General features: G+C 41.6%; 2 protein-coding genes and 2 pseudogenes across 8 annotated transcripts; 3 read left to right on the top strand and 1 right to left on the bottom strand.

The window, feature by feature from the left end:
* Positions 1-5,185: 5,185 nt before the first annotated feature.
* Positions 5,186-58,718, top strand: LOC147444949 (ubiquitin-like protein ATG12). 7 transcript variants are annotated; one of them, XM_086527455.1, is made up of 8 exons: positions 5,186-5,332; positions 7,184-7,254; positions 7,493-7,552; positions 45,629-45,739; positions 45,858-45,916; positions 45,993-46,079; positions 58,144-58,206; positions 58,287-58,718. In XM_086527455.1, exons 4-8 carry the CDS (start codon positions 45,721-45,723, stop codon positions 58,344-58,346), a joined length of 288 nt encoding a protein of 95 aa, XP_086383581.1. In that variant the 5' UTR covers positions 5,186-5,332; positions 7,184-7,254; positions 7,493-7,552; positions 45,629-45,720; the 3' UTR covers positions 58,347-58,718. The 7 variants fall into 7 exon arrangements, with proteins under 7 accessions (XP_086383581.1, XP_086383587.1, XP_086383583.1 ...); XM_086527461.1 differs by having other exon boundaries at positions 45,993-46,061; XM_086527457.1 differs by having other exon boundaries at positions 45,703-45,739.
* Positions 58,719-71,705: 12,987 nt separating this feature from the next.
* LOC147444950 (large ribosomal subunit protein eL18y pseudogene) lies at positions 71,706-72,247 on the bottom strand (annotated as a pseudogene).
* A 618-nt stretch (positions 72,248-72,865) lies between these two features.
* LOC147444951 (eukaryotic translation initiation factor 3 subunit K pseudogene) lies at positions 72,866-73,221 on the top strand (annotated as a pseudogene).
* A 54,888-nt stretch (positions 73,222-128,109) lies between these two features.
* On the top strand, positions 128,110-134,266 carry LOC147444952 (BTB/POZ domain-containing protein At1g67900-like). Its single transcript, XM_086527462.1, has 4 exons — positions 128,110-130,777; positions 130,938-131,007; positions 131,347-132,642; positions 133,080-134,266. Exons 1-4 carry the CDS (start codon positions 130,719-130,721, stop codon positions 133,713-133,715), a joined length of 2,061 nt encoding a protein of 686 aa, XP_086383588.1. The 5' UTR covers positions 128,110-130,718; the 3' UTR covers positions 133,716-134,266.
* Positions 134,267-144,179: the final 9,913 nt, after the last annotated feature.

Consider the following 144,179-nt stretch of genomic DNA (forward strand, 5'->3'; position numbering starts at 1 on the left):
TTGTTAACACAGTAGGAAAAAATGCTTTTTCAATAGCATTGTGGTGGTTGTTTTCTTGCTTGCGGTCATGATTGGTTTTTTTACAACTGTCGATGACTGTGGTTCTTTTACACTGTGCATGTATGTATTACTCATTAACAATAAGTTATTATTGTACTCAACATGGAATATGTTGCTAAAAATGGTTGGCATGTACTGCTTGATTTCATTTTTTCCTACTGTTTTTTTAAAAGAAATTGTGCGCAGCATGGCTATAAACTGCTATATGATCATATAACTTGGGATTTTCAAAGCCACTGCAGGGTATTACCGTCTGCAGACATTACCTAGTCTCGGCATAACTGGGTTTCTTTCAAAAAAATGGGGTTATTCTTGGCCTTTGTAGCATTTGAGGCGCTGGGTACTTTGTAATACTGTACATACTCAATTTTTGAGTAAAGGACCATCATTTATACTTGGCAGTAAAGCTGGGTATAACCCACCGTTTTCGGTTTGCTAATGGTTTATGAAATGGTTCTCTGTTCACTTATTTGGAAGGTAAGTATATGGCAGTTTTGGCTTAACATTTGAATGGAAGAAACAGAGCAAGAGCTTTGAAAGGTTTGCACCTCGGATAAGGATGGATTCCTACTACTGATTCTGTCACTGGTATTAATGGATGGCATGTTGTCTACCGCTTTTGTGACTTGGTAAAACCTTCCGTATGAAGGGAGTGGTAAACTGTTGTACCACAGTTTTCGTACCCATGTACTAGTTTATGTTGCTTTTATGGGAAGGAATATGATCCATTACATTCTGTGAAGGACTTGATCGTTATGATTTGGATTGTTTCCGACAATGCTTTATAGCATTTGCATTCACAGTTTGTCCTTGTTTTTTGGACGGGCTAGGCCTCTCCCACTTGGCTAGCTATAAGTTTGTAACTTATAAGGATAGATTGCATTAAACTCCATTTGTAACATAAAAACAACATCAGTTCTATATTAGAAGAAAATATCTATGCTTGTTTACTGATAAAACCTCACTAATATGACATATAAATAACTCATGAAGTTTGTTTCTTAGGGGAATATACCACTCGGATTAGAAGGGGAAATCTGTCACTTGATTTAGAAGTGATAATTAAACTTCACTTGATTTAGAAGTGATAATTAAACTTATAAACAAAAAGGTTTTACTGTGGACCTAGCTTGTTAAAGGTAAAAAAGTTTTGTAAGATGGACATGGATAACAGGCTGGTACGGTCCATTGATACCTGTAAAACACATCCAAGGCTAACTGAATTGTTGTCTTGTTTGGATGGATGCAGGTAAGGACTCTATCTTATCTTGGAAGGTTTTTTTACTTTGGCAAGCTACCCTACTCTGAATGGAACACTCACTGATGACTTGGGAAGTTCTTTTACTTTTTGCATACTGAAAGGGGATCTCTTTCCTACAAACATTGTACTTAAATGATTCTAATACTGAGTTGTTTTTGTACATATCTATTCCTTGTTCCATTGCCATCTGTCTTTTGAATGTAAAAATTCAATTATGTCTTATTATCTAAGATTTAACAGCTACACACACACATGCTCTCTCTCTCTCTCTCTCTCTCTCTCTCTCTCTCTCTCTCTCTCTCTCTCACTCAAGCACTACCTTTATTTGTAAGAGAACAATGATAAGTAAAGAAAACTATATGTCATTGTATTGTTCCCTTCTTATGTTTGGCAAAAAAGGAAAACATACAATTTCTTGCATGGGGGAGTTCTCATAGTCCTCCCCAATATTTATGATTCATGGGAACGTGGCATTCCCATGGCATCATGAAATTTTCAATGTGTTCATTCCACTACATTGTTAGTATTAGGTAAATAATTCAGAGGCTTTTTTATGTACCCTTCTATATTGATATTCATTTGTCACCAATGTAATGTTTTCGGGCTAAAGCTTTGTCATTGAGCTTGCTAACATGCTTCCTAGCATGCCCCGATTGGCATATTTTGTAATCAATGCATTCTAACAGATTTGTCTTTCAACATATATGTCAATCAACATGACATTTTTTTCAAGGAGCGCCTGATTAACAATCTCATGGTGACTTTGGCTGGTGACACACCATCTTGCATAAGGACACTTACCCTTATAACACAAGAATAGGCAATGCATCTTGGTTTTCATCTCATCAAAATACCCCTTAACTCCCTTGTTGTGTATGTGAGTTTGCATCTTTGATCATTGTTTTATGTTGCTCTATTTTTTAAATGAATGAGGTAGCAACATTAGAGTCCTTGCGTACTTGCATATGTTTATCTACATGTCCTTTGTGGTCAATTGATGATTGCACAAGTAATCACCAATTTCTCAAAATGTTGGCAAAGCTAACCTTCTTTGAATCAAGGGGAACATTGCACACTTGTGGAATATCCTTTAGGGTCTTATAGCTTCAATTATATTTGTATGCTTTGTAGACGCTCAATATCTCCAACAATTCATCAAGTCTTTCCACTTACATCTTGGTTGCTTTCAAGCACCATTCCTAATCTCTTGCATTCATTGTTTTGTGCCACCTCTTGCATGCCAACTATATTAATGTTAATCGTAAAAAAATATGTTGCAACATTACATTTCTATGATTCTATTGTACACTCAAAGGCCAATAGACCAAGCTCCACATTTCCCCATTTTCACCAAACACCTTGAAGAGCTCACCAAATTGGAGAATAAATCGATGAGGGCATGGCCTTGATCACTTTCATAGCTTTGTCAAAATGCATTGCATGTCCTAAAAGGTCAATCATGCTAGTGTAGTGTTCTTTGCATTATGTAATGACATATTTTTCCCTCATACTATCTAAAAGATTTTGGCCCCAATTGAGTAGACATGAGTGATTACATGCATTGAGCGCTTGAAGAAAAGCTATTGCAATTGGAAAGCTACCATGCCCTTGTATTGCATGCAACAGAAGCAGTTCAGAGCTTCCTTGACCAGCCTTTTTAGGAAAATAGCAAAGGACTTTGTTTGGCAAAAAACCCTCACTTCGTATTGGTTAAAACAACCAAGAGCTTCCTTTCTACATCCATATTGGACATAATTTACAATCAATGCACTCGACAATACATTTCCTACAAACAGCTCATCAAAATTTTTGTGCTTTCATTAGAGCACCACATTGGGCATGCGTGTGAACCAAAGCATTGCCTAGCATAACATGTTTCTCCAACATCCCTCATCGTGAAATTCTCTCACTCGTGTGAAGGTCTTGCATAAGGTCATATGATTTAAGGTTCAAGCATAGGGGCTTGCATTTGGAGAAATGCCTTCCCTTGCCAGTGGCCTCATCCATCAGTTTGGTGAGATATGGTCTTAGGCCCTTGTCACATACATTTTCCCGGACATATGTGAGTTTGAGCTAGGAGAGAGTGATTGTGGGGCATGATGTCCACGACAGCAAAAAGCCAGGTGGGGTAATCGGCTCGCCCATAGCGAGAAAGCAACGGACACACACAAATTAAAATGTGCGAATCAATCTCATAGGTTTTGAACCATCCACATGAAGGCATGAGACCTTGCACTTTTATACTTGTGCTATTCCAAATGGACAACAAAAATGACAAAATAATTTTATACCTTAGATGTTCACCACTTCTGTAGCACAAAGAGCATCCAAACAATACCTTTTCGATATGTTCGGGTGTCCTTATGTGACATGAACCTTATGTAAGGTGTCGATAGGACTTAACCCACTCAATACTTACTTGGATGGCCTAAAACCATTCTTCTAAATGAGGCTAGAAGATGCTCCATGTAGCTTCATCCCTAGTGTTGATCAAAAGAGGTTCGGAGGGTGCAAAGTTTCCATGCCACAACACTATATCACACAAGATCTTTGATGAAGCTCGAGAGATGGGATCGATGACGGATAGAGATTTGTGCCGATATCGAGGGGGATGGCGACCCACAAAAGGTCAGTGACATTGACTTCCCCATTCTCTAGTTGGGTTTCAAATCGGTGAGCCATGTGTTGGCATTCTGCTGCATTAACCACATGCATACGTGGGTTTGGTTATCCAGTACTCCACTTTATTGTATCATTAAGTGAATATGCACATGCAAAAGTAATGTCGGCCCTAAGGACATAGTCACACGAGGCTTAGTTATCTGTAAGCCTCGACATACCTGACGATAGCAGGTACGACAATTTAGAAGGCGATGCGGAAGCGCAAGTAGTGAGAGAGAGGGTGAGGCGCAGTGAGGAGAGAGAAACAATGACACGACTGGCAATCAACGGACATAGTTTTCCAACTATGTTGAAAAAGGCATAGTGACACGAACTAAGCATGTAAAAAGCTGCATGCTCAGTCACGCTGTTAGAACTGTTACGCGGCCAACTAAGCCTCGCATGACCGTAGCCTAAAAGGTAAACTCGGATAACGTTCAACGGATGCATGTTGTCATGCCCGAGTTCAGCATTGTTGAAACTTGATCCCACCTAGGCCTATGGGACCCCGTGTTAGTGCTGAGGCTTGTCCTGCTTTAAATGTGGCTCGAGAGCATAACTTAATTAGCGCACCATGCTTTACATCAACGCAGGGTGAAAAGCGTTTCAAAACTGGTCAACAGCGGCATTGCCATCAAACTCTGCGCGCCTGAGCTCTCCTTCCTCCGACAACACAATATCAAGAAATAAGCACATGCGTAAGTAAAAAGTTTCTTTCCTATCTCTTTGCAGTGAAGATGAATATAGAAGGGATCGTAGCCATAGAGATGATGATTGAAGGAGTCATGACAGAGAGCATAACGATAGTGACCATGATGATGAACGAAGAGACTAGAGCACGAGGGATCGAGATGGTCCAAACAGATTTAAAGTCATGGCAGCTCGGGGACGAGAGATGATATCAATAGATCATGCAAACCGAACTCAAAGGGTGCAATTACCAATTGTTTTGGGCACCAAGCATCTAACAAGGCCATCGCCCTAAAGGGCTGTCCGTAAAACGTGCTGCCACGTTAGCATATTGTCCCATTTTGCGGGCTGGCTGCCACATCATCAGCCTTTACGCAATTTGATGTCTTGCTTTTGTCTTCCTCTTTACTTGGTGAGCCCAAGGCACTTTTTGCGGCGGAAGCCACCACGTGGCATTATATTTAAATTATTAAGAAAAACATCACTACGATGAAAAGCTCTAAAATAAAAAAAGACTAGCTGAATCGAATGAAAAAAAAAAGCTCTTCGTTTGCTGCGTTGCTCAATTGCGCTCAGAAGCAGTTCGAACTTCTCCACAGACATCGCAGGTTCCCAGAAGTAGCTCGAACAGGCAGTTCGCAGGTTCCTCATAAGCAACAGGTTTGACTCTATACTCTTTGAGAGAGAGAGAGAGAGAGAGAGAGAGAGAGACCCTACTATCTTGTCGCGCCAAGCAAAGTCCATGGTGCTGGAGAAATAGAGCCAGTGAGGCAGCAACGAATAACAAGGGGAACCGAGTAGCGAGGGGTAGCTTCAAGTTGAGGCCGTCAAGCTGTAGCAGCCAGAGGAGGCGTTGGCAGAAGCAATAGGGGAAGGACAAGGTTGGACTAGCTATAAAGGATGACAAGCAGCCTGTAGCAGATATAGCGGATTGAAGCGAGGAGCGTGGATGGGGCAACCGAAAGAGAGCGAGAGTCGGAGCCAGTAAAGAATTGTAGCTGGAAAAGACGACTTGCAGCTAAATAGGGGAGAAACACAATCTCATTAGAGGATAAATATTGGAGGTCACCACGGGGTGTTAAAAGGGCAGTCGAGTTGCAATGCGGCCTCCAAATTGCTAGAAGGTCGACCCAGTGCACAGAATAGCTTGGCCAAAGAAGCAAAGGGAAGAGGGGCCTTTAGGGCTGCGAAAAAGTGTTTTTGTTTTGGAATATCACTACATATAAGCAAAGACTAAAGGGCAATTGAGCTAAAGGGAAGGACACTTTACATACTGAACTCTTATCTGTTACTACTGTAAGCACTTTCTTAATACTCTAAAAATGGTTTATATTAGCATCTTTTCAATTTTCATGGAGCTCGTCTGCTTCGTTTCACTAAAGTGGAAGTTTGTGACTATGACAAGTTCATAGTACAGACTATTTAATGTCACTGATACCCTTGATGCACAATGAGATCTGACTCTTAATCAACGTAGTGGAGAATGAGCCAAGGAGAGAGAGCGTAAGAGCAAGTGGAGTCTAGAGCCAAGAAGTTTGATCAATAGGCGTGGTTATGGACCTTGCGCACTCATGACGTGAGGCTATAGCCAGTAGTGCAAGCTGGAAAGCTCTGTAGCGCCATTCAAAGAGGGAGGGGTCGCTTTGGGGGGGGGGGGGGGGGGGGGGGGAGAAGAAAGGCTTTGAAGCAAGCTCACGGGTTGGCTAACAATTGAGAGCGGCTGTTGAGGAAGAATTCGATTGCCATTAGCAACAGTTGCAAACTCCAGCTCTCGTTCCTGCAGTTTGGAAAATACATTACCATAAACATGGAAGAAATCATTGTTGGAATATTCTTTAGTATTCAATAGAAGGTGGCCATAGTAGAGAAAGAAATCCCTCCCCACCCTCAGCTTCATCCCCGATAACGCAATGAAGTAGACCTCGTAGGCGGCATAGCCTCCACCTATTGAGCGTGCTGAAGGATTAGCGTGCAGTGGTGCTGTACATGATGAGACGCAGGGCAGAGGCCGGATACGAGAGAGCTCTATGGTTGGTTGTCCAGGGTGAGTCGTGAGAGAAACACTGGAGTGGGTCAGAGAGGATTTCATAGGCGTGTGTTATTTGCTGAAAGATCGTGGTGGCGTCCTCAACATACAGGTTGTGCTGTTGTTGTTTATCACAGTGCCATCTGAAGGCGAGCTTGAGATAGGCAACGTGGATGTCTTGCATGTTGGTTGTTTCATCCACCCCTCTAATCAAAACCCAGATCATGACAAGTGTTCGCCAAATTTGTAGACGATTGGGGAGTATGCTAGCCCGACAGATTGATGGGTTGACAAAAACAAGTGAGCGTTCTTGAATGATAGCGGTTTTCCATCAGTGTTGTTTTTCTTAACAAGTTTCTTTTTGGCGATGTTCTTATCAGGCTCAGGTGTTAAGCATGCAATAAAATTAGATCTATTTCTCTTTAAGCTTAATCAATAAGCTACATGCCCTATATTTATCCTAATGCGTATTTTTTGTTTGGTAGGGAGAACATATACTCAAAACATTGGACATTTCGATTGCACAAGCGTAACTCCAGTTGGACTACACTGCAAGGTTCGTTATCTCCATCCAACTCCCCATGACTATGCGTTTGCTTGGCGCAACACATAAACGCTTCTGGGCAGGGCACGGCTTCCGTTTCTTATAATTTTTGGAGAGACCACAGTGCCAACTCTCCACCATACTTTTGTATGGCACTTCTGCATGACATGCACTGTATACTTAGTATCTTCAATTTATGGCACTTCATTGCGAGATGAAATGTTTAACTATATACATTCCTTTTCTGTAGCTTGAGTCAAAGATTGGCGTGTAGCTTGGACAATCCAAAAACATCTGTACAACATTTCAAGTAAGTAAAACATTTCATTTCAATTTGCAATCCATTGATGCTTTATCAATTTGCTTGTTTTAGAATTTGTACATTTCTTCCTTCAATTTGCTTTACATGCATGATGCTTTCAGAACTATATACTCGATGTTGATCAACATTTGTATATGTTAATTATACATACAACTCTTTGCATATGGTAGGTAGGCAATACATAATAACATTTTTAACATGTGGTGTATTAAAAAATTAAATGCATAAGTAGTGAATACATGTAATGTATTGCAATCGTAAATGCACTTTGTGCATCTTTACTTTAGACCTAAACAGTTGATGCCATACTATATTTGTCCTCGTTTCTCCCATACTAGGTGTCAATATGAAGTTCTCAAGGCCTACAAAGTTACAGTCAAAGCGTCAAGAAGCCAAGGAGCGAATTGCAACCAAGTCGTCAATTTGCATATGTTATGCTATATTCTATAGATGTTACATAGCAAGGCCCACCAAGCAAGACTAGTTCTAGGGTTTAGGCCCCTCTGCCAATGATCTGTAAGTTGGTCGAGTTAGGATTTTAAATCCTATAAAAATCCTAACCCCTTTTGTCTTTTAGGCCCCTCGGCTGGCTTGAGTAAGTTTGTAGGTCTTCTTTTTCTTCTTCCATTAGATTTTAGGCCCTTTGATTGGGATCTGTAGGGTGGTTGGGGTTAGGATCAGGGAGTCCTAACCCCCCTTGTCTTCAACAGTTGACACGTCAACAATTTGTGACAGCTAACTCGGCCTCAAGTGAGAAACTGTTCAAGTTGGAGATGGGAAAGAAAGCTTTGAACGCTTACTTACGGGAATTCAAGGCACTCTCCCACAAGACGAAGGCCTTGGAAGACCCAAAAGTCATTTTACAGATGCTTTATCTATTCGGATTGCTGCTGGCATATCAAAATGAGGTATTGCACAATCTTGTTGTATCAATGGAGGATACTTTAAGTTTGCGAAGAAAACAACAATACTTTGGCCGTGTTAGGGAGTGGCCCGAGGGTGGGTGAGATCTCTGACTGCGGCACCTCTTCGCCAAAGTGTAAGCGCTTCACTATATCAGCAGCTTCAAATGTGTCAATTGCACCTCCACGAAAGAAATACAGCGAGGACGGCAAAAAGGCAGCTCTTATGGAGGATCAAAGGAAAAATCTATGCTTCAATTGCCAACAGAGTGGCCAGTTCCGCGGCGATTAGGCGTGTCTTGAGCGAAAGAGGAAGCCGTTGACATCCAAGCCAGCGAGTACTTCAGTAAATGCCATTGACAATCTAGGTACTTTGCCTTGTTTTGATTCATAGATTTTTCATGTTAATGCACGTTGCTGCCCAGGTTGTTGCGTTGATAAGGCCGTGTTTGGTCCGCATGATCTTCTCTGCGTTAAAGGAGAGATCAATGGCCAAGCCGTGATGGTCTTATTCGACAACGACTCTACTCATAATTTTATTTCTTCTCGTGTAGTATAGAGGCTTAAGCTCGACACGTCACCCGCAGACGATCCGTATGTGGTTCATTATTTGGAATGTCAAGGAAGCGATTGATGGATTGAGGTTGTTCCGAACCTCGACCTCTGAATCCAGCATTACCATTAAGTCTTGGACTTTTGCATTATGGGCCTTGAGCATGTAGATGCTATTCTAGGCATGCCATGGTTTACGATAGACAGAGAAGAGCTTGATGGTGTATACCATGTGATCAAGGGATCTCCTTCCTCTGTGGCCACCGATTATGATGTAAATATGATTTCAGCTGATGAATTCAATGTGTAGCTCACAACCGTGGTGTAGAGCTTGCAATTTGTCGGGTAAAAAATCATGTTGCAAATTTTCCGTATCATTATCATTCTCTTTTTAAAAAAAATAATGTTACTGTATCAGAAACTTGCGAGTCTCTGTTTGATCATGATGTAAATGTCAAACGTTATTTGGATTCCATTTTGGCTGAATTTGCAGGCATATTTCTACCAAATTGACTAGATGGGCTTCCACCGTCTCGTGGACTCGATCTTGATTACAAGATAGAGCTTTTTCCTGATAGCCATCACGTCTCTCGGTAGCCTTATAGGTTCAGACTGAAACAGAAGGACGAGAAATGTACACACAATGCTTTAAGTTGGCACGTGGTGCCCTCTTGTTAAATCTCTCTACCTCACCCTGTCACAAGACGGGCACCATGTGCCAATAGGAAAGAAGAGACTGAACAGACTTTTAGCACTTCAATAACAACTGAACTGAAAGAGAGACGACACGCGACATGGAGTGGCGGAATTCCATCCCAGAGAGTATTGGCCCCAAATCCTGGCGCCCCTTTCGGTATTTCTTTATTTTGCATCAATACTGTACAAGCCAGTACTCCAGACTCTGCAACTTCTCTAGGAAGCATGAGTCCTTAACACATATTTAAAGGCCCTTGGCCTATGAAAAGCAGTTTACATGAAAAGCCTTCAAACTCACAAGCTTCCAATCCCAAAAGCAATGCCAAAAAGCTGCCAGCGTAATTTACAGAAATCCGTACAGCTTGCCACGTCATCACCCAGTGCAAAACGTGGAAATCCGTACAGCCTGCCACATCATCAGCCAACGTAATTTCGAAAATTTGCCACGTCATTAGCAGCTATGTAATTTCTTGTGTGTGTGTGTAGGTCCTGCTTTATTTCCTTTATGTCACTTGGGGTCCCATCGGACGGGGTCTCCATAAGTTAGTAGGACTTCTTCTTCTGTTACTTGTTCTTCTTAGGGTTTCGGCCCCTCGGCCGACATCTGCAAGTTGACTCCCTTCTTCAGGGCTTTGACACGTCAGCAGTTTGTGACACACCCTCATTCTGTTGCCCTCCTCCTGTAACAAACTTAGGCACCCCAAGTCTAGATTCTATCGCAACACAACAGAGATTCACTTTAAAACAGTTCACAAAAGACGACACGGCCCGGCGTAGTTCCGTGCCAAGAGGTATTGGCCCCAAAGATTGGCGCCCCTTTTGGTATTTCCTTTTATTTTAAGCTGTGAGTAAAGTACAAGGGAGTCCGCGGGATCTCACACTCAGACCCTGCGTCCAGATGCTTTGAGTAATGAGGCCCCAAGAGACTAATTTATTGTTACAAGGGATGCCCAAAAGCAGAGTCCCAAAATCTCAAACTCAAAAGCTTCTCAACTCAAAAGCATTATGCCCAAAAGCTAGCCAACGTAATTTGCGGAGATCCTTACGGGCTGCCACATCAGCAAGTCACCACGTTTTAGGAAAATCTGCCACGTCAGCAGTTTGCCACGTCAACCTGTCGACGCGCTTTTCAGGTTGCTGCTACGTTACCAGTTTGTGACATACCCCCCTCTTGAAAGAATTGTAATCTCCCTCGATTACGCCTGCAAAATAGATAGAGGCCATAAACTGTCTTAGTAGATAGTGATGATTAGTACCGATGTCACAAAGTGATGATGTGGCGGACTGCAGAAACCCTAATTTCTGCCAGAAACCTTAAAATTCCTGCAAACCCTAATTTCTGCAAGAAACCCTAATTTTCGGAAATCACGGAGGCTGATTTTTTTTTTAAAATTTATTTATTTTAAATTTATAATAAAATGATGAGCGACGCGAATTTCGCTTTTTTTATTAAAAAAAGAGAAAAGAATCTCTAAGAGAGAGAGAACTGATGCTTTTTATTTTAAAAGCTTTTGGGGCTCTGCTTTTGGGCATCCCTTGTAACCTTTAAATTAGTGGTGAGGGCCTCACTTCTCAGAGCATCTGGACGCAGAGTCTGAGAGTGAAACCCTAGCCACTCTCTTGTACTTCGATCTGATTAATATAAAAAGAAATACCGAAAGGGACGCAGTCTTTTGGGCCAATATCTCTAGGCACGGAACTCCGCCGGGCCAGTGCAAATCTATTGTGATTTGTGAATTGTTTTGAAGTGGTTATTTGGTGCTGTTGCGGTTGATTCTTGACTTGGAGTGTCCAAGTCTGTTACAGTGGTATCGGAGCACAACCGATTTCTCTTCTACGGGAAATCCGATCCCCGAATTGTTTTTCTGCGGCACCTATGGCTTCAGGCAATGATCAATCAACTCCCTCTGCATCTGGAGATGCGGGCACGGATCACAACGAAGATTCCGGCACGGAGTATGGCCCGCCTAGGCCTACTCAGGCGGAGCAGCAAGAGATGGAGCGTCGTCAATTGATTGGCGATGCAACAAAGATGATGCTCAATTTTGCCAAGGATCCGAAGATGGCAAAATATATGAACCAGACCTCTTTGGAAGAGGTACAAACGGAGTGGCAGAGAACCACAACACCACTCCCGAAACCCACTCTCAAGAAACCTTCTGCCTTCAAGAAATATACGGAGAAGGAACTGGAGAACGTGGTTGATGCACGGATTGCTCAGCTTTTCGACGTGCAAAAGAAAGGCAAAAAGCACGGCAAAAAGCAAAAGAAAAGCACGGACTTCCCGGGATATTTGGGTTGTCAGTTGACTTTTGACAAGGCAAAGAAACAGAAGAAGCGTGTTCGATTTGAAGGAGTACCCAGTTCTTCTTCTTCTTCTTCTTCTTCATCTGACAGTTCTTCTATCTCTTCAGATTCGAGCGAAGAAGACAGAAAAGGTAAAAAGCGAAGCAAGAAACAAAGTTTCGGAAAGGGCAAGAAAAAGGCAAAGAAGGCTACATCTCGCCTAGAGGCTGACAGTTCTACTGAGGACTCGTCTACAGACATCTCAGATTCGGATGACGGAAACTTTTATGCGAACAAGAAGAATTTCTACAAAGCTAACCAGTATGACTTTCTCGAAGATGAAAGCAAGAAAGTCCGAGAGTTTAAGGAAGGTGGCCACTCGATCAAGTTTGATACTTTTTCAGGATACTCAGATGCTTCGAAGGCTTTGTCTTTTATACAGTAGTTTGACATCGCTTTCGCGGGAGGACGCTATTCAGAGCACTTCAAGATTCGGAGAGCTGCCTCTTACTTTAAGGGGAATGCTCGTACTTGGTGGTCCACGCTTCTTTTAAACAAGACTGCGCGAGTTAAATGGCTGAAATTCAAGAGGCTTTTTATTTCTTCTTAATTGACTCAAGAGTTTGAGCGAGATATACGAGCTTCTTGGAATCATCTCCGGATGACCAAGAGCGATACAATGAATTCTTACTGTGAAAGATTCTGGAGCTCTTTTCTACCCGCCTCGTCATTCAAGAAGATCTCGTTCAGAGAACAGATTGAGCGGTTTACCTTGGGTCTACCTACAGAGATCCGAGATCACTGCTTGGAACAGAAGTCAGCTTCTATTCAGGAGTTGATGAGTCATGCGAAGCGGGGCTTTGCCATTCACTCTGGCAATCTGACTACCCCACAGATGAGGCCATGACACGAGCCGAACAGACTTCTAGGAATGAAAGTAGAAAGAAAAAGAGCAACCCAGAGAAAAAGGATGCACGACCCAAGCTTATTCCTCAGGAGAAAGCTCGCTTCATTAGAGAGGGGAAGTGCTTTGGATGCGGGGAACATGGACATATCTCCGCGAAGTGCCCTAAAAAGGCACAGAAAGAACAGAGTGATAAGAACGACGACAGGCCTGAGAGTTCGAGAGCAACAAAGGAACGTGGCAGAAAAGGCAGATAGAAAAGCAGAACTGGTACCACATGGCGTGGGACTTGCACCGAATCAAATGAATGAAAGTACAAACTTTGCCGCTTTTTGGGGCAAAGTGAAGGATCAGGAAGCTCTTTTGAAGGAGCCAAGGCCAACTTCTTCTCACTTGGAATTAGCGGCTCGATTTGGAATTACGCACAACAGACTGACGCCACAGGCGGAGGTAGTTCGATTGGCACCCGGATGGGATGTTTCCATTACACCGAGCATTGGCAAACTTCGTTTGCAATGACAGGGGTGCTCAGGGCACGCGAGTGACGTTCTACTTAGGATCCCTTGGTACCACAAGAACTACGCCGTGGTTGACTACCGGGCCGAGAAAGCGACTTTGATAAATGAAGGGCTTAGAGATTGTACTTGATGAACTTCAATTTCTTAGTCATTCTTTTGGTAGAGAACTGAACGATGGATAAAGGTTGAATATGTTTTGACCTGATCAAAAGAACGCCAAGATTTTTCTCCACACTCATGTCGATTGCTTTTCAGAGGGCCTGAAGATCAAACCATTGATCTGATACCTGGAAGCACGCAACCGAACCGGCCACCTTACTGTGTGAGCCGAGTACAGAATGAAAAGATAATGAACCCAGTGAAAGACCTCTTGGAAAAGGGTCTTGTCTAGCCTGGTACTTCACCGTACTGCTCTCCACTGTTGTTGGTTTTGAAGAAAGACGGATCTTGGAGAATGTGCATCGATTATAGAGCTCTCAACAAAATCACCATCAAGAACAGATTTCCGATTCCTAGGATCGATGATATACTCGACAGGTTACAGGGATCCTCGTGCTTTAGCAGGATTGACTTGAAGAGTGGATATCATCAGATCAGGATAGCGTCGGGAGACGTCTACAAGATAGCAGGTTATTTGAGTTTTTGGTGATGCCTTTTGGCTTAACCAATGCTCTTGCGACATTTAACCGGATGATGGACAGGATTTTTCGAGAGTACAGGCTATTTGGTGGCACTTTCTTTGACGACATCATTGTTTTCTCCAAGAATGAGGCAGAACACAGAGATCATCTGCTTCAAGTCTTTCAGGCATTACGAGATCACAAGCTAGTGATTAATGCAAAGAAAAGTGAATTTTTCCTACCAGAGATGCACTTTTTGGGACACATTGTGTCAGCACAGCAGGAGTGCAAATGGACCCGGCCAAGATAGAGACTATCCGTGATTGGCCCGATTTGAGGAATGTCCATGAAGTTGGAAGCTTCTTGGAACTGTGTTCGTACTACAGGCGGTTCATACGAAAGTTTGCAGAGGTTGCTTCCCCTTTGCATATCTTGACACAGAAAGGAGTCCCTTTCTCGTGGGGATCCACAAAAGTGACTGCCTTTTAGACATTGAAAGAGAAATTGACTACGGGACCAGTTTTGACTTTGCCGGACTTGCAAAAGTCATTTGAAGTATATTGTGATGCTTGTGGTCATAGTTTGGGTGCGGTCTTGATGCAAGGACATGTTATTGCTTACGAGAGCCGATTGTTCTCTAGGCCGGAGATGACAGCATAGATATATGAGAGAGAGATTTTGGCAGTGATCCATGCTCTTAGAGTGGTGGCACTACCTACTCGGAGCGGATTTTTACTGTCTTTACAGACCATCAGTGTTTGTGCTATTTCTTGTTACAGAAGCAGCTTTCGGAAAAGCAGATGCGGTGGGCGAACATCTCGTCACAGTTTCACTTCCAGATTGTCCATGATCAGGGACAGAAGAATGTGGTGGCAGATGCTTTGTCTCAGAAGCCGTTGGATCTGGCTATTTCCGCGATACATCATAGGAGCTTCGAGGATATTGTCGATCAGTATGCCATAGATACAGATTTTGCAGATATTTTCACACGGATACGGGATGGGAAGACAGTAGCTGGATACTCCCTTTGGAAAGGCTACTTCATGAAAAAGACTATGTTGTGCGTTACACAACCGTTGAGGGAAAAGGTTATGACTGAATGCCACTGTCCACCTTTTACGAGTCACCGCGGCATTGCTACCACCATGAAGGGGGTAGAGAGATACTTCTTTGGGCCGAGACTCAAAAAGGATGTGGAAGAGTTTGTGCACAGTTGCTTAGTATGCCAGAAGATCAATTTTGACAGGCATAAGGCACAGGGATTGTTAAAGCCTTTACCCATACCCACCCACCCCTGGAAAAGTATTGAAATGGATTTCATTTTTGATCTCCCGAGAACACAGAATGATCACGATGATTTTCTGATTACATGGCACGTCTGAGACGATTGTCTCTGACAAAGACCCCAGATTTATGAGTTTGTTTTGGTTTTGGAAGGCAATTTGGGAGAACATTGGCACGCAGTTGCAGTTCTCGTCATTGTTCCACTTGCAGACTGACGGGCAATTTGAGATTGCCAATTCAGTGATTTTAGATTTATTGAAGTCTTGTATCTCGGATCAGAAGACTCAATGGGAAAAGAACTTACCTTTGGTGGAATTTGCCTACAATAACACGATACACTCTTCGACGGGGAAGACGCCATGTGAGATTGTTGAAAGTGCTGCGAAGGTTCCATCCTTCCTGAGCATGAAAGATTAGATATTGGAAGCGGATGAATATTCGCGAGATTTGGATACGGCTTTTGCCAAGGTTCGCGAGACTTTGCAGGAGTCTCAAGAACGACAGAAAAAGGCAGCTGATCGCCATCGTCGCGACTTGAAATTGAAGGAGGATGATTGGGTGCTCTTACGTTTTGAGAAGGCACGCCTACGAAAGAAAAAGGGAAAGGAGAAGCTTTTTCCAAAGCTTAGTATGCGATACTACGGACCTTTCCAGATCACTGACAAGATAAATGATGTCTCCTTCCGATTGAAACTGCCAGATACTTGGAGGATTCACAATGCATTGCATGTGAATCTCTTGAAACCTGTTAAGGGTGATGTGCCTGATGATGGGGAGCCTGATGAGCAACCCGAAGTGGAAGAAAACGAGGAGATCCTTGTTCCTGAACAGATTTTGGCACATAACGATACGAAGATAGGTAAAGTCCGAAGGTGGGTTCTTGGTTAAGTTCAAGAACTTTCCTGCATTTGATGCGAAGTGGATGGAGGAGGAGGACCTAGCAGATACTCCTCGGATTGTGAAGCTTTACCTCGATGTTTTGGTTTAGCATAGTCTACTCGAAACGGAACCCAGAATTCAGCTTGGCCGGAGATGGGATGCACAAGAGGGGAGTCACTCCGCTCCCTTGTCAACAGATGCCTCGATTTTGATACTAAAGTCACTGATGTCTCTTTGAGCTTCAGGGATACTGAGAGCTGACAGTATTCTGTTGGATGACTTTATGAAATGGAATTCTTGATAATGATACTGATTTGTTCTTGACTTCTTGTGAGTGCAGGAACTGACAGACGAAATGACTGCAGCATTTTGGTCTGATTGATCTCGAATAGACATGGTTGCAATAGGGGTTAGTCAATCGGACATCGATGAGGTCCCGATTGGACCTAGATGTGATTGCTAGCTACATTGCCGATAAATCATGGTCTAAGATCCGAATGAATGTTGAATGTCATGTGATGTCCTGTGATGTTTGGTGATGTCCTGTGATGTCGTGTGATGTGACTGTCGATTTTGTACATGTGCTAGATGTGTGTTCCTAGTACGTAGGTACTAACAGTCAATGTCTGCTAAGACGGTTTATGGCTTTTGTCGGTTTTGCAAGCGTAATCGCGGTCGATTACAATGCTTTCAAGAGGGGGGTATGTCACAAAGTGATAACGTGGCGGACAGCAGAAATCCTAAAATTATTGCAAACCCTAATTTTTGCAAGAAACCCTAATTTCCGAAAATCGCGGAGGTTTTTTTTTTTAATAAAAATTTTATAAAATGATGAGTGAAGCGAATTTTACTTTTTTTATTAAAAAAAGAGAAAAGACTCTCTAAGGGAGAGAGAGAACTGATGCTTTTTATTTTAAAAGCTTTTGGGGCTTTGCTTTTGGGCATCCCTTGTAACCTTTAAATTAGTGGTGAGGGCCTCACTTCTCAGAGCATTTGGACGCAGAGTCCGAGAGTGAAACCCTAGCCACTCTCGTACTTTGATCTGATTAATATAAAAAGAAATACCGAAAGGGGTGCTAGTCTTTGGGGCCAATATCTCTAGGCACGGAACTCCGCGGGGCCAGTGCAAATCTATTGTGATCTGTGAATTGTTTTGAAGTGGTTATTTGGTGTTGTTGCGGTCGATTCTTGACTTATAGTGTCCAAGTCTGTTACAACCGACGCACTAGACACAACACATCTAGCACTTGTACAAAACGACAGTCACATTATTGGACATCACAGGACATCACTTGATAAATCACATAGAAATTCATACCAAATCTCAGACCATGATTAATCGGCAACGTATTTAGTAATTGCATCTAGATCGAGTTGGGACCTCACGGATGCTCGATTAACTAATTCTTATTGCAATCATGTTTATAGAGATTTATGAGATCTAAATGCTGCAGTCATTTCGTCTTTCAGTTCCTGCACTCAAACAAGTCAAGTACAAATCAATCATTTTCATTTTCGGAAATTCCTGTCATAAAGTCATTCAACAGAATATCGGTCAGCCCATTAGTATCCTTGAAACCCAAAGGGGACGTCAGTGACTTTATTCCAAATCGAGGTAATCCGTTGACAAAGGAGCATAGTGACTCCCCTCTTATGTAAATCCGCTTCACTTGATTCACCCTTGCTGAATTCGGGGTTCTATCGGAGTAGACTATGCTAATTTGAATGCGTCAAGGTAAAGTTCCAAATTTGAGGAGTTTCTGTTAGGTCCTCCTCCTCCATCCACTTCACATCCAATGCTGGATAGTTCTTGAATTTAATCACTTTACCTTTTATCTTTCTGTCTTTGTGTGTCAAAATGTGTTCTTGAATGAGTATCTCCTCACTTTCCTCCACTTCGGGTTGCTCATCAGGCTCCCCATCATCGGACACATCGCCTTTGAAAGACTTCAATAGACTCATATGAAATGTATTGTGAATCTTCGTATTGAGCAGCTGCAGTCTAAAGAAGACATCATTTATCTTTTATTTTATCTAAAAAGTGCCATAATATCTCATTCTAAGCTTTGGAAAAAGCCGCTCCTTTCCCTTTTTCTTTCTTAGGCGTGCCTTCTCAAAATGTAAGAGCACCAAATTGTCTTCCTTCAATTTCAAATCGCGACGGTGTCGATCTGCTGCCTTCTTGTGTCGTTCCTGGGATTTTGCTAAAGCCTCCCGGACCTTGGCAAATGTAGTGTCCAAGTCCCTTGTGTACTGGTCGGCTTCAAAAATTTTATCTTTCGTGCTATGGAAGGGTGGAACCTTTGGAGCATCTTCAATGATTCCAAATGGCGCCTTCCCCGTCGAAGAGTGGATCGTGTTGTTGTAGGCAAATTCCACCAAGGGCAATTTTTTTTTCCATTGAGTCTCGTGATAAAAAATGTAAGACTTCAATAAATCCAGTACGATTGAATTTGCAATCTTAGATTTCCCATTTGTCTGCGGGTGGAAAGATGACGAGAACTGCAACCGTGTGCCGATGTTCTCCCAAATAGCCCTCCAAAACAAACTCGTGAATCGGGGATCTCTGTTGGAGACTATTGTCTCAGGCATGCCATGTAATCTGAAAATCTATGCAATGAACGATCTTGCTAAATGATCCGGCTTGACTGCTTTCTTCATTGGAATGAAGTGAGCTTGCTTGCTAAATCTATTGATGACAGCCCAAATGCCATCATGCCCATTCAATGTCTTTGGGAGATCAAAAATAAAATCCATAGCAATACTTTCCCAGGGGCGGGTGGGAATGAGTAAAGGCTGTAACAATCCCTGTGCTTTATGCGTGTCAAACTTGACCTTTTGGCATACCAAGCAATTGCGTACAAAGTTGTCCACATCCTTCTTGAGTCTCGGCCTAAAGAAGTAACGCTCCACACCTTTCAAGGTGGTGTGGATGCTGCAGTGACACGTAAAAGGTGGACAATGGCACTCAGTGTAACAGACTTGGACACTCCAAGTCAAGAGTCAACCGCGACAGCACCAAATAACCACTTCAAAACAATTCACAGATCACAATAGATTTGCACTGGCCCGACGGAGTTCCGTGCCTAGATATATTGGCCCCAAAGACTGGCGCCCCTTTCGGTATTTCTTTTTATATTAATCAGATCAAAGTACAAGAGAGTGGCTAGGGTTTCACTCTCAGACTCTGCGTCCAGATGCTCTCAGAAGTGAAGCCCTCACCACTTATTTAAAGATACAAGGGATGCCCAAAAGCAGAGCCCCAAAAGCTTTTAAAATAAAAAGCATCAGTTCTCTCTCTCTTAGAGAGTCTTTTCTCCTTTTTTATAAAAAAAAGCAAAATTCGCGTCGCTCATCATTTCTCCAAAAAAAAATAAAAAAAAATAATTTTTTTTTCAACCTACGCGATTTCCGAAAATTAGGGTTTTTGGCAGAAATTAGGGTTTGCAGGAATTTTAGGGTTTCTGGCAGAAATTAGGGTTTCTGCTGTCCGCCACGTCATCACTTTGTGACACTCAGTTAAAACCTTCTCCCTCAACGGCTGTGTAACGCACAACATTGTTTTCTTCATCAAGTAGCCATCCTGTATGGAATATCGCGCTACTACCTCCCCATTCTGTATTCGAGTGAATACATTCGAAAAATCCGGATCCTTGGCGTACTGATCAACCATTTGATGAATTGCGGAAATAACCAAGACTCGCGGCTTCCGAGACAAAGCATTTGCCACCAACTTCTTCTGTCCATGAACATGGACACTCTGGAAGTGAAACTGTGACAAGATGTTAGCCCATTGCATTTGCTTTTCCGAAAGTTGCTTGTATGACAAGAAGTAGCGTAAACTCTGATGATCAATAAAGACTGTGAAATCGGTTCCGAGTAGGTAATATCACCACTGAGTAAGAGCATGGATCACCGGCAAAAGCTCTTTCTCATAAATCTGTGCTGTCAATTTTGGCCTTGAAAATAGTCGGCTTTCATAAGCAATCACATGGCCTTCTTGCATTACGACTGCTCCTAGACTACAACCACAAGCATCACAATATACTTCAAATGACTTTTGCAAATCCGACAAAGTCAATACGGGTCCCGTAGTCAATTTCTCTTTCAGTGTCTGAAAGGCAATCACCTCTGTGAGTCCCCACAAGAAAGGGACTCCTTTCCGTTTCAGAACGTGCAAAGGGGAAGCTACCTCTGCAAACTTTTGAATGGACTGTCGGTAGTAAGAACTCAACAAGAAGCTGCTAACTTCATGAACATTCTTCAAATCGGGCCAATCAAGAATAGTCTCAATGTTGGCCAGCTTCATCTGTACACTGTTGCTGAGACGACGTGTCCCAAAAAGTGTATCTCCGGCAACAAAAATTCACTCTTTTTGGCATTGATAACTAACTTGTGATCTGGCAATGCCTGAAAGACTTGTAGCAGATGGTGTCTTATGTTCTGCTTCATCCTTGGAGAAGACTATAATGTCACGTGACACATCCAACCCTATCTGTCCGTGGACAAGCTACAACATGATCAGGGTTCAGTCAGTCCAGTCAGTCTAGATTAGAAGTGATCTGGCACTTTTTGTGAGTCTATTCATAGACCGTGCATGCCCAGTCACTTAGCATAGATGCATATCCTCTGGTTGCACACAGCATGATCATCAGTATTCCCTTCAGAATCCATCAGATTCAGTCAGGGGAATTTTCCAGTGCATTTAGCCTATTTTTCCTATTTTTGGTATTTTTCACTTATTATTTTTAAGTGACTTTCCAACAAAAGTAGGTAGGGCAATTTTGCTAAGAAAATATATAAGCAAATCCAAGTTAGCACTCAATGGCAGAAGAGGCAGCAGGAGCACATGCTCAACAGGTACCTTCTCAGCAGAACCCCAGCAAGAACCTTGGCGTTTTTGGTTCCCCCAACCTCGCCATAGAATTCAGCCCCAGCGTTTTGGTTTGCCATCGCCAGACTCCACCTCTACCTGGCATTTTCAACAGTCCTTGACCGGAGCAGATCCCTATCCTCTAGCGTTTCTGGATCGCCATCAAGCCTTGCAGATTTGCTTATCAGCACTCAGCCCTAGCGTTTTAACTTTTTCCAGACCATCGCCAGCAGTACCCAGATGCATTAGCGTTTTTGGATTTCATCAGTAGAAAGCAGACCAAGAACCAGCATAGCATTTTTACTGACGCTCAGCAAGCAGGTAGCGTTTTTGGTTTTCAGTCTATCCGCAGCAGAGGTAGCCCAGCGTTTTGTATTTTCAGCCAATCAGCATCAGAACAGCAGCATTTTTCAGCCCTATGGGACAGCAGACCCTAGTTGGATGCAGAAGAACCCCCATTTTTCAGCCATAAAAACGCAGCCAAAATAGTCATTTTCAGCCACCGAAACAGCCCCGAAATTTAGCAGATAGAAGACCATAGATTTCAGCCCCAAAGTCGTCGTCGTCGTCACCGGCGTAGTCCCAGATTGCATCAGTCCATTGCATCGTCATTGTACCACTTTGTGCAATCAATAAATAGACCACTCTCGCCGACGAGAGTGGGGCCTTCGGAGGAGGGTTTTACAACGTCTCTGGTGTCGTATCTCTCTTCTCTCTCTATCTCTCAGTCTCATTCACTTGCATGCACAGTGTCCATTCACTTTGTTCGTGATCATAACACTTTTCATTAAGAACGGAGGACTCTCCCTTCCATAAGAACTAAAAGGAACCCTTGAGCACAGTTCGGAGCACTCATCATGAGCAAAGCGCAAACAATCATTCCGCTGCACCTAACATATAATGTCGTCAAAGAAAGTGTTGACAAATGATCGATACTCTCTGAAAATCCTATCCATCATTCGGTGGAGCTTCCTTTCTGAGAAGAAGAGTTGACCACCATGTTCGAGCATTTCCTTTTAAGAAAGATGTAGCCCTCCTAAACTTGGAGTGCTCGGACTAGTGACCTCCAAAGAAGGCTATGTCAAACTGCTGAATGAAGGCCAAAGCCCTCGGAGCATCTCGGAACCCAGAAAAGGATTCAAATTTAATCGGCTGTCCACATTCTTTGAATTCTTTTGCTTTCTTGCTTTTATCTTCTAGGAAGTCATATTGGTTGGCTCTGCAAAAATGCTTCTTCTTTGCATAAAACATTCGGTCATCGGAGTCCGAACTGTCAGAGGATGACTCCTCTGTAGAACTGTCAGAAACTGGGTGAAATCCGGGTTTCTTTGCCTTTTTCTTGCCCTTTCCGAAGCTTCCCTTTTTGCTTCGCTTTTTGCCTTTTCTGTCCGAGAAGAACTGTTAGAAGAAGAGGATTAAGAAGAACTGGGTAGTCCTTCAAAAAGTACTCGCTTCTTCTGCTTTCTTGCAGATGCAAAAGAAGATTGACGGCCCAAATAACCAGGGTAGTAAGTCCCCTTCTTGTGCTTTTTCACTTGCTTTTTGGATTGATTGTTCGCGTTCAAAAGCCGATTTATCTGTGTCTGAACCACCTCGTGTAGTTCTTGCTCTGTAAACATCCTCAGAGAAGGAGGTTTCTTGATTGCCGGTTTGATGGGTGGTTCTGTGGCTTTTTGCCACTGGGTGTGCACTTCTGCGATGTATTGTTGAGACAAAATTTTTGCAAACTGAGGATCCTTCGCAACTGCTTTGTGCACTCGTCAACCTGCTGTCGACGTTTCATCTCTTGAAGTTCGTACTGAGTAGGCCGTACTCTTCCTTTGTTAAGTCATCAAAATCTTCTTCGTGATCTCCTCCCGCATTAGCAGATGCAGAAGAAGTCGATTGATTCTTGTAGGAATCCATAAGTGTCGCGAGAAAAGGATCGGATTTCCCGGTAGAAGAGAAATCGGCGGCGCTCTGATACCATTGTAATAAACTTGGGTACTCCACGTCTAGATTCTCCTGTGACACATTAGAGATTCACTTTAAAACAATTCACATAAGACGACACGGCCCAGCGTAGTTCCGTGCCAAGTGGTATTGGCCCCAAAGATTGGCGCCCCTTTCGGTATTTCTTTTCACATTAATCTGTGAGCAAAGTACAAGGGAGTCCGCGGGATCTCACACTCAGACTCTGCATCCAGATGCTCTGAGTAATGAGGCCCCAAGAGACTAATTATTGTTACAAGGGATGCCCAAAAGCAGAGCCCCAAAATCTCAAACTTAAAAGCTTCTCCACTCAAAAGCATTATGCCCAAAAGCTGGCCAGCGTAATTTGCGGAGATCCGTACAGACTGCCACGTCAGCAAGTCAGTGCGTTTTACAAAAATCTGCCACGTCAGCAGTCAACGCTATTTGCGGGGGTTCGTACACTTTGCCATGTCAGCTTGTCGGTGCGTTTTCCGGGCTACTGCCACGTCACCAGTTTGTGATACCTCTCTCCTCTTTACAGTCCGGCAATTGATCCACCTCTTTTTGTTAGAGTTTCATCTTTTGTTCGGTGGTGGCTTTAGTATCTCCAAGGAGGAGTTTATGGAGTCTGCTATTTTGTGGCTGTGCCCGGCCGTATTTGAGGTACCTTTCCCGACGGTACTAGCCGTGTATATGTCCACCTGGTAGGCCGGCTGTTACCGTATACATGTGGTAGTGATGTGTGTGAACACACTAGGACCACCGGGGCATTTTTTCCCTCTTTAGGAGGTTTTTTCCCCTGTGCATTGTATATACGCCCATCACTCTAGGGCTATCTATCTTTCCATTGCACACTAAGTAACACACTCTCTATTGTGTGCCTTGAGCTTCCTTCGTCTTCTCCAAGCTGTGTGTGTTTCTCTGCAACCCTAATTCCAACAATTGGTATCAGAGCAGGTACATTTCGGGTCAAAATTTTGCTTTGGGCTCATTTCGGCCTCCGTTTCCACTACAGGCAGTACTGCACAGGCTATTTCGTCATTTTGTGCAGAATTTTTGCCAGTGCCGTTTTCTGCATAACAGGTGCCTTATAGTCTTCTACAGTTTGTGCTATATAGCACAGGTTGTTCCAGCTCCGTTTCTCCTATTTTCGGGCAGTTTTCACATCAGGTGCAGCATTTACCATGGCTGACAGCAACAACACAGATGTGTTCAAGATGTTTGCTGCTGAGGACAGGTTGGATGGGGACAACTACCCTATGTGGGTTTATATGATGCAACATGTTCTTGTGTCAAAGGGTGTCTGGAACATTGTGCAGGGCATTGATGTATGTCCTGGTTTTGAGGATGTAGGCGATGTTGAGGATGTTGCAGGTCTTGTTTCTTGCAGCTGTTAGAGTTGTTTTGCCTACGGCAGAACAAGCTCGTTGGGATGTTAAGGATGCGCAGGCTCATGCATTGATTGCGTTGTCTGTGAAGTGCACCATTGTTCCTCACATCCGTTCAGCAAAATCTGCAAAACAGGCTTGGGATATTCTAGCAGGTCTTTATGCAAGCCGCAATGAGGCTAAAATTGCTTTGCTGCGTAAAGACTGGAGTTGAAGATTATGCATGAGGAAGATGATATGGACACTTTCCTTGCCAGTGTCAAGGATATCAATGAGCAACTTATTTCTGCAGGTGAAGTTATTTCAGACAGTTCCCTTGTGCAGACTGTTCTTGATGCCTTACCAGATTCTTACCAGACTTTTGCTAGTACTTGGAGACTTATGACCCAAGGAAATCCAGAAGTTGTCAAGTTTGATGCATTATGCACATTGCTGTTGCAAGAGTCACTTTCCAGAAAAAACAGGACTAGATAGCGTGCAATTGAACAGGCTTTTATTGTTTCTCAAAGAAAGGGTGGTAATAGCAATGCAGCCACTTCTTATGGTTCTGCTGCGAGCGGGAAAAATTATGTTCCTAATGCTTCTGCTGGCAACAATTCGTTTGGATATTCTGGTGATAAGGACAAAAAGAAGATGCGTTGCCATTATTGTAAAGCCAATGATCACTTGATCAAGTCGTGTCCTAAGTTGAAGGCCAAAGAGGCTAAGAAGAAAGAGGGTGGTTCCACTGCAAATGCTGGTTCCACTATAAATGCAGTCATTGTTGAGTCTTCTGTGAAAGGAGACTGTGTTGCTGATGTTGATGGAGAATGGGCTTTTAGCGCAGAGTGCACTTACAATCCTGCTGTCCATGATGCATGCTTGTCAGTTGCTGCAGATTCACATGTGTGGTATTTCGACAGTGGTGCTACAAAGCGCATTACCTCACATCGTGAATTGTTTACCTCTCTCGAGTCTGTCCCTCATGGAAATTCAGTCACTTGTGCCAACAACGCCTCTTATCCAGTTCAGGGAGTTGGAAAGATTGTGCTCACTGCTGCTAATGGCAGTTCCTTCACACTTGTTGATGCACTTTATGTACCTGGGATCAAGAAGAATCTCGTCTGTATCCGCACTTGCTAGACTTGGACTTGAAGTCAAATTTGTGGATGACAGATGTACAGTTCATGATCTCAGTTTTGGTGATGAAATTGTTGCATCTGGGCTTTTGTGCCGTGGGCTGTATAAGCTCACTTTGTATGAAAAGTGTGGACAAAATATTGCAAATGCTGTTGCAGATTCAAGGGCTATTTCAGATGCAAAACTTTGGCATGCGTGTTTTGGTCATCTGAATTTTGCCAGTTTGCTGCGTTTTTGCAGAAATCTGATATGGTTGTTTCTTTGCCGCCTCTTGAAGCACGTGTCAAACATGTTTGTGAAGGCCGTATTTTGGGTAAGATGCAGCGTTCCAAATTTCCAAAGGATGGTTCAGTTCGGGCCACATGCAGGTTGCAGCTTGTGCATAGTGATGTTTGTGGGCCCATGCAAACTCCGTCCTCGGGCAATTACCTGTACTTCGTGACTTTCATTGATGATTACTTGAGGCATGCATGGGTATTTCCGCTTAAAGCGAAGTCCGAAGTTTTTATGTGCTTCAAACAATTTCTAGCTATGGTTGAAAATGTCTCGAAATGTACTATGGGCACCCTCCGTTCCGATCGAGGGGGGGAGTATATGTCTCATGAATTTAATGCATTTCTGGCTAGTCGTGGGATAAAACACCAATGTACAGTGCCTTATACACCTCAGCAAAATGGTGTTGCTGAGAGGAAAAATAGGTCATTGACGGAAATGGCACAATGTATGGTCAAAAGTCAAGCTTTGCCGCATTCTTTTTGGCTTGAGGCTGTCACAATTGTGACTTGTTACAACTCTTCTTGATTCATTACAGATGCAGATGCGAAGTGTGACTCACCCAGGAGGACTCCTGTTCTCGAATGGTCACACCCCTTCGCCCAAAAGACATACCTCTTCGCCAAAAGCCACACTCCTTCGACGACTGGTCACACCCCTTCACCTTACGGATGCGACTCTTCACCCAATGGTTGCAGCTCTTCGCCGAAAGGATGTGTCTTTTCGCCTAAAGTCATGTCTCTTCACAAAGAGACATGCCTCTTCACTGATGACTATTCAATTCCTATAAAGGAACCCTTGTATCACACTTTCAATCAATCAAACACAGAGTCTTCTAAGTCTTATTCTAAGTTCAGTTTCAGTTTCTTAAGTCTTAATTATGAGTTTAAGTACTTAATTAAGGATTAGCGACTAGAATCCTTACAGTGGTATCAGAGCAAATTTTTCCCGGGACCCGAAGGTTGTCAGCCTCTCACCCTCGCCGCTACTCTCCCCCTTCACGGAGTTGTATGGAAGCAGAAGAAAGATGGCCATGACCCATGTCAGCATGAGGTAATCTTTTCTCAAACACATACATAAAGATAAGCAGAAGATGGCAGACAGAGTAAGTGTTGCGGCGTACCGGTTGCCTTCCAGGCCATGCCTTCACAAGGCAGTGCTTCCAGGCCTTCCCTTCACCAAGCACCTCGCAGAGGCAACAAAACTCTGGCAGAGGCTGTTTTCGCTGGAGGCAACAAAACCCTGGCAGAGGCTGTTTTTCCAAGAGGCAGCAACGTTCGAATAAAAAGGCAGCTACGCAGCGTTTCATTTTAATTCCCAGCGCTGATTTCAATTGGGGCCACCTTTTCATTTTAAAAGGTTTATTGGCCGGCCGCCCAACCTCACTTTTAAGTGGGCACCCCATAATTAAAAAAAAAAAAAAGGACAAGAAGCCAACGGCAGCCAGCGCAATGTCAAATCCACGCCAGCGTGAGAGAAATTCAGCGCACCCTCTTCTGCTAATTCCCAGCGCCACCAATTCTGGCCATCAACAGACGTGCACGCGGGCTTGTTCAGAGTCATGGACGACGATGCCTTCGATGTTCCCGTCAATTTTCTCTTGTACATAGACGAGGTACTCGAAGAAATATTACCAGAAAATCCTCCTCCGGCTCCCGAAGTGATAATTATACCAGATACCCTCGAAGCAGAACCCGTACCCGAACCGGAACCCGCATTCGAACAGGAAGTCATTCTCATTTCGGATTCCCCGTCTCCAGCTCCAGTTCCAGAGGAAAGACAGGTTCCCGACTTCATTCCGGCACCCGAGCCTGCTCCTGCACCTGCATTACAGCCAGCAGTGTTGCCCCAAAATTACCTGGTTTATGTCACTCATCGGCATGCCTCGCGCTCACAGGGCTGGGTGGTGTGGCATATCATCGTTACATGCGAGCCTCTTCATTTGCCACACTACGAGCACATACTAAGCCGGTACCCCCACTTGGCCTATTCTCTGACGGAGTGTCGCGTGGATTCAGTAAACGACATCATTTCCCAGCAGCCTTTAGTTCGGGTTCACAGCGAGTTACAGCTTTCGGACTACACGCCTTTGACGCCAGACGACACACCTCCTATCGACGAAGTGGAAGATATCGAGATTCGGATCTTGGACCAGATTTCTTAGAGGAGTGGGACGCAGCATCAGCAGCAGCTTCACCTTTTTACGGCAACCACACCTCTCCAGCTTCTCCGAGATATTCCCTCTGAGCCGTCAGAATGTTAGAGACAGGCAGTGCTGCACCAGACGATCCGACAGCCATACTCAGAGAACAGATGTCCGTCCTCCAGGAGGCACTCTCCACCGGTCTTGCATGGATGACCGCACGTTTGGATGTCCTGTAGGCCTTTTCTTCTTCGAGGACACAGCCAGCTACCCATTCAGCTTCTTCGGTAGCAGAGCCAGTTCCTAAGCAAGTCGACGCTCCGGAACCAGAGGTAGACAATCCTGAATTGAAATATCTTTTTAAGATAATAAACACAGTACAAAAAAAGAAGATAGATGCAAAGTTGCCTGAGCCATACAACGGTCGCCGCGATAAGCGCGTGCTGGACCATTGGCTTTTCAAAATGGACGTTTACTTTTCAAATATTGATCTCATTGAAAGCAAGAAAGTTGCTTTGGCTAGCTCTCTACTAAAGGATACTGCATTCCTTTGGTGGCGTCGCCGCATCAAAGATGGAAAAATCACCGCTACTTGGGACAAATTCCGGCGCGTTCTTTGCAAGGCTTTTGAGCCTGCAAATACCGATTTCCACGCCCGGTCTTCTCTCCGCCGCCTGAGCCAAACTGGCTCCTTGGCCGCATACATCTCAGAGTTTCAGAAATTAACTCTTGAGATAGAGACACTTAGTCCTTCCGATAAACTCCACAGTTTTGTTGACGGACTTGAGCCTTCCCTGCGAGATGATGTCCATAAATTTAACCCTGCCACACTGGATGCTGCAATCGCTTATGTTGAGCGTCTCGGTGACAATCGGCGCCCACTCAGAAGTTTCCTTTCTAGTGATCGAGTTTCCAATTCTGCAAGCTCTTCACAACGTAATTACCAAGGACAAGGTGGTCAGAATCAGCGTTCTTTCTCAGGAGCTCACTCTTCGAGACAATACTCTGCTGGACAAACTTCTTTCCGACCCCAATCTTCTGGACAAGTAGCCACTTCCAGAGCCTCCTCTTCGGCAAATAATCAGAATCGACGAAACAATCGTCCCAATCATAGAAGGAATGGTCGTCGTGATTTTCGGCCGAATACGTCCTCTGGACAGCAATCCTCTTCATCAGCTCCTTCAACCTCCAACTCCAACCGTACAGGATTATGTACAATTTGTCATGGAGATCACAAATGGTATGAATGGCCCAAGAAGCCAAATCCTTCAAATCCTCGCTAGAATTCTCACATGGAGACCACAATTGCAGAACCTATCCACAGCCAACCTCCTGTCCCAGACAAAGGCAAACAAACAGCACGTTGTGTTCGAGTTTCCAAGGTTGTAAGTGCCTTAATGATGAATGCTCGGAATCACGTTACTGCTCCAGTGGATTTCGAATCAGGTTCTCAGTCTCCTTGGCTTTGTTGGCAAGCAGCCAATCAACGTTCTTGTGGACAGTGGTTGTTCTACTAATTTCGTCAACACATCTTTGATTACTAAGCTGTGCCTTCAAACTCAACCTAGTGAGGCAGCTTACCAAGTAGAACTTGCTGATGGTTCCTGAGTGCAACAAAAGGATTGAAAAGCTGGATTTTCAGATACAGGACTACCAAGATCAGCTTGGTTTTTTAGTTATGCCCTTGTCACATTACGACTTGATCCTTGGCCAATCTTGGTTATTTCAGTATGATCCACTAATCAGTTTCAGAGATCACTCAATTCGGCTCTTTCACAAGCAACAGGAAATAGAGCTTCGTGGTCTTTTCAGTGCCAAACCCATTATATTGGTTTCTGCTTTACAAGTCAAACGCCCGGTTTGAAAACGTGATTGTGCTACTGCCTTAATCATGTTAAGAGATGTTAAACCCAGTGCAGAAGAAGCAGAAGTTAAATCCTCCTCAAATATTGCCTATTTGCAGTAACCCTTCTTTCAACCACATTTGGACTTGTTTTCCGACGAGCTACCAACAACTTTGCCTCCTCGGCGTCCCGTGGATCATCCCATTGATTTGATCCCCGGCCAACCTCCACCAATTCGAGTCCCTTATCGAGTTTCATACTCAGAGTCTCAAGAGATACAGCGGCAGCTATAAGATTTGTTGGATAAAGGTCATATTCGCCCAAGCAAAAGTCCCTTTGGAGCTCTTGTTCTGTTGGTCAAAAAGAAAGATGGATCTATGCGTCTTTGCATCGACTTCGTGCTTTGAATAAGTTGACGATCAAAAACAAGTTTCCCCTGTCTCGCATTGACGAGTTATTTGATCAGTTACTGGGAGCAAAGATCTACTCCAAAATTGATCTAAAATCAGGGTATCACCAAATTCGCATTCGCATTGGTGATGAGTACAAGACAGCTTTTCACACAAAGTATGGTCACTATGAATTTCTGGTATTACCATTCGGGTTAACCAATGCCCCGGCCTCTTTCATGACGCTGATGAACGAAATATTCGGACCATACTTGGACAAGTTCGTGATCGTGTATTTGGATGACATTTTAGTTTTCAGTCGAACGATGGCTGATCACAAGGAACATTTGAAACTTGTCTTCCAAGTTTTGCGAACCAATGTGCTATACATCAATAAGAAGAAAAGTAATTTCTTCAAGAATCAGGTGGAATACCTTGGTCACATTATTTCTACCAGTGGCGTTGCAGTCGATCCCAAGAAAATACAGGTCATAGTGGATTGGCCTTTACCGCTCACCATCTCAGATGTGCGCTCCTTTTTGGGACTTGCAAACTTTTATCATACCAAGGTTCACAAATTCTCCGACATTGCAGCTCCTTTGACTGAGCTTACCAAGCAGGATAAACTTCAATGGACTGAAGAAGCAGAACAGTCGTTCAAAGCCCTTAAACATGCCTTGACGACAACTCCAGTTTTGGCTATTGCAGATCCTACTCAACCTTTTCAGGTCATGACCGATGCGTCAGATCGTGCTTCTGGAGGTGTTCTTATGCAGAATGAGCGTGTCATTGCTTTTGACAGCCGCAAATTTTCAGCCATACAAATGAGATACCCAGTTTATGACAAGGAATTTTTAGCCATTGTTCATGCTTACCGCACTTGGAAACATTATCTTCTTGGCGCAGATTCCGTGGTGCAGACAGATCATCAGTCATTGACATATATTTTTACTCAACTTGTGATGAATCCTCGTCAAGGACGATGGGTTGAGTTCTTGACAAATTTTCATATGATTATTCAATACGTGCCAGGCCTTGCAAATGCAGTTGCAGATGCCTTAAGCCGTCTTCCTCGAGCCATCAACTTTTCCATTTCCGGTGTGCAGATGGAAATACCTGCTTGTTTCAAGCATGAGTATTTGACAGATCGAGATTTTGGGGATGCATTTCAAGCCCTTAAATCCTCTACTCCGACTCCTGCAGAGATGAATATGTTCGCAGCTTACACCATTGTCAATGACTTGCTGTATTACATTGACCGCATTTGTGTTCCACACAATACACCATTGCGGAAAATTTTGATCCAAGAACATCATGAAGTCTCTTTTGCTGCTCATCCAGGCATCAACAAGACATACAGATTGTTATCTGCAACATATTTTTGGCCACAAATGCAACAAGATGTTATCAAGTTTGTCAAAGCTTGTCATTCTTATCAAACAATGAAGGCCTCTCGACAACTTCCTCAAGGGTTACTTCATCCTTTGTCCATACCTCAAGAAAGATGGGAAAGTGTCAGCATGGATTTTATCACTACATTGCCTCGTTCTCAAAAAGACAATGCACAGATTCTCGTAGTGGTGGATCGGTTTTCAAAGATGGCACACTTTATTCCTTGCAAGAAAGCTGCCTCGGCACGAGACGTTGCGTAATTATTTGTGCAACACATTTTCAGATTACATGGATTACCAAAGTCTATTGTTTCAGACAGAGATCCAAAATTCACAGGGCATTTTTGGACATCCCTTTTCAAATCCCTTGGTACAAATTTGTTATTCAGCTCAGCATACCATCCTCAAACTAATGGGCAGACAGAAAGAGTGAATCAAATTTTGGAAGAAATGCTTCGACATTACATACAAATTCGATTGGGATCATGGGAAGAGTATTTGCCACTTGTAGCGTTCGCATACAATAACTCTATCCATTCAGTAACTGGCATGACTCCATTCCAAGCAGCTTATGGGCATACTCCTCTTATATCGACAAACTTTGTTCTTCAACACAAAGTAGCTCTAGCAGATCAGTTGGTTCAAGAAATGCAAGATGTACTTATTCAAGTACGTGACAAGTTGGTTCATGTCCAACAAAAGTACCAGAAACAAGCCAATAAGTATCGACGACATGCAGATTTCCAAGAGGGAGATTTGGTTTTATTATATGTAGCACCTCATCGCTACAAAACTGTGAAATCAGTCTTTCCAATGTTGCGCCCTCGCTTCTATGGACCTTTCAAAATAATCAAGAAGTACTCAGTTGTCAGTTACAAGTTGGAACTTCCACTCTCATGGAGAAAACTTCATCCAACTTTCCACATTTCTTGGCTCAAACAATACATACAAGGAGATTCGCCAATTCCAGACTTATCTTCTTATGTGCCAAAAATTGAAGATGAACACATAATTCTTGTTCCAGAAAAGATTCTTGATGTAAGACAAAAAGAAACAAGACGAACGATCACAACAGAATTTCTTGTCGAGTGGATGGATCTTGATGAGTCAGACTCAACTTGGCAGACGGATGAAGATATGCAGCAGTACCCAAACCTCCTTCAAGAATTCTTTGAAAAGCGGAAGACTTTCATCTGAACACGGGGTTTTAATGTAAATGGGAGGGAATGTCACGATTGTGACTTGTTACACTCTTCTTGATTCATTACAGATGCAGATGCGAAGTGTGACTAACCCAGGAGGACTTCTGTTCTCGAATGGTCACACCCCTTCGCCCAAAAGACATACCTCTTCGCCAAAAGCCACACTCCTTCGACGACTGGTCACACCCCTTCACCTTACGGAGGCGACTCTTCACCCAATGGTTGCAGCTCTTCGCCGAAAGGATGTGTCTTTTCGCCGAAAGTCATGTCTCTTCACAAAGAGACATGCCTCTTCATTGATGACTATTCAATTCCTATAAAAGGAACCCTTGTATTACACTTTCAATCAATCAAACACAGAGTCTTCTAAGTCTTATTCTAAGTTCAGTTTCAGTTTCTTAAGTCTTAATTATGAGTTTAAGTACTTAATTAAGGATTAGCGACTAGAATCCTTACAGAGGCCATCATGTGTGTCACTTATGTACTTAACAGGTGTCCTACGAAAGCTTTGCAGTCTATTACTCCATATGAAGCATGGCATGATAGAAAGCCTTCTATTGAGCACATGCGTGTTTTTGGCTGTTTGGCATATGCTTTGGTGCCACGAGTGCAGCGCAAAAAATTGGATGATAAGGCTGTCAAATGTATTTTTGTTGGTTATAGTGCTGAAAGCAAAGGTTACAGGTTGTATCATCCGCAAACAAAACGTATTCTGGTTTCACGGGATGTAGTGTTTGTGGAAGATTCTGTTCAGCCTTTGCTGTCATGTACTAGAGACAGTAATGTAAGCTCACAGGACATTTATGACACTTTGTTGCCTCTTTTCAGTGGTGGAAATACGAATGTAAGTTCCAATGAGGCAAATGTACAGCCTATGGGGGTTTCTGAAAATGTTCTAGATTAGCCTATTACTGATGCAGGTGTACATGATGTACTTGATGAGGAAAGGACCGAAAATGAGCAGGCTAGAGGTATGCCAAAATGGTTGGTGCACACTTTGCGTGACAGTAAATTGGATGCACCTTTGTCTAGTCGTACTCGTTCAGGCTCTCGCCATGCATCTTATGCATCAGATTGTTATGCTTTGGCTGTGTCTAGCTTACATGATGTTGAGGAGCCTCTCTCTTTTGATGAAGCACAGAATTCAGAAAATTGGATGGCTGCCATGCAATCAGAATATGATGCACTTATAGAAAATGACACAAGGACTTTATGTGATTTGCCTCCTGGCAAAAAGGCCATTGGTACGAAGTGGGTTTACAAGTTGAAACGCAAGCCGGATGGTGAGATTGATCGCCATAAGGCTCAACTTGTTGCAAAGGGTTATGCACAGCAAAAGGGCATTGATTATGAAGAGACTTTTACTCCCACTTGTCGTATGACTACAGTGCGTTTTCTATCTGCATTGGCAGCTCATTTTGGTTGGGATGTACATTAATCAGACATTGTTACTGCTTTCTTGAATGGTGACATATTTGAGGAAGTTTATGTAACGCAGCCTCGCGGTTTTGTCATAAAAGGACAAGAGGACAAAGTGTGCAGATGTAAGAAGGCTTTGTATGGGTTGAAGCAATCTCCTCGTGGTTGGTATGAGAAAGCTGACAGTCATTTGGTTAAACGAGGCTTTCGTAACAGTCCGACAGAAAGCACATTGTATGTAAAGCATGAGGGTGATGTACTTCTCATTGTGGTTCTTTATGTTGATGATTTGCTGATCACTGGACCAAATGAGAGACATATTGCTGAATTTAAGGCTGATTTGAATGCTACTTTCAAGATGAAAGATTTGGGGCTGTTGCATTCTTTACTTGGGTATACAGTTTAAGCAGTGTGATGGTGGTATTGTCTTGTGTCATAAAAGTTACATAGAGACATTGCTATGTAAGTTTGGACTTTAGGATTGCAAACCTATTGCCACTCCCATGGAAACAGGTTTGAAATTGAGTCTACATGATGCTGGCGATCCTGCTGATGTCACTCTTTACCAAACTGCTGTTGGATGCCTCATTTATGTATGCAACACGAGGCCTGATATTCAGTTTGTAGTCTCACAGGTCAGCAGATTTATGCATAGCCCAGGGTCTAAGCATTGGCAGGCTGTCAAGAGGATTTTCCGCTACCTTAGTGGCACTTTACATCTTGGCTTGTTTTATCCCAAGGGGGGATCATTGCCGCCAGACTTACATGCTTTTTCGGACTCAGATTGGGCTGGTTGTTTTGACACGCGAGTGTCCACATCAGGTTTTTGTTTCATGCTTGGAAGTTCATGTATATCATGGTTGAGCAAGAAGCAACCTACTGTGGCCACTTCGAGTTGTGAGGCTGAGTATAGGGCAGTCTTCACTTGAGTGTGTATGGCTCAGACGCCTTATGGCTGATTTGGGTGTTGGACAGGACACTGCCAACACTATCTACACTGACAGTCAGAGCGCATTGGCAGTTGCGAGGAACCCAGTTTTTCATGCTCGCACAAAGCACATTGAGGTGCATTACCACTATGTCAGGGAGAGGCTCTCAGCAGGAGAGATCAGCTTGGCTTATGTGCCAACACAAGACAACCTTGCAGATATTTTCACAACGGCATTGTCTCGTGAGAAGCTTGAAGCTTTCCGCAAAGCTTTGGGCTTACTCCCCTTTGTGGAATGATCATGTCCTTAGGGCATGACACTTTCCTTTACTCATGTGCCAGCTCTCGTTCACCGCATCACTCTAGGGGGGATTTGTTACCATATACTTGTGGTAGTGATGTGTGTGAACACACTAGGACTGCCGGGGCATTTTTTCCCTCTTTAGGAGGTTTTTTCCCCCGTGCATTGTATATACGCCCATCACACTAGGGCTATCTATCTTTCCATTGCACACTAAGTAACACACTCTCTATTGTGTGCCTTGAGCTTCCTTCGTCTTCTCCAAGCTGTGTATGTTTCTCTGCAACCCTAATTCCAACACCGGCATGAGGGAGGACCCCTATTCCTAGGGTTTCCTAGGTGGAGGATCTTATCTCTGCCCCCCTTGTATTATCTCCTTTAGTGATTGCTGATTACCAACGTTTTGGGTCTCTACAACGTGTTCTCTCTCCACCTCTCTAGCGTGTTTTCATCGCAGTCTCTCTCCTTTCTCCAACGTTTTGCTCTTTGGCAACGTTTCCTTTGCGATACCTCTTCGTTCTTATGCTGCACTAGGCCCGTGTGGTGGGCTTCCCTAGTTCGGAGGTGATTCGGTGGAGTTCTGTTGCGGTAGCTCCGAGATCTGGTGGTTGCAGTTGAAGACATTGTCGCCATCCGATTCAACTTTGACATGGTATCAGAGCCAAGACGTGCTCTTGAGTCGGATCGGTGATCTGTGCGAGTTTGTGGTGCTTATTTTTCGCGACAAAGAGGAGCTTACGGGTGGTTGCTGTTGTTTTGTTACCCTCTTGGGGCTGATTTGGCGCTATTTGTGGTTGATTTGGAGAACCCGCTTCATCTCAAGCTGCCCTAGCCTTTTCACATGCCCAAGTTCTCCTCAACCATGAAATGGGGTGAAGCATTTGATATAAACTCGGTCCATGATGAAGTACACGAAGAGGTTGCCGATGGCAATGATGGAGAACTCATGGCGGGGAGGGGGAGATTGGTTCTAGTTCTACTCGTCTTAGGAGATCAACCAATCATCCTACTCTTTCCACCTTTTCTATTGATCGACAATTGAATGGCGAGAACTATGCCATTTGGAGAGCGGCTATAAGTGCGGTCTTGACTCATATGATCTTGGAGACTTTGTTAGTAGCAAACTTTTAAAAGCCAAAGGATTTAGCGGGAGTGAAGCTGTGGAAGCATGTCAATAGAACATTATTATCCTCAACAATACACCATCTGTTTGGAGTCATATCTGATTGATGAAGGACGCAAAGAAGATGTGGGATCGACTTGCCTCGTTATATAATCGAGTGTTTTTGATGAAGCGGGTTGCTTTGGATGTGCAGTTGCGACCCTGGATGCAAAGCCAACAGCCATGAGGGACCATATCAACAAGATGTAGGAGCTGCAATAAGAGATACTTCGGAGGATGGCCATTCAGCTTTTGGCCCAGGTGCCTGTTGCTAAATTGGCTTTATTTGACATAAAAATAATATTAAATGAATTGTCGGATTTTTAAGTGAGAGGGTTTTCTCGCTTGGAACACCAAGGAAAAATAATTCTAAATGAATTATTGGAATTTTAAGTGAGAGGGTTTTTCTCACCGGAGACATCCGAGTACAGAGTATTCCTAGTGCGTCATTCAGAGTAATGATGGGAGCACTGTGAAATTGTATATCTGTAAGACCATCAGGAACGGGTACTTCTGATGCGTCACATCGGATGGGTGACAGTGAGTATCGGGAAGAAGTATCCGACCATCCGGGAACGGACATCTCTGATGCGTCATAGGATGGGTGACATAGAGCATCGAGAAGGAAATTGTACCGTAAGTTCGGTAGGATAGGACTAGGTGATGGGTATTTCTGATGCGTCACAAGGTGGGTGACAGGTGCATCGGAAAGAGAATATCCATAGTTAGATGTGTGTTAGAATTGTGCACAAGGAAAAGCAAGCACTTGTGGGTTCGGAGGAAACTTTGAGGAAAAAAACGGATGCTTTTTGAGAAAGCGGGTTGTTTTTTGGGAAAGCAGATGCTTTCCCGCAAGGAAGTCTATGTCTGGATTGCAACTGTGCTTGTGGTTGCATCCAGGGACGCATAGGAAGTGCTGTGAAAGCATTGCTTTTAACTTATAAGTTTTTTTAGAGTTTTTGGGTAGATTCAGACTATTTTTAAAATACGCCGGTTGCCCACTTAAGTGGGTAGCCATCTGATAAATAAGGCAACAGATCAGCCAACGTTCTCTCTCTCTCTCTCTCTCTCTCTCTCTCTCTCTCTCTCTCTCTCTCTCTCTCTCTCTCTCTCTCTCTCTCTCTCTCAAGCAGAACAATGCAAAAAAAAAAAGAAACCCCGGTCGCGATCTCTACGCGAGCAGCCAGTGCTCTGCTATCTTTGCCGTGGCAAGGGAGCTATAAAAGCATCACATGCCCTCTCCCAGAGAAAGGACTAGTTTTCGCAAGGAGTAGATGCTGCTGCAGATTTCAGCTGCAAAGAAGACGTTGCCGGTGATGTCCATGGCTGCCCCAAGTGTACCAGATGTCGCCAAGACCCAGTGCGCGAGTTCCCTTGCAAAGAAGTGACGTGTTTCCAACGTGACAAGCTGCTGTTTTTCTCTCTTTTCAGCCCATAAATGTCGTAGACGGGGCTGATTTACAAGAAGGAACCCGAGCACACACCTCTATTGTGTGTAGAATTGGAAGAGAGGATTTTCTATGTAGAGATCTCTTCTGGGGAAGTGATTTGCGAGAACCGAATTGCGTTTCAAGTGGCGAGAGTTTGAAGGTAACGATTTCCATGTTATGATCTCTGGGTGTTTTGTTTGCAGGTGAACTTCCTCTGTGTGAGGGAGTAGGAGCAGAGGAAGGCATGAGCCTCTGCATGAGAAAGCTATGAGGAACTAGAGCTAGATCAGCCCAAGGGTTTTGTACCTGAGTTTGGGACATAGATCCACGGTTTCGAGACTGGTAGGCTCTCGAATTGGGGATCCGGAAATTGAGATTCCCAAGGAAGGACTTCGTGTCCGGGGAAGCAGAGTTGTCGGGAAGAGGACTCTGGGAACAAAGTCGGAAAAGAGTTGCAAGGATGCCATGCCCTGAGTCTGGAAGGTGAGATCCAAAGTTCTCGAGGATTTGGAATAAGGAATGGAAGTTCCTTGGAATAGCGTTTTGCCCTAGGAATAGGAAGCCGAGGCTTCTGGGAACCATCAAGTCTTATTCTAGAACGAACGTGGTAATACGTTCGGTTCAAGTGCTTGTATAGACTTCTCCTCAGTAATAAAGATACTATTACGGGGGGGGGGAACCAACCCATCTTCTGGTCCCCAGTACCGTGTCTCTCTCTCTCTCTCTCTCTCTCTCTCTCTATCTATCTATCTATCTATTTCTCTCTATATCCTTTGGCTTCAGTAATAAGTGATAAATTCTATTTATCCGAGTCTATTTTATATTGCTATGCGCTCCTGTTTGTGACAGTGGTACTAGAGCATGGTCTCCTCTTTTTCTCTGTAAAGGAGGACGACTCTTGGAAGATACGGGAAGAAGCCATGACAAGCCAAGAGAGAAATAAGCAGGAGGAACCCTAAGCCTTGTAAGAAAAGCTCGCAGTGTTGGGAAAAATTTTCTCTCTGCAAGAAGTCGACACAAGACTTGGGATTCTCTGAGAAGGCGACAAGAGGATGATGCTCAAGAACCTTGAGAATCCAAGGAATGGAATGCTCAAGATCCTTCAGAATCCAGAAAATATCCAAGAACATCAATCTAGAACCATAGCCAAGAAAACCCGTCTTTTTGGGAAGGATATGAAGGTCTTTAGACCTCAAAACACTCCGATCAAGTTTGATACTTTTGACGAAGGGAAGATGCCCCGAAAGCTACCGCTTTAATTCGACAGTTTGAAGTTGCCTTATGTAAATGGTAATTTCTCAGAAGCGTCGAAGGTGAGGCATGTAACTAAACACCTCAAGGGGGATTGTAAGTACTTGGTGGTATAGCAAAGCTCTGTAAGGAACTTACAACAAGACTTGGATTCAATTCAAGGCTGAATTTTCTGACAAATTTTTTCCTCTATGCTTTGAGGAAGGCATCCAAGAAGATTGGGATCGGTACGCTCAATAGGAAAATGAACGAGCCAAAGCAAGTAGTGGTTCACTCTTGTCAAGGTAGCTCCACTCTTGATCCTCTCTGAGGAAGGAAAGATGAAGAAATTCAACAAGGACTTTTGCCCGAATTTTGTAGACGCATCCGCAAGATACTTTGCAACGGATGGTGGAGTCAACAATACAAGCTGAAAGTGTACACCTCCGTGTACATAGAATCTAATCCCCACAGTGGGATAGGAACCATTAAATACAGAAACAAGGAATTTTTGTTACCTCTCCTCGAAGGATACGTTGCTATCCGGAGAAAGTTTGGAGTAAGGGAATTCAATCTATCTCCTGAGTTTTATGAATAGAAGACCCCCAAACTTTAAGTGAGAGAGCAGGTCTTTGATCAAAGTCAAATCTTTGAGGGATTCGAAAACTGCGTATTGCTTTTATGTACGAGGTATATAGGTGTGTCACTAAGACCAATCACTCTCGAGTGTTTATGAGAGTAGAATTGAGTTGACATAACTTCATGCGACGAACTGGTTTGCTAAACCATTCGGAAGGTCAACTATTGATCTGGTATCTGGTAGTTAACAGATTACCTGCTATTGCAGGTAGGACATTACGAAGGAACCATTTCGAGTTTTCAAGAAAAGAAAATCTTTTATCAAGCTTGAGCATCCTATGAGCCAACACCTTCTACCCGGTAAGGAAAGATATGGTAGCGCTTTTCGCACAAGTGAATGAACACTCTCTTTATGAGGGAAGGAATAAGCGACGGCTACGACCTGTGCTCGAGGATTCCAAGGATTGAAGTCCTAGTTTATTTGATGAGTGGGTTTTGCTCTAAGATCGAGCCAAGGATTGTCAGGTTGAGCGTCTTCTCTCTAAGAATCTTATGAAGGGAAGGTAATTTCCCAGGTTCATTGAAACTCTAACACAACTTAAGAATTATGTACACCTTTGGGTACATGGTTAACACACAAAGATGTAGACCTATGCCAAGGAATTGGACGGGAGTTTGTTATACTCTCTTGAGCGCCTTTTTGCGTGCAAGGATATTCTGACACGAGAATCTCTATTTGAGATGTGCTCGGTAGAAGGAATTTAAGTCTCTCTATGGAGAAGAGGTTTTTTTGATTGTCGTTGATCATTGAGTACGCTATGTGCTTTTACCATTACAGTAGCAACTTTTGGTTGCGGTATATGTTTCTCCATGAGCAGGTCAAGTAGCATTTACACGCTGCTGGAATAAATTCGGACTATTATGTTTATAAGAATATAATTCGCCAACCGTTTCAAAATGGTAAGAATTACATATAGGAGAACATCCCTGAGAATCAAAGAGGATTCGCTCTATTGTGAACCTGGTTTTAACGTACGTTCAAAAAATGCTATGGCTAGAATTTTATCTGCCTAAGATTTTGCGAGCAGTCCTAGATGCTTGCAAGGTGAAACGTTTCTTTGATGGCCTCCGTAAGGAAGAGACGCTAATGGGCGTTAGGAAAACACTGCTAGTGGTAATAACGCGCAGGAGGAAAAGATTGGAAGGAAGTGCCGCCGTGCACAAGGAATCTTCGGATTGGAACCGTCCGTCTACGTTGAGCGACGGAACAAGAACCTTCTTTAAGGTGATCGCAGACTCTGTTTAGAAAGAAAGACATCGAGATTAATACTCCTATGATTTGGGCATTCCCTATATGGGAGGACACAAGAGGTTTAATACCCTCCGGACTAACAGCGCAGGATTATGCGGAAGGACAAATACCTAGATTGATTTCTAGGAGGATTATTCTTCTCGGGATTGAGAAGGTGGAATTGAGTTAACAGAACCTTGGATGAGGAAACTTCCGATCTGTTGGAAAGACGCGAATGACGAGTTCTTACATGGCTCTTAAGTTTGATGATTGGTGAAGGATATCCTTGAGGTACTAGAGGAAGGACATGAACGGTTAAGGTAAGTATTGAATTATTGAATTTCTGTTTAATTTAAGTTTTAAGTTCTCTTTTGAGAAAGGACTAGCTTAACTCACCATTGAGCAAGATTTTGAATTTTTCTGGTTTCTCCCTGGCAGTTCAGTTGGATCTCTATAGTTGAGGACAACTGTTTATAAGTGAGAAGGATGTCGCTAAATTGGCTTTATCTGACAGAAAACTAATTCTAAATGAATTGTCAGATTTATAAGTGAGAGGGTTTTCTCGCTTGGAACACCAAGGAAAAATAATTCTAAATGAATTATTGGAATTTTGAGTGAGAGGGTTTTAGTGCGTCATTCAGAGTAATGACGGGAGCAATGTGAAAGGGAATATCTGCAAGGCCACCAGGAACGGGTACTTCTGATGCGTCACATTGGATGGGTGACAGGGAGCATCGGGAAGAAGTATCCGACCATCCGAGAACGGACATCTCTGATGCGTCATAGGATGGGTGACATAGAGCATCGCGAAGGAGATTGTACCGTAAGTTCGATAGGAAAGGACTAGGTGATGGCATTCTTGATGCGTCACAAGGTGGGTGACAGGTGCATCGGAAAGGGAATATCCAGAACCAAGGTTCTTGCCTTTGGATCTCACCTTCTAGACTCGGGGCATGGCATCTCTGCAACTCTTTTCCGACTTTGTTCCTAGAGTCCTCTTCTTGACAACTCTGCTTTCCCAGATCCGAAGTCCTTCCTTGGGAATCTCAATTTCCGGATCCCCAACTCGAGAGCCTACCACTCTCGGATCCGTGGATCTACGTCCCAAACTCAGGCACAAAACCCTTGGGCTGATCTGGCTCTAGTTCCTCCTAGCGCTTTTCTCCTGCAAAGCATAGTTACCCGGAACGGGAACGGGGAACGGAAGGGGACGGGAACGAGAACGGGAACGAGGAGCGGGGGGCAGAACGGGAACGGGGCCGGAACGGTCCACCTAAAGTAAGGCTTGAATTACCTCCATTCAGCTTAGTCCCTGATAAACTCCTAAACAATCCCAAAACTGCCCCCAAATCTGTCCCCTAACCTGCCCTCAAACTGCACCAAATATGTTCCCCTAACAGTCCCAAATCTGCCTCCAAAAGCCCACGTTTTTTCTCCCAAATGCGTAATTTTTCCTTTTCCGCTCTGCGTTTCGCCGTTCCGCCTATGTTCCACCTCGTTCCCCCCATTCCAGAACACCGTTCCAGTTACACCCCGTTCCGAAACGGTGTTCCGTTCCCATCTCCGTTTTGGGAACGGGACTCGTCGGGAACGCCGTTTTGGAACGTTTGGGCTGTGTTCCCCCCGTTCCCTGTTACACTGCTGCAAAGGCTCATGTGACATGCCTTCCTCTTCTCCTACTCCCTCACGAGGAGAAAGTTCACCTACAAACAAAACACCCAGAGATTATAACATGGAAATCGTTACCTTCAAAGTCTCAACGCTCGAAAACGCAATTCGGTTCTTGAAAAGCAATTCCCCAGAAGAGATCTCTACATAGAAAATCCTCTCTTCCAATCCTACACACAAAAGTGGTGTGTTCTCGGGTTCCTTCTTGTAAATCAGCCCCGTCTATGACGTTTATGGGCTGAAAACAGAGAAAAACAGCAGCTTGCCGAGATGGAAACACGTCACTTCTTTGCGAGGGAACTCGCTCATTGGGTCTTCGCGACATCTGGTACACTTGGGGCAGCCATGGACATCACCCGCAACGTCTTCTTTGCGGCTGAAATCTGCAGCAGCATCTGCTCCTTGTGAAAACTGGTCCTTCCTCTGGGAGAGGGCGTGTGATGCCTTTATAGCTCCCTGGCCTCGGCAAAGACAGCAGAGCACAAGCTGCTCGCGTAGAGATCGCGGACGGTTTTTTTTTGTTGCGCTGTTCTGCCAGAGAGAGAGAGAGAGAGAGAGAAAACGTTGGCTGATCTGTTGCCTTATTTATCAGATGGCTGCCCGCTTAAGTGGGCGGCTGGCGTATTTTAAAAATAGTATGAGTCTGTCCAAAAACTCAATAAAACCTTATAAGTTAAAAACAATGCTTTCACAGCACTTCCCAGGCGTCCCTGGATGCAATCACATGCACAGTTGCAATGCAGACATAGACTTCCTCGCAGAAAAGCATCTGCTTTCCCGAAAAACAACCCGCTTTCTCAAAAAGCATCCATTTTTTTCCTCAAAGTTTCCTCTGAACCCATCTTCATTCAAGTGCTTGCTTTTCCTTGTGCACAATTCTAACACAGTTCGGAACTTCCTCTTGACGAGGATTTGGAATAAGGAACGGAAGTTCCTTGGAATAGGGTTTTGTCCTAGGAATAGGAAGCCGAGGCTTTCGGGAACCATCTAGTCTTATTCTAGAACGAACGTGGTAATATGTTCGGTTCAAGTGATTGTATAGACTTCTCCTCAGTAATAAAGATACTATTACGGGGGAGGGAACAACCCATCTTCTGGTCCCTAGTACTGTGTCGATCCTCTCTCTCTCTCTCTCTCTCTCTCTCTCTCTCTCTCTATTTCTCTCTATATCATCTGGCTTCAGTAATAAGTGATAAATTCTATTTATCCGAGTCTATTTTATATTGCTATGCGCTCCCGTTTGTGATAGCTCCTCCTCTTTATACCAACTTGTATTCTTTGTTGATTACGAGTGATCAATTGAACATCAAAACTTGGAAGGAGATAGTGGACCAGGAGAAGCGGTTCACGACGGGGAAGAAGCCAAGCTTTAAAGCCTTGGCCGGTTCTTCCAATAGCAATAAGAAGCAGAAGGTAAGAAGAAAAGCAACAACGACAACAACAACAACAACAACAACAACAACAACAACAAGACGGATGTTGAAAAAAAAGCTTTGAAAGCTGAGCGACATTGCAATAATTGGTGAGATAAAGGCCATTATTGCGGAAGTGTCCAAATTGAGTTGGGGTCCGGGGAGGTCTCTGCTTCTTCGGCTGTATTAAAGACCCCAACCTGTGTTCATTTGGAGATGCTACCTTTAGAGACTTCTCCAAGAACGTCAGTGGTTGGGACAGCTCTTGCGGTTCGAGATTCTCGGAGTAGGATCCTAGATAGTGATGCTTCATGACAGGACACCTTCGAAGGATTTGTTATGGCTATATTTGATTGGCGACAAATCAAAGGTTCCTATTCACAGCGAGGGCACCATGGAGTTAATTCTAGACGGTAGAGGGGGTATGCACACCTCCAAGGTACTACATGCTCCAAAGTTGGGTTTCCATCTCATGTCGGTGCATGAAGTGTGCAAGTTAGGCATGGAGGTGGTCTTCATGGATGATGCATTGTCCATATGGGATCTAGACTTTGGCAAGGTGGTTAGAGGGGTATTGGTTTGGCCATTTGAATGTTGTTGATCTTCGTCATGCTTTTCATGATCAGATAATAGAAGGCTTACCGGATGTTGGAAGGAAGCAAGGATAATATACTTCGTGCATGCGTGGGAAGCAACGTAGAGAGGCTATACCAAAGCAGTCTACACGCTGAGCCAGTTTTGGAGCTAGTTCACACCAACCGATGTGGATCTATGTAGACTTCATCCTTAGGTGGAGCTCTTTATTTTGTGTCGCTGGTGGATGGCTTTAGCTGCTTTTCTTGGGTATATTTCCTCAAGCGCTCGTGGAGGAGTCCAACAAAGAGTTAAGACTATTTGTGCGAACAAGAGTACAGTTTTGTGCGGACCATGGCATCAGGCTAGAGTTTGTGAATGGTGGATCACTCTCATAGAATGGAGTTTTGGAGCAAAAGAATAGGATTGTGGTGGAGATGGTACAAACAATGCTCTAGCATAGAGATCTGCCTTAGACCTTATGGGCAAAGGCAGTTGCGACATTAGGTCATACTCTCAACAGGACCACAGGTCTCCTATGACTTCGCTTCCTCGAATGACTCCCCTTCCAATTACATTTCGTAACAACAAGACTATTGCACCACATGGCTTTTGTGCATTGCCAATGCTGACATTTTGGACATTTAACTGTTTGAGTGATTGTCTTAGATTTTTATTGATTATGTTGCAATTTTCTCAAGCATTTAGCAAGTTCCTGTATGGCATACAATCAAAACTATTCACCATTATTCTTTGTATCTTTCATCATGAACCAGAATCCATGGTTGTACTTCTGCAATTCAAATTGTGAATTTTTTGACACCTTATCTTTCTCATCTATTTCAATGATTGCAGACAGAAATATTTATTCAACTTTTCGAATACCAAACTCCTACAGTTTTACATGGCTAACAAGCTTCTCTTAATAGTGGTCTGCAGCTACTAAGATGTCAGCCCCTCAGAAAGGTATGCACTACTCGTTCTGTCAAAGAGTCATATTTGTATGCCTTCTTTCTGGTTTGATCAATTTGAAGAGCTAGTACGATGCGGTTTGATAAATCGAGGCTTTGGCTGTCAAACATAGTTGTCATACTCTTTCGGGCGACGGGAGATGTGCCAATTCTGAAACAAACTAAATTTAAGGTTTGAAATCTTTGGTCTCCATCATTTATTGTTACCTCTTGGATTTTGTCTGAAAGGATGCTTTTCGACTGTGTAGATTGATGCAACAGAGAAGTTTGCAAAAGTCATTGATTTTCTGCGAAGACAATTGCATCGGGATACAGTGGTTAGACCCCTATATCTGGTCTGAGTATTGTATTCAAATTATAGATTGTTTGTTCTACTTGTGCACCTCTCATTGATGTCACACTCACATGTAATGTTACAATCAAAAAACCAACAGTGTTTTAGGCCTGGTTTGCAAGAATGGGCCTAAGTTTTTCTCAGAAGGGGGCATGCAAATCAATTTCTTGAGACTGATGCATGAATTACTCGTCCACAGTTTTTTAGCAATATGAGAATGTAACATGCATCAATCTCACTTACACGAGTTTGACACACTAATTTTTCTTATCCACTTTTTAAAGCAATATGAGAATATAAGGCGAGTGGCTCTCCGCTTTTAGTTTGTTTTGCCCATGTATGTATATGGGGGGAGCAGTTCTACACCCTTTGCATGTGGGCTCTCTGCACAATCAGCCCTTTGCATGTGAGCTCTCTGTGGCAGTGAGCCTCCATCTGGCCATTGATTTGCCTTCTCTGTGCTGCCTAATCGTGAATTCCTCTACCCATTCGCTGCTTGCAGCCCCTCCTCAACAATGGCTGATGATAAACACATTTATACAGCAACCATGAAGTGAATACCTAAGAAAGGAGAAAATTGTAGGTTTTTCAGGTATAAGCAAGCATCCCCCTTGATTCCCCACTGCCAAAGTGTTGATGTGTCAATTTTTGGGCCCCTTTTGACCAACACTAGGTCATTTTTAGCTCATAGTTGACTCACAAAGACCTTTGATGTGAAAAAATCCAAACAAAGTCAGAAAAATCCCTAAATTTGTGGGATCACTCACATAAGTATAAAAACCATAGATATGCATCATTTTTCATCACTTTACCAGTTTGGGGTACTTTTTATGCAATTTTACTACCACGCACGTCAATTGCTATTTTTGGCAGTTTTTGTCTGCATCAAACTTTGTAGGCGAGATGAGTGTGCCACCATAAAACACTTGACATATGTACATTCTCAAACCAATTTAGGCATGTTATCAAGTGAGAAAACATACAACGGTACTCCATTTAGTGTACGTGTCACGGCACAGCATCCACCCCCGCTAAACCTACACATCCTCCAATATATGTCACAATTGTCTTTGTTAAGCATCAAAACTCATTGTCAGACACCATGTCTTCACTTTTATCGTCACTTTGCACATAGTTAGACATCATCTTCCTCATGTGGTTGTGCATGAAATGGATCAACATCCCCTCTTCTTTTGAATAATTTAATCCTTTTTCTTGCAATGGAAATTATCCATTCAATTCCTCTGGGGCTTGTCCAACCACATGCTACGTCATCAGTTTGTGACAATTTCAGAATCCTTCGGTACCTTAAGGTACACTCCCACATCCCCTCTTGGAGATGACGTCCTTGTCGATGCTGGTTAGCATAAAAGGTGGCCCGATATTGGGCGGTATTTCTTCTTTCCTTAGTGATCACGAGCATTTCCTAACGCAAGAAATCGGCCACAGAGTGCATCTTAACGCCTTTGAGTCAACGGCGATCGGTGGGTTTGGTTTAGAACCGTATATAAGCATGAATGGGCTATAACTGGTAATCGAGTGCTTAGCAAATTGAATCTGTGGAACATGATGTTCCCAATGCAATTGAAGACTGGAGACATATGCGCGAAGCATGTCCTCCATTGTCTGATTAGTGCGTCGGTTTGTCCATCGGTTTTAGGATAATCTGAGGATGACATGTACAAGCGGGTCTCCAACTTTTGAAAAACTGTTTGCCAGAAATTATCAATGAACTTGGGATCACGGACATTTATAATTTCCTCGGGCAAACTAGAAATCTTATATAAGTGCTCCATAAAGAGTTGAGCTAATTCATGACTCTTTACTGTGGTGCGAGTAGGAATAAAGTGCGTCATCTTCGTGAGTCAATCAACAATGACCCAAATGGCATCATGACCACGATTGGTCCGGGGCAATCGAACTACAAAAGCCATAGAGATTCTTGTTGGGAATTTGCAGAGGATGTAAGAGCCCTGTGCGCTTTTGACGTTCATCTTTGTTGAGCTCGCACATACTTCTCAACGAAGGCTTTATGTGAGGCCAATAGAAGTACCGACTTACTAAGGCCAAAGTACGGTGTATGCCAAGGTTCCCAGCGCTTGGAGTATCGTGACTCTCGAACAAAATTTTATTGCGGATATTCGCATCAACGAGCACACACACTTTGCCTTGCTTGAAAACCAATCCACCACGAATGGAATAATTTTCTGCTACCTCTCTCTACAGCCACCCGATTGGCGTCCAGACCGCCATTGCTTTCCGGGCTACATAATTCTTCTTGGACTTGTCGCCAAATCCCACCAAAGTGAGGATCCGTCTGGCAACACCCTTTGAGAGAAATACAGAAATCAATCAAGATTTTAGTGAACGAAAGAGCGTTCACCTCCGAGATCCTACTAAGGGCAATCCTCGTCGTCTTTTGCGGAAGTGGCTGGTGTGATGGCCATTCTTCTTTTAATCCTTGGCACAAGAAGCCTTGTCTTTGCAGTTGTGAAATGACTTTTAGGTCTTCCAAGGGCTTCAGTCCTTGAATTCCTGTGAGCAAGTGTCCAAAGCTTTCTTTCGCATCTTGAACAATTTCTTGTAGCATTCGATCTTGTCCACTTACACAAAGCAAGCGCGAAAGACCAATTGAAAATCTGACCAAGTCGTCGGCTGAGGGCATAAAGTTCCCCACCTTGTGTAGGCTTTGCCTTGGAGCATGATGTGTGTTTGACTGATGCGCTGGGCATTGGTAAAATGGTACAAATCAAAGTAGGCTGTCTATTTTGCCAACCAAGAGTCAAGGGCGGTCTCCTCGCACTCCTTCGGCTCCCATTGACGCGGTCGAGATTGAATAGAAAAGGCAAAGTGGTCATGGCCGCGGGTGAAAACTGAAGCGCATGGTGTGAATCTTCAAGAGTTGCTTCTGCATCAGCTCAGCTCCAACTGGTGTTGGAGCACAGCTACGAGAGAGGCATGGGAAGCGATGGGAAATGGAGAAGGAGATCTTGCGGGACGATGTCCGTGCATGAGTGTGGAGTCGGGAGGAGAAACTAGTGTTTCCTCTGTGGGTTGAAGCGTGCTAGTGGCGCCAATCTCGTGCGGAGAGGCATCGTGTGATGCCATGGCACGTAGAGAGTGATATATGGGAGTATATAGTAGAGGCTCGGTTGTGGAAAATGCCCAAGGCACTTAGGTAAATGAGAAAAATGATAGTAGATATAAAAGAAATTTTAAAAGAAAACGAGAGAGAGAGAGAGAGAGAGAGAGAGAGAGAGAGAGAGAGAGAGAGAGAGAGAGAGAGAGTTGTGTGCATGTGAGAGTTTGCTGTCAACAAAGTGATCACACTCTCATATACTGGCACCTATTTATAAATGAAATTCTTAACTGCCCTTGATGCTTAACCTCCTCAAGGGGAAGCTTCCTAGTAAACATTCTGCGGGGAGGCTTAACCGCCCTTGATGCTTAACCGTCTCATGAGGAAGCTTCCCAGGAAACATCCTATGGGGAGGCTTAACCGCCCTTGATGCTTAACCGCCTCAAGGGGAAGTGAAGCTTCCCAGGAACATCTTGCGGGGAAGCTATTCTCCCTTGGTGCTTAGCCGCTTCAAGGGGAAGCTTCAAGGAAATTTCCTGACTGTCACGTGCGCATTGCACTTACGCCACGTGGACAAGCTTATGCTACAGTCTAGAGTCAGGCTTAGTTTAGCTTAGGATCTAGTGTGGCACTTTGTGAGCCTCTAGCAGGACGTGCATGCCCAGGCAGGTCATAGTTGCATACCCTGTTTTGCACAATACAATCATTTCGGCATGTAGGCAAGTGAACAGTCACTTAAGCCATTCAATAATAAGTGATTTTTAGCATTAATTCTCAAGGGTCGATGGGCTCAGTTTGTGACTTGATGGAGCTATATAAGTGACTTGGGGGGCTCTCCTCCGAAGGTAAGAAGCAAAAGAAGCATAAGTTAGTTGTTACAGGCTTGGACACTCCAAGGGAGAAATCAATAGCAACACACAAACAGAAACTTCAAAATCACTGAACTTTGAGAGAGAGAGAGAGAGAGAGAGAGAGAGAGAGAGAGAGAGAGAGAGAGAGAGAGAGAGAGAGAGAGAGAGAGAGAGAGTCGACACGTCACGGCGGAATTCCGTGCCCAAAAGCATTGGCCCCAAAGACTGACGCCCCATTCGGTATTTCTTTATTATTGGTCACAACAAAGTACAACTCCCAAGGGTCCTCTGCTCTCAGACTTTGCGTTCAGATGCCCTGCAGAGTGAGCCCTTAGGGACTCTTATAAATAGTACAAGGGATGCCCAAAAGTAGAGCCCCAAAAGCATCAGGTTCAAAAGCACTTTCACCCAAAAGCATTTGATCCCAAAAGCTAGCGCTAAAGCTGCCACGTCATCAGCCCAGTGCAAATCGTGAACGTGGCACCAGCAGCACAAAATGCAGAAATCCATACGGCTTGCCATGTGAGCATGTCATTGCGATTTATGGAAATCTCTCCCAAGAGTCCAAGCTTCTATCTTTTAGGGTTTTGGGCCTCGCGGCCAGTGCTTCATAAGTTCTTGAAAGTTGGTCGTTTCGGTTTCTCTTGTCCAGACTCCACTCAGCCATTTCTCTTCCAGTTGGTCATGCCATGTCATCATTTTGTGACATTAGTAGTACCTTGCAGTACCTGCAGCACCTCAGTTCAGCCCATTAACCTCATCGCCAGCCTTGCCATCATCAGCACCTCAGCGCTTGTAGCCTCTTCAACCAACGTTTCTTAGCATGAAGCATCAACACCAACCAACGTTTTTAGCATGAAGCATCAGCACAATTCAGCCAGCAAATCTGTGTTTTCAGCATGAAGATTCCCGCCCCGTATCGCTACTAAGTTGCAAAAGTTAGCCTCTGAATCAGTAGCATTTTCAGTTTTCAGCCTTTAGCCTTGCAATACCAAGCATTTCTAGCAAGTACCCATCAGCATCCTAGCAATACCAAGTACCCATCAACATCTCATCATCTAGGATCATTGTAACAACATTGTGCAAGTCATTAAAGCAAGTACTTGCTCTGGTAACAAAGCAAGGGAGCCCTTGAAGGTGGTTGGGACGTGACATACCGTGTCATCTCTCTCTTCTCTTTCTCTCTCTCTCCTTCATTGTCTTCAGTTTAGTTTCTCTTTTCAAGTGAAGTAAAGTAACCTTGTGTTTGTGCGAAGTACTAGATCCGAGCTAAATTCTTAAACACTTTTGCTTGACACGTGACTATGGCACAGAAAGCATTCGGAAAAATCTCTCTTGACCCCTTATTCTCCTTGAATGGCTTTCAAAATAAACATACTCCAGAATGTAAAATCCCTCTTACCATGATGTACACGTGGAGGGTACTGCCATCATGTTGTAGGGTGGTAGCTCTTAAGGACACCCTCGTATGAACAGTAGCCGAGAGATAAGGTAAAACTTGAAAAACACACTCAACAACCATGTGACTTGCGTTAGTATCAACCTCCACACACGAGAATCTTTGTGCAAATTACAAAAAGACAAAAAAAGACTTACCATAGATTCTCACCATCGGCTTGCATGTGCCCCCCTTACTCTTTTCTCTTGCTAGTAGCGTCCCATACCACCCTATGCAAAAGAGTGGAGAGCCTGTCAAGCTAGGCCATCATGGCCTCATGAGCTCTAATGGTTTTCTGCACGTTGCCATGATGTATGTATGAGCAGAAAGAAGCTCTCATACCAATGTAGTCCCTTGCTGGATCTGACACAAGCCATACTCACACAAAGACAAGCATAGAGAGCAGACATCAGACTCACCTCCTAGCCATAAAGCCGACATAGGCTCACCCCTGAGCTTGGGAGCCTGCAGCTAACAGGCTAGCCTCTACTGCAAGGGTTGGTGTCCCATACCACCAAGCTCACAACAAGTGGGTGTGTGGGTAGAGCTGCTAAGGGCCTAGAGTCTAAGTGTGGTGATCACACAGATGGCTCACAAATGAGACCTCAGTCCTATTTATAGGACTTCTCAGCTCCCTTCTTAACCTCCCTTCAACTAAGGGTGCATTCACAATGGCTGGACATAGCTCAGGCGCCCATCCTGATGTCTGGGGACGTAACACTTTGCCCTTGCAATGCTCTGGACTTTTTGGGTAGCTTACAAGCATGCTGATATTTGCTGTACAACAGCGTTTTTAGCCCCTCACTGGTGTGGTTTTGGGTAGACAGCAGGCTGAAAGTTAGTGCTTTGGTGTTGGCTACATTCTGACAAGACACCATCCGTTAGTGGTCCGTGTAGTCTATCGGTGGCTGCCAGAGCATCCGATACCCTTTGTGTCAGCTTGATATTGCATTTGGGCGTATGATCCTTGGGGACCTTCATTTATTCTAGGTTGCACACAAGTCGTGAGGTCCTTGGCATAGCTTCATGAGAATTTGTTTAGTGTAGATCAACTGACTATGATATTTTGCATGTCAGAGAGGAGGTTTGGTCTCATGTTTAGCGTGTGGTTATAGAGGTTACATGCCCCTTTCACTCTGCAGGAGATGTGTGATGTAGTGGTTGGTCTAGATGGTGCATCTTGTCCTGGATAGGATGGGTGGACTCCACAGTTTTTATTGCACTTTTGGGATGTACTCAGTCCCATTGTGCTTTTTGGCTTACAACACATATTTGACACAAGAGCAGCATAACCACGAAACGTTTCAAGGCCGAAACGTATCACCCTGAAACGCGGCGTTTCACCACGAAATGTTTCGGTCCAAAATGAAAGCACAGTGAAACTTGAGACCGAAACGTGCGTTTAGCGACTGCGAAACTAAAACTATGGTAACTTGCTGTTAATGAAACGGCTTGTGTTTCACTTGGTGAGCGAAACGTTTCAAGGCCCGAAACGTTTCGCCTGTCCTTACCTGCCGAAACGCGTTTCATGGTGATGCTGCACAAGAGAGATACCTGCCACTATGTGTTCGGGACTCATCTCTCTTATACCGAAAGACGGAGATGCATTGTCCTTCAGACAATGCAGACGGATCACTCTCATGTATTCCGTGTATATGATCTTTTCTCGCATGATTAGTATGCATTTTAGATTAATCATGCCTGATCCCATCCATACTTCTCAGACAGGTTTCATGTAGGATCGATGCAATTTGGACATCTTTACATTCTATGAGGCAGTTGAGTTGGCTCGCTAGTCAGGATAGGCAATAGCTATCATGCTTCTTGATTTTGTGAATGCTTATGATATAGTAGATTGGAGTCTCTTGGAGGGCACTATACAGAGGATGGGTTTTTCCTTACAGTGGATGAGAGGTGTGGGTGCATTATACCATATTGCTTCCAGTTCTATCACAATTAGAGGCCACATTGGACAAAGTTTTCTTGTCTCGTTTTGTTCGACAAGGATGTCCCCTTGCAGATTTCTTCTTTCTGTTTTTGTGGAGGCCTTGTCTCTCTTCTTGCGCTGCAGGACGCCACGATGGAGGTCTTGCTATGCCTTTCGATGGATTGCCAGATTTGTTGGATCAAGAGTATGCCACTATGCTCTTTGTACGCTATGACACACTTTTGGAAAGTCTACGGGATGCTCTTGCTACCTTTTGCTTGGCCATTGGTGCTCTCATGAACTGGCAAAGGTCTTTTGCTTTTCTTGTAGGAGTTGATGATGATTGTCAATGGGGTGTGCAAGATAATTTCACTTGGCTACCGAGAGGATAGACTTGCAGATATTTCGGTTTCCATGTTGGCATTGATGTGTCAATTGAGCCAGTTTTACAGTTGAAAATTGTGCCAATAGTCTTCCTTGCTTGTTTAGTATGCCAAAAGGTCAAGTTTGACAGGCATAAGGCACCAAGTCTTTTGCAACCTTTACCTATAGCTAGTCGACCTTGGGAAACTATAGCAATGGATTTTATTTTTGACCTTCCCAAGACTCAAGAGTGGTCAAGAGTAGTCACGATGGCATGTGGACAGTCATCGACAGCTTTAGCAAACATGTTCATTTTGTTTAGGTCAAGAAGAAGGTTAAGCCAGATCATTTTGCTAAACTGTTTGTCTCACATAGATTTCAACTACATGACATGCCTCAGTCTATAGTTTCAAATAGAGATCTCTGTTTTACTAGTTTGTTTTGGAGGGCAATTTGGGAGAATATTGGTACTCGATTACAATTCTCGTCCTCTTTCCACCCACAGACAGATGGGCAATCGAAGATAGCAAATTCATTGGTTTTGGACTTATTGAAGTCTTGTATCTCTGATTAGAAAGCTCAGTGGGAGAAGTATATGCCCTTGGTGGAGTTTGCTTACAACAACACAGTACATACGTCTACAGGGAAGGCGCCATTTGAGATCATCGACGGTGCTAAGAAGTTTCCACCTATTATAAGCACTAAGGATAAGATTTTTGAAACGGATCATTATGTTCAGGATCTGGACACTGTTTTTGCAAAGGTGCGCCAAGGCTCTTGAGAAGTCTCAAGCACTGCATAAGAAGGCAGCGGACAAGCATCGACGTGACTTGCAGTTGAAGGAACATGACTGGGTGCTTCTACGGTTTGAGTATGCGACTATGGAAACGAAAGGGTAAGGAGCGAGTTTTTCCAAAGTTGAGTATGCAATACCATGTCCCTTTCGAGATTCAGGGAAAGATAAATGATGTATCCTTCAGACTGAAGTTAACAGATACTTGGAAGATTCACAATGCATCTCATGTGAATCTATTGAGGCCTTTCAAAGGTGAGGTACCGGTGGAGAGGGAGCGAGAGGAGCAACCCGAGGTGGAAGAGATAGAGAAGATTCTCATTCCAGAACAAATACTGGCTCACAAGGAAAGGAAAATGAAAGGTAAGGTGATATGCCAATATTTAGTCAAGTTTAAGGACTATGGGTCATTGGGTGCAAAATGGACGGAGGAGGAGGAGCTAGCAGATACTCCTTGGATTTTAGAGCTTTACCTTGAGGCTTTTGGTCTAGCTTCGACTATTCCAAGAGTTACCAATGATGAGCGAGTTGAATGTGGTGCGGTGCAGACTGCACAAGAGGAGTTACTCCACTCCTTTGTCACAGATTACCCATATAAATTAAAGTCACTAATTTCTTTTGAGGTTTCAAACTTTCAGGGGTATTGACGGGTTGACAATATGACTTTATGAAAAGAAGTACTTTGAAATGGGAATTCCTCAAATGGATTTTTTATATGTGCTCTCTCATGTGTGTTGTGTTTAAGTGCATATTTTTGAAAGAAGAAATGATTGTAACATTTTGGTCTTGCTCACGTGAGACGTGATGTGGATATGATAATAACAAGATTTAGTCAATTCGGACATCCGCTGGAGATCGGTGAGATCGGGATGTGATGTTATGGTGATCGTGATTCTCATCTAAGATCTCGACGTGGATAGTGATGTGAATATCATGTGAATGTTCAGTGACTGTAGTCTTCGTGCAAGTATTGGATATGTGTTGTCTAGTGCATCGGTACAATGTCTACTGAATTGGTTTGTGGCTTATGTTGGTTTTGCAAGCATAAATTCTTTCAAGAGGGGGGTATGTCACAAAGTGATGACGTGGCATGAACTAAAGGACGGACTCTGGACAAAGAGGGGTCAGAGCTCTACTGAAAGATGTAGAAGATGTTATATGAACTTGCAGAATGAATCCGAGAGGCCAAAAATGGAAGGACATCCACTTTATAAGTGGTGCCAACTTATGGTGTCCTTTCTGATGGGGCCCAAGGGACAAAAAGGCGTGGAAGGGCTGACGACGTGGCAAGTGTACGGACGCTCGAGATTTTTGCTGATGACGTGGTAGGTTGTACGGACTTTCACGATTTGTGCTACTGACGTGGCACTTACACGGATTTCCGCAAATCGCATTGGCTTCCCCTAGCGCTAGCTTTTGGGCCAAGATGCTTTTAGACTTGAAGCTTTTCATATGTACTGCTTTTGGAAGGCCTTGGGCCTATAAATTGAGTGCTAGGGCCTCGGTCTCGGACATATAAGCTTGGGAGCACCGCTGACACGAGGACCATCATACGTCGTACTTTGTGAAGCACTAACAATAAAGAAATATTGAAAGGGGCGCCAATGTTTGGGGCCAGTCTCTTTGGGCTCGGAACTACATTGTGCCATGTCGTCTCTCTTAGTTCTGTTCAGTTCTTTCAGTTTGCTCACGTGTGTTGTGATAGATTCCCCGCTTGGAGAGTCCAAGTCTGTCACACAACAGGCCACTCTTTTGAGGGCATCTGGATGCAGAGTCTTGGAGAGAGTCAGTTCGTTGCTGTGTTTGTCACACAATAGGCCACTCTTTTGAGGGCATCGGGATACAGAGTCTCGGAGAGAGTCGGTTCCTTGGGAGTTGTACCTTCATGAATCAATGAAAAAAGAAAAATATGAAAGGGGTGCGAGTCTTTAGGAGGCCAATACGTCTTGGCTCGGAACTCCGCCACGCTGTGTCGTCTTCTCTCTTTTCCTTATATAAGTCGTTTTGTAGTACTAAAGTGTGAAGTTGGTAGTTATCTCTATGCTTCCGTCCGATCACTCGCCGGAAGTGATTACAGGTAGTTCCATGGATTTTGCAATTTCCGGGGTCACACGTTTTTTAAGGCTTGCCGATAGGTCCAATCTTCATACTTACTTCTTTATGCTATAGACCGGCACTCTACACATTATTCTAGATGCAAGTCATCAGTTGGACTTCTACAGCAGGATAAAGTTTTTACTACAATCTACAACATTACTCTTTGGACCATGTGGAAGGCTTGTTGTGCTCACATTCTCAGAATCTTCCCCTACATCCACCACCATTTGGATTGAGCTGCTGCATACTCTTTGTAGTCAGTGGGATACTTTAGCGAACTCCTCCACGGCAGCGGAGCAACGTAGATGCTCCTTTCTTCACACATGAGTGAGATCTTCAGTTCTTTTTAGTTGGGACCACATCACATGGCATCATGCACCTCTCCTATGGTTCATTTTGCATTCATCATATAGGCCACCTTGATGTTCACATAGCCCTCACATTGTTATCCCGCTTTTGTACTTCCGCTGGGTGATAGGCCATTGAGCATCTCTAGAGGTCTCTTTTGTACACAGAATACAGCCTTCTTTCCTTTGTCGGAGAGAGAGAGAGAGAGAGAGAGAGAGAGAGAGAGAGAGAGAGAGAGAGAGAGAGAGAGAGAGAGAGAGAGAGAGCGCAGCTGGACAGAGGAAAGAGCATGAGGATCAGCAATCAATGGCAGTTTAGGAGCAGCTTGAGTTGCTGCTGGTTAGGCCAATTCGACAGACATTGGATCTCTTGGAGATTCAGTCGCAGGTGCCTCTTACAGTAGGCACTATAGAGGGGTAGCAGGAGTCTTCTTAGTTTGCTGAGGAGTTTGCGGTTGGCCCATGGAGATCTCCTGATGTCTCTTTGAGGAGTGGGCCACTATGTGTCCACAGGTTTTTCTTGCAGTTGTTAGGAACACATCACATTCTCCTCTGTCAAAAGAGAGCTTCCATGATCAGATTCACCTTTTGGATGAGCTAGGCTGTTTACGATACCATACAAGAGCAGACAATGGTTGAGGCCAACGACTTTATGGATATCAAACAGATCGTTGAGAGTCAGTTTAGTTGGCCTTTAGGGAAGTTGGTTTGGTCAAAGAGATGTACATCTTGGTACCTGCCCTTGGCTTTTGAGGTGGATAACAAGTGGGTTCCCCCTGCCTCTCATACAGTATGGTTGTGCAATAGGTCTTCAGATACACAGATTTCGACATTGTGCCGTAGGTGGACAAAGATTTGGGCATATTCGTGTAGACTTGATCACAATCCATATAGCTGCATTTCACCACCTGATTAGGATGGTTTGGTTTTCCCCCACGATCTCATTGTATGTCTTTCAAGGTTTTTCTGATTTTCTTGTATATGGACCTATGGTTGATTTTATTTAATGCAAAGGGTTAAAACCCCACTTTTATTGCACGTGTGCGCGCGCACACACGGAGAGAGAGAGAGAGAGAGAGAGAGAGAGAGAGAGAGAGAGAGAGAGAGAGAGAGAGAGAGAGAGAGAGAGAGAGAGAGAGAGAGAGAGATTTATTTTTTGTTTGATGACAGTTTGTTTATATCAACAGCGCTTTCTCGCCCAGCCCTGATGAAACCGTTTTGGACCTATTTGTGGTATATACACAAACTATTCAATTCATATGTTACAATGCAAGTTCAAAGATGTTAAGTACTTGATATTTTTGCACATCCAGAATTTTGGCATCGATGGAAAGCTGGTGGTGAACTACGCATCCAACATGGCCTGGGGTTGAGGGCTACTTCACAAAAACTACCCGGAAGCATACATACAAGTTCTTTTCACCCTTCAATGGATGGATATTCAATGATTGTGAGGTGAAAATTTTCCCATATGATCTAGTCTGTGCGTGTTCACTGCTTTGTTGTCAAAATGGAATGCAGCTGTTGTATAGCAGCCAGATGGCCGGTGCGCATTCAAAAAGAAATTTGTACAGGGTTCATAACTTCTAGGTACTTGTAGTGAAATGCTTGACAAAAATCTGTGTGACTGGCTGCAAGGAACATGAATGCAGAAAACCGTATTTGGCAATCAAGCAGCAGATATAATACTTCAACTTGTATTCTGATGTTCAGTGTTTTTATTGAGGCAGTTCCTGTGTTGTCAAGCAAGCATCAGAATCCTGTTTGCTTTAAGAGCGGCAACTAAATTTCTGACCAAGGCAGCAACAGGGGTACATACATGCCAAAATTTGAATTGACACCAGTCTTAAAAAACAATGTTTAGAGTAAGGTGTGCAAATGTGTTGCCTTGAAATGACAAGTTGGGGTGGTCACATGAGGCTTAGTTATCAGTTATTTGAACTGATAAATAAGCCTCACACACACAAAAAAAAAGAGCATTAAATGAAATACTATGCCTACCCTTCGTAACTATGCATGCTTTGGCATAGTTGTGAAGATCAAAGCATAGTTTGGAGGTTGAATGAATAACTAAGCCTTGCGTGACCATGCAACATGCTTAGTTATTATTTAATGCTTTATTTGGGCATAGTTGGCATAGTTATAAATGATAACTATGCTTTGCGTGACCACCACCTTATTAGATTGTGGATTGTGACATGGTAGAGGTAGAGTCTTGTATTAAGTGAAATGTCTATAGAAGCTAGATAGCAAAGCTATATTACGCAGGAATTATATGCGAAGGCAAATCCCAAAACATATCAACATCTCGAAGTTCATCAATCTCATCATGAATTAATTTCTTCAGCGTTTTGGTGACATCATTTTCACAAGAAATTCTGCATCTGTGTTGCAAGGCTTTTAGAGATGCTCTTAAGACGTGCTCTCCTTAATGAAGTTGAATGTAATATTTGATCCTGTCCTTCAAAACAATAACCTTCTAGATGATTGAATGCATTTGGTTGAATCAATATGCTTTGTGCTGCAACAACAAATCAAAAAATCATTTCCTTTCTAGTTGTTCGAATTAGTTAAAAATATGAGCAATTTTATATGCTCATACCCTGTCCAATTCCAACTTCAATAAAAACCATTTTAGTTTCTTAGAATGAATTCTTTCTAGGTTATGAGCTTAAGAGTAGACTTGAAGAGTTTCATTAGTTAAGATTAGAAGCCATGAAAAGAACAGGTGCACGACAATCTCTCTTTCGTGGTGGGCCCCACAACAGGGACAATTTCTCTTTCGCCCCATGTTGCAGGCTATATTCCTTTGTGCAGAATGAGCCAAAATAAAATTTGAAACATTAGGCTCCATTATATGGGACTCCACTACCATAAAAGCATAAGTTGCTTCATTTTCTGTCTAGGTTGACTTGATTTGGATGGTAATGTCAAGTGGGTATTGAGGAGGGAGTGAGCTCAAGGGTAAAGCTCGCCTTCCTAAACTGCGGGTGAAGCTCATAAGGTTGTAGCTGCCATTTGGGTACAATCTCAATCAACTGTTTCCATCTATGCTCTCTGCTTGTAAAGTGCCAATAAAGGCTTGATGTAGTGTTTGGGTTATTCCAATATCGAGTTATTTGCATTAGAAAACCCATTAAATGTTGAAGTTCATGATTACTATAGATCCTAGTTTCATAAAATATCTTATCAAATTAGTGTTTACACATTAAGAGAAAGTCCTTGTATAAAATATATGTATAGCTCAATGGCGCTACAAAAAGTAAATGCCATACATAATGTAAGGAAACCACTAAATGCACTAAGAAAAGTCAGGAACTAAGGTATGCTTAAAAAAGAGAGAAAAGATCAGGAAAAAAAAGAGAAAAAAAGGAGAGTAGGAAAGTATTGTTTTCTAGTGGTTTGTTGAGAGTAGGACACAGTTTTTCAACTCTTCAATTTCCAAATCACTTTTGACCTTTACATTTTTATGTGAAATGTTGCTCTATAATCGACCTAGTTTTTTTGAAATTTCAATCTGCAAATCAACATCCTAAATTCCTCACATGTTTTCCAAGGACTTTAATTTTTTAAAAGTGGTAGGCTTTTTGATATTCACAATGGTATTCCTAATGGCTTCAAAAAAATTAAAGGTGCTCTTAATTCAAAGATTCCACTCAAAAACAAGAAAAATGATGCGTTAATTTATAGCACGTAACGACAGACAATGACAAAGCACATAGATTTGCAACAATATCACCTAAGAAAGATTAATACAACATTGAGAGAGAGAGAGAGAGAGAGAGAGAGAGAGAGAGAGAGAGAGAGAACTTAGAAGAAAACGCTAAAGGAAAAATAAAAGAGCAGAGAAACACCTATTTATATGGATACGAAAGGTCTTTTGACTTTCCATCTTCATTTGTCTTTTGACTTTCCACCTTCATTCGTCTTTTGACTTTCCATCTTCATCTGTCTTTTCATTTCTTAAACTCACCCTTCACTTATGCACTTAGTATGTTTTGAAAGAATTTTTATTTTTCTGAGATTGGGGAGACCTAATTATAGAACCTCAAAACATTGTATCGTTTTATCTATTTTGCTCTATATGCCAATCATCGTGGATATGTTTCTTTGGAAGTCTACCTTGTGATTTCAAGAAGAATGCTTTGAAAGAACACTTCTTATTATCAGGCCTCACTATTGCATCTCAGTGAACGATTAGCCTCGCTATGGCAAAGAAAGAGAACTCCTAACTATTAACAACATGTGGATCTTTCTTAAAATCTCGTACTTTAATAGATTGTCAAGATAGTATGAGTCATGAATTTGACTATTCATCTCTCCTTAAGAATATCAACAAGCTTTTCCTCATTAACAATATCCTTAATATACCTCTAGAAACAATTATTAATCATCCTCTTAATCTGGATTTGTTAGACTCCCATGAGAAAAAATCCCTTGCCACTCTCACTTGTTCTACAATGGTAAAGTTTGAAAATTTTCAAACTCTTTTCAAAAGCAGTACCTCTTCTAGCACCTAGGCAAGTATAATTAGATGCTAGTATGTCGGTAAGATTCTGGAACAATTTTATCAGGCTTAAAATAGATAGTAGGACTTTTCGCATTAATTAGTGTGTCCTTTTTACTATCCCTACCTTAGCTTTACTTATAGCATCTCTAATGAAGCAATATTTGATTTCTATTGATCTTCCTTTTGAGCTTCAAGTATTAACTTTATACATGTTAATAAAATAAGTGTGCAATGAAAGCCCTATTTGCTTGCACCCTGACTCCACCTTCCAAAAGCACCTATAGCACACGCCTTCAAGAGGTACTCTTAAAGTCCCTCCACGTACGTGCACATGCTCACACACACATATGCACAGACAAGCACATACAATTATGCCTTCACACCATGAGTGGCCTATTTTCCTTTGAAAGTAAGGCACATTGTGATTCCTTATTCCTATTTTCATGACCATTTGTTAGCAATAGTTATAGGCTCATTGCTTTACACACCAATGACACCACTCCTCTTGAAATTGAATAAATTTACAATCTTGAATATAATTGAAAGAATGCACAAGCTGAGGAAAGAAAAGGAACCATAAAAAAGGCTTACACATACTCCTAGAATCATATCTTCAACCACCAATGTAAAGAAGCCAAGACAATCTAGAGTTTTAAAGTATTATGGTGACACATGTGCTCTAGAATATAGCAACTAACAACTCTAACTTCTTGGAATAATGTGTTGCCTTATGTCTCAAACTACCGCACTCTCTGTGTGTGTGTGTGTGTGTGTGTGTGTGTGTGTGTGTGTGTGTGTGTGTGTGTGTGTGTGTGTGTGCGCGCGCGCGCGCACATGTTGTGAAAACAAAAGTGGATTGTGAGTTGGCTTCAAATACTTGCTTAGTTTGTAAGTTGATGAAAGAGAGCTAATGGGATATGAGAAAGGCATGTTAAACTGATCATTTAATATGGGGAAGTACTAGGGGAGCAAAAGCTAGAATATTGGTTACACTGGCAGACCGGCCACAATAGGGATCTAAAGGAGGGAAAATAGGGATCAACAGGGGGGACCGTTTGCAAAAGAGCAATGTGAAACAATGGGCTTCAAAGACCCTAAGGTTCAGCCCATTAAGACTTCCAAAACGCTAAGGTTCAAAATTCAAAGGTTGTGTCCAATGGTCCAACATTGGATGCTTGTGGGAAGACTCAAAAGTCTTCCCACATCCCTATCTTGATGGGGGCGAGCCCTTTTAGTAGGGGATGAGAGAGAAAGACACACACACACACACACACACACACACACACACACACACACACACACACACACTTGCAAGCCCTTTACACAAAGGGAATAGGGGACACATGTCAACTTCCTAGCCTAGTTGCCCCCAAAGTGCATTCAAATCCTATTGGATGGCCATAGAGGTGGACCAATGACAATTAGGCTAGAGTACTTTTAGTTTAATTCATTTAAAAACAATTGATAAAAGAACCAATAGAAATTAACCTCTCTAGAAGACTATTGGACAGTCTCCCAAGCGGTCCAATGAGCTTTCAGCGTCCCAATGGCTTGCCTGATTCCTATTGGCCAGAAGACTAAGGGGTCCAATGAGAGATTAATTGATTTATTTAATTAACTAAAGCTCTCACAAAAGGGGAAAGGGGGACACATGTCAGAAGGCTAGCCATTATGCTTCTAATTTCTTATTGGCTAAGCCTGGCATGAGCCAATGGGGTGCCAACATGAGTAAAATGCATGAGGGGTCGACCAAGAGAGAGAGGGGGATGATTTTGGCAAGGCATTAACACACACACACTCACACAATCTCATGTGTGAAGCAAAGAAAACTCTCTTTCCTTCCCAAGCTTTAATGGAAAGCTCATCATCTACTCCAAGCTTGTGATAAGGGAGGCCTACACCAACAACTGTTGGCTTTGTGATGCAAATCCAACCAAGAGCCAAGCTTCAATGCATGCTCATCTCCTCTACCATGCTAATTACTAAGCTATGCTAAGCTTTTATGAGTGATTTTGTGAGGAGATATTCTTTCTTGTACGAATACTCTGTCTTCCTCTCAATCTACTCTCATACCCCGCTAGCTCTCACCATCTTCGAAGGTGTGTGAGGTCTTGGGTCTGAGGCCGTGAGGGAATTGATGGTGTTTATAAGTGTGTGCATGGTGCTTGAAGCTTCCATCTTCATTGCACCACCAAGTTATTGAAGGAACACAAAGTATTGTATTGTAAAATGTCTCCTTTGATGAGGGAAACCTATAATACAAAGCCTTTCGGAGGGGGGACCGGCTCCATGTATATCCGGTCCTCAACTGTTGTTAATAGCTTAATTTCTCTCTCTCTTTTGAAGTATTGTTCATGCCTATCTAACTAGGTGTTATGCTTTTTGTTCATGCCTATCTAACTAGGTGTTATGTTTTTTGTTGTTCATGCCTATCTAACTAAGTATTGTTCTTTTTGTTTGTATAGAGGGAAGCAACCTGGATTGCTTCAACGTTTGCCAATCCCTAATTCAACATGGGAGAGAATATCCATGGATTTTATCTTTGGATTGCCTAAGTCTATCCATGGGAATACGGGAATATGGACGATAGTAGACGGGTTCAACAAACAAGCTCATTTTATACCTATCAAAAAGACTATGAAAGCCCATCAAATGGGACCCTCTTTATATCACAAATGTTCAAGTACCATGGCTTGCCGATGTCCATAGTGTCGGATAGAGATCCTAGGATGACCAATTATTTCTTGAAGGGTCTCTTTGAGAATTTAGGGACAAGACTAAACTTTTCTTCGGCCTATCACCCGCAAACGGATGGCTAAAGTGAAAGAGCTAACCTAACAATTTTTGATCCACTAAAAGCCTATGTAACGAAAGTACATCAAAGCTCCCAATGGGAGAAGTACTTACCCTTAGTGGAGCATGCCTACACTAATACTGTACATACCTCCATGGGAAAAGCACCTTTTGCGGTAATTGAGGAAAGATCTAAAAGTCCCCTGCTACTTAAGGTACACTGGAAGATCTTCCCTGCAGATGAGTATAGCCAAGACCTACAAGAATCTTTCCAAAAGATTAACGATGCTATCTCTATCTCACAGCAAAGGCAAAAGGCTGCTGCTGATAAGCACAAAAGAGCCCGAGCCTTTAAAGAAAATGATTGGGTCTTGCTTAAATTTCCCAAGGCTTGATTAAGGCACAAGACGGGCAAGAATCCTATGAGACACCAAAATTACTATGCTAAATTAGCAAAAAGGTACTATTGGACCTTCAAGATTCTTAGACCAATCAATGAGATGGCCTATCAACTTAAGTTTCCCAGTCATTGGCTCATACAAAATGCTTTTCATGTGAGCCTACTAAAGCCTTACAAAGGAGAGCCACTTCAAGAACCAACTATTGAAGACCTACCGGAGATTGAGGACCAAGAAGAGGTGTTGCAGCCCGAGTCCATCCTCCGACATGAAGACAAGGTATTAAGAGGTGGTAAGATTATCCGATGGTATCTTATTAAGTTTAAGAACTATCCTTTTGAAGATGCTAGATGGATGCAAGGCATACAATTAAATGATAACTTAAACCTTGTCAATACTTACAATGCTTCCCTAGAGTAAGCAAATGTACAAATGTTTTAAAATGAACAAAGTTTTTGTCTTATAAGACTCTCTTTTTCTTTATTGTGCACAAATGTTAAGTAATATGCATACTTAGAATCAAGTTTGTGAAGATGACGTCTTCCAAACACTAAGTAGAGCTTGTCATTCTACTATGGAAGATTGATAGGACCAATGCGCAAACATGTTTGTGGCAACTTAGGCTCTCAAGCGCCAAATGGATTAGTCATCCATTCTGGAACGATGTCGTAGGGTAAGATATGGATCCTCTACCCGCCAAGAAAAGGACTAATGAATAGACTTTATCTTCTCTACCCCATAGTCGAGGACGACTATGATTTCAAGAGAGAGGTAATGTCATAATAACTAATATCTAATTTTTCTAAATGATTTTCTCATGTTAAAGTGATCATTTAATATGGTGAAGCACCAGGGGAGAAAAAGATAGAATATTGGTTAAGCTGGCAGACCGGCCACAGTAGGGATCCAAAGGAGGACTGATCATTTAATATGGGGAAGCACCATGGGAGAAAAAGCTAGAATATTGGTTGAGCTGGCAGACGACCACTGTAGGGATTCAAAGGAGGGAAAATAGGGATCCACAAGGGAGGGCCATCTGCAAAGAGCAATGTGCAAACAATGGGCTTCAAAGACCCTAAGGTTCAACCGATTAAGACTTCCAAATTGCTAAGGTTCCAAATTCCAAGGTTGTGTCCAATGGTCCAACCCTAGGTAAAATTGGATGCTTGTGCCTCAAAAGTCTTCCCACATTCCTATCTTGATGGGGGCAAGCCCTTTTAGTAGGGGATGAGAGAGAAACACACACACACACACACACTCTTGCAAGCCCTTTACACAAAGGGAATAGGGGACACATGTCAACTCCCTAGCCCAGTTCCCCCAAGGTGCATTCAAATCCTATTGGATGGCCATAGAGGTGGACCAATGACAATTAGGCTAGAGTACTTTTAGTTTAATTCATTTAAAATCACTTGATAAAATAACCAATAGAAATTAAACTCTCTAGAAGACTATTGGACAGTCTCCCAAGGGGTCCAATGAGCTTTTAGCAACCCAATGGCTTGCCTGATTCGTATTGGCCAAAAGACTAAGGGGTCCAATGCAAGATTAATTGATTTGATTAATTAACTAGAGCTCTCACAAAAGGGAAAAGGGGGACACATGTCAGAAGGCTAGCCAATATGCTTCTAATTTCTTATTGGCTAAGCCTGGCATGAGCCAATGGGGTGCCAGCATGAGTAAAATGCATGAGGGGTCGACCAAGAGAGAGAGAGGGGGCTGATTTCTGCAAGGCATTAACACACACACACACACACACTCATGCAATCTCATGTGTGAAGCAAAGAAGATTCTCTCTCCTTGTCAAGCTTTAATGGAAAGCTCATCATCTACTCCAAGCTTGTGAGAAGGGAGGCCTACACCAACAACTCTTGGATTTGTGATGCAAATCCAGCCAAGAGCCGAACTCAATGCATGCTCATCTCCTCTACCATGCTAATTTCTAAGCTATGCTAAGCTTTTACAAGTGATTATGTGAGGATATACACTTCTTTCTCGTTAGAATACTCCTTCCTCTCAATCTAATCTCATACCCCGCTAGCTCTCACCATCTTCGAAGGTGTGTGAGGTCTTGGGTCTGAGACCGTGAGCGGATTGATCTTGTGTTTTATAAGTGTGCGCATGGTGCTTGAAGCTTCCATATTTATTGCACCAGTAAGTTATTGAAGGAACACAAAGTATTGTATTGTAAAATGTCTCCTTTGATGAGGGAAACCTATAATACAAAGCCTTATGGAGGGGGGACTGGCTCCATGTAAATCCGGTCCGCAACTCTTGTCAATAGCTTAATTTATCTCTCTTTTGAAGTATTGTTCATGCCAATCCAACTAGGTGTTATGGTTTTTGTTGCTCTCTCCATCCAAGCACTCTTGCTATTCTCATTAAAATTCTAATCCAATGGCATGTGCACTATGTTTATGCTATTTTCCACTACACACAAGTTACTAGGCCATTAAAGTTACAGAAGATGTTCAGTAAAGCATTAAAAGCCCAAAGTTTGCCTCTTTCACAACATTTTCAAGCTTGACGTTTTGTTTTCTATGGCTAATATCTACTAAATAAAGTTTATAAACATGAAAACCTTAATTTCTTCATGAAACTATAAGCAAATTGTAAAATTTTTTAACCAAACAATTCCAAATTTTGATCAAATTTTCAACTTAAAACTTCTTATCTTTAAATTTATAATGTATTTTGACATTGAGAAAACATTACAAGCTTTTTCACCTCATAACATAGCTTAACTACGAGTAAGACATACAAAATATAATAAAATAAATGCAACAACTTGATGGGAGAACAAAACACTAAAGTGTTCCATGGCGCCATGGAACACTAGTGTCCCATGGCACTTTAGTGTCCAAATACAAAACTAGTGTTAATGTCCACTTAACCAGTATTCTATTTTACCAATTAAGTGCTACAATGTCCACTTAACCAGTATTCTATTTCCTTCTATTGTGCCTTTGTGAAGGCCATGTCGCATATATGAGAGAGAGAGAGAGAGAGAGAGGAGAAATCTTTTAGTTGTAAGAAAAATCCCAAGAGACATCAACAAGTCTTGAAATCAATGCTTGTTACTCAAGAGCGAATTGGAGTAAGTATTCTACCACACTTAGATGATAGAAATGTTATTACTCTCTCTCTCTCTCTCTCTCTCTCACACACACACACACACACACACACACACACACACACACATAGGTGATTTTGTGTGTGTGTGTGTGTGTGTGTGTGTGTTGTTGTTGCTTCAAAATGTTACTTATACACAAAAGAACACCGTTCAAAAAATAACTGGTTTTAGACATTAGAAAGGTGGTTTACACAAAAATAGTTATGTATTTGACTCAATTTTGTACAATATAATTAGAATGAAATAACATTCCAGTTATCCTATACAGTAGAACTAAATGAGTTTATGTGGATGAAATAAACCTTCATCTTCAAGTCGGATTGCAACTGAACTAAACCTCTTTAAGGAAATATAAAATCCTCACCTTTGTAGTGACTAAGAGTTGGAAAAGAGCTGGAACGCACTTTCTACATAGCCTTGAGCAAGACCTCTAAGCCTTGAACAAATCTCCTCAGCAATCAATGAGAATATAGGCTATGGAGTGTACATGTGGAAGAACGGTGAGCAAAGGTTAGCATACCAAGGCAATCAAGGACAACTTGGAGAGTGTAAACAAGTTATTCCTCAAGCATAGCAAGATGCCATGTAATCAAAAGCTTTGATGGCTTCAAGGCATTGTAAAATATAGAAAAACTTTTTAATAGCAAGATATCAAATAATCATTAGACTACCTACAAGTGTGTATGGGGGGAAGTCTTTAAAACTAAAAGAGCAAAGGCAAAGATTTCTCATAGCGAATCCATTGCGAAATGGAAGTATCTGGCAAGAGCGAAAATGGACATGGAGGAGGTGACATCAATTGGGTGATAACAGAGCTTGCTTGTAGGAACAAAAGGCAAGGGGGGAGCCAGTCAACACATCAGTGGAGAGGATGGAGCATCAAGGAGAAAAGAACCACATCATATCCTTGCACATAGGATTTGGCAGTGGGCGGAGAGAGAGGAATGGAAGGTATTACCATGACATGGCGTTTAGGGGAAATATTAACTACTACTCCCAAGATCACAAGGGAGTGAGGTGAAGGACAAGTAGGGGGAGGGTCACACCACCATTATTGCAATCCTATGAGGAGTTATTTGAGGGCACAGTGTGAGGAGGAAATCTAGAATCCCTAGGGATTGTAAAGTCATTACTGAGCAATCGGGAGAAAGCCATTTTTAGCACAAAGATGTCCATTATACTTAGGAAGAATGTATAGATCAAGTCTTAGCAATACATTAATAAAACATACTGTAGTATACCTCAGTAAGATCTAGGAAAATACTATCAGGGTAGTTTTCTAGAGAAGCTTTCAGGAGCCAGATAAAGATAATCCAAAGTTTTTAATGTAGGAAATCTTTCAGAAGCAAGCACTACAAATGTAACAAGTATGTGTGTGTGCATGTGTGTGTGTGTGTGTGTGTGTGTGTGTGTGTGTGTGAGAGAGAGAGAGAGAGAGAGAGAGAGAGAGAGAGAGAGAGATTTATTATGACAAGAGTAGAGTTGAAGAAGTAGAAGTAAAATGATATCTAAAGCTCTTGTTTTAATTTCACACAGACACCCTTTATATAATCCATTTCCCCTTCATCAGTACTTTCACTTTATTTTTCTTCCTTCTCATCCTTCTAGGTATTTGATTTTCCTCTCTCTCTCTCTCTCTCTCTCTCTCTCTCTCTACACACACACACCCACGTATGTATGCGTGTGTATGTACATATACACACATACATACATACACACGCACGTATGTATGTGTGTATGTACATATACATATTTACATATGCATGTACATGCATGTGTATGTGTATGTGTATGTACATATACAGAATGTTACCATGCACCGAGCGATTTTTTTCGAGCAAGGATAAACCCGAGCAAGTGTTTGTACACAATATAGTAAATTGTATCGAAACAGAATATTTATCATTTGTTATATATGCATGCACCACAACAAAAAGGGTTATCAATGGATAGACTACCTCCTAAATTCCAAAATATCAAAGTTTACTATTAAGAAAATAAACACAATATTTGAAAATATTATCTTCTCTCTTAGGCTCGCTTAGGCTTCACATGTTTGAGCATAAAGTAAAATTGATAGACTAATAAGAGCTCTAGCCCTGTACTTAATGCTTAAGTCATCCTAAGTTTCTTTTTTTAAGGTCATTTGTAGTGCTCCTGTGTCTAGTACTTTGGTTCTTGATTTTCATTTATACTTGAGAGCATGTGCATCCTTTCTCATCTTAGACTCATCAAATTGATAGCAATTTATTTCACCTCATTAGTTCATGTATACACCAATCGTCTTTTCCATGTCGTCTTGCCAGTAAGTCCCAACAATTTTTGGGGAAAAAAAGTACGGCATGAATCCCAAGAGATGCCTGTTGCAAAGACAAAGGATGGGACTGACAAAAGGAATAGCGTGGAGTCATCTACTATAGCACGCTGGCACGAGAAATAGTGTGGGGTCAATGACACACAGTCATTGATGATAGCGTGGCCAGATAGGTTTTGGGGAGCCTTCGTTAATTTTTTTAAATTAATATGTTGCACTATGCCGCACATCATATGTAGCCTCCTACGTGGTTAGCTCAGTTGACTTGAAGATGCACGTGTGGAGCAGTGAGAGTTCGAGTCCAACTTGCTAAGTTTTTGGCTGGACAACTTGCAAAGGGCTAATGTTGCACCTATTGGAATCTCGACAAGATTGCAGCAAATATAATAATGAACCTATCAGTGTGTTTGAACCGAGCAGTAGGCCAGTTGAGGGTAAGGGGAAAAGGAAAAATTATGTCCCAATATAGAGAAAAATAGTGTAAAGCCCCAAAAAATAAGCTTAATTTTCTTAAACTTTCTCCTGGAAAATTCAACGAAAGGAATTTTTTATGTTTGGAAAAATGGTTTTTCCTAAAAAGTGGTCCCTACAAACGTTTTTGGTGAATACTGCCTCGCAAAATGTAATTTCTCTGTCAAAAAAAGAACGATGGAGATTGGCTTCTCTCTCTCTCTCTCTCTCTCTCTCTCTCTCTCTCTCTCTCTCTCTCACACACACACACACACACACACACACACACACAGATAAAGAAAAAACTAGTTCATCACTCTAATTCAAGACAAACGTCACAAATGAGACGTCTCATGTCTTGATGGGTATTCAGTACTAATAGACTAGATACCAATCTTTGCTTACACAGAAGGGCAAAAGTAGTTCAACCTTGATAAATGGTGGTCCTCCAAACAAGAAGCCTATAGGGTAAAAGGGCCAGTTAAAAAACCAGCCCCCTTCACGGAGATTGACGGGCCCCTTCAATAGGATAGCTTTACTCCTATGAAGAGACACGTTCAACTAGGCGGTGGACTGGCTAGAGCAGGGCGAGAAGAACTTCTAGCCGTCAGATCCTGAGTTCTAGCATCGTTGGCTCATTGGTTTGAATTGAACCACCGGCAGTCTTACTACTCGCGGCCAATTTTGTTACACTGAATTTTTTCTTTCGTGACCTGCGTCTTGCGCACTGCTCCGCTCGCGAAATCGCCTCTCCCCCAAATAGTGCAGGCATTCGGCTCTCGACTGCGCTCTTTCATGCTGAAAACTATGTTAAAGCGCGACGGCAATTCATCGATCCTCTTAGGTGGCACTGTACTGGGTGTTTTACCCTAGCATACACACACACTATCTTACATCTTCCTCTCGAATCACCGACCATGGTCGATGATGCGGCGGCATTGATAGAATCATGATACGCGATGATTACATGCATCAGTTATTTATTAAACCAGAAAAAAAAAATGTCAGCAAATCAATTTAGAAGTCAGAAATAGCTTGTCAGTTCCAAAGGGCCACATATTGAAACCTCACCATTGCTTGCACAAAGACAGTGTTTGATAAAATATTGCACAAAAGTATCCAAAAGCTACCAAACTAAACTATGTATCCTCTGTTGTTACGTCGACCATGAACTCTCTCAAACTTGTGACCCTTGGACCAAACATAAGGATTTGTGTGACAATGCGGCACACCTGGAGCTCTCCCAAAGTGCTTCAGAGCTCCGCCAGCGTTCTTTGGACCTCTCAGAAGTACAGTATTTGAGCCAACTGGGGCCTTCAAAGCAAGTTGGTCAAAATGTGAAGTATTCTCCACAAGCTTTCAAGATCCGGGCACGGGCAGTCTCTGTAAAGCGCAGCGCGACGACTTTCAATGCTGGAACTTCACACACCCTAACATCGTTCGTCACATCTTATCCTCCTTCCCCTTCATGTAACGTATGAGACAAGATAAAAATAGAGGCAGCATGTTAGTTTTGCTCATAAACATCCGCTTCAAAAACACAGCAGTAAATGGGCTGCCTGTCCTTCGAACGAGAAACCTGTACAGCTTGACAATAAGCTTCGGATAGACATTGTCACTCTTAGGAGGCGCTTTGTCTTCTTATTACGTCCCCCAGCTGGCAAGTTGTTACCCATGGCTACTTCTGTTGTTGCTGCTACCGCTGCCGAGGACGAGGTGCTCCGCCTGCCGAAACCCCTCTCAGAATCCTTCCTCCAACGGTATTCTCTCTCTCTCTCTCTCTCTCTCTCTCTCTCTCTCTCTCTCTCACACACACACACACACACACACACACACACACACACACACACACACAGAGTCTTAAAAAAAAAACTCTTTGAAAGAGCGCGCGCGCCGGCGCGCGCTCTTTCAGAGAGTTTTTTTTTTAAGAGAGAGAGAGAGGCCCCGATGCTGCGAGAGAGAAGCGCTCTTGACAATGCAGCGGGATCGGGTAGCGGCGACATCTGAGAAGGAGGTTACTCCTCAGTACACTATGGAACAAATTGTGGTAGTCAATCCCTACAATCCAGACATCCTTTCCGACCTTGAGGCGTATGTGCTGGAGTAGGTTAACGAGCAGACTTACAGTTTGGATGCAAACCTATGCCTACTGCGGCTTTATCAATTTGAACCGTCTCGAATGAATATCCAAATTGTGGCAAGAAGGCATTGATGACGCTTCCTGCACCAGACTTCAACCTTTGCATGTTTCTAATACCTGAAAAGCTTCAAATGGAGGATCCCTTCCTGACAGCCAGATTAATCTTGCTCATTTTTTGGAGACATCCAGATTCAGGGAGTTTTGGGATGAGGCTGCTAGAAACCGCCATATTTTGGAGGGTGTTCCAGGGTTCGAGCAAGCAATACAAGGATTTGCTTTGCATGTTCTCTCTCTTTCTTATCAGAGGCCATACACATGGAAGGTTTATCGCTAGACAAGTTTTTGGAGCATCAGATTGCTAGGAATGGTTGGTCTGTAGAAAAGCTTTTTGATGAAGGACAACTTGTTGTCCTCCCTCCCAATGAGCATAACTACCCAGAGTTGAAGAAGAGCATTGTGGACAACATTCCATTAGAACATGTATCCAAGCTCTTTCCCATCCTGACTTAAGGCATTTTTAAAGAGCTTGAAAGCAAGGCTGCACCGTGGTTTTTGCTAGAAGCATGACTTGGAGAAATGCTATTCTTGTCATTGGGTTGCATTGCGCTCCTAATTATATTGGCATGCTCAATGTTTCCAACCTCATTTCAAAACAATTGAAGGTAGTTGGCTAAAAAATCTGAAATGGTTATGTTTTGGATTTGTAAGATCTCTTAAGTAAAGTGGCAAGGTGTATGAGGATTTGGGGGTATGAGTGCGTGAACTGTTTTGGTTTTGCAATGCCACGCCTAAGTGCAAGGGAAGGTTTTAGATAGTATGGCACATATTTTCATGCATTTGAGAAACATTCACACACCTTAAAATTATATACATTTTTTTGGACCATCAAAGAGAGAGAGAGAGAGAGAGAGAGAGAGAGAGAGAGAGAGAGAGAGAGAGAGAGAGAGAGATCTAAGCCAGTCTCCATCGTTGCCCTCTACAGCTAGTCCCCACCAACAACTAGGGACTCTCGACTCCTAGGAATGCTTGCTCGCCCTCCCCTGCCTTGCTTGGTGGAGCATGTTTCTGATTCTTCATGCTTGTTGGTAATGATGATGGCGATGTTGTTGATACTCCATTTGACGCCTATTGTGGTGCCTCCCTACGCTTTTCATTCAAGTACTACCCTCCCTTTGGCCCCACCTCCTCAACCTGCCGCCTTCTCATTGCAATGTTGTGCCTCAATGCATGCGAGTAAGGGTCTTTTGTGTTGTATCCTCATTTTTGTTAATGTGTACCAGTCTATCCGCCTGTCCTTCGAGAGAGAGAGAGAGAGAGAGAGAGAGAGAGAGAGAGAGAGAGAGAGAGAGAGAGAGAGAGAGAGAGAGATACCTATAGAACATGGAGGGCTACTCTATCAAACAGCCCATGGAGATGGTGTTGGAAACCCAATACATTCGAGTAGGTAAAAGTTGTTGACCTCCAGCACACGACCCTAGAGCAGCTCTCCAGCTTTTTCTTACCCGTGGTTATGTTGTTGCCATTTGGCAATGCAAACTATGCTCATGAGGCCGTCACTATCGAGCGTGCACGTGATTAATAATCAAGACTAAGACTCTGAGCCCCTGGGTGGTCAGCTTCATCTTCTTCAAGATATCTTTTCTGCCTTCAACTTGGGATCACCCTGCTATCTGCGCCTCGATTGGCCGATGTCAATGATGGGCTCTTGCTAAGGGACATTAATTGACTCGGTCACTTGGTGGACGGCCACGTTGGCTCGCCTGGAGCTACAGTTGCAATGACTGTAGCATGCCATGCTTCACCTTCTCCATGACTCCCTTTTATTTTGGGCCAGAGAGAATAGGTGTACCCCATTTTCCCGTGGGGGCATCCCTCCATGTGGAAATACAGTCGCCTCCTGCACATGGCCCATCGGTGTGCTCATCATGAGGTTCTTCCTCTTCTCGCCAAGGCCGGCTATGATATTGTCCATGTGCAAAGGATTATGTGCCGAGTTCTTCCATGGCAGAGGTTCATTAGTATAGTGCATGATGTGTTAGGGAACTCTGACAACTTGGGACCCATGTCCAATGTGATTTTCATAGAGAAGCACTTGCAGCGGGAGTAAAAGGCAGATATGCAGCTAGACGGTGACAAAGAGAATGGAAGTAAAGAGTTTACAATGATTTTGGTCAGCTGCATGTCCATGGTTGGAGAGGTATGCATGCAACGTGCTGTTACCTGCAAAAATTTCTAAGGGTGTGTTGGCGCCACTCATGCACAATGTATCCGCACCCAGCTTTGTGTGAGGCAGTTGTGACACAACAGTGTTTCCACTAAATTTCTTTGAAATTTGTAGGTTTTCTGACCCTCTACTTTGAATTTTGAAGATAAATCTCAAAATTTATAGATGTAAATATATTAAACCTAGGTTTTTTTTGTTTGTCAACATGGTTGGGTGAAAGAGAACTTGTATGGGGAGAATTTGTCCTAAGAACAGTGTTCATAACTTTATCCACCTTGCATACTCTTTTATTAAAGCACTCCTTATAATCCCCCACCATTACCACCTCCCTTGACACCTTTATCACCACCATCTTTGGAAACACCACTAACTTTCCCACCTTCTCGATGGTAGGCTTCAAATGATGGTTTGACCCATACTTTAATATATACCATGATGTTGGAGGTACTGCGTGTAAGGAGGTAGGAATATGAGATTTATATCCAGCAAGGATCAATGGTGGTAGCAAATTGCAATGAGCATCCAATATTTTGAGGGCAACAATTTCCAATGAGAGGAATATCAACATGCTATTGTAATGGTTCCAAGTGTTCTAGCCCATCAAAGGAAACACTCTACCCAAACTTTGTTCAAAGGGTTTTGTCGGTCAAAAATTTGTGGTTGATTTACCTTTAAAAATAGGTGCAATCTTGAATTATTTTTTTGTTGCTGTGCTTGAAGTCACCGAAGAAATCATGTTTGGTTTTTGTTTTGTATATGTGCCTTGCCCTACCTCGCCTGTTTTAGGGATTGCTCGGAAAATCTCGCTCGAGCTTTGAGATTCCTCACATATACATACACATATGCACGTACATACATGTGTATGTGTAATTAAATGTAAATATATATACACATATGTAAATATGTATTGTACATGCATATTTACATATGCATGTACATTACGGATACATATGTATGTGCATATGTAAATATGTATATGTACATACATACATACATATGTATGTATGCATGTGTGTGTGTGTGTGTGTGTGTGTGTGTGCACGCACGTGCATGCCTTATATATATTGACATGCTTGAAAGACGATCATCTACATTTATTCATGTATGTATGGACACACACATACATGAACAAATAGACATGCTTGAAAGATGATGATCTACATTTGTGCATGTATGTGTGGACACACACATAAACACAACTTATTATTTCACCAGAACTACCAAACCTTGTAAAAATAATTGTAAATTAGAGCATGGAATAGCCCATTGGATCTCGATTGAATCTCACACAACATGGTAAACCAAACATGACGGTCTAGTGATTTGAAAATTAAGATTTTGAATCTATAATTCTTATTGGCTAAGCCTCGCATGAGCCAATGGGGTGCCAGCATGAATAAAATGCATGAGGGGTCGACCAAGAGAGAGAGGGGTGTGATTTTGGCAAGGCATTAACACACACACACACACAAACTCACACAATATCACGTGTGAAGCAAAGAAGACTCTCTCTCCTTCTCAAGCTTTAACCGAAAGCTCATCATCCAATCCAAGCTTGTAATTGGCTTTGTGATGCAAATCCAACCAAGAGCCAAGCTTCAATGCATGCTCATCTCCTCTACCATGCTAATTACTAAGCTATGCTAAGCTTTTATGAGTGATTATGTGAGGAGATACACTTCTTTCTCGTAGGAATACTCCTTTTTCCTCTCAATCTACTCTCATACCCCGCTAGCTCTCACCATCTTTGAAGGTGTGTAAGGTCATGGGTCTAAGACCCTGAGGGAATTGATGTTGTGTTTTATAAGTGTGTGCATGGTGCTTGAAGCTTCTATCTTCATTGCACTAGCAAGTTATTGAAGGAACACAAAGTATTGTATTGTAATATGTCTCCCTTGATGAAGGAAACCTTTAATACAAAGCCTTTTGGAGGGGGGGCGAGCTCCATGTAAATCCGGTCCTCAAATGTTGTCAATAGCTTAATTTTTCTCTCTTTTGAAGTATTGTTCATGCCTATCTAACTAGGGGTTATGCTTTTTTTTTTGCTCTCTCCATCCAAGCACTCTTGCTATGCTCATTAGGAATCTAATCCAATGAAATGCTCACTATGTTTATGCTATTTTCCGCTACACACAAGTCACTAGGCCATTAGATGTTACATTGGTATGAGAGCACAAGGTTTCTCTTTTCTTTCTCAAGAAGGGAGGTCCTCAAGCTAGCTATAAATGGTTGGTATTATTAATTGCAATTGAGTAAGTAGAATAGGGATTTTTAAGCCTTGTAGTGCGTTTGCTTCGTGCAGATAACGGGGCATCATCATCAAGAGCTATTCTTAATAGTGGAGTCCTTTGGGGCTTGCCAACGGCTTAACCACTGTTGAGCTATTAGAAGCTTGACAGGAGCCGGTACTGTTTTGGTGTTGAAAGACCGTCTCTTCTATTTCTTGCAATTCATGATATTTGAGCCATGGGTACAAGAGCTTTAGTGCTTTTCTAAAGGGGTAAAGAGGAGTAGCAACTAGGGCTTGAAGTGCCAAAGTACACCTAAAAAAGTTTACACCTAAAAGTTGTTAGAATTGCTAACAATAGTAAAGAGAGTGAAATTAATATTGATAGCTTTGACTTTGCTAATGAGCAGGTTACTAATGATGCCCCTATGCTTGTTAACTACCTGGTTTCTAAGCTTCAACAAGCCATGGGAAATCCATTCCTCCAAAGTGAAGTGCAACGACAACTTCGTGCTCATGGGATTCTCCAAACTCCCCACCAAGAAGAGAGAGTACCCAGGAAGCCTCCTTGTGAGACTTCCAAAACAGGCCTCTCTCTGATTTAGGAAGAAGAAGAGGATCCATACGAAGGGCTCAATAATTTTCTACTTGACAACACATCTCCTTCCCAAATGAGAACTCAAGAGCCCCCACCAAGAGAACGATAAATAAGTGAGTCTCATGCCACCTCGACGGAGATGGCTCCGGATGGCGGGCAAAACGCTCTCCATCACCTCTTAAACGAAGAAGGCCATCGCACACTTATCCACACCATAATTCAAAGAGGGATGACAGAAAACAAGAGAAGAAAAAGGCGAGAAAGAGGTCACCCTCTTCTCCATCTTCTTCATCCTCTTCCTCTTATGAAGAAAATGATAGTGCAGACAAGGGAGAACAAGGAAAGAAAAAGGCGAGAAAGAGGCCACCCTCTTCTCCATCTTCCTCAAATTCTTCATCTTCTGAAGAAAGCGATGGTGCAACTTTTGAACCACCAAGAAAAAGAGGCCATAGGAAATCCTATGCCACGTGGAAGATATCGTCCAAGCTCAAGAAGTTCAAAGAGGGAGGAAAGAGCATCTCTTTCCTTACCTACGATGGCACCTTTGGTGCTACAGACAAAGTCTTGGATTTCATCCAACAATTCGATGCTGCATTGGAGATGAGGGCTTCACGGCGTCCTCTAAGCTACACCATGTAGCTATGGATTTTCAAAAATCCGACAGGCAATGGTGGTCTAGCCTACGGGCAAATGCTAAAGCTCCACGAACATGAAAAGCTTTAAGAGCTTCTATCATGAAGCAACTTTTGGCCACCGATGCCAAAGACAAAGTACTCACCAAATGGCGAAGCTTGAAGCTACGTCCAAAGCTATGTGGACAAAGAGGACTTCTTTATCTCTCCTCTTAAGCACGAGGATGTAATCCTAGGGGCACCATGGTTTGATTGCATGGCTGCCAATGTTAAATTCCCTGAAAGGAAAATCTACTTTAGGTTCAAGGAAAAAGATATGTACATAGATGCTAAGGAGTTGGGTAACACCATACCCATCGTACATACACAAGCTTTCAATAAGTCAATAAAGAGCTCTATTTCCGTGTACATGATTTTTGTTAAAGATTCTCAAAATGAACCTAATGCTTTAGCAAAAGAAAATATAAACAATCACAAGGAATTAGAGTTATCCAATTTTCTCAAGGGATTTCAAGATGTTTTTATTGACGACATTCCTTGTGAACTACCTCCTAAACGAGGCAATGATGACCATGCAATTGAACTTCTTCCAGAAAGTTCACCGCCTAACAAACCTCCTTATAGAGTCTCTCAAGCTCAACAAGAGGAGATAATGCGGAAAGTGCATGCCTTATTTGACAAGGGCATGGTTAGGCCTAGCTCATCTCCATTTTGTTCATCCGTGCTATTAGTGCAAATTAAAGATGGCACATATCGTATGTGTGTCAACTATAGAGCACTAAATAGGATCAGTATCAAGAATAGGTTTCCCATTCCACGGGTAGAAGACGTATTTAATAAGATGCAAGGGTCGACCTACTTCAGTAGGATTGACCTAAAAAGTGGCTACCATCAAATGAGGATAGTTGATCAAGATATTATAAAGACCACATTTTGTACTACCTTTGGTCTTTACGAATACATTGTCATGCCTTTTGGCTTGACCAATGCACCAACCACATTCAACCGCTTAATGGAGAAGCTATTCAGGCCTCATCGAACCTTTACAGGAGTGTTCTTTGATAATATTAACATCTACTCTAATTCATTAGACGAACACAAGCAACACCTCCAGGTAATCTTTCAAGTCTTACAAGAGAAAAAACTTTATATTAACCGAAAGAAAAGTGAGTTTTTCTTACAAGAGATTCAATATTTAGGTCACATTATCTCTCAAGATGGCATCCAAATGGATCCATCAAAGCTAGAGGTAATAAAAGGATGGCCTAATCCAAGGAATCTTCATAAACTAAGAAGCTTTATAGGTATGTGTGTATATTATAGATGCCTCATTGAAAAATTATCACAAATTGCGGGACCTTACATGACCTAACAAAGAAAAACAGTAGGTGTACATGGTCTACCAAGGAGAACAATGCTTTCGTAAAGCTTAAAGAAAAGCTTATCCCTCAACATGTGCTTACACTTCCGGATCTCTCAAAGCCATTTGAGGTCCAATGTGACCCTTGTGGTGTTTGCCTTGGAGCTGTTTTTCTCCAAGAAGGGCATGACATAGCCTATGAAAGTCGAATGCTCGACCCTGTTGAGCAATCTCTAGGCATATATGAAAAGGAACTCCTCGCATTTCTACAAGCCTTAGACTCATGGAAGCACTATTTATTGGGGACTCCTTTCATTTTGCGGACGGATCACCAAAGCCTTAAGTACTTCACGATGTAGACCAAGCTCTCTAAAAAACAAATGAGGTGGAAAAATTTCCTTTCACAATTTCATTTTCATATTGCTCACATTGCTGGCAAGCATAATCAAGTAGCCGATGCACTCACAATGATCTATCTTCTATGATAGATGAGTATGCTATTGATCCCGATTTTAGATATGTGATTTCAGTCCTTGCACTAGGGAAGAAAGACGAACCATTTACTTTACAAGATGGTTACTAACTCACTACGTGGGAAAGTAATGTATGAATCTCGTGCTCCTCCTTATGCGGGGCATAGAGGGATTCACTCTACCCTAAAAGGGATTGAATCTCGTGCTCCTCCTTATGTGGGGCATAGAGGGATTCAGTCTACCATAAAAGGGATTGGAATATATTTCTATTGTCCTACCATGAAAGCGAACATACAAGAGTATGTTTCTAAATGTGTGGTATGCCAAAAGACAAAGTTTGATAGAGGGAAGCAACCTGGATTGCTTCAACCTTTGCCAATCCCTATTTCACCATGGGAGAGCATATCCATGGATTTTATCTTTGGATTGCCTAAGTCTATCCATGGGAATACGGGAATATGGATGATAGTAGACAGGTTTAGCAAACAAGCTCATTTTATACCTGTCAAAAATACTATCAAAGCCCATCAAATGTAGTGTCGGATAGAGACCTTAGAATGACAAGTAATTTCTGGAAGGGTCTCTTTGATCATTTAGGGACAAAACTGAATCTCTCTTCGGACTATCACCCGCAAACGGATGGCCAAAGTAAAAGAGCTAACCTAACAATTTTTTATCTACTATTACTAGAATGGTAACAGGACACTTTTATGTCCTTGGACACTTTTGTGTCCTGTTAAGTGACCATTTTGCTTGAATTATTTGAAGAGTATGAAAATGAATTTCTAGGTGCTATATATCCACAAAGTTGCCTTATGAGCTGAAAAAAACTTAGCATTTTTTTTGGAGTATCGATCTTACCATTAACCTTACTCGTGCACAACATTTTTGAACCTAAACTGTGTGAAAAAACGGGTCCTGTTTTTGGATTTTTTTCAATTTTTGGCAACTATACCACTCTAAACTTCATGTTTGTGAGGTTTGGATGGCTAGAGGTTAGGCCTTCATAGTTCTCAACATGTTTTGATGCTTGTAGGGAGAGCTAAGTGTTAAAATTGAAAGTTATGACCAATTTACAAGAATTGCATAATCCTGTTTTTTGGCCAAAATTAGCACTTTTATGAATTTTTTTGGTGGCTTTTGTGATATCCAAATTCAATTTTGATTGTGTAAGTGTAATGTATAACATAAAGCTAATCTTCCTTGAGTTTTGGGGGACCTAATATGCTATATAGCATAGTATATGATGATGGTTGAGTTTTTTGATTGCTAAAGAATACGATACATTTTAGAGTAGCAAGTATAACTTTCTCAATATTGCTAGTTTCTGAGGCCAATTGTGTGTATTTTGTAGGTAGTAACCATATCTAATCATAGACTACAAACTTGGCTAGATATTGAGTAGTTTCTATGGGTTTCTAGAGGTCATAATGCTAAACCCAGTTTTTTCATGTTTGCTGTATTTAGCACTTTATCATTGCCCCCAAGGTTCCAATTGTAAGAGATCCATTATCCTTTTGACATACTCCATGGCTCCTTTTGGATCCAAAGGCCCAAAGGGAACTAAGAAAACATGTATATAGTATCTGTATTGAGCGAGACTATAGAAACTTTGATGATAGGTCCGCGAATGGCAAAAATGCAACTTATTGTTACCTTTTTTTTTGCCCAAAAGAAAATTAGTGAGGTAAAAGAAACCATATGTTTTGGTCACTAACCCATTGAAGTTAACAGGGCATTTTATCTCATGTCCTACAAAAATCCCCACTCTTATTTATATGCAATCAACCGTAAGAAATTGCTGTTTTGGGCAAAATGCACTGGTCCATCAACTTTGGAGGCTTGTAGTGACCAAGGGATGAGAAAAATTACAAGTTTCTCATTTTTTCCATATGTAGTAGTTATTGAACTATAAGCTCATGAAAGGATTTTTCAAAATGAGTGGATCTACTATGGTTTTGGAATTTTTTCCCAAAACCCTGAAAGGACACTTTTATGTCCTGTTAGGTTACCATTCTAGTGCTAAAGGCCTATGTAACGGAAGTACATCAAAGGTCCCAATGGGAGAAGTACTTACCCTTAGTGGAGCATGCGTACAATAATACTATACATACCTCCATGGGAAAAGCACCTTTTGCAGTAAATGAGGAAAGATCTAAAAGTCCCCTGCTACTTAAGGTACACGGGAAGATCTTCCCTGTAGATGAGTATAGCCAAGACCTACAAGAATCTTTCCAAAAGATTAACGATGCTATCTCTATCTCACAGCAAAGGCAAAAGGCTGCTGCTGCTGATAAGCACAAAAGAGCCCAAGCCTTTAAAGAAAATGATTGGGTCTTGCTTAAATTTCCCAAGGCTCGATTAAGGCACAAGACGGGCAAAAATCCTACAAGACACCAAATCTACTATGCTAAGTTAGCAAAAAGGTACTATGGTCCCTTCCAGATTCTTAGACCAATCAATGAGATGGCCTATCAACTTAAGTTTCTCAGTCATTGGCTCATACACAGCGCTTTTCAAGTGAGCCTACTAAAGCCCTACAAAGGAGAGCCACTTCAAGAACCAACTATTGAAGACCCACCGGAGATTGAGGACCAAGAAGAGGTGTTGCAGTTCGAGTCCATCCTCCGACATGAAGACAAGGTATTAAGAGGTGGTAAGATTATCCGATGGTATCTTATTAAGTTTAAGAACTATTCTTTTGAAGATGCTATACTAGGATGCAAGGCATACAATTAAATGATAACCTAAACCTTGTCAATGCTTACAACGCTTCCCTAGAGTAAGCAATTGTACAAATGTTTAAAAATGAACAAAGTTTTTGTCTTATAAGACTCTCTTTTTCTTTATTGTGCACAAATGTTAAGTAATATGCATACTTAGAATCAAGTTTGTTAAGCCACGTCTTCCAAACACCAAGTAGAGCTTGTCACTCTACTATGGAAGATTGATAGGACCAATGCGCAGACATGCTTGCGGCAGCTTAGGCTCTCAAGCGCCAAATGGATTAGTCATCCATTTTGGAATGACGTCGTAGGGTAAGATAGGGATCCTCTACCCGCTAGGAAAAGAACTAATGAATAGGCTTTATCTTCTCTAACCCATAGTCGAGGACGACTATGATTTCAAGAGAGAGGTAATGTCATAATAACTAATATCTAATTCTCCTAAATGATTTTCTTATGTTAAGCTGATCATTTAATATGGGGAAGTGCCAAAGGAGAAAAAGCTAGAATATTGGTTAAGCTGGCAGACCGGCCACAGTGGGGCTCCAAAGGAGGACTGATCATTTAATATGGGGAAGCACCAGGGGAGAAAAAGCTAGAATACTTGTTAAGCTGGTAGACCGACCACCAGAGTAGGGATCCAAAGGGAGGGGGCTGATTTTGGCAAGGCATTAACACACACACACACACACACACACACACACACACACACACACACACACACACACACAATCTCATGTGTGAAGCAAAGAAGATTCTCTCTCCTTGTCAAGCTTTAATGGAAAGCTCATCACTTACTCCAAGCTTGTGAGAAGGGAGGCCTACACCAACAACTCTTAGCTTTGTGATGCAAATCCAACCAAGAGCCAAGCTCAATGCATGCTCACCTCCTCTATCATGCTAATTACTAAGCTATGCTAAGCTTTTATAAGTGATTATGTGAGGAGATACACTTCTTTCTCGTTAGATTACTCCTTCTTCCTCTCAATCTAATCTCATACCCCACTAGCTCTCACCATCTTCGAAGGTGTGTGAGGTCTTGAATCTAAGATTGTGAGCGAATTGATGTTGTGTTTTATAAGTGTGTGCATGGTGCTTGAAGCTTCCATCTTCATTGCACCAGTAAGTTATTGAAGGAACACAAAGTATTGTATTGTAAATTGTCTCCTTTGATAAGGGAAACCTATAATACAAAGCCTTTTGGAGGGGGGACAGACTCCATGTAAATTCGGTCCTCAACTGTTGTCAATAGCTTAATTTATCTCTGTTTTGAAGTATTGTTCATGCCAATCTAACTAGGTGTTAAGGTTTTTGTTTCTCTCTCCATCCAAGCACTCTTGCTATGCTCATTAAAATTCTAATCCAATGACATGCTCACTATGTTTATCCTATTTTCCGCTACACACAAGTTAGTAGGCCATTAAATGTTACAGAAGATGGTTCAGTAAAGCATTAAAAGCCCAAAGATTTCCTCGTTCTCAACATTTTCAAATGTACAAATGCCTATTTAGAACTTCAAATCTGCATGGAACTAGGCTAATATCTACTAAATAAACTTTATAAACATGAAAACCTTAACTTCTTCATGAAACTATAAGCAAATTGTAAAATTTTTGATCAAATTTTCAACTTAAAACTTCTTATCTTTAAATTTATAATGTATTTTGACATTGAGAAAAAATTCCAACCTTTTTCAGCTCATAACATAGCTAAACTACGAGTAAGACATACAAAATATAATAAAATAAATGCAACAATAAAGTACAAAACACTAAAGTGTCCAAATACAAAACTAGTGTTACGGTCCACTATTTTACCAATTAAGTGCTACAATGTCCATTTGAGGACTAACGAGTATTCTATTTCCTTCTATTGTGCCTTTGTGAAGACCATGTCGCATATAAGAGAGAGAGAGAGAGAGAGAGAGAGAGAGAGAGAGAAGAGAAATATTTTTGTTGTAAGAAAAATCCCAAGAGACATCAACAAGTCTTGAAATCAATGCTTGTTACTCAAGAGCGAATTGGAGTAAGTAATCTACCACACTTAGATGATAGAAATGTTATTCTAGTTTCCTCTTCTTACTCTCTCTCTCTCTCTCTCTCTCTCTCTCTCATAGGTGATTGTGTGTGTGTGTGTGTGTGTTGTTGTTGCTTCAAAATATTACTTATACACAAAAGAACATTGTTTAAAAAATAACTGGCTTTGGACATTAGAAAGGTGGTTTACACAAAATTGATTATGTATTTGACTCAATTTTGTACAATATAATTAGAATAAAATAACATCCCTGTTATCCTATACATTAGAACTAAATGAGTTTATGTGGATGAAATAAGCCTTCATCTCCGGACTGCAACTGAACTAAACCTCTTTAAGCAAAGATAAAATCCTCACCTTTGTAGTGAGTAAGAGTTGGAAAAGAGCTAGAATGCACTTTCTACATAGCCTTGAGCAAGACCTCCAAGCCTTGAACGAATCTCCTCAGTAATCAATGAGAATATACGCTATGGAGTGTACATGTGGAAGAACTATGAGCAAAGGTTAGCATACCAAGGAAGTCAAGGACAACTTGGAGAGTGAAAACAGGTTATTCCTCAAGCATAGCAAGATGCCATGTAATCAAAAGCTTTGATGGCTTCAAGGGATTGTAAAATATGGAAAAACATTTTGATAGCAAGATATCAAATCATCATTAGACTACCTACATATGTGTATGGGGGGAGGTCTTTAAAACTAAAAGAGCAAAGGAAAAGCTTTCTCATAGCCATTGCCAAATGGAAGTATCTGGCAAGAGTGGGAGTGGGCATCGAGGAGGTGACGTCAATCGGGTGATCATAGAGCTTGTTTGTAGGAACAAAAGGCATTCATTCCAAAGGGGGGAGCCGATCGACACTCAGTGGTTGTTAGAAAGGAAATAGGACGTAGCTAAATAGATAATTGAGTAGCTTACTTAATGGAGAGAGAGAATTTTAACGAATGAGAGATTATAGAGTAGAGAGAGAGAGAGAGAGAGAGAGAGAGAGAGAGAGAGAGAGAGAGAGAGAGAGAGAGAGAGAGAGGCACACACGATATACGTGGTTCACCCAATGTGGGATAAAATTATGGGAAAGCAGCCATTCAATGGCTTTAGTACTTTAAAACAAGAAGTAGGTTACAAAGGGATTATTCCCTTAATAGAGCTCCCACCTTGCTTTACTCTCACCAGCCGACACCCACCTTGTTGCATCAACTTCACACTATGAAATGTGTGTAGAAATGGCCTCCTTTTATAGACCAAAAGGATTGCCCTCTCTCATGAGAGGTAGCCATGTGTAGACGCCCTTGTGTAGATAAGTCCAAATCGGACCCTCCAATCTGTCCATGTGTGGCCGCCCTTGAGAAGACAAGTGTGCTTTTGAATTTGGCCAGCGGCCATTGATTTTCGACCACCGGCCACTGGCCATTGACTACCGGCCACCGACCAACCGACCAACCGACCGATCATTTTTTGACCACTTTTCGGCGACCGTCTGGCCATAATATTCTGGCCGTGAAAATTTTGTTTTCCGGCAAGTGGTTTAGTTTTCTGGTGAGTGATTTTCTTCATGCACGATGGCTTCTCCTCATAATGGGGGCCTTATAAATGTGCATTTTTAACACAAAAAATTACAAGGAGTAAATCAGGCTCCATACTTAACAATCTCCCACTTGGAGACTGATCTCCAAACCAAGCATGTGACTGCTTTCCATCCCGGCTTCTTATCCTTGAATGCCAATTGAAGATGAGAAAAATCTCAACTTCTCCTTATTGACCAGCTTTGTAAACATGTCTGCAGGATTTTCACTTGTATGCACTTTTCCTAGCTTTAGTTGTCCCTCTTCCAAAAGAGTACGTATGAAGTGATATCTCACCTCAATGTGCTTTGTCCTTGAATGAAAGGCTGAGTTCTTTGCAAGATAGATAGCGCTTTGGCTATTACTGTACAAGACACAATTGTCTTGTTTGAAGCAACAAAATTTCTTTGCTTGCCTCTGTCATTGCTACATACTTTGCTTCCGTGGTCGAAAGTGAGACCACCTGCTGCAGCTTTGAAGCCCAGCTTACTGTTGTGGCTCCAACCATGCAGACATAGCCAGTAGTGCTCCTTCGAGTATCTTTGTCACCTGCCATATCTGCATCAGCATACCCTTCTAGAAATCAGTTCCTCCAAAACACAAAGCACTTGTTGTTGTCTCTTTTAGATACCTAAGTATCCACTTCACAGCCTTGCCAGTGCTCTTTACGTGGGTTGTCCATGAACCTACTTACAACTCCCACTGCATGTGCAATGTCTGTCCTTGTCCAGACCATAGCATACATAAGAGAACCTATCGCTGCATCATATGGAACTTTAGACATATAGGCTATCTCCTCTTGTGTATTTGGACACATATCCTTGGGTAGTTTAAAGTGACCAGCCAAAGGTGTAGAAACCGTTTTTGCATTTTGCATTGCAAACCTTTCTAGTACCTTCTTGATGTAAGCCTCTTGAGATAGCTTTATTGTCTTCTTCGTCCTGTCCCTTGATATCCTCATTCCAAGTATCCTCTTTGCAGCACCTAAATCTTTCATTGAAAAAGATTTAGACAGCTCCTCTTTTAGGGCTTTGATGTCTTGCATGTTAGCACTTGCAATGAGCATGTCATCAACATACAACATTAGGATGATGAACTTCCCATCTCCCAAATTCTTCGTGTAGACATAGTGATCCAAGTTGCATCTTGTGAATCCATGATCCAACATCCATCGATCGAACTTCAAGTACCATTGTCTTGATGCTTGCTTTAAACCATGCAAACTCTTCTTTAATCTGCAAACCATTTTCTCCTTACCTTTTACTTCATACCTCTTTGGTTGAAGCATATAAATTTCCTCCTCTAAGTCACCGTGAGGGAATGCCGTATTTACATCCATTTGCTTAAGATTTACATCATGAGCATCCACAAGGCTTAAGACAAGCCTAATTGAGTTCATTTTTACAGCAAGAGAAAATATTTCATTGAAGTCAATACCTTTCTTTTGAGGAAACCCTTTTACCACAAGCCTAGACTTGTACCTTTTCTTCCCACCTTCTTTTTCCTTCAGTGTATACACACCCATTTGTTCTGAATTGCCCGCTTACCTTTAGGCAACTCAACCAAATCCCATGTTTGGTTGCGATATAATGAGTCCATCTCCACTTGCATGCTCTTCATTCATTCTTCTTTGGATTCGTGTTGCATAGCTTCTTCGTATAATCCGGCTATCCATAATCTGAGATCAAGAGATGGTTGAAGAAAGGAACGAACCTTTCTGGAGGTCTACTTGCTCTTTTAGATCTTTGGGGAATAGGTTGAGGCTCCTCATTTGGCTGACGTTGTTGCACATTGTCACCATTTGCAGTCCTTGAGTCTTCACCGTCCTCAAGCCCCATGTACTCATCACCTGTTTCTTTTGTTTGTTTTCTTTCCAAGTAATCTTTGTACATATTTTGTTCATTAAAAATTATATCCCTAGTCTTAAAGATTTTACCATCTTCAGGATTCCATAGACGATACCCAAAGTCACCTTCTCCATAGCCAATGAAGAAACACTTTTTGGACTTTGCATCTAGCTTTGATCTTAGGCTTCTATCTATGTGCATGAAAGCCTCACACCCAAACAATTTGAGAAATGAATAATTCACCGGTTTTACTTGTCCATGCCTCCTCTGAAACTCCCCCATCCAATGCCATTGAGGGTGACCGGTTAATTAAGTACACATACGTACTTACCGCTTCCGTCCAAAGCTCAAGTGATAGGCCTGCATGTAGCCGCATGCTTCATGCTCTCTCCATGATTGTTCGGTTTATCCTTTTTGAAATCCCATTTTGTTGAGTTGTCCTTGGCGTTGTCTTTTGCCTTCGAATGCCATTGCTAGCACAAAAGCTTTCAAAAGCTTGGCTGCAATATTCACCTCCATTGTTGGATCTGAGGCATTTAACCTTGGTACCTACTTCATTCTCCACAAAGGCTTTCCACATTTAAATTATGGAAAACACATTGGATTTATTCTTCATGACATAAACCCATGTTTTCCTAGTGGCATCGTCTGTGAATGTTACATAATACAATGAGCCACCAAGTGATGGCGTACTTGCAAGACCCTAAACATTAGAATGAACCAGCTCAAGTTTTTTAGTTTTATTTTCATTTCCTGATTTTTGAAATTTTACCCTCTTTTGGTTACCATAAACACAATCTTCACAGAACTCTAAGTCCACTTCTTTCAAACCTGGTAGAAGCTTCTTTGTTTGAAGGATTTGCATTCCTTTGGCACTCATATGCCCAAGTGGTAGTTCCACACCGCACTGTCGACTCTTGCAGTTGTTGCATAAGCTGAAGATTGCGAGCTGACAATACACAAGTAAAGTGTACCAACCTTTTCTCCTTTTGTAGTTGCTGCACAAGCTGAAGATTACAAGCTGACAGTACACAAGTAAAGTGTAGTAACCTTTTCTCCTTTGGCAACCACCAAAGATCCCTTTGAGATCTTCCACCGTTTGTTTCCGAATGCAATGTTGTGACCTTCATCATCCAATTGTCGTATAGAGATCAATTTTTGGCGAAGAGAAGGAACATGCCTAACATCTTTAAGCTTCCATTCATTTTTGTTAACAGTTTTGACACAAAATGTACCTTTGCCGACAAAAGCTTCATCATCTCCCAAGTATACATACGCAAAATTACCTTTGGTGTAATCTTGGAAATGTTGCTTGAGTGGTGTCACATGGAATGAAGCCCCAGAATCTCCTATCCAGGAATTAGACACATTGTTTAATGAGAGAATTAAAGCATCTTGCTCTACTAGAGACGATAGTATAAGGAGAGCTCGCACCTCATCATCGAAACACCGATTGAAGTTGACTTATGTTGGTGTTAAAGTCATTTAGGTGTTCTGTATAACTGAACCGTTCTCTTCCATCTTTAGATTAAACAAGCGCTTCATGAGAAATACCTTATTGGAAGCTGACGGTTTCTCGTAGAGGCCGTCAAGTGACTTCATCAAGTCCTCCGTGGTCTTCATCTCCGAAACATTGAAGGCCATCGTTGACACCAAGCTTAACTGGATTTTTTCCAGTGCCTTTCGGTCAAGGACAATCCATGCTTCATCTGCCATCGTTGCGGTCTTCTTTGCAAGACCGCCTAGTGGCAAATAGAGGTCCTTTTGGTAGAGATAGTCTTCAATCTGCATCTTCCAATGTTGGTAGTTTTTGCCGTTGAACTTCTCGATCTTGAGCTTCCCTTCCTCTACCATTACTCCCACTCAATTCAAGGAATCCTTTCCTTGAGATGATTTCGCTACAAGCAAACCTTGCTATGATACCAGTTTTATTAGGAAATAGGACGTAGCTAAATAGATAATTGAGTAGCTTACTTAATGGAGAGAGAGAAATTTTCACATATGAGAGATTATAGAGTAGAGAGAGAGAGCATACACGATATACATGGTTCACCCAATGTGGGCTACGTCCACGAGAAAGCAGCCACTCAATGGCTTTAGTACTTTAAAACAAGAAGTAGGTTACAAAGGGATTATACCCTTAATAGAGCTCCCACCTTGCTTCACTCTCACCACCTCACACCCACCTTGCTGCATCGACTTCACACTATGAAATGTGTGTAGAAATGGCCTCCTTTTATAGGCCAAAAGTGATGCCCTCTCTCATGAGAGGCAGCCATGTGGAGCCGCCCTTGTGTAGTAGATAAGTCCAAATCGAACCCTCCAATCCGCCCATGTGAGGCCGCCCTTGAGAAGACAAGTGCGCTTTTGAATTCGGCCACCGGCCAACCGACCAATCGTTTTTCGACCACTTTCCGGCCGTCATCCGGCCATAATATTCTAGCCGTGAAAATTTTGGTTTCCGGCAAGTCATTTAGTTTTCCGGCGAGTGATTTTCTTCACGCACGATGGCTTCTCCTCATAATGGGGGCCTTACAAATGTGCGTTTTTAACACAAAAAATTAAAAGGGGTAAATCAAGCTCCATACTTAACAGGGGTGAGAATGGAGCATCAAGGAGAAAAGAACCACATCATATCCTCGCACATAGGATTTGGCATTGCTAGGATTTGGCATTGCTGGAGAGAGAGATGAATGGAAGGTATCCCCATGATATGGAGTTTAGGGGAAATATTAACTACTACTCCCAAGATCCCAAGGGAGTGAGGTGAAGGACAAGTAGGGGGAGGGTCACACCACCATTATTGCACTCCTATGAGGAGTTATTTGAGGGCACAGTGTGAGGAGGAAATCTAGAATCCCCAGGGATTGTACAGTCATAAAAGAGAAATCGGGATAAAGCCATTTCTAGCACAAAGATGTCCATTATTCTATGAAGAATGTACAGATCAAGTCTTAGCAATACATTAATAAAACATATTGTAGTATACCTCCGTAAGATCTAGGAAAATACTATCAGGGCAGTTTTCTAGAGAAGCTTTTAGGAGCCAGATAAAGATAATCCAAAGTTTTTAATGTACAAAACCTTTGAGAAGCAAGCACTACAATTGTAACAAGTGTGTGTGTGTGTGTGTGTGTGTGTGTGTGTGTGTGTGTGTGTGTGTGTGTGAGAGAGAGAGAGAGAGAGAGAGAGAGAGAGAGAGAAAGAGAGAGATTTATTATGACAAGAGTAGATTTGAAGAAGTAGAAGTAGAATGATATCTAAAGCTCTCGTTTTGATTTCACACGGACACCCTTTATATAATCCATTTCCCCTTCATCGGTACTTTCACTTTATTTTTCTTCCTTCTCATCCTTCTAGGTACTGGATTTTCCTCTCTCTCTCTCTCTCTCTCTCTCTCTCTCTCTCTCTCTCTCTCTCTCTACACACACACACACATGTATGTATGTGTGTGTATGTACATATACATATTTACATATGCACGTACATACATGTGTATGTGTATGTGTATGTACAGATATACACACATATGTAAAGATGTATTGTACATGCATATTTACATATGCATGTACATTACACACACATATGTATGTACATATGTAAATATGTATATGTATGTATACATACATAAGTATGTGTGTGTGTGTGCGCGCGCGCATGCACACACATGCACGCACGTGCATGTCTTATATATATTGACATGCTTGAAAGACGATCATCTACATTTATTCATGTATGTATGGACACACACATACATGAGCAAATTGACATGCTCGAAAGATGATCGTCTACATTTGTGCATGTATGTGTGGACACACACATACACACACCTTTTTATTTCACCAAAACTACCAAACCTTGTAAAAATAATTGTAAATCAGAGCATGGAATAGCCCACTGGATCTCGATTGAATCTTACACAACATAGTAAACCAAACAATGACGGTCTATTGATTTGAAAATTAAGATTTTGAATCTATAATTGGAACAATATCCAATTAAGAAAAGCCACACGCTTGCTTTAAGATCCACTTTCCGGATATAAGTAAAAAATAAAGGGATCAACAAATGCACAAAATCAAGCCTCTATAGCTTTCATATTCACCACACAATGCAAGGCTTTTCATCCCCCCTTCATATATTGCTTTATGTGGGTCTTTTACTTTCCACTTTTGTACGTAGAGCAAGCCTCACCATCTCACTTGTAATTTTCTCACCAACAAAAAAACTATAATGGAACTTTGAAAGCCTTTCTTCTATTTTTGAGACATGCCCACAATGGCTTGTCTGCCATTCAATTATTTTAGGCTCTAATCCCTTTAGCTTTCTACAATGGCAATGCTTCAATTGGCCATAGACTATGTCTTGAAAATACAATGAATAGGTTCCCCTTTACTGTGGTGGCTTGTCTCTCAATTATCACTTTTGTCTTTTCTTAAGAGTTCTTGAGAGCTTCTGAACTTCCTTTACCATTCAAAGAATCATAGCATTGAATGAGAGCCAAAGAACTTCGAGTTGGTGATAATGTTGGTGACAAAGGGATTTCATAATGTTTTGCTCCCTTGAAAAACAGGAAGCACATGATTTATTTGATTTTTGTTCAATTGAAGCTAGCATGTCCATACTCTATGTTTACTTTTAGTTAAGAAGAATTCTTAATCTATGTGCCTAATTAATCAAGGTGTGAAATAGTTCTTGTCACTTGCTCGTGTGGCTATTGAAACACACAATCTTCCTGACTTGCACTTGTCTTTGAGACAAATGGGCATCACTAAGTATTCAAAGGAACGGTGATGCCATAAAGCAAGCCTCACTTGATGTATGACTTGATTGTCTACCTTAGTCACTTTATTTCATAACCATCATTATCCCATGGTCCACATCAAGTTGAAATTTGAAAAAGGGCATATAAGGCCAACCTCATCGACATGTATTTCACTCAAATTCGCGCCCTCTTTTGAAGTGCAAAGAGAGAAGGTGGCTTCATTACCTCGCACCTCTCTCTCTCTCTCTCTCTCTCTCTCTATATATATATATATATATTTATTTATTTATTTATTTATTTATTTATTTATTTATTAATTACACACACACACGTGTGACACACACGTGTGGGTGATTAATGTGTGTGTGTGTGTGTATGTGTTTGTTTAGTATGCATATATCTATATACCCTTACATCAAAATACCCCCCCCCCCCCCCTCCCCCGCCCCCGCCCCCGGGAACAAACATATGTTGCTTTTGTCATCATGAAAATAGTAGAAAGTGAGTCATTTTGTTCAAATGTACATGCTCTAACAAAACAATTGTAGTGCTTTAAAGGTTCAATTTGGCATTCATTATGTGCTTTCCAGCATTCCGACATGCACGCTTAGGGTTGAAAGGTGGACGTGCTTATAACAAAGATTGTTAATTACTTGATTGGAGTGCATTTGGTAGGTGCCTACTATACAGCTTGGAGATGGGAGATATTTTCAACTCCTTGTGAAGGATGGATGGTGAGCTAGAGCAATATTTTCATAGTGATACAAGTAACTAGCATTTGCATCAAACTTGACTTAATCCCGTGCAGCACCTCTTGGGGTCCACTAGGGGGTAATAAGTTGAAAGTGGACCATATCAAGATTATCCTCTACTACCGTGTGGAACACACACACACACACACACACACACAAAGCTTGCCAAAACAGCTTTGTAGAAGAGGAGGAGTGTCACAGTGGGTTTGTTAAGCCATCCAATAGCAACATAGAGAGCTCAAGAGATGCACCATCTAGTCGAAGGAGAGAGCCTTTACCTCAACAACTATTGCAGTCACATACCTAAAGAGAAAAAGATACACCATCTAGTCAAAGGAGAGAACCGAGAGAGAACCTTTCCCTCAAAATCTATTGTGGTCACATAGACCACATAGAAAGGACCACCTTGCATTTACAATCAACACTCTCATACCGGCTAGTCATACTCCCCAATATTGTTGATATTCTAGTGCAAACGACACTAAAAAATGATGGAAGGGGGTCACCTTGCTATGTCCCTGATCTTTTTCCCTTTGTGCCACTATGTACATTGTTGCAACAACATCATTCGTAGTACCCTTCAAGAGTAGCTAGATAACGGGGCCAATTGTGGCCCTTCTAGAGCTTCGACTATGCCTCTTCTTTTGGAAGGAGGAAAGGGAAGAAAGAAACCATGGCTTATTCTTTGGGCCATTTGGATCAAGCAAACAACTTGAGGTGAACAAGCAACCATTAGGCACAATTCTGCCCAAAGGATATTCCGTAATACAACTATAGTCAAGTCTAAAAAATGACTATCTTTTGGACCAAGTCTCAAAAATTGCCAGGACTACCATACTAGCGAAGATGTCTCCACAAATGAGTACAAAGGCACTATCCGCAACAAACATACATATGATCATCTTTGCAATAATCCAAATATCAACAAACAAGCGTTAATCAAAGTGCAATCAAAAACTGCAAAATAGAATCCAAGAGTAGATAAAAAAATTTGGCCAAAAGCTACTACCTACTCTCAATGATAGAGCTACCACAAGGAAATACTCTCCATATTTTGTACCTGTATCCACCTACCTCCAGTGGGTCAGTAGCACTTGTTCCTTTGTGGATAAGTTTCTCTATTCTCTACTAGATAATGGGTTTGTTTTCTTTCCAAATTATCAGGTAATACTCTTCTTTATAAAAAAAGGTTCAATTCAAAGGGAGGTTCCTACACTAGTTGCTTCTTCTCTAAAAATTTCATTACAGATTAAACACAAGCTAGAAAGGAATGATTATGGTGCAAATTTCTTATCACAAGCAATTCCAAATCAAGATAGAAAGAAACCATGCCTCTTTTTAGGACCAATTTCTTGATGCCAATTTATTTTGCTTATTATGACAAAAAACTTGGGACAATATTGCGTTTTTGTTGAAAGACATTCAATTGTCCCATATGGTGGACATCAACAGAAAGGAAGGCCCTAATCATCTAGTTATTGAAGTTTTCATTGATAAATGATGTCTTGTATTGGCTTGTAAGGATGGGGTGCTCAAGAGGTGTGCGTATGATTGCAATTTTGGTTGGAGATCTTGAGGGAGATGAAGGAGGCCACTATTCATGGAAAGTTACAAGGCTAAAGATTTTACTAGGTTGGCTTATTGTGGGAAGCATTGTTCAAAGATGCCAAGAAGGTGGATAAATATTATGATGCATGCCACAGACTTGGGAGGCCAATGGCTATGGATATGATGCTTCTACATCAAATAGTGCCATTGGAACCCTTTATAAAACGGGGTTTGGATTTGGTGGGTCCTTTGAAGATTACAAGGAGCAAAAATAAATACATTGTAGAAGCCATGGATTATGTCACCAAGTGTGTCGAAGCTCATGCACTACTAGATAAGACATTTCAATGGATAGCCAAGTTCATCTATGAAAACATCATAACTTGGTATGGTTGTCCTTTGGATTTAGTATCTAATAATGGCACGGAGTTCGTCAATGATGCGGTGGAACAATTAATGGATGAATTTTGCAACAAAAATTTGAGATCCACTACTTATTGTCCCAAAACTAATGTCCAGGCTAAGAGTTCTAACAAAAGACTAACGCACATTCTCACCACCATGGTGTGCATGAGAAGGAATTTTTGGGATACATGTTTGCCAACTGCACTATGGACATTTGAGAAAAATTTCAAGTCCAATACACAAAAAATGACATTCAAGTTAGTATATGGCAAATAACTTTATTGTGCCTTTTGAATTTATGTCCCTAGTCTTAGGGCAACTATTGAGTATGAATGGAAGACACTCACATTGTTCAAGAGAGGCTAGAGCACCTACCTTGTATAAGGAGGTACACCAATGTGTTTTTGTGGCATCAAGGATTGAAGCAAAGCCAAGGAAAGAAGTATCATGATCACGATATCAAGAAGGAGTGAGATGTAGTGTTGTCACACAAGGGAAAGATGAAGTATAAAAAGCATAACTAGACAACCAAATGGGTAGGACCATGGTTCACCAACTATTAAATAGTGGTTAATTTCAAATTGAAGGGTTGCTGATTCAAGAACTCATTCAAGTTGAAAATTTATGAACGACTAGCCAGCATTCAAGAGGTAGTACTAGCTCAAGTAGCATCATAGTTAGATAAAAGAAATCCATGATCAAAGCAATCGATGGAACACCATGACAACAAAGTGGTGATTTAGCAGTGAGAATAGAAGATACCACATCGTTGCACACATTTGGTAGTATAATGATTTTTTTTGTTCAAATCAACATTGAGAGGAGTTTCATGCAATAAACACTTTCAATATCCTCTATTTTTTATCAATATCATTTTACTTCTATTGCTTTTGAGTGTATTATTGTCCCATTCCTTTGTTTTTGTCTATTGTCTTCCTCCTCATGTGTTGCCGCCGCCTCCACCCCACCTATAGACTCTATCACTTTTTGTGAACTTTCCTGTAGAATCACGTGTTATTCAATTTCTCATTTTGTACCTTCCACTTTCTTGGAATAAGGCCTCTCTTGATGAGAATGTTCTCCTAAATCATGCATCACACTGGCTAAGTGGTTGGAGATTGAGAGGTTGTGGTTAGTTGTTGTATGACTCTACATCTATAAAACCTTTGTAAAAAAAAAGAAATATAGAGAATCTTTTGTAGACATGCAAGTTCTTTGTTGATTTTCTTTCTTCTAGCTCATGGTCGCCTCCATCTCTCTTCAACTTCGCCATCTTCCCCTCTAATCTCCAACGTGGTATCTTTGAGAGGTGCTGAATAGGGGTTCTGTTATGCACATTTTTGTATCTCATGCAAAGAGTCCAATTCTACATTGTTTGAGAAATAAGTCAACTTTTTGTTCCTTCTTCTTCTAAGTGTCAAAGTTCAAGACGATTTCCATCAAATTTTGCTCTCTCTCACATAATGGCTATCAAGTTTCTTGACAAGTTCAATTGTACCAAAATTTATACTTGGTAGACGAAAATAAAAGCCTACCTAATGAAAAATGATTCAACAATGTCATCAAACTGTTACCAAAAGGTGACTTCTATATTAGAACACGTGCTATAATAATGGCAGCATAGCAAAAAAACACAAGGAAGCAGTAGGTATTATTACTATTGCACTTAATGATAATTTTATACACTTTCTTCATACTGTGGAATGTGCCACTGAAACTTGACCAGTTTGGAAAACAATATTTGGTGCTACTACCAAACATTTACAAATCAGTTTAAAAGTTGTAGTTTTATTCATTGAAAATGGAGCATTATGAAATTATTTCTATCCTTATCAATTGGCTTAAAAGACTCGTCACACATCTCCCTTATGTAAAGTAGTTCCTAATGACAATGCAGTTGCTAAAAAGAAGAAAGAAGATTCTCACAACTTGTTTCTCCAAAGGTATCTCTTGTAGCCTATGCAACTAAGCCTTCTTCAGTTTAAGTATTTTGTTCCACATGTGAATGGACTCGTAGTAGAACCAATGATTGTTACAATAAGAACCCTTGCCTATCAAAAGATACTTTCTTGAAACAAACTTATCAAAGATAATACTTGTTTTGTCAAAGATGAAGAGGTTAACGGACCCAACTTAGAAGAATCTAGTCTTTTGTAGAATTTTGTTTTTGATGTTTATAGTTTTTAGCTTATTTATAGATGTCATCTCATGTCAATGAAATGTGCAAGGGTTATAGACACTACCTATGCACATGAATTATTTTAGACCACCTAGATTATCTATCTCTCTTCTCTATGGTTGAGTTGTTGTTTGTATGTCCCATTCTACTTGTCTTCAGAGCTACCACACCCCATGTTTTTTGTGCAGTTTTGGGGGGTGGGGTGGACTTTGACTCTTGTTTCAGATTTTTTTTCAGTCTCTTCCACATGTTGCCTCTTAGTTTATTAGTAGACGGTCTCATAGTGGGGAATGTTAGAATAAGACCTCTCCTTGTGAGAATGTTCTCACAAACCATGCATCAGAGTGATTGGGAGTTTGGGAGGTTGTGGATAGTTGTTGCATGAGCTTATAAGCTCTACCAAATGGTTAACATGATTGTAAACTCCACAAACCGGAGAGACTAGGCAAAATGGGCATTTAATTTGACTAGTATGCCATTGTTTGAACCAACTAGTGGACTACATGATAGTGTTCTTTCATCATCCCCAATATATAGTCATTAAATTGATTAGATCCGTTGCTACAAAAGTGATGAAAAATCTTTGTACTATGATTTTTGCTTTGTAGGATATGTGTGCTATGATTTTTGTTGTATTATGTTGATTGTGGAGTTTTCTACTGTGTTGATATGTACATACAATCAATAGTAACATTTTTTTTCACTAGTAGCTTGGTATATATGTTATTAATCCTTGCTTTGTAAGTAAATGGATCCATTTTCCCTTGATCTAGAGGTCAAAAAATATGAGTGCATTAGATTATTGAGTATTAGAAATAGCCTATCAATTACAACATCGTGGAGAATGAGGATTGGTTTGAGTAGATTGTGATAGAGGTTGTTTGTGCTGGTTAAAGCAACCATGAAGGATCAAATGGTCCATCCATTAAGCATATGGTACACATCATGGTTGGCTACATACTCAAAGTAGCGATGGATTTAGGACATGATCTAGATTCTACAAGTCTAGAGCACTTTCATGCAAAGTGTGTTGAAGATCAAAGGGGAAGATGGAGATGGGGAAGAGAGGGTAGAAATGAAGGTGACCACAAGCAGGGAGAGAGAGACTCTACAATAGTTTGTGCATAAGGAATTCCTAGCCACGTAGATGACCATATTTTGATGGATTACCAAATGGGTAACTAACATCAAAACATGGTATCCATTTGGTTTTTGCAAACAAAAGGCATAGCAGAGTCAACAACCATCTCCAAACGGCTCACCAAATGGTTTGAACAAGAAAACTTGTTAACCATTTGGTTCACACACATGGAAGACTCAATCAAGTGAACAAGTATCTACAGAAGGCTTGCCAAATGGCTAACCAATAGTATAACTTTTGGTTTTCTCAAATAGAAGACCTAGTGAAGTTAATGACTATTTTCAAAAGGCTCTCCAAATGATTTACTAATAGCCCACCGTGTTTATTGTTAACCATTTGGTTTGTACATTTGGAAGACCTAAGTGAGTGAATGGCTATCTTTCAAAGGCTTGCTAAATGGCTAACAAACAATAAAACATGCTATCCACGTGGGTTGTGCATATAGAGGACCTAGTCAATTGAACATCCATCTCTTTAAGGTTCAGCACATAGGTAACTAGAATAATATTATAATAATACAAGCATATTTTAAAATCAATTCAATCAAAACGAAAGAAAAAGGGAAGCAATTACCTTTATAAAAAAAAGACAGAATACCAAAAAAAAATTCCTTTGCCATCTGCAAATGTGAGAAAAAGGGCCCCTAGGGGCCCTAAATATGTAGCCACAGTAATCCAGGAAGAGCCCACTAGGAGAATAGGCGGTCTTGTCGAGCATATCATATGCCTGTTGGGCTTTTTGGGGGTCACAAGGTCACCTCACCTAACCCCCAATAGGTGACCTCTATGTGAATGGTGAATTTAGTGTACTTGGAAATTTTGTGAAGACAAGTTGTGATGATAACCAAAAAAATACACAGTGACCATGTGAATATGAAATTCACATCATCACAAGTTGTGATGATGACCAAAAAAATACACAGTGACCATGTGAATACATCTTGTTTGTTGACAAGCTCTAATGTAAAGCGCTATGAGAAAATTGGTTCCCCAAAGGCTAATGGGAGAGCTTCCAAAGGATCTTTACACAAAGCTAGAAGAGAGGATGTGTCCATCAAAAGCATGAGAGCCTCAAGATGAACCTATGCATGAACAAAGCAAGAGCTATCATAGAGAAAATAATCAGTTGAATAATCTCATGTAGGGATGTGGAGTTTGTAAGGAAGTTGTTCCACAATCATTCACAACAAGCACAATTTATGGCCTTATAGACATACAAGACCTTACATCATCTCGCTTCCATTTCTTGATTGCTCGAAGTCCATGATGTGTCATTTGTAAAGATGTCTCAACAAGCCTATGCCTAAGAGGAACCCACATGGGTTTTTCCACATTGTCATCCACATTCACTTTGCATAAATTATGGTGGTTCAATGGCCATCTTCATCTTGGTAATTACTAGGCGAGAGGGCTTCACTTCTTGATTGGGGTCTATTGTTCACGCTGGTGGAGGGATGGAGTCATCTTGGACAATGATGGAGGAGATAACTCACATGTAGTGCAAACAGGTGAGAAATATGGGCTTAATGCTCCCCTAAATGATTTTGCAAAGGAGCCAAGGAGAGAGTAGCTTGGTTTTGGTGCAACATCTCCTATCTAATATTGGGAGTGAAGATAGAGATAGAGTAGAAAGTGACTTGGGTTAAAAGGGTGCACTCTCATCTAGAGAGACAATAAAGAACAAGTATGATGCATGTAGAGATAAAGAAGGAGCAAGATTGGGAAGAGAGAGTGGGAAGGAGTAGCCTTCAAAGTGGAGTAGTGATAGTTTTTGAACCTAGCCCACTTTTTGACAGGGGTTCATTCATGGTTGTAGCAAGAGTAACGTATAAAAAATGGGGGAAGTTTTAAAATGTAAAATAATTTTCAGATTTTATCAAGCAGAGAAGCCCCTATTCAACCTAGACTTGTACTTTTGACCCCTACCATTTTGCCTACTATAGTGAAGAGTAGGCATGTTGGGATGCTAAGCATGCACATGCTCACATATTGATTGTAATTTTTTATAATAATTCTAGGATTTCACAAATAGAAAATAACAAGCATGGGATAGACTAGTTTCTTTATCACTACAAGTTCTATTTTAACAATAATTGTTTACGTATGTAAGGAGCTAGAACTCCAAGGTTCTTTATAGGGAGGATGATATGGACATTTTCTTGCAAATATTAAATACCTCAATGAGAAATTAATTACCATTAGTGAGATCATTTATAAGAGCTTTTTGTGCAGACAATTGTTGATGCTTTGCCAAATTCTAATCAGACTTTTGTCTCCGCCTTTAGGCTTGTAGCATAGAATAAACTTGATAGTTTGATGGTTTTGTCTTTGTATTGCTACAAAGGACCCAATATAGGAAAAACAAGGCTAAGCAAGGCACTATTGAACAAGCATTTGTGGCTACAAGGCAAAAGAAAAATGCCACTATAGCTACGTCCAAAGCTTTCATAGGTAGCAGTTTGCCTTTGTAATTGCTACTTCCTCAAACAACAATATATGTGAGAAGTATGGAAATAAAGACAAGATGAAGTTAACATGTCATTATTATAGGGAAAATGATTGTAGACAATGGGGACCTACCCTTAAAGATCATCTACATAAAAACGGCTTCTACGAATTACCTACCCTTGAAGATCATCTACATAAAAACAGCTTCTACGAATTACCTAGCAAAGTTACCAATAGTCATGAGTAGTTACTAGACCTTGCAACTATATAGTCACTCAAAAATCAGTATAAGCACAATATATATATATATATATATATGACCCATTACTTTCATTTTGGATCTGCCAATCTTTCTCAGAGCATGTTTTATCTATCACAAATTGTTGGAACTCTTGTACAATCTTGTAACTAAGCACTAAGGTAGCATCATTTGTACTTCCAAAGTTGTACTCTTGAATGTTCATAAATTTGAATATTTAAGTTCCCGCTATCTTAGTTCATGTCATCTAAATTCATTCTTTCAGTTCAATTCAATTATCTATCTGATATTCCCATATGGCCTTTTGAAGTCTAATTTTGGTTATCTCATCTAATCTGATATCTGACATTTGGATTTGGAATTCTAAACCTCAAATAGCTATCAAGTGACCAACTCATTCCATTTTGTCAATCACGGTGGTGAGCTAAAGATCTTTATAGGAACATGTCTCCTACTTAAAATTCAGATTCAATCAACTATTCTCAATGTCGCACATTGTCTAGCACAAGGAAGGAGAGCTACTACAGTGTTTGTCAAAGATTAGGATGTCCAACATAGTAGCTGAGGAACTTGAACAAGGCTATGATGGAGAACTATGCTCTCAAAATGAGGAAATTGATGCCAATCTAGGGAGAAGAGGGGGTGAGAAGCATCGAGCTTCTCAACATTTAATATGGTCAAGAAGATGCCATTCAAAGGGAGATGAGAGAAGTTCTCATTACATGGGTCTTGAAATTCAAATGGGAAAGGCAAAGTTAAGGTTCATACAGAGGTCAATGATGCCAGCATGCATAGGAAACAAGCAAGATCACACACAAAACCTGGTCGAGGGAATGACCCTAACACATTTACAGAAACTAATGATAACTACAATGATAGATGTGAGGAAAACACATACCATTATACTGAGCACATACATTGGGAGAGGAAACCAAAGCATAAGGATAAGTCCAGATGTCAAGGAAAGTATTCCACAAACTTCTCACACATAGCTTACTTTGTTTGATTTTATTGATTTTGCAAAGGATGTCCTCATCCTCACGCTTTTCAAGATACCCCAGGAAGAAAGCCTTCTTCAACTTACTATAAGTTTGAAGCTTACATGTTGGGTTTGGAAGAAAAAAATTAAAAGAACAAGAAGTTTTGGCACCAATTCAAAAGTTTAACAATTTTGTGCAAAGAGCTCTAAAAGTTAGAGCAACAAGCCAAGAAAGAGAAGGGTTACAAAGGAAGGGAGAGTTCCAATTCTAGTGAATCATCCACTGAGGAATAAAGTACCAACTCCAGCTCTTCGACCGACAGTGATTTGGAGCACATGCCCAAGAGTAGGATGAAGGGAGCCTAGACAAAAAATTATCGACATGTATCAAAGCAGATATCTAAGATATCCAAGACCAAACTTTCAATAGGGAAAGTAGAGACTTGGTGCATGAAATGCAAGTCAAAAGAGCATAAGTCTGATGAATGTTTCCAATGCACTTATTGCAAAGCCTTTGCAACCCTATGGAACATTACAAAATATTAATGCATCGTTTCAAGGAAGGGAAAGATGTTTCCATGATAGATGTAACAAATCCAGAACCAGTCAAGCAAGAACGTATACCATAGAACATGGACAAGCCAGCACCAACAATATGGCTAAAAGAGGATGCCATCGTAATGTTTTTAGTTGAGGTAGGGTTAGAGTTGATTTTACCAAATGCAACTATAGTTTCTATACCTACGGAAAATATGGACCCTTTGTAGCACAATGTCCACATTATCTGAAAGCCAAAGTGGTTAAGGGTAAGGTGTCAAAGCCAGTTCTAGCGTGTGTGATCACTAGGAGTGTTGGAGTTATCATCAAAGAGTTACCATATGATCCACCTAGTCAAACAAGGTAAAGCGATGAGGCTCATAATTGGGAGAAACAGAGAGCTATCTAGAAGGCCATGGGAAAGTCCAAAGAAGTGGATGAATGGCAATAGAAGAGGACATTTTCATCCCAGATCACTCAAGATCTAGAGAAGAAGATGCCAGAAAGGCCAAAACGCTCAAATGCTAGAACCATTCAAAGGCTTTCGTCAAAAGCTTCAGAAGATCTAGAGAAGGAAATGCCAACTGTGGAATTTTGTAAGAATCATGTTGGAGTAGAAATCGAGAAGCCAATGGAAGGCTCAGAAGAGCATACTCAAAAAGCGGTGCATGAGCTCAAGGTGGACTTGGACGAAGCTGATAAACAGGATCTAGATACATAAAATGTTTAGAAATAATAATTGAACCTCCATAAAAGGATCCACTAGCTAAGAGACGTAAGAGCCCAGAAGAGGCATGGCAGTGTGAAGACAATTTTCTAGAAGGGAGGTCATCTAGCCCTGATAGCAGTTTTGGGAATGATCAGGAGCATGTATATGTCAAAGTTTGTGAGTAAATCCAAAAATTGACTATTGAACTCGATCATATCAAAGAAGAATGAAGTTAGAAGAAGAGAGAATAAGATACATTGGTAGTGTACTTATTTGAAATTAAAGACGACGAAGTGCCCATCATCCAAATTGACTATAAGATCAAAAAAAATTGGAAGCCACGGTCAGGGGTTATTTAGAATGGCAGTGTAGGATTCATCATTTTGGGGTATGACCATACATGAGATGCATTTGACGACTACATGACAAGAGAGAGACTAGGGCTAAATCATTCTAAAATTACTAGGTGGCATGGTAGAAGTATCTACATGTAATGAAGCAAAACCCAATGGGAAAACTTTTACCCTTATTAATGTGAAGGGATGCCAATAATGAAGGTGAACTATTTAGTCTCTTAGGTTACATTAATTCCAGCAAAGTGGTGACCTATTTTGTCTCTTAGGTTACAGTAATTTCAGCAAAGTGGCGACCTATTCGGTCTCTTAGGTTACACTAATTCCAACAAAGTGGTGGCCCCTCCAAAAAAGGTCATAAGAATAGGTAATAGTTTCTTTTGTATCTAACTGTAAGGGATCTACCCTAAAATTTTCATTTCTTTTTCCCTTGCTTTCTACTATAATTTTTTTGCCTTTTTTCTCATTAGAAGACAAAGGGTGATGAACACCATGTACTCCTCCCGTCCAACCACTATGTATACGTATAACTCCCCCATGCATGTCATCTTGGAGTTGTGCTCGTTAGGACTCGTGTCCTAGCATTACAACCCTCTTGGAGAAGAGTTTTGGTCCTCAAAAGAAACGGTGCAAAATTTGTTTTGAAAAACACCAATGTCTTTTCAAGTGGCACCTCCTTTAGGTCTATCTTTCCACTTTACTAATAAGCTCAAAGGCTCCATGAAATCAACCAAGACATCCTGATTAACAACATTATCATAATTGTGTAAGTGATGTCGTCTAAATGACCTAAATGGACACGACAGTGTGGTGGCAAATCAAATTTGTAGGCCATCCTACTTGCTTGAGTATTTTAAATGGTCTATAATATCTTGGAGATAACTTGGCTTTGGGTCCTGTGTTTTGGACTTTCTGAGTGCTCTTGAATTTTCAAGAAGCACTTGTCACCTACCTTGAAAGTAACTTGGTTTTCTGTTTTGATCTGCATATGTTTTATGACAATATTGAGTTTGTCAAGAGCAATACATAACATATTCATATGGTCTTGCAAGAATTTAATGATATGTTGAAGTTTCTCTATCGGCTGACCCCACCAAAAATGGTGACCTAGGTTTAAATTCATACATAAAGACAACTAAACTAAACTTGGTCGTTACATGTTTTGTGATATTGTAATAAACCTCAAGGATAGGGAAATAGTCTTATAAATTTGTTTGCTTCTTGCTGACGTACACTTGTAGCACATCTTTCAGCAATTGGTTGACCCTTTCTATTTGACCATCCATCTTGGGATGATCAAAGGTATTAATATTGAGTTGTGTGCCCAATCTCTTGAAGATAATCCTCCAAAAGTGGCTTGAACTTTGGATTGAAATCATTCACTATGTTACTAGAAAAACTATAAAGCCTGTAAACATGATCCACAAATACTTGTGATAATTCAAATTTCTCAATAGTAGATGGTAGGAATAAACTTACACATTTTGGTCAACCTGTTCACAAAAACCCATATTGATTCATGTCCTCGAATTGAAGTAGAAAGGCCTACTATAAAGTCCATATAAATGCTATCCCATTTACCATCAAGAACCTCAAGGGGATACAAGAGACCACCTACTTTGGGGCACTTTACTTTATGAAGTTGACATTTTTGACATCGTACGACATAGTCTTGAATATGCCCATGTAAACTTGCCCAATAAAGCTATTGTCATATGAGTGTATAAGTCTTCCTTATACCTAGATGCCCTACACTAGACTATCATACTTCCTTATACCTAGATGCCCTACACTAGACTATCATAACAATCATAAAAACCTAGCACTAAATGTCTGCATGCATTGATACACGTACTTTCCCCTTGTTGAGTAAACACCCATCTTTAATGGAAAAATTCTTACATCGAGTTTGTTCAGTAGAGAAGAACTATTTGTCTATGTACTAGAAGAACTATCTGCATTAAAGTGGGAAGGATCCATTATTTTAACATGACTCAATGCCTTGGAATATGCCACATCATGCTCATATATGCCCTTTAGGGAGGTTGAAAGCTCACTTTGTATCTTTGTGGACAAAAGAGGAGTACTCTTTGTAATTCTACTAAGAGGATCCATTACAGCTTTATATCGAGCTTTGTAATACCATTATCAAGAATCATATTCTTGAATAATGTCAACCCACATGCCCTTTAAACCCTTAAAATCAATTTGATTTGTGAGTCCCCCTTATGCTTTCATGGTCAAACATATTGTCAATTTAGGCTCCATACTATAGCAAAGGGTTCTTTGGTGCAATGAAATGCCCAAGATAGTGAACTTCTATTCTAATAAAATCACGTTTGTTCTCCTTGGCATAGAGGTTGCGTTGACATAATAAACTAAATATCTCTCCAAGATGTTTTAAATGCTCCTCTTTGGTGGCACTTTATATAAGGAAGCCCGTAGCAAAGTTGCTAAGTATGGTTTTTAAGACACTATCCATGAGTGTCATAAAAGTAGGAGGGGCATTCGTCAATCCAAAAGGCATACTCAAAGACTCATAATGCATATACTTTATCTTAAAGATAATTTTGGGTATATGTGAAAGTCTTATGCCTACTTAATGATATCCTCCACATAACTCTATTTTTGTAAAATAGTGTGCTTTGTGTAACTGATTGAACAATCACTACAAGGGATCACTTGGTTACCGATGCCTTTTTTTGACGTCAATGGCGGGCGTCGGTATAAGCTTGATAAAGATGGAGGGAGACATTGCTCAATTCAAAATTCAAATTTTAAATTTCATCGCGTATACCGATGCCTATACCAATGTCTATATCGATGCAAATACCAACGCATATACCAACGCTCATACTGACATGTATACCAACGTCTTTTTTATCGACGCATGTACCGACGTGTATACCGACATCTATATCAGCACCTTATAAACATCTATATCGACGACCTACTGCTTTACAATATCCGACAGCTCAGTTTTTGTGTTTTCCCTCTTCTCCACACCGCGGTCGTTTCCATAGCTGCTCCCCATCTCCTCCTCCCTCCTTGTAGATCTTCATGGAGTTGCCTCTTCCTTCTCATCTATGTTTGCACACATTCCTACACAAAGAAGGTACATTTTTTTGTTGTATTTGTGTGAGAAAATTTGTGTTTGGGTGTGTGGATAACAAAATGCTTATGCTTTGTTTTTGTAGGTATTTGCTTGACCCTTGTCGCACATTCACATTCCTTAAATGTAAGTGCTCCTTCTTTTTATTTCATGCATACACACACATACACATAAATATTTGTGTTTCTATGTGTCGAGAGAAATGTTTATGCTTTGTTTTTGCAAGTATTTGCTTGACTCTTTGTACTTCTCGCACACTCACATTCTTTAAATGTGTGTGCTTCTTCTTTCTCTTTCATGCACACACGCATGTACACATAGATATACACACATAACTATACATACACATAATCACTATTTATGATTATGATTAAGCTTATGATGCAGATAATGAAAATTTTTATGGTTCTAACAATACCTTTATTGTTATGCTTATGCTTATGATAATGCTTACGGTTATGGTTCATTTTTTGCTATGTCACTAGCAATGGTTATTGTTTATTTTTTATTATGCTAGCAACAATGGTTATGGTTTTGATAACTCTTTTATGGTTATGGTTATGGTTATGCTTATGCTTATGCTTATGCTTATGATAGTGGCAAAGATTATGGTGGTAACAACAATTTTGGATATGGTATTTATATGGTTATGTCAGTGGCAATGGTTATGATTTTGACACCCTTTTATGGTCATGCTTATGCTTATGTTTATGGTTATGATAGTGGCAATGGTCATGATTTTGTTTATAATTATGTCATTGGCATTGGTTAAGATTATGAGTTTCATATGGTTAAGGTAATCATTATGTTTAAATTTAAGGTATGGTTTTTCTACGGTTATCATTATGGTTATACTTATAGTTTTGTGTTTATTTATGGCAATGGTAATAGTTATCATTATTGCAATTTCTAGTTTCATATTTATGGCCGTTTGCTTAACACTTCTTTATTTTTTTATGATGCACTATCAATCTATATCAATGCAAAGTGCGATTACATTTGCCTTCTTCTTTTGAGTAGAGAGGTTGTGCCTTTGTTACTGCAGCAAATGTAGCAACAAACAGCACTACTCTCTGCTAAAAAAGAATTTGTAGGCGCAGACGTCGATATGTGTGTCTGTACATACGCCTGTACAAGTGTCTCTACAGGTGTTGGTATGAGCGTTTATACAAGCGTTGGTATGAGCGTCTGTACAGGCGCTGGTATGAGCGTCGGTATGGGCGTTGGTATGAGTGTCGATATAGAAAGTGATTATACCGATGCGTATATCGACGCTACGAGTTCGACGCATATAGGGATGCTTATTCTTACGTATTTTAATTTTAAACCACGTTTATTTTTGTCAGTACAAACGTTGATTTTTGTGCGACGTGTTGTAGTGAATTTATCTACCCATGGTAGAAGATATTTATTGTTGATAGTAATAACCAAGTTCAATCTGCGGTAATCTACACACACATGCATAGTATTGTCTTTCTTATTCACACGAAGAATGTTGGAGAAGCCTATGGTGGAACATGGTTAAATAAAACCCCTAATAAGGTAGTCTACAAAAAGTTGAAACTTGATCTTCATATAAGCATTACCCAGGAGAGGAAGACGAAAAAAAAAATCTAGCATCGAGGAAGATTCATGTACAAAATAAGCTTCATCATGGAACTTAGAACTAGAAATAGAAGTAGACAAAGCATCACATAACACTTGTAACAAAGAAAAAGTGCTCTATTTCTTTATCAGAATCAAGTTGAAAAGGTTCTTTAAGCTGTTATTAAACTAATTAATGAGGTAGAAATGTTCTTTTCTCCCAAAAGTAGCACACGAGAACCATTAGCCTCAAACATCAGTCTATTGTGCTTGTAGCTATGGTGTAATGTAGGACCCAACGGATGCAACCATTTGACGGTGACATTTTTAACTTGGGTATCCCACACCTCTGTGTCATTCCCATTAATCAATGCTACCTTATATCAATGTGAGCTGAGAGTCTTTGGTAGGTCTAACTACTTACTTAACTTATAGTTAAGGAAGTTGTGAGAGACATTGTCTTATACCAAGAGATACACCTTCTGCCCCATGATATTGTTGTGTGTCTTCACGAGGTCATGTGATCCAAAAGCCGGATACCACATAGAGGTATTTCAACAATATTCATGAACCTTTTTTGTATGTGAGACTTCCAAATTGGCATATTTACAGGAAGAGTACAAAGAAAGTAGCTAGCCCATGCTCACTGCGTTTTTGTTTTAATTTACCTCGTGCTTTCCCCTTGTGAAAATCCTTTTTAGCATGAATAAAGATTTTCCTTTTTGACTCTCGCAAAGCCTTTCTAAGAGAGAGGTCCTTAAGGCCCCTTGGATCTCTTGTACTGCTCACTGGTAGCTATAGGTTGAGAGCCTCCTTTATCACTAGCATGAGTAAATGCACATATAGGATCACTATTACCATGCATGATGCATTGTGCTTTGTGGAACAAATGAATTATCATCGTTAGGGTAATCATGAGTGTGTGTTTGAGCTATAGAATCTTTTAGAGTCTTGGGATCTTTGCCTTAAATCTTTGGATCAAGTCCTTTAATAAAACCACAAACTTGTTGGACATCATTGAGCCCATCTAGTTTTACATAGCATCTCAAAAATGAGGAATGAAAGAATGAATTCAAATGACATGAGCTAAGACAATGAGAACTTAGATATTCAAATTTATGAATGGTTCAAGAGTACAATTGTGGAAGTATAAATAATACTACACTAAAGGTTCAATTACAAGATGAGACAAGAGGCTTGACAATGTGATAGATACAACAGCCTCTAAGAAAGACCAATAGATTCAAAATGAAAGCAATGGGTCCTATTTATAAGTGACCATATTGGGTTTTTATTGGATGTATATAGTTATAAGCTCTAGTATCTTCTAGAGCTTGTATAGTTACAACCTCTACTAACTATTGGTAACTCCACTAGGTAATTCATAGAAGCTACTTTTGTGGAGACTATCTCCAAGGGCAGCTTCCCACTCTCTACATCCTCCTCCCCTTTCTTGAATTTTGGCGTGTTCCAAAATTTTAGACTACTGGTTTGATTTCATATTTCCCACTTAGCTTTTTGTTTACGTAGAGATTTCTTTAGTGCTTCCTTTGGCACTTACTGAGGTGGTCATTGAATGACTCTAGGCATGAATTTTCTTTGAGGGCATTGGAAGTGGCATTCTCCTTTTGAATAAATCTATATATAGCTTCTTGCTCCAGTTGTTCTCTACACTCAGTGAGCATCTCCACCTCATAAAGAGTGAGTGCATGCCAGGTTTTTGTATCAGGGTCATATAAGGTTTTGTTTCCTTTGGTAACCATGCCCTTGCTAGCTTGTGCTAGATCGATGTTGAGTGGATTCATCCAACTAGATGTGGCTAATTGGCTTTATTTCTAGCTTCAAATATAACTTCAACCATTTCTCTAACTTGAGTTTTAGAGCTGAATTTATTGGCAAGTTCCTTTTTAAGAGTTTTGGATGCCTTCGGAGATAGTTGAAGCAACTCATTAGTATATTTGATCACGAGACTGATCTATTATCTTTAGTGGGTCATCATTCCTTGGAAATTGATGAAATCATATTTAAGCTTGGAGATTGTGCTCTTCTATTCAATGTCAATAAGGGCTGACTTTCAGGCCACCCATAGTGCCTTATTGTTCATACCATTCTGTTATTTGATCTACAATTTGGATATAGTGCATTTAATTAGCAAGCTCATCGTAGATGGGGTATGGGGTTTGATAAAATTTTGGTAGCTTGTCTTGTTTCAGTGGGAGTGCATACATAAAAATTGGTGAGTATGGCACGGCCTCAATGTAGTTCAGGACAATCTAATTTTCTTACTACATCAACTTACGAAGGATTTTAACCAAATGAAATATGATTTTAGGGCCTGTTCTTGTTCCCTTATATTCATACTGGTCTGTGGACCTTGACTACTAGATGCATTATTTTCTAAGATAACGGCAAAACGGTAATCCAGAATCCTTTTGGCTGTCTACATTTTTAGTGACATGGCTTTGACTTCATTTTTTATATCTTGCATGTACTTGCTGGTTTATTTCCTAATAACACTTCCAACTAAATTTATAGACTTTGGATGTTTATTGTGGTCAACTTATTTGTTTGGGGATTTACCAAGGTGTTATCCTTAAGGCCTGTAGTAAAGCTAATAGCTCCTTTTCATATATACTTGGATTCTTTTCTTGGTCATTCAATCTCCTACTTTAATATATTGTGGCATGCCTTTCTTTAAGCAACACAACCCCAAGGCAATCTTTACAAGCATCACATTGGACTTCAAAAGGTTTTGAGAGATGCAACAATATTAATATGGGTTGAGAGATAAGCTTTACTTGAAGATTTTCAAAAGACTCATTCTCTTTTGTAATCCATACAATGTATTTAAAATTCTTATTAGTTAAATCATGCAATGGCTATGCTTTAAATGATTATTTTTTAATGAAACGTCTAAAGTATGCACACGTTTATAAAACTTCTCAACTCACGAAGGTTTATTGGTATAGGCTATCCTTTTATGATCCAACCTTTCAAGGCCCATTCAGATTCTTGCTTGGGAGATAATATAGCTTAGATATCGAACCTCTTTCAAGTTTCTTTTGATTAATATAAAGTTTATTATCTCTCAAAGCTTGAAATATTTCTCGAAAATGCTTTTTATGTTTTTTCAAGGACTTGGAGTAGATGGTAATGTCATCAAAGAATAATCCCGTGAATCTTTGATGAGGCTTAAAGAGCTTCTCCATCAATCAATTTAAGGTGGATGGTGCCCCAGTTGGTGCATTTGTAAGCCGAAAAGGCTTTACTAAATTTTCATATAGGGTATATGTTGTACGAAAGGCCGTTTATGAATATCTTCAGGGACAATTCTTATTTGATGATAGCCACATTTAAGATCTATTCTACTAAAGTAGGTAGATCCTTTTAGCTTATCAACTAGATTCTATATCCTCGGAACGAAAAATATATTCTTTATGGTTATCCTATTAAGTGTATGATAGTCCACACACATTCTATAGCTACCATCTTGTTTTATACTATTAGAGATGGTGAACAAAATGAAGATGAACTAGATTTTACCATTCCTTTTTCCACAAGTTTGTTCACTTGCCCCATAATCTCCTCTTATTGAGCATGTGAGGCTCAATAAGGACGCTTATTAGGAGGTGAACTACTAGGTAAAAATTCCATGATCATCTTGTCCTCTTTTAGGAGGTAACTCCCTAGGAATTTCATTCATAAACACAACTTGAAAATGGTTTAGGAAATTAGACAATTCTAACTCCTCTTTAGTTTCACTCCCTACATCTTTAAGAGCACATGCATCCTCTTTAGAGTCTTTGACCAAAACCATTCAACAAGAAAGAGAATTTTTCATTACTTTTTCAAAAGGTTGAGTCTGTACAAGTAGCATGGTACTACCCCACTACTTACATCAAGTGAAGCATCCTTGACTCTATACAAAAGCAGGACCTTTATTTCAGGAAACAAGACCTCTTTCATGCCACATAGATTCTTCATTTACCTCCCTAGGTGGTGAGTTACTGCTCTCCTTGTCATCATTAGAGGATAATGATGACAAATAGGAAGAAAAAGAAGAAAGAGAGGATGGTGGCTGCTTTCGTTGCTTCCTCCTTCTTTGGTTGTTTTCTTCCTTCTTGGGATTGGCAATGGCCCTGAGGGCTCACCTCAAAATATGTAGGTGTAGCATGTGAGTTCACCTAGAGGGGTCTTTTATATATCAAAGAGTTACAAAATTATATGTACAAGAGGGGTTTAAAAATGGAGAATTGAAAAAAAGTTACGAGTTTATGAAAGAAGAGGGGTTCATGATGACGTGTGTGTATAGGGGTTTTAAAATAACCTCTTGAATGCATGTGGTATAGGTATTTTTGAAAGGTGGACACCCCCCGGGCAATGGAGGGGGTGCTTTTGGTGACTTCGTCTTCTTCTTGGGGGGGCTAAGTGGCCACCTTGCCCACCATCTTCTTGGGACCGCATCACTTTCAAAGGTATTCGGGGTGTCACTTTCATACCTCTCCCTTGAAAGTTCTTGAATAGTTTGCCTAAAGGTCCTTTTGTACTTCCTCCTCATTATCCAAAGAGATTCTCTTTTGGACGTCTCACTAGGAGTCCTCACAAGGGCTCTCTCTTCTTGAGTACTTGGAGAAACTTGAAGAGTTTATACTCGGTTGAGACTCTGCTTTGAACCTCCACTTTTGCAAAGTAAGGTTTTTCATAGCTTATTAAAGCTCTGTACATATATATGTATACATACACACACACACGTACGTGTGTGTGTGTGTGTGTGTGTGTGTGTGTGTGTGTGTGTGTGTGTGTGTGTGTCAAAGAGTTTACACGTATGAGAGATTATTGTAGAAAATAAACAAGGCAAAAACTTACAAAAGAACTTGAAGACTTCAAGAGATATATTCCAAACAACTAGTTCTAATAGCCAATAAAGCAAGAAATGCACATTCCATTGCTCTGTTTCTTTTTGCATGCCATCATACTAAACATCTTCAAGCCAAGGAGATTTGAAAACCATAGTTGAGAAGCTAACCCTCACTTGCACCCATGGAAACGACACAACATTTAGTTAGCATTGGTATCGTATGCAGGTGATGCATGGGTATCCCACATGTTATAGATGTCACCCAACTGGATTGCTTTCAAAGATAAATAATAAGAAAGGTCAAGCTAATCATATATTTAGAGATGAAATCATTTACAAGGGGAAAAAACATATGAAGCCCCTTGTGCTTTACAAGCTCTTATGAGATAAAGTTTAGCAGAAGAAGCTATTCAAGTGCCTCTACCGGCATATGCATGAGGAATACTCACAACCATCAAACAGTTTGGACAATAGTCCATTTCAATGCCAAAAGTCACCTGAGATTAAGTTGGAGCAGTCAACTCCACAATAGCGTGCTTATCCTTGGTGTTTGCCATAGATCCGACACTTAACACTACCCTTTTGTAGGTAAAATCCTAATGTACAGACACTTCTCCCAAACACACACCACCAATGCTAAGTGAGCATGTAAAGCTCACCTTTTTATAGGGTTTGGAGCAAGTGGCCACCTTCCTTCTTAGCCATATGGCGGGCCCGGCTTCAAGAGCGGGATGATGTAACAGCGCCGCCATGTACAGAGAGAGAAAGAGGGGGGGGGGGGAGAGAGAGAGAGAGAGAGAGAGAGAGAGAGAGAGAGAGAGAGCACTTAAGAGGGCAGTATCGCAGACGTGTCAGGAGGGAGCCACCTCGCTATTAAGCAGAATATGACATCATTTACAGAGCCGGGTAACCCACCCATAACCCATTTAGTATCTAAGGGTTAGGTACCATTAAGGTACTACCTTACAAAAATTATGTAGTGAATTTAAGCGAGTTATTCACTAAGGTTCCCCAGGCCAGCAGTCCCAACAGAAATATACTAGGGAAACAGCAGCACACTATAAACAGCCATGTGTGTGTGTGTGTGTGTGTGTGTGTGTATCAATACCAGTACTAGTACAACTCCAATATTACCAGTACTAGTATATACAGTACCAGTACTACCAATCTAGTATAGTAGTATAGCAGTATCAATGATATAGTAGTATAGCAGTATAGCAAAATCCCAAGATTTCTACCAGTTATTAGCATCCCTTAAAGAGAGTAAACCAACGTGCTGTAGCGGCTAAGAACAGAGCCCACGTAACAACCAGTATGCGCACAGGAAACGTGTTAAAAAATCAATAGATTAACGTTCTGTAGCGGCTACAACAGAGCCAATATGTCAACCATTAGTGCAAAAACCTGCAGTGGCAAAAACCTGAGCCCATAAAACAACCCTTAGCGGCTGAAACAGAGCCCATCCCACAACTCATAGTGGCTACAACAGAGCCAACCCAACATCCTGTAGCGAAAAAAAACCAGTCCATGTATGTGCTTGACAGAGACACTACCGCTTTTTGTGTAAACGAGGTCTCAAGACCCAAAAAAAACCCGGCGTAGCGTTTTGTGATCAAGACCAATCAACAGTATATATAACAACCAGTATAGTACCATAATCATGCATAGTACCACAACGGAAACAAACTGGAACTGATAGTAAGGTAGAACAAACACAACACTTGTGTTGTTTGAGCAGCAAGCTCCATCGCTCAGCAAGCTTAGACAGTAACAACACACAACAGAGAGAAAAAAACCCCAATCCAAGGCTAAGTGAGGTCCAAGGTGTGTCCTCACCTCTGTTTAAATAGGTTGGTCTGCACGCTTCCAAAGTGGGTGAGGTGAATGCGCCCGGCCGCCCTCTACTGTGAGAGCCCCGTTCTCGGCCTGCGCGATTGCCATCACCTAGGGAGGTCTATAGTCAGTGCGTACCAAGGGCCTCCTTCCCCGTATAATGATGGCATGCTCTTATTTTCACGCTTCGGTTAAGCAAGGGCATTGCCCCATTATAGTGTAAGTGGCATAGCAATAGAGCTCTATAATGCCTTTTTTTTTTTTGGGGGGGGGGGGGGGGGGGAGGGACCCCGAAGGGGGTGAGAGATAGGGTTGTAGCAAGCAGTCACCAGTACTTTAGAGAGAGAGAGAGAGTGTGTGTGTGTGTGTGTGTGTGTGAGAGAGAGAGAGAGAGGATATCATCATAGTAAGCTTCCATGCATGAATATGCAAATATGAAAGAAGTCGTAGGGAAAGCATCCACCTTTCCTTCCTGGATATCATCATAGTAAGCTTCCATGCAGGAATGTGGAAATACGAAAGAAGTCGTAGGGAAAGAAGCCACCTTTCCTTCCTGAAAACTCTCTCTCTCTCTCTCTCTCTCTCTCTCTCTCTCTCTCTCCTCTCTCTCTCTCTCTCTCTCTCTCTCTCTCTCTCTCTTCTCTCTCTCTCTCTCTCTCTCTCATGCTTCTTTGCTTGTCTTCTTCGCTCTCCTCCTTGGTCTATTGCACGTCAAGTTCTCAGCGTGCTACCCTATTTGCAACCATGTGGTAGCTTAGCAACCTCCGGCGGTAGTGCTATGCTACTAAAGGTTTTATCTGCATTGAAGACTTCGATGGTTCCATAAAAAAATGCGAGTGAATAGGAATGGGTCGTAGAAGGATGATTGGGCATCTAGAACTACCACAAAAAGTATAGGGTAGTGAGGCATTAGTTCTTGCAGATTAAGCTTGGAACAACAACAACTAAACGCCAAAGAGTGTAAGTACGTGTATATGGATTCTCTCTCTCTCTCTCTCTCTCTCTCTCTCTCTCTCTCTGTGTGTGTGTGTGTGTGTGTGTGTGTGTGTGTGTGTGTGTGTGTGTGTGTGTGTGTGTGTGTTGTGTGTGTGTGGATCTTCCACCGCTTTGGTTTTGACATGGAATACATTGATCATCCAAGCATGGTAAATTGATTATCCCAATTCTCTCTTGAATAATTGGATGTAAGTCTAAGACTCGTTGGATAGATCTTTGAGGTCTTGTGGGATAGTTCATAAGTGGAGTGCATGGAATCTAGGATAACCCTCTTATCACCCAAATCTGGTAGGCTAGTTATCTATAGGTCATAAGTTCAAGACTTGCTAGATATTTGAGGTCTCTTATAGTTCCTACAATGTCTATACTTCTTTTCTTGTTGTTGTCCTTCTTGAGGATTTGTTGAGAGAAGGAAGAGCTCTCTAATTAAGATAGAGATGAGTGTCAATGTCAACATTCAAGAGCCTTGATGTCCCTTGCTCAAAAATAAAAATGAAAGCACATTTCAAGTCATTCTCACGGTGCCCCATACTGTCAGAAGCTTGTGGAGAGAGCGAGAGAGAGAGAGAGAGAGAGAGAGAGAGAGAGAGAGAGAGAGAGAGTTTGTATACACAATTTTAGCCCTTATACACACAGAGTCCTAGTGATTGGTAAAAACCTAGGTTTAGCTAAATTTGAAATTCTCTGTATGATTGAAATTTGAAGGCGAGAATCTACAAAATTTAAAATTTTCATTCTAAATTTCTCCAAAATCCTTATAATGCACACAGTTATCTCGACTATGTCTTATTTGTAGGTTTTTCTTTAGTCTAGCTATGTCTAACTACTATTTATTTTGAGCACTGATGCAGGCATTTTTCTCTCCTTTCCTACGACTAGGGCTTGCCAAAAATATTTTTTTCCAACCGAAGCCACACTTAAAACTCTCCATATTTTAAGTCAAAATTTGAAGCATTTTGCCCTATCTACACTAAAACTTGTCAAATTCTCAAAATCAGGTTGGCATGTGCTCTCTCTCTCTCTCTCTCTCTCTCTCTCTCTCTCTCTCTCTCTCTCTCTCTCTCTCTCTCTCTCTCTCTCTCTCTCTCTCTCTCTCTCTCTCTCTCACACACACACACACACACACACACACATGAAGGAGTACGAGCGGAAGTGCGACACGAGAGAGAGTGCGAGAAGAAGAGCACGACGATATGGTGAACTCGCTCTACTGTAATGTGTAGAGCATAGTGATTTCTTATTAGGTTTTTACAAAAGAATATGTGTACATACCTGGTGGCCCGCCCACTTACCTGGGCGACCACATTGGGCTTTATACCCCAACAACCTCCCACTTAAAGTCCAATGTGGTACTTTAAGTGTGAGAGAAGCTACTATACAAGCTAATATACAAGAGATGTAGAGAAGTGATGTACTACCCTACACCTGACTGCTTGCAAAAATGCGCAAAGCTCTCCGAGGGAAGTCCTTTTGTAAGTAGATCAGCGGGATTTTCTGTGGTGTGAACTTTGACAAGCTGAAGTTGCTTATCCTCGAGCATTTCCCTGATGAAATGATACTTCACATCCACATGCTTTGTCTTTGAGTGATAAACTGGATTGCGAGCCAATTGTATAGCACTTTGACTATCACAATATAACACAGGCATCTCTTCTTTGATTCCCAAATCTGTTACTAGTCGATTAAGCCAAATTGATTCTTTGCATGCCTCTGATGCTGCAACATATTCAGCCTCTTTAGTAGACTGAGTAACACAATCTTGTAATCTAGAACGCCATGATACTGCTCCACCAGCCAATGTAAAGACATACCCTGACGTAGACCTTCGGTTGTCTAAGTCACCTGCATAATCTGAGTCTGTAAAACTCTTTACACTTAGTTCCTGACTCCCATAGCATATACGCATACTCTTTGTAGCTTTCAGGTATCTCAATATTCCTTTCACTGCCTCCCAATGTTTCTTGCCCGGGTTTGACATGTATCGACTTACTACTCCTACTGCAAATGCAATGTCTGGGCGAGTAGCAATCATTGCATACATCAAACTACCCACTGCAGACGCATATGGAATCTTATCCATTTCAGCCAGTTCTTCCTCAGACACAGGACAATCTTGTTTGCTAAGTTTCACATATGGTGGCAATGGAACACTCAGTGCCTTTCCCTTCTCCATATTGAAACGTTGCAAAACCTTGTCAATATACTCTGTTTGAGATAACCAAATCAACTTCTTTGATCTGTCTCTCTCAATGCGCATACCAAGTATATGACTTGCCTCACCCATGTCTTTCATGTCAAACGATTTTGCCATCTTTGACTTCAAAGCTGAAATTTCTTCCAAGTGCTTGCCAGCAATCAACATGTCATCCACATACAAAATAAGGATCAGCCAACTACCATCCTTAGCCTTCTTTGTATATAGACGGTGATCGAGCTCACTACGTTTGTAGTTTTGAGAAAGCATAAACTTGTGGAATTTATGGTACCATGCCCTCGGTGATTGTTTTAAGCCATAAAGACTCTTTAACAACTGGCATACCCAATCTTCCTTGCCTTTCTCAACAAACCCTTCTGGCTGCTGCATGTAAATTTCCACATCTAAATCACCATGCAAGAACGCTGTCTTGACATCCATTTGGTGCAACACCAAATCTAATATGGCAACCAATGAAAGAAAGCATCTCAATGTAGTCATCTTGACCACCGGAGAGAAGACTTCATCAAAGTCAATGCCTTGTTCTTGCTTAAAGCCCTTGGCAACAAGCCTTGCTTTGTACTTTGGCTGACTATCATGAGCGGTGATCTTATACCTGTAAACCCATTTACAAGGTAGAGCCTTTTTGCCCTGTGGTAATTTAACTAGCTTCCATGTCTTGTTTTTATGCAGAGCTGTCATCTCTGACTGCATGGCCAATTGCCAATTCCCGGAGTCCTTCATTTGCACTGCTTCCTTGTAACATGAAGGCTCATTGCAATCAGTCAACATGACATAGTTCATAGATGGAACAAACCTATCAGGAGGTCGCGTGACACGTCCAGATCTACGCACAATAGGTGGCTCAGGCTCAGCCACAACCTGTGGTTCCACTCTATCCTGTCCTTGCTCCTCTTGAGCCCTGACATTTTGTCTTGCACGTGCAGGTCCATCTTCTTGGAAGACAACTCTTCTAATCTCCTCAACCCTCTCTGGTTTAGAATGATATTTGGATTCATTAAAGTGAACATCATTGCTGCGGACAACCTTTCTGGATTCGGGATCCCAAAGTCTGTACCCCATCTCACCAGAATTACCATAGCCTAGAAAGATGCACTTTCTACTCTTTGGCTCAAGTTTGTTCCTAAATTCCTTTGGAACGTGAGTATATGCCTCACAGCCAAAGACTCTGAGATGCTTGTATGAGGGCATTTTGCCTGACCATACCATCTCTGGCACTGAATCCTTCTGCAAAACCTTGCTAGGAGATCTATTTACAAGATGAACAGCTGTTGATACAGCTTCAGCCCAAAACCCATTTGGCAGCTGTGCATTAGACAACATACTTCTGACCTTCTCTTGTATGGTCCTATTCATCCTCTCAGCAACACCATTTTGAGGAGGATTGTAAGGAGCAGTAAGTTCACGTTTTATACCTTTTGACTCACAAAAGTCCTGAAAGGCCTTTGAAACATACTCTCCACCATTGTCAGTGCGTAAGCATTTAAGCTTCTTGCCACTCTGATTCTCCACAAGTGTCACAAACGTTTTGAAAACACTAAACGCTTCATCCTTGTGCTTGAGAAAGTAAACCCATACTTTCCTCGAGTAATCATCTATAAATGTCATAAAGTAAGAAGCTCCCCCTAGAGATAGGTTAGGCATAGGTCCACACAAATCACTATGAACAAGTGCCAACTGTGTATCTCTTCTACTGCTTCTATGCTTATGTGGCTGCTGTGTTTGCTTACCATACAGACAATGTTCACAGAATTCAAAATCATTAAATGAAAAGCCAGGCAAATAACCAGAACGAGACAAGATTTCCATTCCCTTCTTGGACATATGTCCTAACCGGCTATGCCACAAAGAAACGTTCGGCTGCTCGGTTACATTGATTACATTTTTAGAGACATTTGATACATAAATCATGTAAAGTCCTCCAGACTTTACTCCATGTGCTACTGTCATAGAACCCTTGGATATCTTCCACATGTTCTGTCCAAAAGTGGTGACGTAGCCAGCATCATCAAGTAAACCTGTGCTGATCAAGCTCTTTGTAATTGCGGGAACATGTCTCACATTCTTCAGCGTGAAAGAAGAGCCATTCTGAAACTTCAATTGAACATCTCCAACACCTAAGATCTCACATGTCTGCCCATTGCCTAGCCGAACATGATCTTTAGTGGTCACATAAGAGGTAAACCACTCCTTGTTTGGAGACACATGAAGTGATGCCCCTGAGTCTATAATCCAGTCACTCAGTGCATTTCCATCAGATGCTGTAAGAAGAGCTGAGTCCATTGTATTCTTCAAGAAGTAGATGTCTCCTGACACTAGACTGTCATCCTCTGCAACAGTGTTTGTCACATTTATTTCTTGAATCTTCACTGAGGACTTGTTCTTCTCACCATGGTCTTCAGCTTTCTCTTTGCCTTTTTCTGCTTTCCATTCTCTGCAGTCTCTTTTCATGTGACCCTTCTTGCCACAATGGTAGCATTCTATGTCACTCTTGCCTTTAGCACTGCGGGACTTGCTACGAGACTGATTCCTCTTTCCACCTTTGTACTTTTCTTTGGTCCTTCCCCTGACAACTAAGGCTGTTCCTTTGCCTTTGTCCATTGTCTTTCTATTGGTTTCTTCAGTAAGCAGACTTCCTTCTACACCTGTTATGTTCAAACCATCTGGAGGTGCAGAATTACTCAAAGCTGTGCGAAAAGTGTCCCAACTTTCCGGCAATGTGATCAACAGGAACATAGCTCTAGCAGGTTCATCAAACTTGACACCTTGAGCTGACAACTAACTGTAGATTGTGTTGAATTCATTCAGATGATTGGACATGGGTGTCCCTTCTTTCATCTTCAAGTCAACAAGCTTCTTAAGCCAGTATACCTGTGAAGCTGCACTCTGCTTCTCATAAAGATCACTCAGCTTTAACCATGCTTGATAAGCCGACATCTCGTCTGCTACATTGAAGTAAACGATTTCTGCCAAAGTCAGCATAATGGTAGAAAGTGCCAATTCATCCATTTTGCTCCATTCATCTTCGTCCATATCTTCTGGTTTTATCCCCTTGAGCTTTATAGGTTTTATATGCTTCTTTTGTACCAACACGTGCCAAATCTGCTGCTTCCACAATGGGAAATTGGTTCCATCCAGCTTCTTGATATTGTAAAGAGCAGTGTCCTGTGATCCAGCCATAGCTACGCTTCAAAGTAGTTTACTTTCCTGGGAAAAATTCGGCAGAGTTTCCCCTGTAAATTGACCTCTGAACCAATATCAACCTGTCAAATGAACCAAGAAAGCTTCAGATTCTGCAGAAATTTTGGCAGAGTCTCCTTTGTAAAATGGCTCTGGTGTACTAAAAACAGACCAAAAACAGCTCAAAAACACTGTGTCTCTGACACTGTAAGCTGTGGGTAAACATGTCCTGCACCTGTACTGTCTCTGACTGTCCTGTCACTGTCCGGTAAGCATAGACTGCGACAATGCCTCAACGGCAGTAAATCAAAGATGCAATCCCAACTGTCTAACTCATAGTCAATACATCCTAGCTGCCTATCTAAGGGTGCTCGAGGGATCCCTCCAAGACCTGTATCACCGAAAGGATCTCAACATTCGAGAATCCCCCAGCTCAATAAAACCTCACTCGACCCTCAACAAAGGCTGCAGTAAATCTGACAGTACATAGACTTCCCACAAAGTCATACATCCACAAATTTCCCACTGTATGCTGTAACCGCTGCGGCGGTTGTTTGCTGCGTGACTCACAGCCAGCAAACCCTCAACAGACATACATCATCTCTGACAATACATCTCATGTGGAAGTACCTGTAATGTCAGGATGAAATCTGGAATATCAAGCAGCAAACACAAGCTACCTGATGAACTAGTGGATGTCGCCTACAGTCTGTGTGTAGATGCGCCCGTGTCGTATGTGACACGCCTCCAAGAACTGTGAGCCGTCCTTCGATGTGTAGACAGCCACAAATCAACACTCTGGGAGTCTCGATATCCTCAACACCTACAGTTGTAGGCCAAAAACCCCAAATTTGCAGAGTCGGATCTGCACCCGCTGAGACCACGTAGTCGAAAATGGCCAGCGCAGAGCTTTGTCGAAGCCGAACGGTAACCGAGATGACCTCAGAATGAATTTCTGAGCACACCGAGCCCTATGGGCCGACCCACAAGATTTGGGGCCGTGTCTTTGCCTGTCGAATTTCACTCCAATCTGAGCTGGTGACCCGAGCCTCCTGCAGTGATGCCCCGAGCCTCGATCTGAGCTCTGATACCAGTTGAAGGAGTACGAGCGGAAGTGCGACGCGAGAGAGAGTGCGAGAAGAAGAGCACGACGATATGGTGAACTCGCTCTACTGTAATGTGTAGAGCATAGTGAGTTCTTATTAGGTTTTTACAAAAGAATATGTGTACATACCTGGCGGCCCGCCCACTTACCTGGGCGACCACATTGGGCTTTATACCCCAACAGCACACACACACACACACACACACACACACACACACACACACACACACACACACACAAAGTTTAGGTTCGGCTCTTAGCACATTCTTGCCCACTCCAACGCTTTTGCTCCCCTTCTTGCAGACACATATTTTGGTAGCTTAAGTAGCACAGTGAAACTTTAATTGTTTGCACTCCTGCTTCTTGCTAACACGAACATGTCAACACTTCGGCTCTCGCTCCTTGCCAGCACCTTCTTTTGGAGACTATGCAAGAGACAGGATGGGTTGCCACTTGGCAAGCTGAATCTCCTTCCCAATAACAGGATACATAGATGTCAGAGAATCTAGTATTTTCTTTGAATCGCAACAAAAATAGATTATGAAAGGTGAGTTTTTTCCAAGAGGATTCTTTAGAGGAGAACTAGAAAATATGTTGGGTGTTGCTTTCATTGCACTATTTACACACATTAGGACATTAAATCATGTACATAACTTGAAGAGAATTACACAATTGAGATTGACAACTTGTTGAGGACCGTATTTTCTTGGAGTTAGTGGTCCCTCCAAAAGGACTTTGTATTATAATTCTCTCTCAAAAAGAGCTTTGATTACAACACAAGCTTGTGCTCTTGCAAAGATTTCCTCAAACCAAGAAGATGGTGAACGTCATGATTGCATGGTGTAACCGTCCTTTCCAAGTCCTAAACACCCCAACGGGGAGAAAGAACTATGGGGTAAGAGGTAGATGAGGGTGACGAGAAGTATTTTTTAAACAAAGAAGCAATAAATTCTAGTATGCTTACTCCATGAGCAAGCTTTAGAATAATAAATAAGAAGAAGAAGACGATGATGATCTTTCATGAATTCACTTACTTGGATTTGCATCCATAGCCTAGCCAAGTGCTTGAGGATATGAACTAACTTTGGAGCTCCCATGAGAGAGAGTGCTCTTGCTTTGGCACAATGAAAACTAGAATTTCCATGAGCCATTCTTTTTTCTTTTTATGTACTTGCCAAAAACTTTCAAATAGAAGGCTTACTACTTGGACCAATTAGAAGTAAACATTTTAAAATCCAAATTAATTCATATGCTAACACTTCCACTCTCCCAAGCTTGTTATTCTTGCACAATTGTCCGCTCATTCTTTTGACTTGAATTTGGCAAGGATATATTCACACACACACACACACACACACACCAACTTCCACAACGCAAATGTGACCTACTTTGGACACGTGGCCTATCTAAAGTGGTAACGAGTCAACTTACCAATTATGGTAGCGTTGAATAACCTTAGACTTTTAATTTTTCCTAGCATTAATCAAAACCTCATAGACTGACTTTTAATTCTACTGGCTTTGAGTGTAAGATCTTTGCACTATCCTTTGGAAGCTCTATGAAGCTTACTCAAGCTAGAGACTACCTACTAATTTAGAATTAGGACGGACTCTAGTAAAGATTAGACTCGTCCTTGGGATTTAGAACTTAACCTCTTGTGCAAAACCCTAGCACATTGCTTTGGAGGTATTACGAAGTGGATCCCAAAATCTGCTAAATTTAGACTAACTCTGATGAATTTTAACTTTATCCTAAGGCTTTCTAAACTTCATGCTTGGAGTCTAATGAGTAATTCTAATTACTTGACATTAACAAAGCTAGTTTTTATTTTTAGACTCCTATAATTATTCTATCTTTAAAATTAACAAAGGTAGCTTTTATTTTTAGACTCTTATCGTTATCTAGGTAATCTATGTTGTTATGTATCTTTAATCAAGGCTCCTCAAGATAGATTCATCCTTCCTTGACATGTACCTTTAATCGAGATAACTAAACAACAATTATTCTTGATCTTCTATAGACTTCTCTTCTTTGGTTCTAAGCCTACTGGAACTTCACTTGTTCTCTTTTATTTTTCTCAAACTTATTTTATTTTTCTCAAACTTAAATGGCCAAATTAAGATTAAAGTTACTTGTAGAAAGGCATAAGCTCATTTTCATGACAAAAGCATAAGATTATATGCATTGTCTAATGGCTCCAAAACAAATAAATTCACTCCCATATAGTGACTATATGACTAAAAGAAAGCCAGAAGAAAGGTGATGAATACAAAGTCTATGATGCAAGCTTGTCCACTTCTTTATTTGGACAAGAAAAATCTTTTGACTTTCCATTTCCATTGGGCTTTTCAATTCCTAAACCCACCATTCACTTATGCATTGGAAATGTTTTGAAAGGATTTTTAGTTTTTTGAGCTTAGGGAGGCCTACTTGTAAGACCCACGTGCATGTTTAAATCCTTTAATGCAAAGTCTTTAACAAATATTCCTCCTCCAAAACTGAGCGAGAGTAAATGTGAATGGGGGTGTTAGAATTAATGTAACGTAAGGGACCAAATAGGTCACCTTTACTCTCTGCCATTCCTGCAAATGCACAATTCCTTAATAAGAGTGAAGGTTCTTTCAAGTGGGTGGGTTTCACCTCACCACATGTAAAAACTTCTACCAATGCCACCTAGCACTTCTAAAATAATTCCACCCTATCTCCTCCTTGCCATGTAGTCATTAAATGCACCTCATGCATGGTCATAGCCTGCATTCTAAGCAGTGTTTGGGAAAAGCGTGGCAACTTACAATCGTGCCACTTTAAAATTCAAAAATTCCGGTTAAGAACAAGGGGAAAAGGATAAACCCCAATAAGATTTTGATGAAAATAGTATTAATATAATAAAATTAGTTCAAAACTTCAAATTTTCCTCTTATAAATCTCATAAAAAGAAATTGTGTAAGTTTTTGAAGATGATTTTTTTCAAACGCTGATTCTAGGAGAAAGAAATCTCTCTATTTTTAGGTGTCTTCACATGGCCCTCACATGCTCTTTATTCCCTTGCATTGGCCTATATAATCAAGCCTTAACACAACCACTTATTGTCAGCATTGTGTCATGTGTGTCATTGGTCTCTTGCCTGATGGTATTAATGTGTGTAATTAAGTGTGTTATCGAGAGACCACACACTCTAGTGTGCAGATTAAGCTCTCTAATTACATTTCCATATATGTACTAATCAAGTGGGGTCCTCATTTTCAACACACTTCCCAAGGAGGATAGGTTAGGTGCTTCTTCTCCTTTTCAATTTACATTGGAGTGGACCCTGTATGTTGAGGAACTTCCTACCTATTTCCTTGTGTTCTCCATTGCTTCTTGGGGGTATGACTTGATTATCAATTGGAGGGTGTGATAGGTTACCACTAAATGCCTCCTCTACTTTCTCTAAGGAAGCAAGGAGGGCAAACATATGCAACCTTTATGATGGGTTTACTAGATGACAAAGTTTAGTGATGGACTTTTCAACAGAGGCATCCTTTGGTTCTTCTTGCACTACAGGGGGACGTTGAGCGGGCGATTTCTCTTTGCGGGGTTTTCTACTTGGGAAATCCTTGATCAAGTGCCCTTGGAGGCCACAATGAAAGCATGCATTAGCTAAGTGTTTGTAGCTTTCATCTCGCATAATGGAGATATGGTTGTAACGCCCTTTAGAAAGATCAAGCTCCATAAGGACTTAAGGACGACAACACGGGTGGAAAACCTAATAAGGTCTCACTCTAGTACATTACTGAGGGGTGGCAGAATGGACATGATATATGAGTGGTATTGTAGTGGAAAGCTTGGGAATTAATACAAAACTAGGAAGAGGGTCAACTTGAGCTCTGGAGGGAAGTTGGGGACCAATGAAAGACTCGTACCAGGGAGTTTTGAAACATCCAAGTACCTGCTCCCAAGAGAAAGACTACCATTTCTGTTGATTTAAGCAAAGAAGAAGTAAAAGCTGTTTGGGAGGGCCTAAGTAGCACTCACCTCCACACCATTGAGATGCCAAGGAGGCTCGTGCCATGCTTTGAGAGCTACCATTGGAGGATGAGGCTTGAAAAAGTCGTGTAATCATCCTCTTGCTGTTTGATGAGATTCAAAGGCCAAACTACAAAAGATGCTTAAGCGGTATCATTGGGTTGAGCATGCTTGGGAGCCTCGCTTGATTAGGGGAGGTGAAGTTTGTTGAGCATTTAACTCCAAAGCTTTTGCTATACCAATGCCTCAAAGTAAGCCTTGTTTGGACGAGTGACTTCTTTACACATGTGCACAATAGTCCCCTGCCCTCCCCCCACTGTTGTGCAAAACTACAATGGGCATGCAAAAAGCTCTACATTACCCCTTTCCCAAGAGGTGGCGAGCTTGCGATGAGGAGGAATTGCTAGGGTGACAAGAGAGGAACTGTGAAAGGGCTAGTGACAATGGGCATGCATAAAGATCTACATTGTCCCTTTCCCAAGGGTTGACGAGCTTGGGATGAGGAGGAATTGCTAGGGCGACAAGAGAGGAAGCTGTGAGAGTGCTAGCGACACCGGGAGACTAGCCTTCACCAGCTAGGGTTCGCCATTGACAAATTCCTTAACTATGGTTTTTACCTCTTGGCATGGGGGTGTCAATTTTATAGAAATAAGCTTGGCACTTATTTTAAACTTGTGTCATCTGGTGAGGATTGGCAACTTGGTTCATCTTAAACTCGCAAAGGCACTCCTCTCTCTCTCTCTCTCTCTGGCGCTCGCGCGCGCGCACACTAGCGACATACAGGCGTTTTCAACACCAGTACCTGAGGCCTGACTCTGGGGCTTTATCGTGGAATAGTGGGGCAGTCTAGTCTGGTGGGTTACCTGCAATTGAATTGTAGAGCTCTGTTGCATTCAAAGGGGGCTTGCCAAGTTCCCACAGGCTAACGGCGGAGACTCCCTCTCAAGTGCAACGTCTTGTCCAAAACACATATATGTCCATTGTTGACACAGTGATATCCCCCCCCCCCCCCCCGCCCCCCCCGACACACACACACATTTGAAATTTGGGCACACCGCACCCACGTGACCCACTGATCCCACACAAGGAGATAAGGTAGTCAACGTATGCAAGAGAAGGATGCTTGTCTTGTCTCCTCCTATTCACACACTCTCTCTCTCTGTCTCTCTCGGAGTTGATAACCCAAGAAGCAATCGTAATGCATCCACATTGCACAGTGTGATGGGTGGTTTTGTTGAGAAAGCTGGCGTGCTCCCGCACTCTCATTCCCTCACACACGCTTACCCATGCAGAGATGAGAGATCCAAGGAGAATTTGGTAAGATGTCCATTGATTGGATAGGAAGAATGTGCAAAAATCATTGATGAGTTCCACTAATTGTGGGCTTATCTTACCCTAATTACATAATACACAGTACCAAAACATTGACGCTCTTCCTTTGCTTGCAACCCAATGAGGTGCATGCGACAAAGGGCCTACTAACAAGTTGGTAGGAAAAGGGATAGCACTAGAATTGGGTGGTGAAGGGAGATAAATAGAAGACCCCCTATTTGCTGTTGCTTTAGGCCAAATTTTGAGCTACAGAGAAGGCAAACAAACAGAGAATTGTGCATTGCAGAGCTCCCTCTTGCTCAACTAAAGGCTATGCCCAGGAGCAGTAGCGGGGTGATCACAGATTTAGAGCCGATCTGTGCGAGACCAAACGGGCCCTTGCATCATCAAAAAGCGCTATTGATGAGCACAGAAAAGTAGCTAGAAGGCAAGGCTTCCCTCCCGTTGAGTGAATTTGAATCTCTCGGCCATTGGCAGAGTGAGAACTTAGAAGGGAGAGAGCCTTCTTTTGCCTCCATAATTCCGCAAGGGTAACCGGCAAACTGCGCCGTACTGCTGCGTGGCGCGCCGGGAAGCGACTGCTAAAAACAAAGCCCCATCAAGCATGTGAAGGTAGAGGAGAATCTCATTTGGGCTGTGAAGGAAAGTGCAGATTCAATCAGATCAGAACTACGAGCATCAGAGAAAGGACACCAGGAAGGGGGGGGGCAGGGAAAGATAGAAAGGAAAACAGAAAGATTTGTCAATGTCAGAAACAGAATTCATCAGAGTATAGGCTAATAAAGCAGAGAGCAAGAAAATAGCAGCATTTGCACTGCTCTCTCTTTTGCACTCACAATCACAAACTACATTTCCTTTGGAATGTGAATTGTCAAAAATGAGTGTTCTGTTATAAATTTGAAAAAAACTCTTCTACCTAACTTCACTATCTCTATAGATATAGACTCATATAGTACTAGGCAGATACCTGTTTGGCTACAACATAATGTCCTGCTCTTTAGCCATCAATGTTGCAGCTATCCTTGTTGTCATGCTAGGCTGCTAGGCTGCTACTAATAAATAGTCATATTATTATGAAAGCTCCATAGCCCAATGGCCCCAAATATGCTGGCTTCTGGAGCCTTTTCAGTCTAGAGAATTAAGAGGTTATATTCTCTCTCTGTTCAAGCTTTTGTCTCTCTTTACCCCACACACACACACACCCGATTTCCAAATATATTCTCTCTCTCTCTCTCTCTCTCTCTCTCTCTCTCTCTCTCTCGTCTGGTGATCTTGAGACTTGCCATGAAACTGAAACCTCTGCACTCTGTCTCTTCATGAAATCCAGCTTGCAGTTTGCAGCCGCAGATTCCACTTTAACATCAAGCTCTGCATTCTCTACCTGCTGCCCAAGAGATCTATGTATCAATTTATGTGAGCACGGTAAGCAATCAAGCCCTTGCTTCCAGAAGATGCAAAGCAAGCTAAATCACAGAGGGTGGTCACCTCTTCTTCCATAGCCATCACTAATTATCAAGGCATTTGTGAAGCTTCTTGACAATATATTGTGTGCACTCAGCAAAGGTGAGATTAGTGGGTCATTAGTGTGGTGACACATTTTGCTTCAAAGTAATCTTCTGCTGAGGTGGGTTTTGCTTGCCATTGTTGGAAAGACAGGTAGTTGATCTCTATCTAAGCAATCCTGCTATTACTGTGTTATTAGTAGGCCATTGTCAAAAAGATGGGTGGGTGATTGCTCCTCTTCTCATTCTCATGGTAAGGAGAGACATGGGTGGGTAAACCTCCTCTTAGGAATGACACTCAAACTGCCTTAAGTGCTCTTTGTTGCTGCAAAATGGGCAGATAATCCCGCCGGCAATATCGAGTGGATTTAGCACATGATTTTTCTTCGGAACCTTTTATCCAAACCCGTGCAGTAAAATTGCCAGTTAGCAAAGACGTGCATCCTATATATTTACCAGATTTCGGTGCAAAGCCATTCTCCACCTCCCTCTCTTTCCCTGCTTCACTTCACCTCGCACAGACATATGCAATGAAGTACATGAAATTAGGCTCCAAACCGGACATTTTCCAGACCAGCAACAACATAGTGTGAGTCCTCCTCTCTTTCTACTTCCTCCGCAAATGCATGTGTAAAGATGCATGAACATTCACAGCTTTTAAGTTTGACAAATGTGTGTGGACTCTTTGTGGCGTTGTGCAATTTATTTGCTGAGACCTCTCGTTGTTGTTGTTCTTCTCAAATAAACAGGACCGTCTCTTGTGAGCTTGCAAGCGATATCACCTTCCAAGTTGAGGACATTGTGCTCAAATTACACAAGGTAAGCAGTGTACAATGTTATGCATTGTGCTGCTCTTCTTCCACCTTAAGCTTAATGTTGCTCGATTTGATAATGAAAGACATAAAATTTTACGGTCATTGAGTGTTTGAGACTTGTGCATTTGCTTGCACATTATTAAAGAGCTCAGGATTGTACTCTCTTCATTTCAAGACAGAGCGTGAACATACACCCGTTTTGCTTGCATCGTGACTGCTGGAGCTGAAAGATATTTACCATGATTTTCTTCATGGTGCTCACATATATACTGCATGCTCCTTTGAGTCACATGCAAAAATATGGGTGCAAATGTGCTTACAGATGCTATGACTGGCTTTGCAGTTTCCTTTGCTGTCAAAGTGCAGTAGACTTCAAAGCGTTACAGTAGATGCGACGCTTGAGGAGGCGGTTGTGCGGCTCGACGACATTCCTGGGGGTGTAAAGGCCTTTGAGCTTTGTGCTAAGTTTTGTTATGGCATAAGTATCACCCTCAATGCATACAATGTGATATGTGTAAGATGTGCTGCCGATTACCTTGGGATGACCGAGGAAGTTGAAAAAGGCAACCTGATGTTTAAGCTTGAGGTCTTCTTAAGCTCAAGCATCTTCAAGAGCTGGAAGGACTCTATCATTGCTTTGAAAACAACGAAGTCATTGCTTCCGTGGTCTCAAGATTTGCAGATAGTTAGTAGATGCATCGATTCAATCGCATCAAGGACATCTGTAGATCCTTCAAAGGTGGATTGGTCATACACTTACACAAGAAAGCTTCCGAAGAATGGGATTACCAAAACATCCAGCCCTGTGCAAAATGGCACACCAAACAACCATCACTATCGTCCAACCCCTGCACCCAAGGATTGGTGGGCTGAAGACATATGTGATTTGGAGATTGATTTCTTCTTCAGAGTGATGGTGGCAATCAAGACAAAGGGAAGAATGTCTCATAAGCTCATTGGTGAAGCTTTGCGTGTTTACTCATACAGATGGCTTCCTGGCATATCCAAAGAGCATAAAGCAGGGTTTGATAGTAGTGGAAACAGGGCCAAGAGTTCCTCTCTCGAGCTTGTTGAAAGTGGTGCGGCAAAGCACAAGCTGATGCTTGAAACTATAATTGGTCTCCTGCCGAATGAGAAAGGGTCATGCTCATGCAGTTTCATGTCAAGATTGCTCAAGGCAGCAACAATATTGGGAGTGGATGATTCCTCAAAAATGGATCTTGCAAAAAGAATAGGTTTGCAGCTTGAAGAGGCCTCACTCAATGACATCCTTGTACCCTCTCTATCCTATGCAAATGATACTCTCTATGATGTCGATTTGGTACATCGTATTGTTGACCATTTCCTCTTGCAAGATCATACCCCATCAAGCAGTCCTGTGGGTCACCACCCCAACCGCAATTATGAAAAACGCAGGTCGTTGTCTGCCGATCATCTGGACTTTTTGGCAAGCAATGTATCTGCTGCCTCACCTGCGGCTAAGGTCAAAGTAGCTAAGCTCATTGATGCATATCTAGCAGAAATAGCTCGTGATCTGAACTTGCCACTGGCAAAATTTATTGCTCTTGCTGAGTCTATTCCAGAGTTTGCACGTCCTGTGCATGATGGCCTGTATAGAGCTATTGACATTTATTTGAAGGTAAAGCATTCTCTGCTCTTTGGAATGGCTTCTATTTAATATCGATGTTTTATTTGAAGGTATGGCAGTGCTGTTTGCACCTCATTTATCATTATGCATACAATGAACATATGCGGCATTTGGGCATGAATGCTGTTAAGCACATATCTGTCCTTTTCTTGGGAGTGTATAGAAGTCATGGATGCTTAAAATGTAAACATAAGTCATGTATATGCTGCTTCGATTTACAAGTCATTTAAGTTTAAAATATAACCATAAACAACTATCCATGTGATCGTACAGCTCTAAACAATATATGTAGATGTGCTAATTTTTCCTATTGAATGCTTCTTGTAGTGCTAGGCATCATTCTTATTTCAGATTGTCTTTTGAGTTTATAAACACTGAGTGCCTTTTATGTTGTGTCTCTAATGTGAGGGTATACATTTTTTGTGCAGGAGCACCCAGGGCTCTCAAAAAGTGAAAGGAAAAAGCTTTGCAAACTAATGGATTGCAAGAAGCTGTCCATGGATGCTTGCATGCATGCTGCTCAGAATGAGAGGTTACCTTTAAGAGTGGTAGTGCAAGTGCTTTTCTATGAGCAAGTAAGGACAGCAATGGCGGGTGGTATTTTGATAAGTGATCTGCCTAACAATGTAAAGTCACTCCTGCCGCAAGCTGAGAGCTCCTCTGAGGAACACAATGAGGATGCCATTGTTGCACAAAACAATGGACACACACAAGAGGAAGAGTGGGCCTCAGTAAACAATGGGTTCGTTGCTCGTACAGGTAATGGGACCAGTGTAAATGGAACAGTGGGTCGTGCAGAGAGCACAAAGGGCAACGTGCGACAACACGAGGTTTTTGCATTGAAACAGTCGAAAGCTAGAAATCTGTTTTCCAATTCGAAGAGGATGCTTAATAGGCTGTTATCTGTTAAGCATGGCTCATCTGCTGGCAGCAAGGACTCAGACATATCCAAAAGCTCTGAAAGCTCTGTGAGTAGTGTTCCTTCCAAAGCAGAAATGGAAAACACAACACCAGCAACAGCAACAATAAACATCATAAGGAGAAGACGCCATTCTATCTCGTAGCATATATTTAGCATAGACCCTCACTATATGCAGTAAAGAAGAGAGTTTTCCGTACGTCTATTGGTTATGTCTGGGCTGGCCATTTTTCTCTGTGGAAGGGGAAATGCACTTGAAAACTTCATCACAGCCCAATGTTGGTAGTTCTCATCAGATGTGAATTGATGGGCAGGATGGTAGAACTCTGTACATCATGATTTCCTAGAAAGAGGGAAGGGGGAGTCATTAAGTTAGCCATGTGCCAATCAACTTGCATGAATTTGGGTTGTGAGAACATGATCAAGATATCTGCAGAACCTTGAGCATGCAAATCGTTTTGCTCGAGCTTAAACACAGGCCAGTATCCAAGTTTTAAACATTATCTCCAAAAGCTTGTGTCTTTTGTTGCGAGGGTCTGCGCGTTTCGCCCATAACTGATGGCACTCTGGTATTCATCTTTTATGTTTACAGATACTAAAATATGACATGAACAACGTGATGTTGTCACATGCAAATTGGGACGTGTATCAAAACAGTTGTATTCCTAATAGATAAAACATCAAGTGTTTAATGCAGGTGGGGTTGCAATTAGGGCCTATAATGTTTTGGTAGCATCCCTTCAAATGCTTCTGGCTGTTGAATGTGCCCCTACATGCTCTCAAATGCCTGTTTCACTAAATGATCATTGCAATTGCCTTCATATATCTGTGAGCATGCATGTGTGACTGTTAAATCTAAGGAAATATCTTAAGCATTGTATGCAAGGTTCACATTTTCATTTGTTTTTATTGTATAATATGAAGCATAAAATTAGCCACCAAAGTGCATTTAGGCTAGTCATGATTTAAGGGCAAAGGCTTTGCGTATTGAAGGGTTTGGATGTATATGTTTCACTCGCCAAGTTAAACCTCTCCTCTTCATGTTGTGTGAAGAGTCTTCTGGCCCTTCGTGTTCCAAATTCTGTTTATTTTGGCTGAAGGAGGGCATTGCCTCCTACTCTCACCAGTTTGCTAACGAAAGAGAAACCACGCCGTCGAAGATTTCTATGTAAGCATGAAGGGAATGCATGCACATTCCATCCGAACCAGTAAGGCTGTTCCAGATGATACGCATGTGTATTGGATGTAGCCTTTTAGAGATCAATGCGTTCTAAATGCATTACATTGTGGGCGACACCATGTCAAATAGCTAAGGCTCCCTTAATGTTCTCAATTCCCAGCTACAGAGGCCAATCTCAGCCTACTATGAAACTTGGAACGCAAAATAAACAATATTTCCCCGTTTACCTGCTTTATTGAGTAAAAAATCCAAGTGTGGCTATGACGCAGACCTCTTGTATGGATGTTTTCAGGTGGGTAGTAAACATCATGTTCATGTCATTTAAATTGTGTTGGCAACTTTTATGTCTTCCTTGTCTTTGCATCTTCTGGACATCCTTCATTGTATGTGGGTTGTTGCCATCACAATTGGACCCATGTGATCGTCCCGCATGTAGTGGATGTCCAAGTCATTGTGCATAGCATCCATCACTCGCTGTCAGTTGAGACAATGCATTAAATTCTGGATGGATACATCCCATTGACCCTGGTCGATATAACACAAGCTCATTGAACATGAATCTGACCTGTCTGTATGGTTGCATTCTATCTAATCATGCAATGTCCTTGCGCGGTTAAGGGAAAAGCTATAGGAGAGCCTTGCATGTTGCATCAGCTTTGCTGCTAAGGATGGCAATGGGCATGGATGTACCTTGAGTGGTCCACTACCAAAGTGTGAGATATGTGCGGGATTGTATGTGAATTTTGATGCTTGTGTATTAATGAACGGCATGTGTGTACCAAAAGTGCTTGTTTGATGTACATGGCATGCCACAATAATGACTAATAAGGTTGTAACACACACATATGTGACATGTTGGAGGGTGTGGGGTGAATTGATGTACATGGGTGCACGCAGTTGTACATGGGACAGGATTGCATGTGCCATGGGTGCATACATGGATGGGCATGGAGGGGGCACTTTACTCATGTTGATGTGGATGGCAGGTGTGGACCTGGAGACAGCTTCAGAAACCTCATTTCACTTTTGCATTATGAATGGGTGACATGATGTTACATAGGGGCTGATATGCAGAGAAAAGCTTTGTCCTGATTTTGTGTCTGCCCAGATTTTGCTCGCTTTGCCCTTTCAGTCTTCTTCACACTTTGCAAGTACAAATTGTGGGAGAGCCTTTCATGCAAATATGAGAGGTGGACTGGTGCTTATGCAGCATTGCACTTATGAGGTGCACCAAATTTCTTGTGGTAGATTGGGGCTGCACAAAGTGCATGCAGGCTTTTCTTTTCGCAACAAGCTGAATTCACTACAATGGAAACTAAAGCTAGGCTAGAATACACAGATTTAGCTGATTAAAGGAAGCTTTTTTCATGTGGGCGATTTCCAGTTCATCATTCTGTGAGGTTGGGCCCGGGTACCATCCATATATTCAATGAACAAAGCTCTCTCTCTCTCTCTCTCTCTCTCTCTCTCTCTCTCTCTCTGTGTGCGTGCGTGACATGTGCTCTCGGACGCGTGCAGCCAGATTCCTGAAGTACCGCAAAGGTTCAAACAATCAAACTTTAAATAGCATAGACTTTTAAACTTATGGTTGTGGGCCGCGGCAATTGTGGCCTATGTATAGCCTTGACTATGGAGAAATTGTCATCTTTGGATTAGTCTTGTTGATTAGTGACACATGGCAAAGTTAGATGATGGCAAACAACTTGGGTGCCACACAGGCCACTCTGACTTTTCCCCGTGTTTTTATTGGACTCACTGACAACAACTCACCCCAAGGTCTCTATCCTACATGTCCTACATGCAATGGCTTTGAGGACCTTAACCGGGTTCAAACGAGCCTGACGATAGCTAAGGAGCTTGTGTTGTGCCTCCATTGCCTATGTTCACAAGGTGCGGAGGAAGATCAACACATAAAAATGACATGTAGAGTGCAACCAATAGGTTTCATCCAAGTGGTAAAGCATTTGCATCAAGTTGTTGTTGATTCGTGATCAAAACTACAAGTTTCGCCCATGAAGTGGCGAGTCCGAAAGTATCTTTGCTTTTCTCTTCCCAATCTCTTTGCGCCACATAGGCAACACTTTCTCTTTGTTTTCCACCAGGTCATCTGAATACAGCCTTAGCTGCCCAAAGGCGGGTTGCTCAAGGTTTTTCTCCAATGTTGCAAATCTCTCCATCCTGCTCCATTCCTCAGGAGATTCTTTTGGGACTCTACAAAGGCCTTGATATTCTCTTATGGAACTTATGGAGATGTATATATTTATGGCACAGTTGGTGCCAAAGAAACAATGCTTTGTTTGGAAGTACTGAAGAGTACAACTCTTATTGGTATTGTTTGACCTCATAAGATGTGCATATCTCTCCCCTTTCTCTCATGTTTACCATTGACCTCTGTTCAAAAGCATTTCAAATGGAAAAAATGGGCCTATTCCCAGCTTAAGGCTTCTCATGATAGATGATTGTAAAGTTTTGTAATTGTTTCCGTGGGACTGCCTCTTCCCACCCTTTGAGGCTTGAGATGTATTCAACTTTTACTGTAGAACTATTGTGCTACAGTAAAAGAAGCTCAACTGCCCAAGTACCTATAACCCTTCTTCCTTGCAAATTGGCCTAAGAGATGGCCCACTGAGGAGTTAGTCTCCTACATCAATCGTGTTCTCATCAAAGCCCTAGTTTTTCAAGCTCCCTAGGACCTTAGCTATAACTTCATTTGAATCAGCCAAAACCTCTTGTTATTGTTTTGTTTCTTCTTCTTCTTTTGGATTTTCTCCTCTAGTTGCTCCTCTTCTTTACCTCCATCTGCACTAACAACATTCAAGTTGTGCACCATCTTCACTAATCTTTAGCTCCAATTATATCCACAATCTGACTTGCAAATATGACCACATTCATGCTCACAATTGGAGACTTCATATTGGCCATATCTGCAATCGCCATGTGGTCATGTCCCCCAATGTCTTGACCTTCCCTGACCTGATGGAGCCTTTAACTCGTTGATTGATCGCCCTTTGCCTTTCTAAAGGAGAACATTTCGCTCCTCTCATATATGCTATAAAAGAAGTCAAGCATGTCATATGGACTCCTAGCCAAAGTAGTATGACACCATTGTTAGCTAGCAAAATAGCATATAGGGACTGTTAGTAGGTAAGACTGTTAGCTGAACTAGCATATGGCACTATTAGGCAGCATAGTGCTAGTACTAACAAGCATAGGAGGAAATGCTAGCTAGTATGGTGGCATCATTAAGCACCATTGTGGCAGTGTTATCTAGCATATTTGTTAGCACTAACAGGCATAGGAGGCAATTCTAGAGAGCATACTGGCATTGTTATCGAGCATAATTTTTATACTAAGAGCACAATGACACTACTAAGTATGACATTGGAGTGCTAAGTAGCATATGTGGGAATGATGACACTGCTATTTATGGGGGATGGGAATCAAGGAAGCTTTTGGAGCGAGCCTTAGAGGGAGTTTTTGCTAAACCTTTACTATACGGGTGTTTCCAGGAAAAAATCTTTCCATGCATCAATTAGAGAGAGCTTTTTGGAGGGAATCTTTTTTTTATAGTTTCAAATTCCAAAAGAACTTTGAAACTAACTTATACATTTTAAAGAGTACACTTTGGACATAGAAAACCAACAACAAGACACAAGGCACCATCATATACTGAATTTCTCAAAAGAGAATTACAATATCAAATGAACAGTTACAGTTCATGCGACACAATTACATGGCAAGTCTAAGAGTTTTCTTTGATGCAACTCAATTACACTCCTTTCTTGTAACGACGACAGTTGAATACACGTAGTAGATCCTCATTTGTTAGCTTGCTTTGATGGATAAACATATTGTGGTTTAAATCCAAAGCAGCGAAGGAAGATGAAGTAAATATGCTTGCAGGCCTTGTACGGTTTGCCTTATGCCAATCATTCTGTGAAGTCTCCACATGTACACATTGGGCGACTTGCCATATGAACTTCATACCTCTCGCCCCAAACTTGTGAAGAAGATGTTTCTACCATGAATTTCTCATGCATGTTTGTCTTAACGATAGTGTGATGCACAATCCGGGCTTCAATGGTAAGTGCCGATTCAATTCTCTTGGAGGCTTGAATTGACACTCCCGACCGAGAATGCATATTGTTGGTTGCCTTAACTGCAGCCTTCGTTACCATGTAGCCTCATGTTTCCAATTCCTGCAACTTTGAAGAAATCATGTTTGTTCCCTTTTCCAATTGCCATCTATTGGGGACTCTAGCAAGGCATTGAGTGATTGTGTTATAGATTTTCCATGTACGATCCACACTATCATTGTAGAACCACATAAATTGTGCCTTTGAGCGCTACTATGAGCACTATCAACCCTTCGTTCCCAGGTCTGAATATCCCAAAAGGATGGTGCAATAGCACCTGCACCCATGTTCTTTATATTCTTTTTGCATTTATCAACTTTAGATCCTTACCACCCTTGACATTGAACCCTCCTTCTCTCTGGTACACGACGGATTTCCCACATTGTCTTATGAATGTCCGTCTCCTCAACCACCAATCCACCCTCATGATCCTCACCTACCTGATCTCCCTCTCTAGTGGTTGCTTGGAGACCTCTAAAATTTCACGAGATGTTTTGTGTAAGATACTCAAGTCGGTGTGAGGTATTCTTCTCCTTACAGTTTACCTTCGTAGCCTATTTTCGCTTTGTGGCCACTGTACTTCCGAGAACAATATATAGTCAATCACGCTATCACCATTGTGCTTTCTACATGTAAAGTCATTGGTGGCTTGCCATAGAGACACACCATTTGCAATGAGCATTCCGGTACTATTGCACATATGTATAAGTGACTTTCCATAGTGATCCAGTTCTTTTGCATCATTAGAACTTCGATTATACATGTATGAGTCATCCATTCTTCTTGAGACGTGCGGCATGTCGACTTGTTGTGTGTCGTGTTGTAACGTATTTATGGGAGCATTTATGTTTCCAAAAACAATGACTTCACCTTTATCTTTGTAATGAGCAATGTCTTCCTCTAGTTCATCAAAGGGCTGATCTCTATCCATATCCAAGCGAGCATAAAAGTTGGAGTCATAGTGAGGAATGTAGCAACCAGCCACAAACATGACTTGACCATTTGGTGGGCTGATTTTCAGCCATAAGTAGCGTATATACTTATCTTCTTTGACAATGGAAACATCTTTCAAACCCTTTTTGGTCATACATGCTACGCCTCCTTGGCCTCTTGGTTGCTTTGCATTTTTGGCCCACATCAAATAATGCACATCGTATTTGTCAAATCCAAGAATTCGTTGCGCATCATGCTCCCATGTTTCGACAAGAAGTATCACATCGGAGTCATTGGTAAGTTCATCAATGCCAATTCCCGCATTCCATGGATACCTGTTACAATTCCAAAAGCTTATTCGCAAGCGTGAGTTGGTCTCATAGATCATGTGTCCCTATTTGTTGGGTGGACTCGCATCCTCCTCAAGTGGCTTTTACCTTCATGCTTCTTTCCTCATATGCTTTGCGACGTACATTTTGTTGCACAAGAGTGCGATCCTCATATACATTACAACTCGTTCCTTTGAAGTAGATCCAACTATTGTCAAGGATGATCTTTCTCTTTACCTCATCAGTCATGGTACATACAATAGGTCTTTCTCCCGAGGGAGGGACTCCTTGTTTTCCAACTCGATGTGCACCATAAGCCATGATTCCTGACATGCCAAAGTGTGTATCAAAAAACTCTTCAATAGAAACCGCAAGAGATTGGGGTGTTTCCATGCTTTCCTCCTTGATTCCACGAATGACGATGTTCTTTGAGCGTTTTTGTCGTTCTTGCAATTCTTGAGTGTCCACATTCTCTACATTCTTTGCTTAGACAATGGCTTGCATGATAGGAGATGTAGAAACCATATTATCCTTACATATATCAGCCCAAGATTTGGATGCATTTATCATCTCACATACATCATGTCATAATGTATCTATCGTTTTCTCTTTCAATACGTGATCATTCTCAACTTTGCTCAAGTGCTCTTTCAATACATTCATGTCAACGAGAGCGTTTACATTCTTGAACTTCATTCTCAAGATGCATCAAGCGTGTTGTTTGCATTTCAAGAACCTTCTCGAGGTGCTCATTCTCCACAACGAGAACTCTTAAAGTGCCATTCTCCATTGCAAGTGCGCGCAACTCTTTCCCTTGCTTGTTGACGGTTTCTTGTAATGAGATCAAGTAAGCCATGATCATTGCTTCCGTTGTTGTAGACGATGTGGCTGGATTAGCATCCAAATTCCTTGGAGATTTTGCATCATTCTCCATGGTGAGTGTGGATTTTCCACCCTTGCGAGTTTTGTCTGACATTGCCTTCAAGTCGGCAACAAAAACGAAAAGTTTTGACAGTTTTGACAGTTCTGAGATGTTCTTACAGCAAAGCCTTCCATTACACAAAAAAAATTTGTCTTTATATCAATGCGTAGAGGGCTTCATGCTCTTCGATTGAGGCTATAGATCACCTAAACCGGAGTTCAAATGAGTGAGTTATGGTCAAAAGAGTGAATTGTTGTCTACTACGTCAAAAAACGGCTCAGAGAGAGAGAGAGAGAGAGAGAGAGAGAGAGAGAGAGAGAGAGAGAGAGAGAGAGAGAGATAAAAGGAGGTGTCAAAAATATATGTATAATTAGATATTTTGTCATGTACGTTTTGGGTTAATAGTAGCTTTATTTCCCTCTCACCATATAACTCCCACCCTTCTACTCTCTCTCTCTCTCTCTCTCTCTCTCTCTCTCTCTCTCTCTCTCTCTCTCTCTCTGTAGCTTGCAACCAATGATAGAGGGTACTAGTGCTCAATATAGACCAATGATAGAGGGTGCTAGTGCTCAGTTATAGAGAACACAAAAGAGAGAGAGAGAGAGAGAGAGAGAGAGAGATCCATCTCCAGCTTGCAACCAATGATAGAGGGTGCTAGCGCTCAGTTATAGAGAACAAGAGAGAGAGAGAGAGAGAGAGAGAGAGAGATCCATCTCCAGCTTGCAACCAATGATAGAGGGTGCTAGCGCGTAGTTATAGAGAACAGGAGAGAGAGAGAGAGAGAGAGAGAGAGAGAGAGAGAGAGAGAGAGAGAGATCTTGTGCACGCTCATAGTGAGCGCTAGCCCCCACTTTGAGAGAGAGAGAAAGAGAGAGAGAGAGAGAGAGAGAGAGAGGCAAAACAAGCGAGAGAAACAAAGGGGTAGGGAAGTGAGAAGGATGGAGACAGGGAGAGAGAAATAGTCTATATAAAGGATTTGAGAGATAGATTTTTTAATTTGTTGAGGATTGTTGAAGGACTTCTATCTGAGTGAGTCTTCTCTTTATCTCAATTTTCTATACTCTCTTTCACTCTATCTCTTCTCTCTCTCTCTCTCTCTCTCTCTCTCTCTCTCTCTCTCTCTCTCTCTCTCTCTCTCTCTCTCTCTCTCTCTCTCTCGCATGTGCACAATCAAAGTGGGCATTCACCACGAGCATGAGAGAGAGAGAGAGAAGGGTGGGAGTCAATTATTGTTTAAAAACGCAAATGATGAAATTTTCAAATATATATTTCTTCTATCCATCCCTACATCCTTGAGCCCATCCCGTTGAGTGCGATCTGCCCCATGCCTCCATTCGTCTTAGCTCCCATTCTCTACGCTGCGAGACAGGACGTTGGGGCATTGGCGAGGAGTCTCATCGACTTTGCACCTTATGCCCTCGCCAAGTGCGAGAGAGTGAGTACCACACACTACTTGAGTGCTCAGCTTTTGACCACATTAGGTCCTCTTTTCCCCATATATTCAGCCATGAGCTCTCTATTGCGATGCTCATTTCAGCCATTTATGAGCATCGAGAGTCACTTATGACCTCCACTCACACCACGTGACATGTTTATTTGGTCCCATAGGTCATATTTGACCTCCCAGGATGATAATAGAGCTCTCTCTCTCTCTCTCTCTCTCTCTCTCTCTCTCTCTCTCTCTCTCTCTCTCTCTCTCTCTCTCTCTCTCTCTCTCTCTCTCTCTCTCTCTCTCTCTCTCTCTCTCTCTCTGTGTGTGTGTGTGTGTGTGTGTGTGTGTGTGTGTGTGTGTAATTGGACGCTAGTGCACTCTAAGCGTCCAATTACAAAGAGAGAGAGAGAGAGAGAGAGAGAGAGAGAGAGAGAGAGAGAGAGACGAGAGAGAGAGAGAGAGAGAGAGAGAGAGAGGGAGGGAGGGAGGGAGGGAGAGGAAGATAAAGCGTAGGAAAGATATCTATATTTAAAAAGTTTATCTTTCGTTTTTTTGTGAATAGAAACCCATATCTTTTCTATCTTCCCTACCTCTCTCTCTCTCTCTCTCTCTCTCTCTCTCTCTCTCTCTCTCTCTCTCTCTCTCTCTCTCTCTCTCTCTCTCTCTCTCTCTCTCTCCCCCCCCCCCAGTCACACCACCCTCCCCCCTTCGTACTCTGTATCTGGGAGCTAGCACCCTCTCATAGTTAGTGCAACCCTCTCCCTTTTCCCCCAGTCACACCACCCTCCCCCCTTCGTACTTTGTATCTGGGCTCTATCACCCTCTCATAGAGAGAGAGAGAGAGAGAGAGAGAGAGAGAGAGAGAGAGAGAGAGAGAGAGAGAGAGAGAGAGAGAGAATGGTAGAGACAGAGGTGGGGAGCGACATAGACAAATGGAGAGTAAGAGGGAGAAGGTAATGGGGGAGAGAAATATGGCATTGAAAGAGAGAAAGAAATGAGAGGAAGAGGGGGGAAATGAAGAGAGAGAGAGAGAGAGAGAGAGAGAGAGAGAGAGAGAGAGAGAGAGAGAGAGAGAGAGAGGAAAGGATAGAGAGATAGGTATGGTGAGTGTGTAGGGGGAGAAAAAGAGAGAGAGCGAGAAAGAGGAGGAAAGATAGATACAGGTTTGGTGAGTGTATAGAGAGACAGAGAGAGCATGAGAGAGAGAGAAAAGATTACGATTTCATTGCTTTTTTTCAGATCATAGAATTTGTGTTGTAGTTTCTGTTCACAACTAAGATAGCCAAGAAATATGATGATGGTGCTTATGTTGAGATCATTTACAATGGAGAGGCAATCAATGTAGGTCAAATCAACAAGACATCAAACTTGGCTCACCTTCATGGAAGCAAATTGCCATTAGGTTGTTTTTTCATTGCAGTTTTGGAAGTATACGATGGCAAGGATGCTCCACTCCCTCACGTCCCTTCTACGAATGAAGAAATGACCACCCTTAAGAAAGCATAAAAAAGTCTTATTGCTTGGCCTAGAAGCGATCTGGTATTTTTTGGCTCCATCTTGATTGGTTTTGAATTGTCTTCTCTTTCAGTGTTATTCTTACAAAATTATTTGTTATATGACCATGCTATGTTTTTGTTTATCTACGAGTTACCAAGACAGCAAGGAAAGAACCACAAG

The sequence above is a fragment of the Adiantum capillus-veneris genome, chromosome 13 (genome assembly GCF_014529385.1).
Source record: "Adiantum capillus-veneris isolate H3 chromosome 13, ASM1452938v2, whole genome shotgun sequence".
NCBI lineage: Eukaryota > Viridiplantae > Streptophyta > Polypodiopsida > Polypodiales > Pteridaceae > Adiantum > Adiantum capillus-veneris.

Coding starts and splice junctions, on each gene's coding strand:
- LOC147444949 (XM_086527455.1), top strand. Junction 46,080..58,143: donor TGGTTAGACCCCTATATCTG/GTCTGAGTATTG, acceptor GTTTGATGACAG/TTTGTTTATATCAACAGCGC. Junction 58,207..58,286: donor CCGTTTTGGACCTATTTGTG/GTATATACACAA, acceptor TTGCACATCCAG/AATTTTGGCATCGATGGAAA.
- LOC147444952 (XM_086527462.1), top strand. CDS start 130,719: ATGAAGTACATGAAATTAGGCTCCAAACCGGACATTTTCCAGACCAGC. Junction 130,778..130,937: donor CAGACCAGCAACAACATAGT/GTGAGTCCTCCT, acceptor TCAAATAAACAG/GACCGTCTCTTGTGAGCTTG. Junction 131,008..131,346: donor TTGTGCTCAAATTACACAAG/GTAAGCAGTGTA, acceptor CTGGCTTTGCAG/TTTCCTTTGCTGTCAAAGTG.